The following is a 144179-nucleotide window of genomic DNA, read 5'->3' on the forward strand; positions in this document are numbered from 1 at the left end:
GATGCAACTTTATGGTATTAATAGACAAACCAGCGGACCGACCACATTGTAAAACTTATGAAATTATGTTTTGGTCATTCTAATATTGCCAACTTTCAATTTCGCGGTCTATTATTAACTGCTAGAAATATCTTGTGCCTCCAGAAAGACACTGCACATATATTGCGTTTCGTCTTCTGAGGTGCAAGTCATTTTTCTTGTATTTGCTTTGCAGTTACTCATTGTAACCAAAGACTGTAGAATACACAAGACATGTCTTTTTTTATTTTTTCATTGCAATTTTAGAACTCAGAACATACAAGAGCAATAACAACATTTTATTAACATCAAAATAAATACAATATAAAAGAATATATATATTTTTTTAATAATTGTAAAAATTACAATTATTCAAAGACAAAATTTAAGACTTTAAGATAATAAACAGTTCTTTTTGCTTTGGTATTTTTTTGTTTCTTTTATCGTACACAGGTAATGACCTATTTTTATTTTAAAGTGAGTAAAATTTGTTTTTTTTTTTCACTGCCCCTTTACAGTTATGAATAAAGCATTTTCCATATATAATGAGCAAATTAACAATATACCAAGTTTTGAAGTCAACTGTATTCACATTAAAAATAAAACATCTTTTTCATTGAATTCCAATGCAATACTCACACAAGACATGTCACTCGTCTACTTTTGAATGGGCAAAAATGTAACTGTCAGTATAGCGTAGTAAGCCCCGCCTTCTACTACATGAGCCAATCAGCGATCGCTACATGACGAATAAAGCCCGCCTTCTAGTACAGGAGCCAATCATGACAAATGACAACTGGAGGAAGGCCTCATACCAGACGTGAGTTTCTGCAGATTTTGTGTATTATGAACATTTAGAAATGAAACTAAATAGACAGTTGTTGTTAAATTTTATTGGTTAATCGTTATATGAAATGTAATCGTAACCTTGGCAAGTAGTTTTGGAAAATTTGATGTTTCCCCATTGAAACAGAATGCCTGAGCATACTGCCTGAGAGGCGTTCCCAAGACGGCCGCCAAGTGAAATTACCTGCCTTAATGGGACTTTGTCATTGTTTAAACTCATTGTTTACTATATAATATAGTCATGAATGGGCTTGTTAAATGATCAAGGATTTTAACTTAACACCTGTGACTGGTGCTAATACGTTTACTCGTTGGTATACAGGCTGATTCAAAAAGAATACCACAACTTTCGGGCTAATGTCACTCGAGTGTCTGAAGGGGGTCACATTGAACATCTATGAACTTATTTTCTACTGAAAAAAAAATTGTTAAGTACTCTTGACATTGATTCATTACCCAAGGTTTCATCATGTTTCTTTGATTAAATACAGATGTTCAAAGTTGTGGTATTCTTTTTGAACCACCCTGTATTTTAACATTTATTCCTTTGATGGAAAACTGAATGTTTACAAAAACTCATTGTTTACCATATAATATAGTAATAAATGGACGTGTTAAATAATCAATGAATTTAATTTAACACATGTGACTGGTGCTTATACATTTTCTTATTGGTATATTTTAACATTTATTCCTTTGATGGAAAACTGAATGTTCAAGTTGTTGTTACTCAATCCAGTAATTACCAGTTTTCACTCCAATACAAAAATGACTGAAAACAGTTGTGCTGCTTGTATTATTGTGGAAAAGTGCCACTTTATTTACCGACCACATTGTAAAACATATGAAATTATGTTTTGGTCATTTTAATATTCCTTAGCCAATTTCCATCAATAAAGTGGTTTCACAGCTTATTATTACCTCCTAGAAATGTCTTGCTACCCCAAAAGCTACTGCACATTCAATGCATTTCGTCTTCTGAGATGCAAGTAATATATTACATAAGAAAAAAGTCCCACAGTGGCTTCTTCTGCGGCATCAAATTCCGTTTTTCTTCTTGATATTTGGCACCAGTTTATAAGGAAGTGACGATTCTTTTCTCTTTGACTCTTTAGATGAAAACGGTGCTTTATTTGCAAGTGTCATATGCAATATTTAAGTTTTGCACACTTGTTTAAATTGCATATTACAGAAACAAAACTACTGTTTCTCAGTTTGTTGCCTACATCAGCCTTCAAAAGACAGCATTTTGCCTGTAGTAAACACACAGCCTTATCGGATGTTGAAAGACATTGGCATTTTGTCATAAAAATTGGTTTTTGTATGATTATGATTGCTACTGAAGTCACATGGAATGTTTTGCCAATGCTTTTGACTTATTTTCTGAACTTTGAACATCTCAGGATCATCGATGTCTATGCAGGAAGATGAAGCTCTCAGGAGATTGAAATAACATTAGGGTGAGTAATTAATAGCATTGATGGATTATTGTTATTTTTTGGGCGGTGAACTAACTTATCTACTTTAACATACACTAATGAGCAAAACATTATGGTCTATGACCTGCCTAATATGCTACTGGTCCACAGTCGCTGCCAAAACAGCGGCAACCCACTGAGGCTTGGAGCATACAAGATCCTTGAATGTACCCTGCAATATCTGGCACCAAGACATTAGCAGCAGATCATTCAAGTCCTTATGATTGCGAGGTGGAGATGACGTGAGTTGAACTTAAGTTTTGGTCCAGCACATATCAATGCTCAAATTCAATTGAGGCCAAGGCAGCAATTTTTTCTTGGTTATTTTTTCTGCAGTTATAAAAAATCATTGCTTATCATATAATATAAAACATATGGATAAGTTGGTGATTCATTCCATTGTGGCGACCCCTGATTAATAAAGGGGTTAAGTCGAAGGAAAATGAGTGAATGAATTTAACCCTGTGATTGGTGATAATGCATTTGCTCATCAGTGTATTTTAACATTTATTCCTTTGATGGAAAAACAGAATTTTCAAGATGTTTTTACTCAGTCCAGCCATTACGGGTTTTCACTCCAATCCCAAGAATCAATTTATCATCATTGTTGAAAACAGTTGTGCTGCTTGCATCATTCTGGAAATAGTGCCTCTTTATGTTTTTAGACAGTAAATAGAGCAGCATCTATCTGAAACTAATGTATTAATATTAGATGTTTTACTGTAAAGCAGTGTTTCCCAACCCTGTTCCTGAAGGCACACCAACAGTACACATTTTCAACCTCTTCCTAATTAAACACACCTGAATCAACTCATCAGAACATTAGAAAACACCCCAAAATCTGAAATGAATGGATCAGATAAGGGAGACATCCAAAGTATGTACTGTTGGTGTGCCTCTATCAACAGGGTTGGGAAAGGGAATGAATTAATTTAATCTGACCGTGCTCAATAAAAATATTGAACACAATGAAAAATGTTTTTCAGAGTTAAATACCAGTGTGAACACTCCAAACCTCATAATGCACGCTTCTCTTCAATAAATCAAAAGCTAAATATGTCTAGTGTCTGTCTTAAAACAATTGAACTTTTACCTTTGTGGCTGAAACAGTGCAGTTTAATGTTTAATCACAATACCTTGCCCTCATTGATGCCCATTGCATTGGGTTGTTGCTTGTTACAGCTTTTACTCTACTATAATGACTTATAATGAAACCAAAACATCGCCATTACATTTTCCTTGCAGTAACACAGAAGCATATTAGGGTCATACTGTAACAAGTGTAAACATATGTGGTTTACAATAAATGTCTCATTATTTATGTAACCAAGGATTAGAAAAGAGTGGTATTGATTCAATACACCAGCACTGATTCAAAACAAATCAGCACATGTCCCTAGATCTAGAAATAAAGTGCTTGTGTTGTTAAAGGTTTATCCAAAATGAAAATTTGATGTTAATTTTCAACCTCAAACTATCCAATATTTGACTGTGCTTATGACATTAAATCTGTATATTAATATATTAACTTATGTAAATGTGTGTAAATGTTTATTGATTCAGATTTTATTTTAATTTCAGTAATATTAACTGCAAATGTTTGTAATTTTTACTGCATTTTAGTAGATATATGAGACTTGCTTTGTTTGCCAAACAAATGGATCTAATTGAATTTTTGTTGTAAACCTTAAGTAGAAGTTTAAAAGTTTTTTGTTTTCAGCTTTTAGTTACTGTACTCTCAAAATCATCCCACATAAATGTATGTACAAAATTCTGCAAAGAAGCAGCAAAAAAAACGTCACCAGATTCTGTCTGGCACTGATTTAAAGTCATAAATTTGCAAATAATATTCAGTTTGTTGACAGACAAATCATAGAACCTCAACGTATCATCATGAGCAACAAATAGTAATATGGATTTGCCAGCATGTTTTTCTACTGGCATAAAACAGTAGCATTCGATTTGTATCATTCACCAAAAACCATCATTTTTGCTTAAAAAAAAAAAGTTATCTTTAATAGTCAACTGTCTTTAATAGCAAACTATCAGCAAATTTTCATTTTTAAAAAAAACATTTTATTTCATGCTTTAGGCTTTTAGTTACTTTACTCTTAAAATAATCCCACACAAATCTGCAGATTTTGTCCAAAATTCTGCCAAGCAAAAAAACAAAAAAAAAACAACAAAACAAATCAGATTCTGTCTGGCCCTGATTATGTCATAAAGTTGCAAATAATATTCAGTTTGTTGACAGACAAATCATATGATCTCAGTTTATCATCATGAGCAACAAATGGTAATATTGATTTGCCTTCATGTTTTTCTACTGGCAATAAAACAGAAGCATTCGATTTGCATCATTCACCAAAAACCATCATGGGTGTGGCATCACTATTGTACTTTATTTGACTATTTTATAGTTTGATGCCTGAGTGTATTTAATATATAAATAAGGTTTATTATTCACAATAATGTCTTTGTTATTGGTGATTGTGCATTTATAATATCAGTTATAAATGAAAATAGCACCCTTCCTTTTTGTTTTGTAATAATATTACTTACGATAATAATAATTACTATAATTCTCAATTAGTCTTATTACCATGTAATGTTAATTTATAATAGGCCTAATGTTATTTTAATTTATTATTAATACTTGCACAATTGTCATTTCTTTTGTATTCCTTTAAAATCTGATTTAACATTATAATCAGCTTTTTTATCATTTCATTGTTTTCGATATTTCTTGTATTTTCTGTTTCCTTTATTCTTGCTTATGTAAAGCACTTTGAATTACCTGTTTATGAAATGTGCTATATAAATAAACTTCTCATTTCACCTAAACACAAACAAACAAAAAAGTTCAATATCTTTAATAGTCATATACTTATATTTAATAGTTTAACGGCAAATTTTCAATTTTTGAAAAGTGCCACTGCTTAAATTAAATAACTACACAGACACTTTAGCGGTCATCAAATTATTTTATTAAATCAGTAGTAAAAACACAAATCAACAATGCAGTCATAAGTTAAGCTTTTCAATCGTTATTTCTCTACATCAATCCTTCGTTTGTGAATGTACACATATTATTCTGGGTCTCAATGAACTCAAAATCTGCTTTAAATTATTATGTACAACGCAGGAGTTTTTTGTCGTCATGGGAATCATCGTCCTCCTCCATTGGCCGCCCCTCCTCCAGCTCCGCCTCCGGACTGATCCTGAGCTCCTGACATCATCAGGAATAGAACAAGCGGGACAATATACATCCACTGGAAAAAAAAAGACAAACACAACAGAAGCTTTTAACACATTTTTGAGACAAAACCTACGACGGTTCCTCTCCAGAGTCAGTGATTAGGAGCAGGACAATTACAGCCCATTCAATTAATTGGCAAAGTTTTACCCAAGCAAATCATTTTCAGTTTCATCCTTCCTTACTCTCTCTTTATCCGACCTCCACCACTTACTACTGCTGAAAAAGGACTTTGCAACTAGGAGGGAGAAACCAGGAGAAATGAGACTGAAAAAACAGGGAGGGTTGAAGCAGGCAGAGTGGGTCATGAACATCTCTGAGCAGCTAATATTACCCGCCGACCTGATTTTGAGTCAGAAAGATCACATTTGATCAAAACATCACCGATTTGGTCATGACCCAGCAGGAAATGTACACAAAAAAAAGCACACAAACAATTGAACACCAAGCTGAAAGAGGAAGGGTCAGAGGATTTGAGTTTGTATGCATGTGGGTGCGTGTGCAGGCCCACACACACACATGATGAAAAATGTGGCTGGAGAGACAGAGTAACCAAGTAGGCTAAATGAGATTTCAGTACTTGAAATGAATGGAAATCAGCTCTGCTCTCTGGCGCCCCCTGGTGGGGTCTGTGCTGAACTGGTGGCCATGAGGAACACTGCACCTCCCAGAATCAAATACCACTGGAAACACAGCACAGACCGACACAAAGTCAACACAGACACAGCACAGTAAATGCAGAACAGCCGACCGTGACACGCGCTGCTAGAGAATTAGGAGTTCAGTCACAAAAAAGCAAGATGTTAATGCAGGTGAGTGTATATATACACACACAGCTGGGCAGAACAGATTAGCAACTTCAACATGGAGCAGAGCAGCAAGTGAAAAAATGGTTGGCTCAAAATCCAACACACAAAAACATAGAAAAGCCCAAAGTGTACTTCAGTTTTAAAGGGATTGTTGACTTAAATAATGAATATTTACTCCTCTACAAGTAGTTCCAAAGTAAACTTTTGTGAGTTTCCTTTTTTCAATTGGATGCAAAATAAGATTAAACAATGCTGGAAATGGTAGACAATAACATCCATATCCAAAATAAATTAAAAAATAAATAAAATACTATGGAAGTCAAAAGCTTTTAGTTCATAGCGTTCTTCAAATTATTTTAATTTGTGTTCAACAAGAGAAAGAAACTTAATATAGATTTAGAACCAGTGGCAAATAGAACTTTTGTTTTAGGCCTCAAATTAGCTTTACTGATAGTCAGCTATTGGTTTTATAATATGGGACAGATTTGCATTATTACTGATTATGCCATGCCATTTATTATAGAGCATATGTTACATGTATGCATTTACTGTTTTATATTGTACATTCTAGAGCAGAGATGCCCAAACTACGGTTGCCCAAAGTTGGCCCATGATAACCTTTTTTTTTTTTTTTTTAAATACATTTTTTTTCGGGGTTTTCACCTTTAATTGATAGGACAGTAGAGTATTAACAGGAAAGGGTGGGGAGCAGAGAGAGGGGAAGAATCCGCATAGGACCCAAGGCGGGAATTGAACTCAGGTTGCCAATAAGCACCGGAGTGCATGTGTCGACGCACCAACCACTACACCACTGACGCCGACAGGCCCATGATAACCTTTGATTTGGCCCGCCGTCCCATCTGAGAAGAGAGGGAGGATATGGGGAAGGTTGGGGCGAATGCCTTCAGCAGAGATCGTCATTCTAATTTAACACGACCTTATGTTTGTTTGTTAAATTGATGAATTTATGAATTACAAAAAAAGCAAAGTGAAATAACATGTTTCAAATAAATGTGAATTTTTCAGATTTTTTTAAAGGGTCTTGAAACCCTTAAACACATTTTTTAAGATGTTGACATATACAGTATATGTGTTTGGCACATTGATTAAACCACACTTACAGGACAAATATTTTACTATAGAGTAAAAATGGTTATTTTGTAAATCAAAAATCATTGAACTCCATTGTGTTATAAATGAGATTGTTTATGGTTTTAATATATTATAAGTATAGTATAAAATGTACAAAACAGTAAAAAATTAAGAAAAAAAATGTTTGTCATTATTAATATGATTTTTTTTTTACATTTATTTTTAAATATTATTAAAATAGGAGGTTACCATGGCAACCTGTTTATAATACAGTTTGGTATATTCAGCTTCGGCCCAACACCCTTAATCAAATTTGGTTTTTGGTCCTTCATAAAAAATAAAAATAAAAAAACGTTTGGACACCCCTGTTCTAGAGAAATGTATATATTTATTTTAAAAAATTATTTGCATTCTATCTTTAACCATATAAAAAGTTTAAAATGAATTATTATATTTAATAGACTTTATAATGTTCACTTGATAACATTATTATTATTGTTGTAATCTGGATTAAATTTAACATGAAAAACTCATATACAATACCTTATTATTTTTAAGATGACAAATTACAGATTAAAGCCAAATTACATTATTTACGATTTCTATGCCAATGCAATGGTCTGCATACAGTACGTGTTGAACTAGTTTTAGCATTAGTGGAATACCAGTGTACTGTACATGCACAACATGGTGATTTAGGTTTGAAAGGCTGTGGGTTTGAAAGAGCAAGTATACCCATATACGCATAAGCTTTAAAAAATTAAGTAAACTTTGAGCTTAACAATGCAGTCCACTAGTTACAAAACACAAGATAACACACAGACAAAAAAAACTCAGGAGAAACTATTAGAAACACAGGAGAACTATTAGCAGGAATAGAGGCCATTTAGAAAGGAGTTATTCTACGAAAGGAGGTAAAATAAAGGACGAGAGGAGATTAATGCAATTAATTAAAACAATAAAATGTAACTTCTTTCCTAGATAGCAGGGAAATATAATTGAATTAATCATCAGTCAAACACAAACACTCGTATGAACATAATATAATGTGACGTTAACAAAAATAGCCCAATTCAAGCCAATGACACATAATTTTGAATTAAAATAATAATAATAATAATATATACTCACATATTTGGCAAAAAAGGATTTCTGCTCTTGTGGGTTTTTGCCTTTCTTTTCCATTTCCATTTCCATCCTTTCAATATAAGGGGCTGTTTCAGGTCTAAATAAGAGACATGAGAGACAACAATTTCAAATTATCTAATAATAAACCTTCTGATGACGCAATATTTACATATCTAATCAATAAATAATCTATTTTAAGAGATATTGCCTACTGATCATATGATGAACATATGGTCATTAAGAAACAATGTGAGACAGCATACATCTTATTCATTAAATTTATTTATTTATTTATTTATTACATATTTATTGCCACATCAGCAACTTATGGCTATTTCGTGGCCAAATGTATATACATTAAACTATTACATGATAAAAACAAATTCGTATTATATAAAAAATAAATAAATAAATAAATTACTTAGACAAATACATAGAATATAAATAGATAAAATTTACAAAAAATTTATTCAAAGTTAAATATGGTTTTTCAGATCTATTTTTGATAAAAAATGTAAAACTCTTCCTGGTGGTACGTTTTTAAAAATGTCCATCAAAGTGCTCTCCTTATAAAAATCCTGTCTAATGGAATTTAAACTTCTACATTCCAACAAAATATGTTTGATGGTGAGAGCAGTCTGGCAGATATTACATTTAGGTGATTCTTCGTTATTTAATAAATATGAATGTGTCAACCTAGAATGTCCAATTCGACATCTGGTATAGACCGTCTGATCATGCCTGGTTTCGAAATTATAATTTGCTAAATGTCTTTCATTTATTTTCGGGTTAATTTCATATAATTTGTTGTTGATGCAGTTGTCCCATTCTCTTTGCCATGATTCGTTTATGTATAAATTGATGGTGGGTTTCAAATCATCAGGAGGAATTAAACATTCGGTCACATTCAAGGAGATAGCCTTTTTTGCAGCTTCATCAGCCAGTTCATTTCCACGAAGTCCCATATGACCTGGAATCCAACAGAAGATAATGTTGAACTTCTGGTTTTCTAGTGTTGTCATTTTCTTTAAAATCATGGACATTATGGGGTGATCATACTTAGAAGCTTCAAGAGCTTGAAGACAGGATTTGGAATCTGTGCAAATTAAAAAGTTACGATGCTGTGTCCTTTCCATTCGATCTAATGCCATATTTATTGCATAAGCTTCTGCTGTGTAAATTGAACTTTCTCCTGGAATCCGAGTACCAAAGACATCATCTTTAAACACCACTGCTGCTGTTACTCCTTTGTCTGTTTTTGATCCATCTGTGTATACGTGTTCATGATGAGGGAGGCTGTCTGTTATTTGTTTGAATTCCTGTTTGTATTCATTTGGGTGAGTCAAGGACTTCTTCTGTTTGGTTAAGTTCCATAAGATTCTTATTTTCGTGTTGCACCAAGGAGGAATATGGCTCAAATCAGGTAATGAAAGTTTTTCCATATTAACACCCAAATTCTTCAGGTGGGGTTTCATGCGTATTCCAAAAGGACTGATGTAGTTGGGTCTGTCTTCATACAATTGTAAATATTCAGGGTGAAAAATTGAAGGATAAGCTGGGTTACCTCTTTTTGATTTCAGTTTGACAGCATATTGGAGTGCTAATTTTAAACGTCGTCTTTCAAGCGATGGTTCTTTTGCTTCAATATATAAACTTTGAATAGGAGATGTTCTGAATGCTCCCAATGAGATTCGTAGTCCCGTGTGATGTACAGTGTCCAGCATTTTAATGTAGGATTTTCTAGCGGATCCATACACTATACTTCCATAATCCATTTGGGATCTGATCATGGTTCTATAAAGACGAAGCATTGTAGTACAATCTGCACCCCATTTTGTTGTGGTCAGAATTTTAAGGATATCCATTTTTTTTAAGGTTTTTGTTTTTAGGAGTTTGATGTGTGGAATAAAGGAGAGCTTATTATCCAGGGTGAGTCCAAGAAATTTAGTTTCTTTTACAATTTTTATAGGTTCTTCTTCCAAGAAGAGACTTGGTTCTGGATGAAGAGAACGTAATTGACAGAAATGCATGCACACAGTTTTTGATCTGGAGAACTTAAATCCATTCTTGACTGACCAGTCGTGCATTTTGTTAATACAAAGTTGCAATTGTCTTTCAATAGTATTCATGTTTCTTCCTCTGTAACAGATGCACAAATCGTCCACATAAAGACTACAGAATACATTTAAACCAATAGCATTTACAATACTATTGATTTTGATGTTAAATAATGTAACTGATAATATACTTCCTTGTGGCACACCAAGTTCTTGAATATATTTATTTGACAGAGTTGTTCCTATCTGAACTCGAAAACACCTGTTTGTTAAAAAATTAGAGATAAAAACAGGTAGATGTCCTCTAAAACCCATTTCATACAAGTCTTTTAAAATTCCATATCTCCAAGTAGTGTCATAGGCTTTTTCCAAGTCAAAGAATATTGCTACAGTGTGTTCTTTTTTAATAAAACCATTTCGCACATAAGATTCCAGTCTTACAAGGTGATCTATTGTGCTTCTTCCTCTTCTAAATCCACACTGATAATTACTAATATTTTGGTCCTTCTCCAGTGACCATACAAGTCGATCATTTATCATTCTTTCCATTGTTTTACACAGACAGCTGGTAAGGGCTATAGGGCGATAATTATTGGCATCTGAGTGGTCTTTACCTGGTTTAGGTATTGGTATGATTAAAGATTCTTTCCAACAAGATGGTACCTTTCCAGATGTCCATATATAGTTAAAAATATTTAAAAGGAGATACAACACATCATAGGGTAAGTGCTTTAAAAACTGATAATGGATTTTATCAGGACCGACTGCAGTGTCTTTTGAATTTTTCAAAGCTTTTTGTAGTTCTTCCATTGTAAATGATTTGTTGTACATTTCAGCATTATCAGAGGAAAAGTCAATCTGGTTTTGTTCTTGTTGCCTTTGTATTCTTTGGAATTGAGGAAGACAATTTTCTATGGATGAGTTTCTTTCAAAGGTTTTTGCAAGGTTGTTGGCAATTTCTTGTTCGTTAGTTAGTTGGGTGCTACCATTATTTATGTGACATATTTGTGATCCACCTTCTTTGTTCTTCATTTTTCGGATCATATCCCAGATTTTCTTAGTTGGCGTCTGTGATGTTAAATTTGAGATGTATTGTTTCCAGCTCTGTTTCTTGATTTCATTAATAGTCCTTCTTGCTTTTGATCTTAATATTTTCAATTTAATGAGGTTTTCATTCGTAGGATGTTTGTTAAATATTCTTTCTGCCTTTTTCCGTTCTTTGATGACCTTTTTGCAATTGTCATCAAACCAGGGATTATTTCTTCGATATGGGTGTCCTGATGTTTTTGGAATGGTTTCTTCTGCAATTTCAATCAGTTTATTTGTAAAAACTTCTATTGAATTATGGTTTACTTGATCCATTTCTCTGTATTTCTCACTGCATTGTATTTCAAAACTGCACCAGTTTGCTTTTTTAAGGTTCCATCTTGGGGTTCTTTGTCTTTGAGTACCTAATGAGGTAATAATCAATGGAAAATGATCACTTCCACTTAAGTCATTCCAGACTTTCCATGAAAAATCTGGAGCTATTAAAGGATGACAGAGTGTTATATCAATGGCAGTGTAAGTTCCATGTCCTGGGTGCAGGTATGTATATGATCCATCATTTAGTATACACAGGTCATTTTTTAAAATGAAGTCCTCAATTACTTTTCCCTTTGAGTTCCTGTAGCTTCCTCCCCATAACGCATTATGGCTGTTTAAGTCTCCCATGAATATGGCTGGGGATGGTATCTGCTGTTGTAGATTATCCATATCTTGTAAGGTTATAGTAACATCAGGGGGGATATAAATGGAACATAAGGTAATAACTTTGTGGAGGGTTACGCGTACAGCAACAGCTTGCAAATTGGTATTCAATGTTACATAACTGTGAATTATATCCCTTCTAACTACTATAGCTGATCCTCCTGAAGGTCTATGTACATTTCTACCAAATGCATTGAATATTTTGTAATTTTTAAAGGTTATTTTGTTATTTGGTTCTAAGTGAGTCTCTTGTAGGCAGAACGCAATAGGGTTAAAAATTGTTGATAGTCGTTGCATTTCAGCAAAATTTGCTTTCAACCCTCTACAATTCCACTGGATTATGCAGTCCTTCATATTTAGGTAGGTAAAACAAGAACAGTACTTTTGTGGTTACATTTTGGGGATAAACTTCTGCTTCTGGAAGTTAGGATCTCTTTCATTTCCACATCTTTTGGAGTTTCTGGTTTGTGACTTTTTTTACTTGAACTATTCTTTGATGATTGAGCAGTAGTGGTTGTTTGTGTTTTCCTTCCTTTTGATGAAACGTTGGGTTCTATTATCTGGCATTGATCTTCATCCATTTGAGTCTGGTTTGAAGCATTTTGGGTTTTCTTTTTATTTAAGTTTTGGTTTTTGTTTAGGCATTGAGGTTTATCATTGTTTAACCAAGTCAAATCTGTTTGGCATTCTATAGAGTTCAAGATTGGTTTTACCACAGATGCATATGATCGTTTGAGTTTAAACATTGGTGATTCTTCAATCTTTCTTCTTGCTTCTGTATAGCTTACTTTCTCCGTACATTTAACTCTCTGAATTTCTTTTTCTTTTATCCATACAGGGCACTCTTTTGATGAAGATGGATGGTCTGCTTTACAGTTGCTGCATTTTGCTGTTTTATTACAGCTTGGTCCATGTCCTTCTTCTCCACAGTTTGTACATAATGGTTTATTTTTACATCCTGCAGAACCATGTCCGAATTTTTGACAGTTGAAACATCTTAACGGATTTGGAATAAATGTGTTGACTGGTACACTCTGGTATCCTAAATGGATCTTTTCTGGTAGATGTGGTTTATTGAAAGTCATGATGTAGGTTCCAGTTTTGATAATCTGCTGTTCTCTCCTGATTGTAATTCTTTTTACATGAATTACACCCTGTTGCATCAATTCCATTTGGATCTCTGCCTCATCCATGTCTTGCAGCTCTCTCGTACGTATTACTCCTTTACTACTGTTAAGAGAGGGATGATAGAAAGTCTTCATAGGTACATTGGCCAGTATATTTGCACGCATCAAGTTTTCCGCTTGAGTTTTTTTCAAACATTCAACTAGTATTTGTCCAGATCTGAGTTTTTTCACATCTTTAACTGTTCCTGCAATTCCAGCGATACCTTTTTGTATAGCAAAAGGTGATAGTTTTGTCAGCGGCATTTCCGTTTGAGTTGATTCTAGAATTATGAATCTTTGCCATGCATCACCTTTTTGAGGAGTCGTATATCCATTCTCTGAGTCGTCATCTGATTTAAGTCGTTTGGGGTTTTTTGAGTTTGCCATATTTGTATAGAATTTGTTTCATTACTTCTGCTCCTCACCCACCTCGGAGCCCAACAAGGGGATGCATAGAGCTGCGGATATCCTCCAGTTATGCATCAAGGATACAGAGGTAATATACTCGAGTAAGCAGAACAAAGTTCACGTTCCTCGATTGACCCTTTAGCCATTGTCTTACAAAGTAAGTCTTGACCAGCCGATTGATTGGATTGAGCCCATCCAACCTCCCGTCTATGTGAAGTTGGAGCCAAAGCACTGTGTTGGTGTTGAGGGAACCGCAGTTACCCACATTCCTCAAATACCAGGATCTCTTTCTCCACAGACACGGGTTGCAACTCACGGCAAACAAGTCGCCCCATTTGTCGCCTTTTACGATCAGCAAGGGGGTGCTAGGGACCTATTCTACCCCGGGTCCCCACGGGGGTTATTCATTAAATTAATACTTCATTATATTAATATTTTATTATACTAATACTTCAGTATACTGTGCAAAACAGATTGAGCAAAAGTGGTAGCTGCCATCAACATCTTTACTTTCAGTTGATGCTTGTAAACATGAGTTTGTACATTTAAGTGTATTTGTGCACTAAACTGTAGACGAAAAAGTGATAGAGAATATAATGAAATAAGACAGAGGGGTCTCGACAAAATCCAAATCACCGCAAGAGCCATGTTTGAACACAACTTAATACCATATGGGAAAAAGTTATGCATCCAGGCTGCCTGAATACTTTTAGCATGTATATGTGAGAGAGTGTGTGTGCCTGCCTAAACACTCACACAGGTGCAGTGACTGGTGCCATGACGCTTATTGTTGTGTTAAAGACTTCCAGGTCAACCTCATCCTCCACCTCTATCCCACGACAAGAACCAGGGATCGTCACTATAGAAATGCCAATGACATATCCGCTGACATCAGTGTGAAGGGTGATGACATCACTGAGGTGGGACTCCACCAAAGCGCACTGCAAAAAAAGATGGACAAGATTTATATTTGACTACCGCTTGAGAATTTGGGGCCAGGGAGATGATTTTCAAATTCTCTTTTCACACTAAAGCGGCATTTATTTAATCACAAATACAGTAAAACAGTAATGGTGTGTATAATATAGTAACAAATCACAAATCTCACGGTTCGGATCACACCTGTAGTGAGTCACGGATCGCACCATTTTTTCAGATCAGCAAAAAAGAGAGACAAATGTAATTTGCTTTCAATTTAAACAAAAATATTACTGCAAAAACCATTGGTTTTAACAAACAGAACCTGTAATTTTTATCAAAATAAAAATCAAGAAAGAACTAGCTGAAAAAAAGGAAAATATTCAATGTGAAAAACGATCTTTGCTGCTGTTGCTGATAATGCTAAATATAGAAATCAAACATCTTGTACAACATATAATATTTATTTTCAATTCATGGTTCAACAACTCACACATAAAACGTCATGTTTCATTATAGGTGGATCATTTTTGAAAGCCTTTTCAGTGACATAATTTTGATGGTTGTTTGTCGCCACCCATTGGTTACACAATGTAATTGCTAGAACATTCACCAGCGTCAAGTTCCATTAATCTGTGATTTTAATCTTTATCATGAAGTTCAGTGTTTATATATGAACTATAAACTGTTCTGCCAGTACTTCTGTGTTATTTGTTTGTAACTAACTGAAAAAAAATTAAAAACTGAATTACTCTCGATCAAACGCAGATTTGAAAGCAGAGCATCGAAGGATTAATAAACAGATGCAAATCATTATCATTTATCATTCATGTTGCGCGGGTTTGAATTGAGATCACAATCTTTTAATGTTTAATTGTGCAGCTTTACACTGAATGCATCAATGCAGGCTAAACAAACAGTGACAGAAAACACCTTTAACTAATACCCTTAACGCGTGTTTCGCGCGAATCGCTCGAGTTCAAAAATCTGAACTTCAGCGGACATTTGCGCCGCCTTAACCAATCAGGAGCCTGTTCTTGTGGGGGCGTGATTGTGATGTAGCGCCTGTTGTTGGTGTCCCGAGGGGAAATCCTCCAGCCAACACCAGTTCATTAACCTGGGCTCGGCTCAGTCAGAAGCACCGCTGAAAGCCTTCATCATCCAGGTTAAGTTTCTGGAGGAGTTTATGAGCTCACAGAGGTTGCACCTCTGAAAGGATCTAGTGGACTCAGACACGGCCCTAAACGTATTGACGCTGTTTTTCAGCCTTCATAAAGCACATAAACCCTTATTTTCTAAATAAAATCCATGTTAGCCATTTAGCAACGAAGCTAGAGTCACCGGGCAGACAGAAGCCCTGCCCATCATGCGAATCCGCGCGTCTGTTCTGAAGTGAATTTGATGCGCGAATGAAGCGAGTAAACTCAAATGTTCACGTGGATATTTACACGCGAATAGCGAGATTTATCTGCGCGTTCCGTGTCTGGTGTGAACACAGCATAAAGAAAGCATTTAGGTAGGTCCCACCACAACTTTTTTTTCGTCATCATATTTTACTGAGAAGCCATAATGCTTTCCTACGCGTAATTTGAATGACGCGGGAGGCAATCTCTCCGCATTTGTTTTAAATGTTAGATTAACCTACAAGTTTAAAAAAAGATATTCCTCAGTGGGTCACGTGCATTCCACACTGTGGGTTGTAAGCTAGTAATTATTACATTTAAAATAATTTTTGCATGTTGATATATTTAATAAGTTATTTATAACAGTTTGAAGCTGACTGCAAAGCTGCATTTTCAGTATTATCACTCTAGTTTATTATGATCTCTCATCTGATTCTCAAACTGAAATCTTGTGTAACATTATGAACATCTTCACAGTCATTTTGAACCATTTTCATATATATTTGCGCATATTTTCAATTTTATCTTTCACTTGCATAATGTAAACATCAACATTTAAAGTTTTTAAATACTGGTAAAATGTTTATGCAGGTATTTGCATGCAGTTGACTTACAGCTCTAACGAATGCGGTAAGGTAACCTTCATACTGTCTCTCTGTCTGTCGATCCACCTGTAGAGAGACTCTTGGGACCCGGATCCTGTACAGACCGTCAACTGCTGCCACATCCTGAAAAACACAGGTAGAGAAACACAAAATTACACCAGTGAGACAAGAGTTAGGACATTTCAAATTGACAGTCTGTCCTGGACCAAAAAAATAAATAAATCTGAGCTTTGCTACATGGCATGTTCATTGAGGTAAAGTTGGTTTTATGTTTGCACATTTGTTCAGTGACAACTTGTGACATGCTCCCTATATTGTTTACCATGCTACTTCAAATATTCGGCCTGAAATAAGATGCAAGTATGACTTCAAAACAACATTTGCAATATTTATTTGTCTGTGAACAATGTTGTACTTTGACAGCCATCAACTGCTAGTATGATTTCACTATTTTGAATTTGCAAATAAGACTTTTCTGAAATGATATTATTAAGAAGAAGGTCTGAATGTGGGAATATAAAACCGACATTATTTCAATGGCATGTCCTCACCTTAAGTGTGTTCCTGTCTTTCTCTGACAGCTGGTTTTGTGAGAGATACACACTGTTTTCCCTTCCACCCCTTAACTGTAGCGCACCACGAAGTCGAAATCTTGGCACATCATCTGAAACACAGACCAATAACGTTAGTGAGTCACTTGCACTAAAAAGAGACAAATAATCCTTTCACAAAATGGATTTTCATTGAATATACTCACCCACTTCAAACGAGTGTTCTAATGGCACCGAGAATCCGCTGAAATCGGTGTCCACCGCGTCTCCTGACTGACAGATGGATAAAAGCATTGACATTCAATCATATTTATCTGCTGACACAAAGACTGATTAACGTCAGACAGCAGCCTAGCATGCTAACAAGCTCTCTGTGCAAGTCATCTGCAATGCCGTGTGGAATACACATCTCGTGACTGCGAGGTTTATCAGACACAATCATCTTACCCTTCGACCATTATTGCATTCGCCAGACTGTGTCAGTAACAACGTTACAGTTGACAGGATGGGGAGAACCAGCGACAACACTCTAATCGGAGCCATTTTGTCTCAAGCCTCGAGAGTGAGTCGCTTCCCCTGTGCGTAGTGCGTACCGGAAACACTGCGTTTCAAAACAAAAGTAAAAAAACATTTAACTTGTTACGTCGCTTCTTTCACTCTTACAAAATGCAGATTAAAGTAATTATTTGTTATTGTTATTTATACTAAAGTCGTTTTTCAATCATCCATATGTCTTTAATTTACAAAAGACCCAACATGGTATACCACAATAAAAGTCATTTGCTTATGTTTTACAGTATACAATGTTAATCCACTTACATTTTTGTTTACGTCATAATTTAATAAAGTTTAAAGAGTTTATTTTTACAATAGCCCACGTACAACCCACAGCTGCTTGAGCATCTTTTATAAACTGACTTTATGTAAAGCGGACTGTGCAGCAGTAAGAGCTGCTGTTGTTTATTTTCTCCATCACTAGATGGCGCGATCCGCTCCGGCACACAGTAACATTGAAGAGCAGCTCAGATCCTCTACTCTCTCGCCGGGCGTAGTGGCGTGCGCCTGTAATCCAAGCTACTGGGAGGCTGAGGCTGGCGGACCGCTTGAGCTCAGGGGTTCTGGGCTGCAGTGGACTATGCCGATCGGGTGTCCGCACTAAGTTCGGTATCGATATGGTGCTCCTGGGGGAGCCCGGGACTACCAGGTCGTCTAAGGAGGGGTGAACCGGCCCAGGTCGGAGACGGAGCAGGTCAAAGCCCCCGTGCCGATCAGTAGTGGGATCGCGCCTGTGAATAGACACTGCAGTGCAGCCTGAGTAATACAGCGGGACTCAGTCTTTTGTGCATTTCAGAAGATTCTACTTTTAAACTGGATACAATAGATTTATTAATGCATTATACACAATCTTTAAATTTAAATATTAATAATACAAGCCTTTTTAGGGTTCATAATCATTTCTTTCTTCTTCCGCAAGTTAAAACAGGTTGTTTAATGCGTTTATTTTAAAAGAATTCACAATATTTGGTTCATTTTAATTACATTATAGGGGAAAGAAAGTCAGTGATGCACTGCCCTCCTCAGTTTAAGAAGTTGAATTGCACCTAATTTTTTTGCGACACGGATCTTTGAACCAGTAGGAGTCGCTGTTCGCATTGTTTTTGTAGTTATTTTCATGACGTGAATATTTTTCCATATACGGTTAATCTATATCTTTTTAAGAGTTAGATTATACTGTGTCTATTACGCAGCGGTCCAGTTTTCTGATATTTTTGAGAAACATGTTACTGTATAAGTCATTCGTTACAAATGCCTCTGCAATCTGTCAAACGGATAAAACGAAAAAAACAGCGAGTAAACAACCGGACACAGACACATGCGCAGAAGGATTGAAGAGCTCACGGTGAGTGAACTGAACACTGTGTTTGTGTGTGTCATGTTACATCCTTCACAACTCTGTGTGTTACAGGTTTGTGGTTCATTATCACAGGTAAAGAAAATGTAATGACGGGAGTTGGACACTAGAGTGTGGTTTTGTAACACAGGAGAATGTGCCGACACCAAATACACACGTAGAAACTAATGAAACGTGGCTTAATCGTTTAATGTTACTGATTGATGGAAATTATTTTTGTTCACTTTCAGAATCTCTCTGCGAGAATCGAAACTATTGCAAAAAAAAATTTATTCTACAAATTCATAAAGTTTGGCACCATTTTTTTTATTTAAATGTTTTATACTTTGTTTTATAGGGGGCTCTAGTGGGCCCTGACAGCTCCTCATTGCATAGATTTTGTTTTCGGTGGCAGTGGGTAGTGCTGTCCCAGCAAGAAGGTCGCTGGTTTGAGCCTCAGGTGGCATTTCTGTGTGGAGTTTGCATGTTCTCCCCGTATTCACATGGGTTTCCTCCGGGTGCTCTGGTTTCACTCACAGTCCAAAGACATGCTCTATAAGTAAATTGAATTAGCTAAATTGGCTGAAGTGTATGTGTGTGAATGCAAGAGTTTATGGGTGTTTCCCAGTACTGGGTTGCGGCTGGAAGGGCATCCGCTGCGTAAAACATATTCTGGATAAGTTGGCGGTTCATTCCACTGTGGTGACCCCCCGATTAAGCCAAAAAGGAAATGAATGAATGAATAAATGAACTATTCTATAGTTACAGACATGACCAAACATACACGTACACAAAAAACAGCAGAGGCTATAGTTCCACTTGAGAATGTACTCATTTACCTGATTACCTGTCATTGTAGAGAGTCTATAAGATTATAACCACATCGAAAAACCGTTTCAGACGGGCCATCAGGGCCACGGGTTAATCAATAACAAGTATCGATTGCAATCAATTACAGTTGTTGCGTCCCACAAACTCATTTTGCCCTGTACTGTTCTGTTCCTATTGTTCCATAAATCAAAGTTAGTGATTATCTCACACTCTACTTTTCCCAAATCGATAGTGTACCTATTTGCGCCACTCGGTACGGGACCAACAGGCTGCCATTAAGATCCGAGGAAGGAGAAAAACAAACACTCGCACGCCCTTTCAATTACATTAATCAGATGACACTGGGGTAAGTGATACAGCGTGGCGTATTGGCATTTCCATAACTGAACACACATCTCGAAAAGCGCCTGTATGATTAATGGGCCATTTCAGCAGCAGGGCTTGGGTTCTCCATGCACCCTTTGCCATGTGATTCCCAAGACATTCCTGCTTTGAAACGAATATATATCTCCTCCATCTAGCCATCGCTGACTGTCAGCACGCCTTCAGACAATAGTGAGCCCTGCGCTCCTCCAAACCTATAATTAGCCATTTCGTCACTGTGAATGCATGTGTGTGTGTCATAAGACTCTCTGCGCTGGCCTTATCATAAAGCAGAGTAACATATTTCATGATGAGAGCTTCTATATTGTGACTTATGATTTATATTTACTTTACCGAGCCCATATTATGTCTAATTGACTCAAATAAATTGAGTTAGCACTCTACGAAGCATGAAGTATCTTGTTTCCTGGCTGCTGTCTTCAATATATCACTGTCCACTGCTTCTTCTGTCTTGTGTTCTCTGTCATAGTTGTCTTTTTTTTTCTCTTTTCTCCTTGACATCTGCCTCTCAGGATGCACTTTCTATGAATAGCGCAGTCTCTGACCAGTCTTCTCTACCGCAAATTAAAGTTCAAAATTGTGTTTATTGGTGTGTCAAGCTAAATAGAGCGTTGTTGAACTCTACACTTCAAGTCTTAACACCAGGGATGTGACTAAACTCTGATCTTTGCAGTTTGGTTGTTAAAAAAGGCATTTTTTTTGTACAGATTGCACACAGGGCATTTAGTGACTACTGAGTTTCATGATGGAAATGTTATTTACTTTTGTGCTTCTAGGTTTTTTTTTTAAAGAAAATATTAGGCTACTTTGGTAGTTTTTTTTCATTTTGTTACACACATGTGTTTTAGTCAGGTTTTAATTATGTGATATTTTATTTGATGAAAAATAAGTTGAAAGTTGAATATATAGCAGAATCCTTGAGTGTCTGGCCTACACTTGACTTTAGGTATGGGCTGGTATAAGATTCTGACGGTATGATAACCTTGGATAAAAATATCACGGTTTGACAGTATAGTGATTACTGCTCTGTAATATATTCTTTTAAAAAGTCTGGGTAAAAAACGAAAACTTTTTCCCTTTGAACACAAATTTTTTTTATTTTATTAAACATTTATAATATTTTGGAACAGTAACCAGCTAAATAATTCAAATGAATCATTGACTGCTGTCTTCATTTGTTTCAAAAACACATTTTATTACAATTTAAAACAGCATCTTTGTAGATCTTTTCTGTTGGAGACTTTGTTGTCCTAAAACAAAATAAATAAAACATGTAAATAAAAAATCTTACATATAGGAACTGTATAGCAGAATATTCTGGCGTTTTTAAAATTCTGGCGGTTTTTGCAAACCACGGTATGCCCACGGATGGTTATCATCTCATGCTTACTTGACATCCATAAAAATATTTGTTTGTTGATAATTTCATTCACTGCACTGTATTACACTGTAAAATGTAAAATTGTAGTGTTATAATCATAGGTTTAGTTGCTGAAAGTAATATTATATTTAAAAAAAAAATAAAATAAATAAAAAAGTAAAAAAGTAAAATCTTTTTAAAAATGTACACCAAACCAGCAGGCACACAACGTACACAGACGTTAATATTAGGTTATTAGGTCTTGATGTTGGGTGACCAAAATTTAGCATCTAAGGTTGTTATTTTGCCATCCAATGATGTTAGGTTGTGTTGGAAAGTGACCAAAATCCAATGTCGAGCCAACATCTTAAACCAACATCAAATTGACGCCAGATACTGACATTTATTCATCAGGTGTGCCAATCAAAATGTCTGATTGACGTCATAGTGGTAACGTTCACACAAAGTCAAGCTGTAACATCATTAGACGTAATATATGGTTGGTTTTAAGTTGCATTGGAAAGTGACGTCTGTTTAATGTTGGACACTGACGTCGGTCTGACGTTGGGCTCTGACATCAACCTGATTTTTATTTCCACCTTAAACGGATACAATGTCAAGCTGATGTCATGTTGACGTCCTGCCTGCTGGGAAAGTTCAAAAGTTTGGAGTGTCAATAAGATTCATTCATTCATTTTCTTTTCGGCTTAGTCCCTTTATTAATCTGGGGTCGCCACAATAGAATGAACCGCCAACTTATCCAGCTTATGTTTTACACAGCGGATGCCCTTACAGCTGCAACCCATCACTGGGAAACATCTGCCAATTTAGTCTATGTAATTCACCTGTATCACATGTCTTTGGACTGTGGGGAAAACGAGAGCACCGGGAGAAAACCCACGCGAAAATGGGAAGAACATGCAAACTCCACACAGAAACGCCAAATGACCGAGCCAAGGTTCGAACCATCGACCTTCTTGCTGTGAGGCGAACATGCTACCCACTGCGCCACCATCAATAAGACTGTGTAATGTTTTTGAATGCTTACACTCATCAAGACGGCATTTATTTAATCATATTTAAAAAAAAAAGTTAAAAAAAAAAAGTTTAGCATAAAATATTTGTACAGTTTAAAATTAATTTTGATATATTTTCAAACATAATTTAATTCCGTGATTCAAGGCTGATTTTTCAGATGGCCTTTCTTCAGGCTTCAGTGGTACACAATCCTTGAGAAATCATCATTTGCAGATATTTGTTGACTTGGTCCAACTTTTCTTATAGCTATCAATTGAAATAGTTTTTTGTGGAATCACATACATTTTTTCCTACACAAATAGAAAATATTTGAGAGAATATAGATTTCTTTAAACATTTAAATTTTTAAATAAAATTAAACAGATTGTTACAGAGGGCGTCACGGTGGAGCAGTGGGTAACACGATCGCCTCACAGCAGGAACGTCGCTGGTTCGAGCCCTGGCTGGGTCAGTTGGCATTTCTGTGTGAAGTTTGCATGTTTTCCCCGTGTTGGTGTGGGTTTCCTCCAGGTGCTCTGATTTCCCCCACAGTCCAAAGACATGTGCTTTAGGTGAATTGAATAAGCTAAATTGGATGTAGTGAATAAGTGTGCATGTGAGAGTGTGTGGGTATTTCCCAGTACTGGGTTGCGGCTGGAAAGGCATCCGCTGTGTAAAACATATACTGGATAAGTTGGTGGTTTATTCCGCTGTGGTGACCCCTGATGAATAAAGGGACGAAGCCGAAGGAAAATGAATGAATGTTTTCAAACATAATTTGTTTCTCTGATTCAAAGCTGAATTTTCAGAAACCATTTCTCTAAGCTTCAGTATCACACACTCTTTGAGAAATCATTATCATCTGCAGATTTTTGTTGACTGTTTTCCCTACACAAAAAGAAAACATTTGAATATAGATTTCTTAAAATATTTTTTATTTTTTAATATATTTAAATAGATTGTTACAGATATTACCTGTTACCTGCATATTTTGATATATTCATTTATTAATTTTCCTTTGGCTTAGTCCCTTTATTCATCTGGGGTCACCACAGCAGAATGAACTGCCAACTTACCCGGCATATGTTTTACACAGTGGATGCCCTTCTAGCGGCAACCAAGTACTGGAAAACATTCATACACACTCATACACTACGGCCAACTAGTCTATCCACTTCACCTAAAGTGCATGTCTTTGGACAGTGGGGGAAACCAGAGCACCCAGAAGAATCCCGGGGAGAACATGCAAACTCCACACAGAAATGCCAACTGATCCAGCTGGGACTCGAACATGCAACCTTCTCACCATGAGGCGACAGTGCTAACCACTGAGCAATTATAATATTGTTTTAACATCTCATGATTACATTGACATCTCTATTTAAACCACTATCAAAGAACTTCAGTTGAACCCCTTTCATTCCTTGTTTATCCTTATTACATTCATAAAACGGCACGCTTCTCATATTCACCCTGTGACCTGTGAAGAAGTGTCCTAATGAGTGAGCAGAATCGCACGTCAGCAACACATACACTTGTTGAAAAGAAAGGAGAGAGACATCTGAGAGCTCAAAGGTCAGCCTCTTAACCTCTTGACAGCATGTCAGCATACTCGAATCTGTTCTTGCCCTTATTTTTCTGAAATAACAGTCTCTTCATAGACAATCACAAGTGTCTAGCAGCTCCACTGTAATGTTTTCAAACAACCTGTCAATCAAATGATCAGCGCGTATGTCATGCCATTAGCAAACAGCCTGCTTAACGGCTCGCATCAACAAGATAACCAATTAACAGGTTTGCCCAAGAGAGACCCTGTTTGTTTTAATGTCATCATTTTTTCACCCTTGTCTCAGTCTTCTGTTTGCTCCTTCCATCCAAGTTGTAATTCCCTTAAGATCTCAAGTGACACACACTCTCTCTCTCTCTCCCTGTATTACTCTTTTCTCTCTTCACCCACCCTTCTCTATCTTTCTCAAGGATGGGGACGACACGCTTGCCAAGGGAGGAGGGAATAAAAGGGATGAAAGATGAGTAAAGTGCGCGAGAAAAGAAAAGTCAGGGTGACCGACATATGACAGACCGCCATGCCTGAGCCGAAGAAGCCAGGTAAGCCTCTTTAAGTTCATTTTTAGCATCGATTTTACATTTAACACTGCTCCGTATTTTAATCGGCGCTATTTATCATTTTATATGCCACGTTAATGTAAGTGATGCTCTTATACTGGGACTGGGGGATAGCTTGAGTGTCTGGCCCACGCTTAATGTCCATAATAACATTTATTCGTTGATCATTTCAGTCATCAAGCTTTAGATTTTAGACAATCATGGGTTCAATCTTGATTACTTTGTGTTAGCTTATGAAAGTCTTAAAAAGATTTAGTTTTATTTGCTTAAAACATAAATCATTGGTCTGAATGTTTAACTTATTGTAAGGAGGCATTTAGACCGCTTTGGCAGTGACAGGTGCTGAAAGATGAATTTTATAGGTTGGGTTGGACGCAGCAGGAGCGAGAGGTCAATTTTCAGTTTGGGGTTTGGCAGTAAAGATGTCTAGATGGAGAAGACACTCTATAGCCATCAGATTAAACTTTATGTCTTGGTGGTGATTACCGGGATGGAATGCGCACAGGTTTAGGCATCAAAACATTAGGCATCGTAGACTTGCAAACTTTATACATGCTTACAGAAGAAGACTCACACATGAACATTTACTCAGAGAAGAAGAATCCACAAAATGTCTATATCGCAACAGAAACCAAACTGTTAAACATATACTTGTTGAATGCCCTATTTTTAAGGTTATTAGACAATGATTTTTTTTTTATCTGGAGAAACTTTAAATGAAATATTTTTAAATGTGAATCCTTTCAAAACTGTAAAAAAAATTTAATCAAAGGTAAACCTTTAAATCTTTATCTAATATTATTATTATTATTATTATTATTATTATTATTATTATTTATGTATTTTATCTTATGTGTATTTATTGCTGTTGATGACTTTTAATTGTTAAAATATTTTTATAAATATAAAAAAGTAATATTTATAAAATATGGGAAACTTGATCTGTTGTCCTGTTTGTGGTTTTTAATCATTTAGGCAATAGCTTTGAACCACTCTAACACATGCAGAGCTCCTTGAATAAATCCTTTTACATTATGACATCCCATGTTGAACACGTCTTTTGCTATGCACATTCTTAAGTTCATGACTGCAGTCCAGAAAACTGAGTCTATTGCCATACAGGAAAAAATCCACTTCAAGAGTGATAACAATGCTGACAAAATCTCATCACGAGCACTCTTTGCATACATCAGTGCAATTGGAGGGGCGTAATTAGCATGTCGGTTTATAGACATGATTTTCCACATTGGGCCAATGGCAATTTTTGCATTTTAAGCAATTAGCATCCAATTCCAAAGACATTCTAATAGTATTTTGTATCCTTAATTTTTTTGTTTTTGCATTGACAGTGGATCAACTTCAGAAATGTATACTCCAATCCTCAGTTTTATGGGATTGTAGACTTGCAATAATTTCCCCATTGTATTAAATCTGGACCTATGTGTTTTAAAATCAGTTCATCATAATAATTATGTTAGATTAGCTCAAATTCAATGGAATCATAGTCTTAAAATAAAAAACTACACTACGTAATTGACCAAGATCTGAAGACTGGGTCTAATTTTTGGCAAATAGTGTTGACTATAAAGATAACAATCGGTGTAATCCTTGTGTATTGTGTTTATCATATTCTTAAATTATCAACCAATAGACAATGTATTTCTAAACATTTGTACAGATTCATTTTGATATAAATTTAGCCTATGGTAGAATTACACTACAGCATTAGAGGGAAAAATGATCAAACTCAAATCTCATTATATAGGAATACACATAGAGCTGTGTGAATGTGATGTTTTGCCTGCAGAAATGATTTGGTAAAGACCTTGATTCAAACACTGAATGGTTCATTGACCCTGCAGGTGACATTCTTATAATTATGAGAAGGAATCTATTGATTTAAGTAGTGCACGTTTTAAAATCGATAACTTATGAAGTGTAGTCTTTAAAGGAGTAGGTATATTTGGAGTGGATTAGTTCTGAACACACTGTTGAGTTCCTGGCACTGGAACAGAGGTAAAGGCTTTTGCTGCCACACCTTTTTATGGCACTTTTACAGAGAATGAATTGCAGGCATTAGAGTGTCACCAGCAGATGTGATCATTAGCATCAAATTTCAGAAGATGATGTCAAAGGATACCCATGTTCAGCCATGTAATGATGTTGTGAACTTGTGTTACTGACTGAGGTTCAAAAATATGACCTTCTTCATATTCCTCATGGATTTCGCAGAAGATAAAATATAGAAAAAAATGGATAGCAAAATGAACTAAAGGTTGTGGAATGTTTCAGGCTGCTGCTGAATTTCTGTGATGAAGTTTAAGTCATCCTCAGAGAGATGACATTACTGCAGCAACAGCAGGATAATAAGCAAAACCTATGCCGTAATACTCTGAAAATGTACAGGGAAATAATTTCTTGCACTAAGCTGCTTAAAGGAGGACGCTGTTGAAGAAAAATTATCAGCATGGTTGTAATTACTGTAAATGAAACTGGAATTTCCAGATATTTAGAAGAAGATGGAGTAATTTGTAATACATTCTCAGGAAACAGAATCATTTAGACTAACATATATTAAATAATAGACAATATAAGTTACATTTCTGGGTTTCTCAGTATGGAAGTCGTCATAGTTGAGAAAACTTAGAGCGCAGTGAATAGGAGAGTACAACAAATCATTTTTTTTGCAATCCTATTTGCTGAATAAATATTTGCAAGAAAAACACCTTGATGGTTTTATTAAGACTTTCAGAAAAAGCAAAAAAAAAAAAACGTGTGAGACTGATGAGGGCGGCCAGAGGAGAGAATACCGTGAAATTTACTTCCTTTACTAACGCCTCGCACAAAAGGTATTTGTTTTTTTGTTTTTTTTTTGTAATTTGAAGCAAAGATGAAATACTACATACATAAATACATATAAATGTTTATAAAACAATTTGAATTTTAAAATCTTTCAAGGATTTAAGATGCTGATGACCGTTAAACGCGTCATAACAGGCTTGTGAAAAGGGTCCATAAATATCATATAAATTTTCTTCATTTTAATGATTAATTAAAATGACAATACATGTCATATTTACAAATTGCTTGACCAGCATAACAGAGCTGATCAGAAAATGTAGATCGGTAAAAGATGAAAATATTAATATTAAAGCGATGAAAGATACTGTATAATACATAAAACTTAATGCAAATATTAAAGGTTTAATTCACCCAAAAATAGAAATTCTCTTTATTCTTTATTATTCACCTTTATGTTGTTCCAGTACCCTAAGATGTTTGATCATCTTCGGAACACAAATTAGGATATTTTAGATAAAATACAAAAGCTTTGTCATCCTCCATAGACAGCAAGAGTGCCAAGACGCTCAAAGTCAAGAAAAGGAACCAAAAACATTATATTTAACTGTAATCACATGAAAATACAAGAACACTTTTGGGCAAAAAAACTGTGTATATAACTTTGTTCACCTCTGTCTCTTCACCTGCATCAGGTCTGGGTGCACGTTTACTATGGGCAAAACATCATACTGCCATTAGAGTCAGAGTAAAACACCAAATAACCATGCAAAATACCACATTTAATGACATGTTTTTACTCTTAAATAATAACTGAACTTACCATTTAACTACATTTGAGTGTTTGAAATAAATCATTCTGTGACATGATTATTTACAGTCAAGCCCAAAATTATTCATATACCCCAGGGGTGTGAATAATTTTGGTGCTGCCTGTAGTTGTGTGTTTATTAGATACATTATATCAATAAAAGCAGTTAAATAGACTGCTCTGTTTTATTTTCCAATTATCTATATATGTATGCCCTCTGGCCTAGATTTACTACTGATTACTGACAAGATGTGCTTGATTATTGCAGCTTTCATTTTTTAGATTTTTTTATTTAATTTCAATTAATCGCACAGTCCTACAGTCTATGGAGCACCTTTGTCAAATCCAGTTCCTGGAGGGCCGCAGCTCTGCACAGTTTAGTTTTAACTCTGCTTCAACACACTTACCTGTAGGTTTCAAACATAACTGAAGGACTTAAGTAGTTTGATCATGTGTGTTTAGGGTTGGAACTAAACTTTGCAGAGTTGCGGCCCTCCAGGAACTGGATTTGACACCTGTGCTATAGAGGGTCAGAGAGCTTTCTGATTTCATCTAAAATATTCAGGTAGCATAGGTAGCATAGTTTTTTACTACACGTGGAGTCCTCTGATGCTTTTGGTCATTCGCATTAGGAGTCCTATTAAATGGTTTGAGTGTATTTGTAAAATACTGATCATTTTATAAAATTGCATAGTTTAAAATTATTTTGGAGCACCTACCCCACACCTTACCCTAAACCTACCCCCTTCTGAACAACATAAATGAGCAGCAGGCAAATAAAAGTGGAGTCAGTGTATTTATTGCAAAACAAGTATACCAAGTGCTGTGAAGTTTACCAAGTCTTTATGAGAAGAACAGAGTAATTCATGAGGATTCGACTCTCGCTTGCTGATATCGTCCAATTCAAATAAATTCTCTAGCCTAGCGCATTAGCATGAAGCAATTGGTCATGAGACACAGAGATAGCCAATAGCATTTGACAACCGAAGTATATATTACTTATTTGAATTGTTTACAGACAACATCTGAGCTGTGCAGTGAATGAAGGTGGCAATTCCTTTCAGAAACAACTTGTGCTTTCTCTAAAGACTTGGATTATTCATATCTTTTCAATAAATGGCGATAGTTGTTGTACAATGCTCAGCATATAAGTACACCCCTCACAAATCTCTCATTTAAATGAATATATTCTATAAGATGCTTTACAATATTATATTTGTGCATATACATTAGTTTGGTCAGTACTGAAGCCAAATCTGGAGCTTATCTAACAAAATAACTTGGTTCAAAAATGAATAGCCCAAATTTATATGTTACAGGAAAATATTAAATACAATTTTCAAAAATGGCAAAAATCAAGAGAAACAAAAATATGTACAATTTTGTTGAAATGTTGTAGTTTGTAATTTTTTTTGCAATATTTCTTATGAATTTAAATGTATTATCTGTCCATTTTTAAAAATGTTCTGTGACTAAAATACTTTTTTAATAACTAAATCTGTTTAATAAAACTAAAATGTTTAAATGCACCCAAATATATTACACATATTCACTGAGAAATGGTTAACATATTCATTTTCAAAATGGGGTGAACTCAATTATGCTCAGCACTGTATCTGCCTGCTATATCCTGTGTTTTGTATTGACATGTATTGGTTAGGTTTAGTTCTAGGAGCTGGTTTATGTGCTCATAGTTGTGTTCATAGTTTAACATTAGTAAATAAAATACTTTGGACTGAAAACTCTTTAGGAAAAACTCTCAATAGCAGCCAAAATACTACTCAATACGTCATTAAATCATAACCATTAACTTGCAGAAGCTTTTTGCATCACCATATTGACAGCAAAGGTTTTTAATTTAAAGCATTGAAAGACGTGTCATAGAACGATAGGGGTTCTCTCAGGGGTTTCTCTGAGCATCAAAGTGTAACGAGAAGTGGTCCTTATGTGTCAGAAGTGAGAATGATGAGTTGGGAGTGAGAATGTGCTGGGAATGAGTAGTATGTTCATAATTTTAATTTCTCTGGTGAACTAACCCTTTATGGTTTATTTATTTATGGTTTATTTATTTAAAATCGAATAATGTATACAGTTAAAGTCAGAATTATTATTTCTATATATAATCATATATTATTATTATATATATATATGAAGTTTATTTTCCCCCCAATTTCTGTATAACGGAGAGAATATGTTTTTCAGCACATTTCTAAACATAATAGTTTTAATCACTCATCTCTAATAACTGATTTATTTTATCATTGCCATGATGACAGTAAATAATATTTGACCAGATGTTTTTCAAGACACTTCTATACAGCTTAAAGTGACATTTAAAGGCTTAACTAGGTTAACTAGGCAGGATAGGATAATTAGGCAAGTTATTGTATAACGATGGTTTGTTCTGTAGACTATCGAAAAAATATAGCCTAAAGGGGCTAATAATTTTGACCTTAAAATGGTTTTTAAAAAATTTAAAACTGCTTTTATTCTAGCTGAAATAAAACAAATAAGACTTTCTCCAGAAGAAAAAAATATTATCAGACATACTGTGAAATTTCCTTGCTTTGTTAAACATCATTTGGGAAATATTTAAAAAAGAAAAAAAAAATCAAAGGGGGGCTAATAATTATGACTTCAACTGTATATTTTTTACTTTTACATAACCCATTAATGTATTAACTTGCATATCATTTAATGGATAGAGATCAAGTTTCTATATTTAGTTATTTTGCATCAGACATCAATCATATATAAAACCACTCTGTAATGTAACTAAGCTCAGTCTCCTATAATGCACATCGTTTGGTTGTCATAGACATGCATTTAACAAACAAACGCCACCTTCTCCAGAGACCCTTCTAAAAAACAAACACAAGGTCATACGAGTATGTGTTATGTCACCATCCCTTCTTGAAGTCTGCCTGCTCCCTGTAGCGATTCACTTTTTCCTTCTTGCTCAGCCACATGACTTAGTGTTAATCCCAGTCTGTGAGCATGACATCAGGTTCGGTGTCAAATAACGGGCTCGTTTCATTGGAGCGTAACCTGTTGCTCTTTCTCTCATCTATTCCTCTGTCCCTCTTTGGTTTTCTCATTCATGCCTCCTTCACACTTCAGGCCACACACGATGCCCTCTTTTAGTTCATTGCTTCTTAAAGATCACATTGACCACCCTCCACTCAAAGTGGCCCGCTTAGTGCTGAGTGTGTGGACCTGACAAGATAAAGTCTGTCTGGATCTCCTGAAGCCACGGTGACTGGCAAGGAGCACGATTCCTTAATAAACAGCTTCCAGAATAGACCCAGTGGCCTTGAGAAAGCTTTTAGGAGGGTGTGTGATTTTACAAATGGGCATGTTGACAGTGGAGAAGGGTTGCGAGATGTGTGTGGCTCTGCATATTGCTCTATGATTATGGAGACTCTGTAATGATAGCATTGCAAAAGTGAGTCAGTATGAGGCTGCGCGCTATAAATTGTGCATTTGCATTAATATTGGAGTGGAGCTGAAATAAAACAGGTGTCACATTAATATATTACTTCACAAAGGCTCTAATGTAATGGCTCAGCTTTACCGTAATATTAAAACATACAGCCTGCTTGTGGCAGTTTGGAAGGGCTGAAGAGCAGAACTGCTAAAATCTCCTCTTGATTATTTGCGTGCGCTGTTTAAGGGATAGTTTGCACAACATGAAAGGTCATCTTTGGTGTTATCTTTTTCTAACCCTCAAGTGGTTCCAGATTTGTTTTCTGATTAGAAGAAGATAGTTTGAAGATTGTCGCTGGTTCGAGTCCCGGCTGGGCCAGTTGTCATTTCTGTATGGAGTTTGCATGTTCTCCCCGTGTTGGCGTGGGTTTCTCTGGGTGCTCTGGTTTCCCCTACAGTCCAAAGACATGCGCTCTAGGTGAATTGAATAAACTAAATTGGCCGTAATGAGTGTGAATGTAAATGAGTATGTATGGGTGTTTCCCAGCACTGGGTTGCAGCTGGAAGGGCATCCGCTCTGTAAAACATATGCTGGATAAGTTGGTGGTTTATTCCGCTGTGGTAACCCCTGATGAATAAAGGGACTAAGCTGAAGGAAAATGAATGAATTTTGTGTTTTTGAAGTTTACTTTCTATACAAAGCAAGTGTAGAAGTGTACAAAGGAAGTCATAGAAATATGATATACTTACCTGAATGATTTATGTTTTAATGTTTTATGTCCATACTTACCTTAATCTTACCTGACATGGTTTAATCCAGTCTGGACGGAGTCTCGCTGCTATAAAAGGGCAGCTTGGGCTCAGTTCGGGGTGGAACTAGTGACATAAGTGTGAGAGTAGTGGCGTGGTTGTAAAGTTTTGGAGAATCTGGAAAATGAATACCTTGTGTTTATTTATTTATTTTGTTACAATTTAAGTTATTTATTATTATTTTTGTTTGTTTTTGGGCTGTACTATTATTTTTGGGAAGGGGGTGGGGGGGTTGGGTTGCCACTTTCCACTGTAAATAAAAGCACCTTGCACCATAGTGCTACGTTGGCCGACCCATCATTTATTTATTTTTTACCCATTCACAAAAGTCTCTGCATAACAGATATTTATAATTAGAAAAAAAAATTACGATGCAGATCTGTGGCTACTGGTTTCCAGTGTTCTTCAATAAACCTTCTTTTATGTTCATCAAAAAAAAGAGGAAGAGTACATTAGTAAAGTTAGTGTGTAAATGATGACGATTTAAATGTTCGGATAAGCTATGCCTTTAAAAGTTTTTTGTGAATATATGGACCCTTTGTACAAGACATTTATGAGGCATTTAGCCATTCTTTGAACGGTTCTGATATTTAATTTTGTTTTAACTACATACTGTATGTATACATTTATAAAGATATATTTTGTATTTTATTATCTTTACCCAAATTACAAAAAAAAAAAAAAACATTTATGAGGTTTTTCTAATGCAGTGTCTATGGACAGGACAGTAAATGTGACTTGTAAATATTCTTTCTTCTGGATGCTGTTATCAGTCTCACACATGTTTTTTCTTTTTCTTAGTCAAGCTAACACTATCATTTTTTTTATTATTTAAGCAAATAGGAATGTCAAAAATATGTTCATTGCACTCTCCAATTCACTGTGCTCCAAGTTTACCCAACTATGACGACATCTGCTGCTAAAAACCCTGTGAAAAGAGTCCATTGTGGCTCATTTTATTTTTCTGTTGTCCTGCCATGCTGTAATAATGTCATTTCTGTCCTGGCATGACAACAAGAATTGGGCTCCCTGTAACCCTACTAATGAAACACCCAGAGTATTGAGCATTAGTCAAGTTTAAGCCTCTTACTTGGCATCTGAAATGTCATTATTATGATGTCCCATTTTCCCAAATCTCCCTATTTTCACCACAACATGGTGCAGAAATCACGACACAGGCACTGTCTGTGAACTCTCATCCAAGATGGACAGATTCCAACATCTCTTTCTGTTTTTTTGTGACACACACACACACACACACACACACACACACACACACACACACACACACACGCACACACACACACACACACACACACACACACATAAATACACACAAAATGCTGTACTGTAAGCCACTGTTTCTCCTGCATACCTCAAAGGAGCAAACAAGACAATCTCCATACATGTAAACATAATGTACGTAAATAAATAAATAATAATAATAAACTTGTCAAGGAAATGTTTCCATTTCAATTTAGCTTTTGTATTTAGCATAAAAGTCATAATGGGTGCTTAATACAACAGTGGGACCCTCAGAGTAAAAAAGACAGAGAACCACTGTCATGAACATTAATCATTAGATCCTAAAACATTAAAATGTAGATGTAAAAAATATTTTATAATTTGTTTATCATACTTAAATAGTTGTTTTCCCAGCCGAGGAAATCCTTAGACATCACTAATGGGAGGTTTGGTATACCTCAAAATATACTGTAGCTAAGTGATCCACTACACACACACATACACACACAAATACACACAGACAGCAAGTGATCAGTTGTCCTAACATTCAATGCCCGATTTCCAGCAGGGATAGTGTAGCATTACCTCATACCTGCTAACATCACAATGCACTCCTTGGCATGCGTCTCCTTCATGATGGATGTGTGAGCGCTTGCTTTTAGTGTATTTCACAATATGTCCTCCAAGCCAACAGTAACGGGATATGTACTGCATGACCTGATATGGTTGTACGACTGCATTGATAGAGCGCTGTTGTATATTCCACACCTCAGCGGTGTCTCTGTCCTCCTGGAGATCTGGAATCATGAAATATTTACGTGAACCCAGTGACCTTGATTAGCTGCTTCATGAGTATTTGATTAGATTTGAACTTAACACTGCAGGAAGGTAAATCTCCTCAAGCAGCACGGCTAAACCACTGTGCTAATTTGTATCTGTTTAACAACCTTTTCTTCATAGACCAAAACTTCTTGGGTGCTTGACAGCCACAGTATAAATTCCAAATTAACATTACAAATACATATTTACTTTTTACATTCATTATTCGACATTCGTCTATTATTATAATACAATCACATTGCAACAATTGAATTTTTTTCAACAATTGTATAGCTATATACACTCACTGGCCACTTTATTAGGTACAGCTTACTAGTGCCAGGTTGGACCCACTTTAGCCTTCAGAACTGCCATAATCGTTCGTGCCATAGATTCAACAAGGTGCTGGAAATATTCCTCAGATATTTCAGCCCATATTGACATGATAGCATCACGCAGTTGCTGCAGATTTGTCGGCTGCACATTCATGATGCCAATCTCCCGTTCCACAACATTCGAGAGCTGCTCTATTGGGTTGACAACTGATGTCTGTGGAGGCCATTTGAGTACAGTGAACTCATTGTCGTGTTCAAGAAACAAGTCTGAGATGATTCGTGCTTTATGACATGGCGTGTTCTCCTGCTGGAAGTAGCCATCAGAAGATGGGTACACTGTGCTCATAAAGGAATGGACATGGTCAGTAACAATACTCAGGTAGGCTGTGGCGTAGACACGATGCTCAGTTGGTTCTAATGGGCTCAAAAGTCCAAAGTGTGCCAAGAAAATATTCGCCACACCATTACACCACCAGCAGCCTGAACCACTGATACTAGGCAGGATGGATCCATGCTTTCATGTTATTGAAGCCTAATTATGACTCTACCATCTGAATGTTGCAGCAGAAATCGAGACTCCTCAGACCAGGCGACGTTTTTCCAATCTTCTATTCTCCAATTTTGGTGAGCCTGTGCGTATTGTAGCCTCAGTTTCCTGTTCTTAGCTGACAGGAGTGGCATCCAGTGTGGATGGGCAGTCCGCCTCAAGGTTGGATATGTTGTGCGTTGATGCTCTTCTGCATATATTGGTTGTAACAAGTGCTTATTTGAGTTACTGTTGCCTTTCTATCAGCTCGAACCAGTCTGGCCATTCTCCTCTGACTTCTGGCATCAACAAGGCATTGGCGCCCACAAAACTGCCGCTTTCTGGATATTTTCTCTTTTTCGCACCATTCTCTGTAAACCCTTAAGATAGTTGTGCATGAAAACCCTAGTAGATCTGCAATTTCTGAAATACTTAGACCAGCTTAATTACTTAAAAGTAACTTAAATCACCTTTCTACCCCATTCTGAAGCTTGGTTTGGACTGCAGCAGATCGTCTTGACCATGTCTACATACCTGAATGCATTGAGGATATATATATATATATATATATATATATATATATATATATATATATATATATATATATATATATATATATATATATATATATATATATGTGTTGTTTAATATTATTTGACATAATTTTATATGTTTAATTAACATTTTCACACATGCAGTTAATTTTCCATCAAAGAAATAATAGAATTTTATAATAGAATTTTAACTACAATAAAAATATATTTGCAAAAATTATGTTCAAAGAAATTATATGATAGGCGGTGCGGTAGGGCTGTAGCCTCACAGTGTGGTAGCAATTCAGTGTGAGGTTTGCATGTTCTCCCCGTGTTCGAGTGGGTTTCCTCCGGATGCTCCGGTTTCTCCCACAAGTCCAAAGACATGCGTTATAGGTGGTATTGTGTAGGCAAAATTGTCCGTAGTGTGTGTGTGTGTGTGTGTGTGTGTGTGTGTGTGTGTGTGAATGAGAGTGTATGGGTGTTTCCCAGTGATGGGTTGAAGCTAGTTGGGCATCCGCTGCATAAAGCATATGCTGGATAAGTTGGCGGTTCATTCCGCTGTGGCGACCCCATGATTAATAAAGGGACAAAGCTGAAATGAAAAATGAATGAATTAAATGATATGATTTATATTTGATAAAAAAAATCCCCAGATCCCTATTTTGTTTCATCAAAGACAATTTGTAATTAAATTACTTATTATATAAATTCTTACAAGTCAAATCTATTTAAAGAAATTACATTACACTTTTTTGTGTGTTATTCTTCAATATTTATAAATAAATAAGTGTGTGTGTAATCTACATATATTCATGATGCTCGCAAGTGAGTTAAAATACCCTCTCATTGCTCCAATGTAGGAATGCATTGTGATCACTGGCTGTCAAGTTCACTTAGAGTTTTGCTTGGCTTATTAAAAATGCAGTGCACTTTCCTGAGAGTGAAAGAGAGAAAGAGATCACTGTCAGAAAGCAAAGAGACCATAATTAATCTAAGCGTCATCACACCATAAAACACATCTTTTGACATTTATTTTATATGATAGTCTGTCTCAACTTAATAAATACATGGAGAGAGGATCATTTAAAAAACATCCTCTCTAAATTATGCATCAAACTTCATCTTCTGCTAATCTTTTTGCTCGTTGAAACGGCTGCATGACTGTAAAACTAATCTAATAAAACTATATAGGTCATGATTACATTCACAACACGACCCATGGCAACCAGTTTATTTTTATTCCCAGATCATATGATCGCGATTAAACTGTTTCTGCGTAGTCACCATCTCCTCAATCTTCATCTTTATCCTCACCACCCCGTCTTTCCATATATGCAGGAAAGAGATACTTACGATCTATATCCATAACTCAAATCATCAGTACTGTCACACAGAGACTGATAGATATTGTGTAGCGTTTCACTTAAGTGTTTCCTCCTTGCTGCCAAAAGAATCACTCTCTCCATCCTCATAAAACGGGGAGACTTCATCATGTGTGGCCGAACCTCCTCACACTTGTATCCAATCCAAATGCTTCTAATGCCAAAGATGCTCCATCACACGGCCGCTTGTAAAAATAGCTGCTTTCAATCCGGATCTGAGGAGCTGAATGAAGCCTGAAGGGAAAAACATTTTTTTTTGCGTGTGTGCGTGAGATTCTGATATCCTCAGAAATACTACATATATATCAATTGGCTATTCCCATCAGAGTCTGTTTATTTTGAAAAACGGAAATATTTGAAGTGGAATTCATTTTGTTCATTAGGTTTGAGAGTTGAAGTTAAGGCCAAACCCCTAAAGATGATGTACTCACAGCGAATGCTCCTTTTCAGTCTTCGTTTGGTGTAAAAAGAAGTTTGAAATACCTGAGTGTGGTATGTTCATTGTGTTAGTGAATCTCCCGACTGCCTACCCTGCTGAGATTGAAGTTCAGATGAATATGTAAATATGAGCACCTCGTATTTTTCTCTCAAAAGCATAGTAAACATACAACTGCAGGGCTCCAGACTAACACTTCAGATCGTTATTCATTCTCCTTCGGCTTTTCCACATTTTCCACAGCGGAATGAACCGCCAACTATTCCGGCGCAGCAGATGCCCTTCTATCTGCAACCCAGTACTAGAAAACATCTATAGACACTCATTCACGCACATACACTTGACCAATTTCATTCATTTATTTTCTTTTCAGCTTACTCCCTTTGTTAATCCGGGGTCGCCACAGCGGAATGAACCGCCAATTTATCCAGCACGTTTTACGCAGCAGATGCCCTTCCAGCTGCAACCCATCAACATCCATCCACACTCATACGGACAATTTAGCCTATCCAATTCACCTATACCGCATCTCTTTGGACTATGGGGGAAACCAAAGCACCTGGAGGAAACCCACTCCAACATTGGGAGAATATGCAAACTCCACACAGAAATGCCAGCTGGCCAAGCCCAGACTTGAACCAGCGACCTTCCTGCTGGAAGGTGACAGTGCCACCCACATTTCAGACCTTTTCGGTGTAAACTGACCAAAAAAAAAAGGTTTTGAAAATTAAGGGTGTCTATCTACAGTCGCTTCTAGACTATTTAATTAGTTCCTCGATTTATCAAGCCCCTATCGTTTTGCTACCAGAAGACTAGTCTCTGACTAGTAACCAAATAGAGAGCGAACATCCAGCTTCCTGTTTCCACTTGTACACACATACCCAGTGTGCGTGTATGGTCATTTGATGTGTTTTTGGTTGTATAGTGCAGATGGGAATTGTTTCTCTGTAAAGCAGTGACAACGCCAGTATGGATGAGGAGCATTTTTATTCTAAAGTGCATTTGAAAATAAAACGAAAATGCATAAGTGTAAACTAGTAGAAATAAAAATGTGTAGTTTGTGGCACCAAGACCTGATTTGTCAGCACTGCACATGCAATATTAATAATATTATTATCTTAGAAATGCACATTTGACAGTAGAGTAGCAGAATAAGGTTAAGAGAAATAGGATTGTGAGTGATTTATGTATGTAGATTGTAGATTGAGTTTTCTCAGAGGATGACAAGCTGACAAAACAAAACATTGCTGCAGCCCTGACACAAGTTTCTTTTTATGGAGAAAATGAAAAAGCACTGCAGCGATTGGCTGTTTGTCTGCGAAATCTGTATCCCATACAAAGTATGACGCTGATCGGTCAGTTCCTGGAAATAACAAGCTTGCACACAGAAAAGACAGCCCCTAAGGCTGCCATCATTTGCGATCTCCAGCAGTTGATCTTCTTGCACAGGCATGCTGGATTTACCTGATGTGTTGACAAATGGGTTGCGGATCCATTCCTTGGCAGTTCATGGGTCCTTCACTGGGCCTTTTCCCCTTCGCATAGAAACTTTCCAAACACGTCTGCTTCTTACTTTACTAAATTTTGGTGCTCAAGTGACAGAGAGAATATGGTCATTTTTCAAAATAAAAGACTTTTCAAAATAAAAGATTGTTCAGACTCAGATAGTAAATAAAACGGAAATTATTAATTATTTCTTGTGCGGCCTGGTACCAATTGATACACGGACCAGTACTGGTCCACAGCCCGGTGGTTGTGGATCACTGTTTTAGATTAAATCTGACCGTTCCTTCATCCTCCACAGATTGCAATGGTTCAGAGTTGCTAAAAGTACAAAAAAGGAACCAAAAACTGTTAAAACATTTCAAGTGACTTCAATGGTTCAACTGTAATCATGCAAGGCTCTAAGAATACTTTTGTGTGGCAAATAAACAGTAAAAATCACTTTGTTGTATTGCCATCAGAGTTATGCAAGAATCATATTGCACACCTGATCTGTTGCAGAAACATTGGCAAGCAAAGGTGGTTTTACTGTGTTTTAGATACACAGAAATATTTTGGGAGCTTTGTATGATTATTGTTTACGTCACATGGAATGTTTTAACAATATTTTTGAACATCCTGTGACCAATGCTGTCTATAGAGAGTCAGAGATCTCTCAGATATCTTCATTTATGTTCTGAAGATGAACAGAGATCTCAATGGATTTTAATGATATGGGGGTGAGTAATATTGAAGGTAATTTCATTTTTACGTGAACTAACTCTTTAACCTTCATTCAAATTCATCTCTTTATAGGTGTACAAAATGCACAAACCCATTGTACACAGTAAACAGGTCAGTGGGAAAGTATGAAATAAGTCTAAATACCTTGTTTGGGTGTCCTTTCCCACAACATCTCATACCATGTTATGAGCAGGTAGTCATTTGCGGCTATTGTAACAGATGCAACCACATGAATTTTTACTCTCCAAAAACAAACACAAGTATATTTTCGACTAACTATGTGGTTGAAAATAGACAAGCTCAAAATATTTCATTCCCAGTTTACTTATTGTCTGCTTGTGATCCAACTGACAAAACGCCTCTTAATACCAAGAGTAAACAGAGCTTTAACTGTATTGATTGCAGTGATTCCATACTATAAATAATGTCCATATCCTTAATTTGTTGACAGTTTAATTTGGAGCCGATTGACAGGGTGTAATAAATAACAGTATGAATGGTAGAGATCACAGTTTATTTGTATTAGTCACATTCAAAACACCATTGAGCCTGACTCTAAACACTCAGAGACCCTTTCAGGCAGTGTTTGTAACACTGTATGCAACAAGTCTGAGTGCATCATTGGAAGCATACATGTGGCGATATGCGAAGGGCATTTGACAACATTAACGCATTGTGGTGTGGGTAGACATGTTAACTCAAGGCCACATGCGGTGAGGCCCCTGCTTTCAGTTATCACATCCAATAATGTGACTTGACAATGTTGTGAAGCGATACATTCCTCACTTTGACCTGTCGAAATGCTTAAAATCAGCATTGAGTGCTAATATATGACAAGTTCTGTCCTTTGTTTTTAGACAAGTTGTCAAAACTAGCGCTGAATTGTCTTTGATCGCTTCTGTGTTTTGATTGGTTGGTAGGCTCGTGGCTCAACAAAAGGTGTTATGCTCTGGTGAACAAGTAGATACTGTGAAGTAAATGTCATAAGAGATTATCTTTGTGCACCGTTCATCGGCCAAACAGAGTGCGTAGAGAGTGATTTGTCAGCAAACTGAAGGAGAGAGTGCTAGCGCTGTAGGCTAATGTAACTAAAGCGAGCAAATTCTCAATGCAGCCACGTATATAGCATAGTTTGAAATGCTGATGCTGGTGTTTCAGCCTGCTCTCAGTTTCAGGGCTTCGTGTGCTTGTTTTTCTTGGATTCAGAATAGCCATATGACCCAGAGGGTCTGGCGTCTCTGAAACAACTCTGGATTAGCAAAATTGGAGCCTCCATGTTTGGATCAGGTCGAAACGAAGAGGGACATAAAAACTATATATATGGATTGTGTGGGGATGGACAGATATGTAATCGTAGATGCTGTATTTATGGAAATGGATTCACATTATTGACATGGGTAGAGGTGTGGGAGACGGGAGGGCATTAGACCACTCGTTTACACTTTTCTCATATGATGTTTGTGACGCATACTTTTAGATATAGGAGTCTTCTCCGTGCTAATTTAACATGACCACTTTTAATTTGGTGTAGCTTGCTTGACCTTATGATCACTGTCTGGCTCTCTCTTGTCAAATTGTGAGGTTAAAGTGGCAACTGAGAGAAATATAGTCAGATTGTATAGGATTTTGAAGTTGTAATTAATTTTTTAAAACATGTAGCTTTAGATTTACAGGCTTTTATTATTCACAAAGGCATTTTATTTATTTTGTGCGCAGGTAAAAATTAAAAACTGTTGTTCAAAGTGCTATTAGGAAAAAACAAACAAACTAATAAACCATTTATTATTATTATGTAAACTAATTAAATAATTAATAATTTTTAAAAGGTTTTATTAAGTCTATCAGAGCTGCTTACCAAGGTCACAACTATTTTAAAATATGGTAAAACAGTAATATTATGAAATAAATGTACAAATTTGAAAAATGTAATTTAAATTTTTAAAATATATTTGTTATTCCTATGATGCATTTTCAGCCTCATTAGTCTTGTTTTACATGATCCTCCAGAAATCATTCTAATATGCTGATTTGTGCTCAGTTATTAATAATTGTTCTTACATAATACTTTTAATGTCATTTGATTGTTTAATGTATATTTCTTGATCAAAAGAATTAGTTTCTATTAAAACACACACAAACCCCAAATATTTGATAGTTATTATTTCACAGTTTCTGCATTAATATTAAGCTGCACAATTATTTACAACATTGTTGGTAATGAATATTTTGAGAAACAAATGTGCATATTAATGTGAATTCTGAAAATTCAGCTTTTGTGGTCACAGCAATAAATTACATTTTAAAATATAATTAAACACAAAAGAGTTAAATTATAGTAATATTTTTAGCATATAAATGGAGAATAAAACTTAAGTCTTTTGTACTCACCAATGATGAGCACCATTTTTATTTTATTTAATTCATTTACATTTTTATTTTTATTTTAGTTTAGTGTGCAAGGAAGAACTTTTTCACACATTATAAAACATGCTTCACTGAAAAAAAATGATTCAAAGATGATTCCTTGAATTTACAACATTTTTTAGGTGGTTGGAAACTATTTATTTGGGTTGAACAAGTTTGAACTAAATTTAATTTGCTTCCGTATAAATTGTTTGCAACAATTAGAAAGCATTTTTTCAGTGTTGGTTGTTTCAACCCAAATAATATATAGCAAAGCAAAAGAGTTGAGAAAATCAATTAAATCCAGTGCTTGGGTTTGTCCATATTTTACCTGAATTTACATTTGTAGAGTGTTTTGGTAATTAAAATACAAGTGTAATAATTAAGTTGAGATTTCAGTTAGAGCAATGCTGCCTCTGAAGACTGGTTAAGTCCATATCTCTGTTCATTAGCATTAGTGCAGCACTGGCCTCTGTTTGACTTCTTACAGCACCCACACTTTTAGATTGTGTGTGTGTTGAGTGGGAGCGAGTGCCTGTTAGTTTTTTGCACAGTGGCTGTTCGCAGCAGAGAGTGCTGATAACTGGAAACAAGAGAAGAGCCAACAGTTGATTTCAGTATAGGAGCCCAGGAGCCCTTAAAGAACTGAAATAGAAAACAACAACAAAAAAATCATTAGGAAATGTAATTTACATCTATAGTGTAATATAGTTTTGCAGTATTATTTCTATTTTGAATTGACTATAATTATTATATTTAAAAGTTTTCCATTTAATTTACATGTATAAATTTAGTAGAATATGTAATATATAAATGAATTTGGTAGAATATATCAACACAATCTTACGGCAATTCGTAACTTTTTGATTTAGTGGCTAATTTTTATGAATTCGTACAATGTAATTTATACAATTTAGAACGATTTGCTCATCACCTAATGACGGTTGGGTGCCACGCCTCCGTTTAAAATCTTACAATTTCATACGACTGAACTCGTATGAATTAACCACTTAACTGACAAAATGTAAAATACTTACGTTTTCTCGTAAGATCAGGCTGAATATATATAGTTATAGTTATAAATTAATAAAGCTATATTTGGCTTTTTTACTATTCTATAATTCAAAGTTTATCTAGCATTTTGACTTTGTTTAATTAATATTTAAATAATTTTAGTTTGATCAGCATCATTTTGGCTCCCGTTTTATCATAAACATGTGACCAAATGTCCAGCATGTTTGTATGCTCGAATCATCCCCAAGCTCTTTCTTTTAGCTGAACCAGCAGGACTGTCTTTATCAGATGAATTTTACAAATATATAAAAAATAAACAAGAATTAAACAGCTTTCCACCGCACCAGCTAACACATTCACAGCATTGCAGCGCTTTTAGCAATGACTTTAAGATGAAAGAGCTATTTTAATAAAAGCAGCCTACGTCTTCCACCTCAGCAAAGATTTTTAACTACATTTTACCCAAGCAAATTAACACCGCCAAACCAATTCATCATGGGTAAGGCGAGGGCAGCTTGGAGCATTTGAGCATTTCCCACTGGAGTTGTTACAGGTCCCTGTTTGTGTTTAGACGTGACCTTCAGCTGTCTGGCGATCCCGGTGCTTGTCCTTTTTTTGGCCGGACGTCTCAGCCAGCTCCTTAGATCCTGTGGCAGGGGAAGCATTTATAACTGGCTGGATTGCCGCATCCTGCTCCTCCTCATGGGACGAGGACATATACCACGAGTGCCAGAGCCCCATTAACATACTGCTCTCTGAAAGACAAACCTAATCAAAAATAGACGTGTCAGTGCTTCGGTATGCAAGCTTATCACGCAATCTGACCCACAGGGGCAAGGCCAAGTTCACTGCACCGTATCCGTAACACTAAAAAGTGAAGATCCAGACTCAATCTAAGGCCAAGATTGTGACTTGGAAGGTGATGGTGGTGCGATGCAGGAGAGCTGTTTACACCTTCTTGTGACTATTTGATGCCTGTACTCAAATACTTTCTGTGCCCGCTCCTGTAAAAAGAGTTTTTAGATATGTGCAGGTTTAAAAATAGGTTAGGCCAACTTAAAAATATTTTTTATTACGAGGATGCATGTGTCTTACTGTATATGGGTCAAAGACTCAAAATACAAAGTGTAACAGCTTGAATTTTTTTCTGACATTAAAATGACCACACTGTAAAAATAATCCTGGTTGCCTTAAATTTTTAAGCTGAATCAAATTAACTTTATGAGTCCATTGAACATATGCTAAACTGATTTAAAACAGCTTATAAAATGAAGCTAGAACATGATTTACTTAGTTTAATAATGACCTAAAAACTGTCAGGACTAATTTATCGTATAATTGTTACAGTGTACCTATTATTCAATTGTTTTCTGAGCAAAAAATAAAAAATTACCGTCATAAATTTTAAAATGTCATTGATTGTAGTTTTTTATACCTCAAAAGAAACTTGTTTTGTGTATTTAGAACAAGAATCATTTAATAAAAAAAAACTCAGCAAGCATCAAAGCTGCAAAATACTGATTAATTGTCGTTTGAAATCTTTCTATTTTGCCACTATCTTTAATAACGTTTTTTTACGTTTTGCTGCAAGATTTCTTTTTAATTATATAAAATATCATACAAATGAACAAGATCACATATACTTTTTTAAATTACAGGCAAGTATTTATCTTGTACAAAAAATACATCTGATACTGAGTGATCATGAAACATTATTTTAGCCAAATTTGAGCAATTATATTCACAAAAGTAAAAAAAAGGTCAGTTTTATTTAAAATTGATTTAAATTGAATTTGATGTGGATACCAAAATGGCATGTAGTGTCTTTAACCCATATAGGAGAGGTGTGAACAGGGCAAAAATGACCTGACATGCTACTACAATGACACATGCAGTATTTACTAGTGTGTGTGTGTGTGGTACTAAGTAAGGTGTGACTAATTCTAATAAAGTGGCCGATAAGTGTGTGTGTGTGTGTGTGTGTGTGTATACACATACACACACACACACACACACACGCACACACACACACTTATCGGCCACTTAATCGGAACACCTTACTAGTACCAGGTTGGACCCCCTTTTGCCTTCAGAACTGCCTTAATCCTTCGTGGCATGAATTCAACAAGGTACTGGAAATATTCATCACAGGTTTTGGTCCATACTAACATGATAGCATCACGCAATACCTGCAGATTTGTCAGCTGCACATCCATGATGCATCATGATTGCACCACATCCCAAAGGTGCTCTATTGTATTGGGATCAGGTGACTGTGGAGGCCATTTGAGTACAGTGAACTCATTGTCATGTTCAAGTAACAAGTCTGAGATGATTCACGCTTTTATGACATGGTGCGTTATCCTGCTGTAAGTAGCCATCAGAAGATGGGTACACCGTGGTCATAAAGGGATGGACATGGTCAGCAACAATACTGTGGGCTGTGGTGTTGACACAATGCTCAATTGGTACTAATGTGCCCAAAGTGTTGCAAGAAAATATTCCCCACACCATTACACCACCACCAGCAGCCTGAACCATTGATACAAGGCAGGATGGATCCATGCTTTCATGTCGTTGATGCCAAATTGTGACCCTACCATCCGAATGTCATAGCAGAAATCGAGACTCATCAGACCAGGCCTGGATATTTTTTCAGAGCATTCTCTGTAAACCCTAGAGATGGTTGTGCGTGAAAATCCCAGTAGATCAGCAGTTTCTAAAATACTCAGACCGACAGGCACCAAATACCATGCCATTTTGTCACTTCAATCACCTTTCTTCCCCATTCTGATGCTCGGTTTGAACTGCAGCAGATCGTCTTGACCATGTCCACATTGAGTATTTGCCATGTGATTGAAGCCAACATTATTATTTTTTATAAGATTATATTATTTTATTTTCTAAGATCTTAATGATCTTATTTATTTTAGTTTGGCTGGAAAACATCTTTTAAAATAATTTTAAGGTCAATATTATTAGGTTATTTAAGAAATTATTGTTTTTGAAAGAACTATTATGTTTGAAAATGTGTCAAATAATTTATCTCCATTAAACAGCACTTGTGAAATATTTTTAAAAATAGACAAATTTTAAAGGAGGGCTAATAATTTTGTCTTCAAATGAAAAGTTCTGGTTGAAGTAAATCTTTCATCTCTGTTTTTTTTTACCATGTTATAAATTACCATGTTATAATTGTGGTATTTATTTTTGGTTATGTTTAGATTTAAAAGGTCATGATTCACACTCATTAAATAATTGCTTTGTACAGTTTTTATTTTACATTCTTCGGGTGATACAAAATACAAACGTTCCGGCACAATGCCTTCCTCAGTGTGAGGAAACATTAGTTGTGCCGAAAAGTTTGTTTTGTATCACCCGAAGAATGTAAAATAAAAACTGTACAAAGCAATTATGTAATGAGTGTGAATCATGACCTTTTAAATAATATTATTGACAAGATAAACGCACCAAAAAATAGTTTTTTAAAACCGTAAGCGAAGGGCAAACTTCATTACACAATATATTTAGAATTAGACACTGTTTTTTTTTCTAATTACAGTTTTCCATGTTCAATATAAGAGTGAAGTGCAATCTGTGATAATACATGTCATTTCTTCTTCTTCAGCTGCCAAGGAGGACGCTCCCCCTGCTGGTTTGTACATACACCTCCTTACTCTGCCTAATGCTTGTAATCTGTTTAATAAAATGAGTGCTTTAAATGCAGTCTGGCTCACTATCAGTATCTCTTATTTCACAGATAAACCTGCAGAAGGTGAGTCCACTGCTCTGAATTCTGCCACAAGCTCTATTTGTCTTCATTCAAGCTGTTAAAGCTACAAGGGCTAGTTTTGTCTTGCAGATTTAAGTGTGTGTGCTGCAGCCAGGGGTTAGAATTAAGATTAATCGAGTGATGTGCTGAATCACATATATCATTTAAACCTTTTCTAATATATCTTTAAATATACAGTCAGTACACAAACCTAATTGTGTTCTAAGTGAATTTTTTATATGCTTACATACTGTCATAATTAGGTACACCCCATTTTGAACATTAATATTTTCATCCATTTCTCAGTGAATATGGGCATTGTATTTTGGTGCATTTAAACAAAACAGATTTATTAAACAGATATATTTATTAAAATAATGTTTTAGTCACCAAACATATTTAAAAATGTAAATATAATACAATTAAATCCAAGCAAAATATTTCTAAATAATTACAAACTACAAAATGTAAACTAAATTGTTCAAATTTTTTTTCTTCTCTTGATTTTTCCTCTTTTAAAAATTTGTATTTAATATTTTTCTATAACATATAGATTTGGGTGTACTAGTTTTTGGACCGTTATCGTAAGTTATTTTGTTAGATAAGCCCCAGATTTGGCTTCAGTACTTATTAATCTAATGTATATGCACAAATATAATATTGTATAGCTTCCTATTAAAAATATGAATTTAAGAGATAGATTTGTGAGGGGTGTACTTATATATGCTCAGCACTGTATATATAGTATGTTGCTTAGTTAATGAAATTATTCATCATAATGCCTTAATGCATATAACAACATACTAATATGGTTGACTTGACCTCCTGAAGTAATAAATAGAAGGATGGCAGGCATTAATAAATGTGACTTTAAATATCTATACATGGCGAACCATATTTATTCACTATTTCTTCTCTAGATAAGCAAATTTACATAAATTACAGTACATTGTTTTTAGCTACATAAATAACACCATAGCCTACTTAGCTCACTGCTGAAAATACATTGTAAACAAAAGCTCAGCATGCTGTGCTGTAGAAGATAAGTCCGGATTGCCGTGCTGCATGCATTTTAAAGCATGTAATTTTTTTATACAGTCTAAACCAATGTATTTTTAAAAAATATATGAGTCATTTTCCAAATGCAGTGGGAGATGACGTCACTGCCATTTAGATGGCAAAATATGAGACTGCAGCAAACACTATACTTGGTAAAACTTTATAATAACTACACACTATGAATTAATTAATAAACTATTCAAATCAACATTTATATTTCTTATTCTTCAGGCATATAGTAATGGTTACTATCTATGATAATAAATGCTTTATTAACTTAACTTCATGCAGTTTTGTGACTATTTATGCTTTGTAAATCCCTTTTAAATTACAATTAAAGGTGCAGAATAACAGGAGTGTCAAAATACAGTTAGAAATAAATCCAATTAAATAAAATTGGATAAAACAACAATATAATAATTTAACAATATATTATGATATAACATTTTTAGATTATTAATCGAAATTTAAACTTTACAGTAATTTTATTTTACATAAGACTGCAGATTTATTTTTCATTTGATACAGTCTCATTTGTGTATCTAAAAACTTATAGAAATTTATAATCATTTCTTTCTTTAATTGTCATTTATAAGGAATTTATAAAGCATAAATAGTCATCACTTTGGATTAGGTCACAAAACTGGATGAAGTTGAGTTAATAAAGCATACAAATGAACTATCAGTATACGCCTGAATAATAAATTATATAAATGTTACTTTGAATAGTTTATTAATCATTACTAACTAATTCTAAATGATTCTGAACTACTCTTAAAAATCAAATGGTTTGTAAATAATGCAATACTGAATTTAGTAATGAACAATGAATAAGTAGTTAACTATGAAAATACAATCACTAAGCACATTATAAATGAATACAACATTTGTATCTGCATTTATAAACTGCTTACTAACGTTTATTAATATAGTTAATGCTTAACAGATAATGAACTAACTAATTGCTAATGCTTAATAGATGATTCTTAGTGTGTAGTTATTATAAAGTGTCACCCTATATTTTAAAAACAACATGTACTGTAAATGGTGTATATTATATTATATTATATATAGCTGTTACTGCTGATTTTTTTATCATCGTTATTATCATATAATTTTATTGTTATTTAGTGGTGTTTTTTTTTTTAAATGACAATGAAAGTGCCACTATAGTTACACTAAGAATATAACATCTTCTAGAACACCTTTTTTTTTTTACTGTGTGGTGCATAATTGTTTTCTGTCCTTGATCTTAAAAATCAGCATAACCCCAGTTGTGCTACTGATTTCTATTTTCTTTAGATGTAACATTCAGTATTGCATTGCATTTCATGCAGCAGAAAATAGCTCATTTTTCTGTAATGTGTCTCTGAATGCACGTTATATTCATAGAGGGTGGTTTAGGATCTCATTTTGTATTAAAAACATTGCACTGCAGTTACAGAATGACTCTTATTAACCTGTCTTATTTTAAAACAGCTTTACGTGGTTTAAATATTTATGCATCTATAAATTTGTGTGTGCGCACAAGTGCATTGACTGGTGTTTGTATGCAATCTGATTATGAGCTATTATGATAATGTTGGCTATTACCAGAGAGCACACACTGATCATGTGCATATATGGTATGTTTGCATTTCACGGTTCACACCATCCTGAATTTGTTGTCATAAAACTAACACCCACGCTACGATACGAATCGTTTCTTCTGGAGGAGAGCCAAAGGCATGGGTGAAGGGTGAGATCTGTACACGGTGTAATTTGGTGTCGACATGTATGGCCATTAGGGCACTTTTTCATTCAGATGTGTTTTATGTTTCAGTGTGGATGTGTGCAGTGTGACCAGCTTATAGTATTAGGACACAGTGTAAAAATGTCTGCATCATATTACTAAAAAAATAAATAAATACAAGTGTTTGACAGGTTTGCTGCTGTTCGGTTTTATTTTTACAGTTCTGGTTAAACTTTCTCTCTATATCTAGACTCCAGGAACAAGACACTGGGACGTAGTCTTTAGAAATATTGGTGTTTTAACACTTCTCTCTGTGCCTTAACCTCATTATGCTTTCATTGTTTTGTTTAATTTAGATGATGATGGCCGTGATGGTAAGGGAAAACAACATTCCGCTTGGCTCGCTGTGTGTGTCCTTATTTGTCACTGACTGTGTCCGAAAGCTAAAAATGCTGCCTCTACAGGCAGTACACAACAAGGCACGTGTTATGACTGTATTAGCTTTGTGAAATCAACTGAAGAACACAGATAAACAATATACTGTTGAAATCATGTATTGGTCCATCGATGGATTTGCTCTTTGGTGTTTGGACTTTCAGCAGTGAAATTTAAACCACACTGAACTGAACTAAACTGAACTTAATCTCTGAAAACTGGACAGACGCAGTTTTAATCTACTAGAACTTCTATGTTAAGCTGCTTTGACACAATATACATTGTAAAAGGGCCTTAGAAATAAACATAAATTGAACGGAATTCAGGATTTTCCAGAAAATCTAGAAAAAGTTATTACTCTTCTGAATCTCACTTGTGGAAGTTTTGTGCGAGGGTGCCCTCTGGTGTTGATTATAAAAAAATACAGTACATGTTAATGTTTAGATCTGTGTATAGTCCTGGATTTTTAAAAATTATGTCATATATTTACCTTTATGTATTCATTTTCAAATATATAATCAAAAAATGGTAATCGACAAAACCAGCATTTTGCGACATTCAATAAACACAATAAATAACATTACAATGTTTAAATGTGACCCAGGCCCACAAATCCAGTTGTGTTAAAAGATTTGTACATCACCTGAAAGGTGGATATAAAAACGTTCCATTGATGTATGATTTGTTATAGGATATTATTTGGCTGAGATTCAATTATTAGTAAATCTGGAATCCGAAGGTCAAAGAAAAATCTAAAAACAGAGAAAATCGTCTTTAAAGTTAATTAAGTGCTTAGAAATGCATATATCTAATGAAAAATTGAGTTATGTGATGTTTAAAACACTTTGTATAAAACACTGCCTGCATTTTTATTACCTGAAAGGGTGCCTTGTGAGCTTTCGGACACGGCCAAAGAGCTACCTGTTTTCTGTGACTGTGCATGTGGTTAAATGTCAGTCACTGTCTCTGTCGGTGGCCCACAGGTCTGTCACAGGGGTTCTGACTGGCCAAAACAAGACCAACAAGCAAACAAATGGTTTGAAATCTGAGATTGCTTTGGCGAATGGCAGCAAGGCTGCTTTTCTGACCATGTTAGTTTACCGGTCAGTCGACAGTGCTTGGTCTTTTTGAGGCCATATTGGTTTTTGAGCCTTAACAGAATATGATGTCTACTCAATATAATTTTCACCAAAGCATCCAGAATTTGTTTGAAATATTTTATCCCCTTCATGTGCTGTAAGCTATTTTAGAACTTTAGTTTGTTTAAATATAAATTTAAAGTCATGAATAGCCTGCACCATGTATTACAAACACTTATCTCAATAAGGTTTTGGGGGAAAAAGAACCCTTGTTTAATTCAGAGATGCTCCAAAGTGACTAAAATAGTTTACAGCACCTTAAACTTTACTTTTGTTGTAGTTTAGGTGAAATAAGTTTTCTTGGATACATTTCAGATATATACTTTATAGTTATTAAAGGGTATATATCAAGGTATGTGTGATGAAATGCATAATGATGTTTCATTTCAACCTTTGGGCATCATTTTCCAAACTATATTTAAGAAATGCAATACTATTTAATCAAGATTAATTAGGTTGGTTTTACTTTTACAATTCATTAACCATGACAGATAGACATTATCTTAATGTATTGCGAATATGTTTTAATCAACCCCCCTGGAATCTTTTTTAGAAATGTGGAGACCATTCAAAAAGCCGAGGTTGTGCAGTATAGTGATACTCTGAAGTGGTTGTCCCGATGAAAGATTTACAATTAGAATTAGCTGGATCTGTTTGAGATCCAGCTTTGAAGTGTAAAAGTGTGAGGGTCAGAACATTTAGTGACTTGAGGTTAGGAAACCCAAAACTGGACAAGCATTTTCACAGTGTACATGTTTAGCGGCTGATTCTTCTACATGTATCTAATCTGGGTTAAGTGTATCTGGGTAAATCATCTTCATGAAATAGGATGGTTGGGTCTAAGCTTTATAAACAAAGTTTCAGGAAAACACTTATGCAAAGCTATTCTGAATATAAGCCAAGCTATTCATTGCACCGTGACTCCTTGCTCAGTGTATCATATTAACTTGCATAAACATAAAACACAGAGTGAAGGTTTTGTTCTCTGGTTTTATGGAAAAATCCCTGATCCCACAAAGAATAGTTTTTGTTGTGCACTAAATAAACACACATGCTTTTTTATTGTTAACTGTGACTTTTTCCTGTAGAGCTGTTATCTGACTCTGAAGGTGAGATGGAAAAGAATGCAAAATAATTGGTTTTAAATCATCAGCCATCAAAGCCACCCAAATAACTTGAGTTTAACCAGCATCGACCAACCAAAATCCACTCATTAGTATGATTTTAATGGTTTTTGTGGGACACTTAAGTTGATTGGATTGGTATTACTGGTTAGTAAAGCAAATAACATAATAACAGCCATGCGACTTCTTCATTTTCAAAAACTCAAGGATGGAAGGACATCGTCTACATGTGTTAGTATGTACAGTATGTGAGAATGCCTTCTGAAAGGTCAGTCTTAAAAGAGCCAATGTCTTGACCTATATAACATCTAATGGTTTCCCTTACTCTTTTTCTCTCTCTTTTTTTTCTTTGATACAGAATTGCCTGAGGATGGTAAGACACATGAATCCTTTAGCATGTATTGTCAATGACATATACATGAGAGAAAAAAAAAACAAACACATTTTGGTATTTGCCATGCAAAAGGAAATAGTGTCTTTCACATCCCAGTGCAGATCCCGAAGCGATAGTTCACCAAAATTAACACAAGAAAGGATGGTTTAAGAGTGAAGAAATGATGTCAGAAATGTTATTTTTGTTTGAACTATTGGTAAGGGTCTGGAAGGGTTGAAATGTGAGAATCTAGAGCTGTGTTTTCTTTTCTTATAAGCACTGGTATTGGTTTGCTAAATGTTGTAGGGAAGCGCTGCTTACAAGTCAACTTGAACAGTAGATATCATGAATGATTCACTCTTTTCAGCCTCTTTTCAGCTCAGGTCTCAGTGTCCATTCATGTAGGCTCTCAGCAGTTCATATCAGTTTACACGTTTTCTCTGATTCTGCCGGTAGAACATGTCCCAGGAGAAGAGTCTCAGATGTCTGAGATAAGTGGCCTGTTTGTGGAGAGGCCTCAGACTGTCGCTGCCATTAAAGGTGAGATTCTGCAATGATTCTATACTGCAATGCTGAATTCTCTCACAGATTGGTGTGCTCTAATTTATTTCCAGGCATAAGTCTGTGTGCTACTTGTAGGTTTTTAGTGACTTGTTCTGCAGTTTAAATCATTATGTTAGTAGTTGGTGGGAGGTTACTTCGGAGTGTTATTGTGAGGGAGTGAATAATTCACTCATCTGATTTATTTGAAACACTGAATCATTCAGAAACCTTAAGAATTATTCATGAATGTCTTTGTAAGTAGGTCACAGAGCCAATCAGTTGGTTTAAAACTCTGATTCATTCAGAACTAAGCAAGCTCTTGGGCCCTACCATACACCCAGCGCAATAAGGCGCAAGACGTGTTTGGCGCGATTTGTTTCTAATTTCAGACCAACGCAACCCTAATTTTCACATTTTGCACCACAGTGTTTAAATAGTAAATCCATTTTAGTAAGTCCACATTGTGGACTCATGGGTGTTCCGGTCTAGAAAGGAGGTGTGTTAAGGTGCAACTGAAAGCTGGTCTAAAGTCCAGCACAGATCTGTTAGTTGTGTGCCTTAAATGCATACACATTGCTTAATACACACAGGAATTACAGCAATAAGTAAATATATTTACAAACGAAAAAGAATTATAAATATTATAAAATGTTTCAAAAATTGTTTTTTACTATATAAATATAAAAACTACTGCCTCCATGCCTTCTTCATTTCGAGGGGCTTTTTCAGTTAATTTATGACAATTCGCATTTGTATAATGTTATTATTATTAGCAGTATTATTTATTATATGCATAATTAAATTTGTATTAATAAAAACAACTTTAGATTTGTCCACCTGTCGGGTTTTGGATCATATGGGGCATAAGAATAGGATGTGTGTTTAGATATAACTCAGTTTTTTGACCACACTTCGTTATTATTGTTCATATATTTGTTTGCTGGAAATTAGAACTGAATTTAGAAATAGTTTTGAAACAAATCTTTGTGCGTAACAAACAAAATTAAATATGTAGGCTAATGGATGTCTTCAATGGAGTGCTTACAACACTGTCTACTTATCCACAAAAGTAAAGAAGTAAAAAGTAAAAGTAAAGTAAAGAGGCTGAATGGAGGAGGCTCATTCTTTATCCTCGTGCTGCAGATGGTCTGTTTAACTGTTTTCTCGCTAGTGAAACATTCAGTTTTTCCACTTACAAAATCCGCCATGTGAATAGTCTTAAAGGGAATGGGAGACAAGACTCTGATTGGTTTAATGCAGGTTATGCTCAAAACACACTCATAACTCATTAAGAGAATAAGCACAACCCTGTTAGACCATGCGCTGCGGCGCAAACTGCATTTTTTCATCCTTAAAATAGCAAAAGTGAATGTCAGACATGCCCTTAAGGCTTTTGCGCCATGCACTTTAGACTTCGCACCTAGATTTTTAAAATAGAGCCCATTGTCTTCGCAATTGAGTCAGTAAGTTGTTTACCCATCTGATTCTATCCAAGTTTTTCAGAATCGGTATTAAAAAAAACATTTAACTGTGCTATTCTATGCCACTTTTTAGTAAAATAGTGTAAGTAGTGCATTCACACTAAAAATTCTTACAAGAATGAGTGCACTTTAAATACCCGGTGGATGTACTTATTCAGCCAATAAATAGAAACGTTAGACTCTTCGTTTTAACATTCCTGATCTGTGTAATCTCGAGGACACCGGTGCTTTACCAGGGAGCCAAGGATGATCAACCAACTTGCAATATGCTCAAAAATATTTGCGAAAGGTAGCTAACATATTAATATGAGCTATTAGATATGCCTATGTGATGTACATGAACAAAGGATCTTTATTTCTCGTGTTCACTTCCCCTCGATCAGTATTTGACTGAATCAAAAGTGCGGACTAAGACATTAGTGGACTAGGGACTAACATATCATAACTGATGAAATTCAATCAAATATTGTCTATATCATGGAAAATGACCGTGAAATAAGTGAAATAATCATCAGCTTGCCATGCGTTAAAGGATTTTAAATACACTTTGCGGATGCAACCACCCTCTGTTATTGAGTATACCTTACATATAAGCTGTATTGCTTAAAAAACATAATAATAATAATAATAATTTAATCATTCATTTTCCTTTGGCTTAGTCTCTGATTTATCAGAGATCGCCACAGTGGAATAAACCACTAATTATTCTGGTGTTTTTTAATGCAGCAGATACCTATCCATCCGCAACCCAGTATTGGGAAATACACATTCACTCTCACATTCACAAACACACTCATACACCATTGACAATTTACTTAGACCACATGTCATTGGATTGTGGGGGAAGCCTAAGCACACAGAAATGCCAACTGACCCAGCCGGTAATATTTATTTAATTCAGCATTATTTTATTTTCATTTTGGTAATAGGAAAGGATGTCACCTTTGTGGCTAAGGTGGACTCCTCTCAGATGTTAAGAAAGCCAGCTGTTAAGTGGTTTAAGGGGAAATGGCTGGATCTGGCCAGCAAGGCTGGAAAACACCTGCAGTTCAAAGAAACCTATGACAGGAACACAAAGGTGAGTTAGGGAAAGTTGTTCTCTTGTTAGCGACTTGTTCTCTAGAGCTGCGAGTTACCATTTACATTTCTCTGTGCCAGATTTACACCTATGAGATGACCATCGTTAAGGTCGTGGATGGAGATGCTGGAGGTTATCGGTGTGAGGTCACGTCCAAAGACAAGTGTGACAGCAGCGCATTTGATGTTACAGTCGAAGGTAAGAATTTAGGCAGTTATTAAGTGGCTCAACATTGAAGTTATCAGTGCCAGCTTGAGATCCCTGATGCATAGGACATTTAAAATGCACAAAATGTAGCCTTAGATGTCTAAAGTTAACACGCATCTGGTGTGTGTGCACACTCTACTGCAATCTACAGCTGATTCATTATTCAGTAGGTATTTAGCTGATTAGATCCTCTGCCGCACTTAGTAAATCAGCACTACACATTTATTGGCTTTGACAGTAATCAGATTGTGGAGCAAATCAAACACTCACAGTTTCTCATCATCATCATCATGTATTTCATCTTCTCCTTCAGCTGCTGAGGAGACACAGCAAACAAACATTTTGGAGGCGTTCAAGCGATCGTAAGTTTGTTTGTGTGCTTCTGTCTTTCTCATTAGTGTCTGGTAACCGTCTTCATGTCACATTGTTTTAATGAACTGTTCAGATGTTTTTATTTGTTTGAAGGGATTTTCATTTGATATCTTCATATTGCCAGTTGCACTTCATGTTTAGATGCTGCTCTAAGTGTACACAGATTTAGCGGCTAATGCTTCTCATCTTTATACATTAATGATTACATGATACTCTTGCATATCACTGAGGGAGCCGTATGTTGCCAGAAGCTGCTCTTCTGACCAGTTATAATCTCATGGACTGATTGAGTAGGGGTTTTCCCTCATGTCTGAGAGTTCGGCTTCAAGTCCAGCTCTTGACAGTAAAGATTGTGCCATAAGACTGAGCCAGGCTTCTTGTTTGAGTGAAACATAACCCTAAGTCAAAGGTTTAATCACCAGGGAATGCATCCACCAATAGTAATAATACTTGAAAGTCATTTCTAATTGAATCGTCTGCCATAAATGTACATTTAGCAAACATATGCTGTATGCTTCTTTAGTATTTGAACAAAGTAAGTGCTCATTATGTTTCTTTCATTATGTAATGTCATTTATTATAAACACAGTGTTCTCCTGATTGCTTTTTTGTTCTAATTCATTTACCTTGTGTTATTTGCAGGGGAGATGCCGGAGAGGATGCAGGTGACCTGGACTTCAGTGCTTTACTCAAGAAAAGGTTTGGAAGTTGTCCTTTGCTTGCTTAATGTGCATCCTGTAATTTAAGTCTGACTCATTTCAAATGGAATAAATAGTAATAACTTCATTATTACATTTAAGGAACTGATGTCATTCAATGCAAAAAAAAATCATTTAGGTTTTAATTTCAAAGCATTATGTTATATCTGCTGGGTCAGGAGACTGTAAAACCATTTAAAGGTGTATTAAACAATTATAGTATTTCAAGTAATTTAATTACAAGTAATTCAAGTAACGTTATAAACTATTTTTGTCACCTTCGTGGGTGGGGGGAAAGGAGCGAGGACTCAAGTGCAGGGAAAATGGCCATTTATTTATAATAAAATAAAATAAAATGCAAAACAAACTACCCCATGGGGGAAAACATTAACAAAATACACAAACAAACTTGACTCGGCAGGCTGGCAGGGGTCAAGGCTAGACAGGGCTGGACAAGGCAACATATGATGGTGAACTGGCATAGGACAGCAGACATGAGGAGAATATGAGCAGAAGTAATTAACACACAAAAAGGTGAACATAATAAACTAATAATGGGATGACAAAGAGGGTGGGACTAGACAATAGACGGGAAAGCACATGACACAAAGAAACAACACAAGCCATGTGCTCACACAAATCGAGACATGCATCCAATGAGAGAACTCATTAACCGCATGTTCACATGAGACAAAGCAGAGGAGCATGTAAACATGTACCACGTGCTAAACACAACACCAACAGAAGACACGAGCACACGATGAATGAAAACACTCTCCCTGCACTCACACATGCAACGTGCATGTTTCATCCCCGCGCCAACTGAAACCAAAACCAACTAGGCGCTGAGAATGAAGGGTCGAGACGGCGAACATACAAATGACGCCATGACAGAAAATTAGTGCTCGACCTGAGAAAACTCGAGCACAACATACAAGACAAGACAGGACTAGTGTCTAGACTCTGCCACCAAAACAAGACTGGAGTGGCAGAATCCTGACAATTTTTCAGTTTAAACCATCGAAAGTCAATCAAAGGTCTTCCTGGAAAACTGTTATGTTACTGTTATGATTGGACATGTATTTACTTATATATTCAGTTTTAAATATACCTTGCAAATTTATGAACGGAATCTGAAGTAAACACAATATCCCTGTGGGTCCAATACTCCAAATATAAAAACAGTAAAGGTCAGTTCACACTTACAATGCTTATGACGCTATTGTTAATTGTTAAATTAAATGCCAAAATTAAAACAATGGATGAGTATATACCACAACTGTAATGATAAACCAATACAGAATAATGACAACATTGGTAAATTACACTATATTTTACTTTCTAGCCAATCAGAATCTAACAAGAGCTTGAGCTATTAAATGACAGATAACACAACTGCAGTGCATTTTTATAATAAACAGTACACTTGAAAAAAATCCTGGTTGCCTTAAATTTTTAGGCTGAATCAAATTAAGAGTCCATTGAACTTCATTCGTTCATTTTCTTTTCGGCTTAATCCCTTTAATAATCTGGGATCGCCACAGCGGAATGAACCACCAACTTATCCAGCATATGTTCTATGCAGCGGATGCCCTTTCAGCTGCAACCAATCTCTGGGAAACATCCATACACACTCATTCACACACATACACCACGGACAATTTAGCCTACCCAATTCACCTGTACCACATGTCTTTGGACTGTGGGGGAAACCGGAGCACCCGGAGGAAACCCACGCAAACACAAGGAGAACATGCAAACTCCACACAGAAACGCCAACTGACCCAGCCGAGGCTCAAACCAGCGATTTTTCTTACTGTGAGGCGACAGCACTACCTACTGCGCCACCACCTTGCCCTCCATTGAACTTATATTATGTTAAACTGACATAAAACAGCTTGCATAACTTATAAAATGAAGCTAGAACATGATTAACTTAGTTTAATACGTTACAATGACCTAAAAACAAATGCTGTCAGGACTAATTGATCATATAATTTTTTAAAGTGTAGATTATCATACATTTGGATGTATGCTAATGTATTGTTGTTACAATTATCTTTATAGGTATCGTTCTTGGTGTAAATCAAACAAATGTGATGATTATTAATGATATTGGTTTCAATGTACTTCAGGGAGAGGAAGCAGAAGGAGGAGCCTGAGGTGGATGTGGACGTGTGGGAGATTCTGAAAAAAGCTAAACCATGTGATTATGAGAAGATTGCCTTTGAGTACGGCATCACCGATCTCAGAGGCATGCTCACGAGACTGAAGAAGATGAAGAAGGTGGAGCCCAAAAAAAGTGATGGTGAGACACGCTCAAGCACATTGTTCTTCATTTACATACAGATGAAGTGTTCAAATACAATAATAAAATACAATTATTATAACAAAACCAGTGAGGGTTGTATATAATAGGATTGTTTCTATTTCAGCTTTCCTAAAAAAGTTGGATCCTGCTTACTCTGTGGAAAAAGGAAAGAAAATACAGCTTAGTGTGGAGCTGACTGACCCTAATGCTCAAGTCAAATGGCTTAAAAATGGACAGGAGATCAAACCTTCGGCCAAGTAGGAAAATATAAGAGACCAAACTGAACATCAAGTCATTATTAGCTGTTTCCATTTGCCTATTTCATGCATGTGACTCTGGTGATTTTGTGTTGCTTGGTTAATTTTTACAGAAATATTGTATGGCTTGAAATTATTTATTTTTCTTTTATGCAAAAAATCATGCAAATATTAAAGACTAAGTAAAGTAAATATTAAATTCCATGAATTTATTTAGTAAATTTCATACTGTAAACTACATTTTTTTATGTATTTATTGCTAAGCTCTTAATTTAGACAACTTTTTTAAACCCTCAGATTCCGGATTTACAAATAGTTGTCTCTCGTCCAAATATTGTTCAATTACAAACCTCAAATCAAAGGAAAGCTTATTTATTCATCTTTCAGGTTTCCAATTTCAAATCGCAGTATCAATGTATAAAAATGTACACTCATAAGTGGTGTTTTGGTCCAGGGTCACATTTGAGGTTATTGCAAAAAAGAAGCACAGAATGAAAACATGAAGATCCATAGAAATGTTTAATTGAGTTAAATACACAGTGCTCAGTATATATAAGTACACCCCTCACAAATCTATTTTTTAAATTCATATTTTTAAACTTAAGATACCAGTCCAAAAACTAGTACACCCGAATTTATATGTTATAGAAAAATATTAAATACAAATTTAAAAAGGAAAAATCAAGAGAAGCAAATGAGTTGAAAAATGTAGTTTCTTTTTGCAATATTTAGTTTGAATTTAATTGTATTATTATTTCAATTTCTATATGTTTGGTGACTAAAATATTATTTTAATAAATATATCTGTTTAATAAATCTATTTTGTTTAAATGCACCAAAATACAATGCCTATATTCACTGAGAAATGGATTTATATATATTTTTTTACATTGTATCTGATAAAAAGATATGTGCATAAACTACAATAATTATAGCAAAATAAATTCTTAATATTGTTGCAAAATTAACTTGTTTTTAGATTATTTAGCTTGTTTTAAAAAGAAACTCATTTTAAGAGTTTACACTTAGATATTGCTTGATGTTATTAGCAGGTTTGGCATACTGTCCAGGGAAAGAACCCTGAGCTCGTAGATAACTGAGTCTGGTCTTTTAGCATGTAAGGGGATCTGAGATCAACTCCCCTTAGTAAAGAAGGAAAAGGAGGAGATGGGGTGGTGTGGGGGAATCTTTCAAAACGAAGATACGGCAGAAGGGTGAAATTGGTCTATTTATAGTTGGCTTGGCTCAATCTGCTTGGATTTTTACTGATGATTACGGATGAGAGACCAGCGATAAACCAGACCACGTGCTCCTCTCGAAATTAGTTTAAAAACTTCACCTAATTATTTTTCTCTGAAAACAAGTAAAAATGTATTTATCTTGAAAAGGGGTTGGGAACTTTTTTTCAGCAAAGAGCCATTTCTGATTTTTTAAAGAGCCATTGGGGGTGTGTATATAACAAAACCTTTATTTATTTATAAACAAAACCATTATTTATGTCCATGCACAACTCAAACAAATATGATGCATCACAATGTATGAAGAAGGGACAATTTATACATTTTTATAACTTATGAATGTTGTTTGAATTTAAGTGTGTGAGGTTACCATAGAAATGTAAGTTGCTTGCCCTTTATTGGTGTCGCAATTCAAGTTAAACCACAGCACCAAATATGCGCAATGCAAGTCTTTTTATTGTAAACTTAGCTATATTTATTTTACTGTAGAAAATACAATATAAAGAGAATTGTAATTGTATTTTCAATAGGAAACTGATTTCTAGTGACAGTTATAATTTTTTTAAACTTTAAAATATTATTAAAGAGAGACAGCTGGAGAGCCACATATTTTTGGTCAAAGAGCCACATGTGGCTCCCAAGGCATAGGTTCCCTACATGTGGTCTAGAAAATGCATCTTAATTTCAGACTTCTTCATATTTGGACTAGAAACAAGACAAAACCTCTAAGTACGAAAATCATTTTGTGCACTGTGAAAGTCCCAAAAATGATGTTTATTAGTTACAACCTTCATCTATCTTCAGTCGTTTTTCCAAACATCATGTACCCACCTAAAAATGCATGATAACATGACAGAGTCTGTTAATCTGTGTGTCGTCTGCAGTTTTAAGGTGAATCTTATTTACTATGGAGGTCAAAACATAGCTAAAGTGGTATTCCTACTTTTTCTTTATTTCATTATTCATTGAATGCTCTAGCTTCTAAATAAAATAATTTCATTCTTTAGAAAACATGACAATGATTTATTCGCAAATGCTAAATTTTTAAATTGTGAAAAATTTCAATTTGCAGCTTTGGATGGAAGCCTACAGTAGCTAGTGATCACAATGAAAACAGACAGACAGTGTCACGGGGGGCATGAAGGGATGGATGATGATCAATGCCTTTGTGTTGCATTTCTCTCCCTATCTTAGATATGTCTTTGAGAGTGTGGGTGGCATCCGCAAGCTCACTATAAACAAGTGCACCCTAGCTGATGATGCCGCGTACGAATGTGTGGTGGGAGAGGAGAAGAGTTTCACTGAGGTCTTTGTCCAAGGTAAACTGTCATTTTCCCCATCTTCATTATCATCATGACCTGCATCATTACCGCACGCGTTCATTGGAAATTCATCTGTCTCATTTGTTCCGTCTGCTTATCTGTCGTTGTCCTGTGGCCCGTCTGTCCTTGAACGGAAGCCATCTGTCCTATTGATTTTCTTTTTCAATTCCGTCCATTCTGTCTGTCCTTACCTTGTTTTTACTTGAGCCATTTGTTTTTGAGCCAGGTCTTCCGTATTTGTAAGGTATCAGTTTTGTCTGTCATGAATGTGCGCCATCTGCTCCTGTTCTTATTGTATGCTTGTAATTCTCTTGTAAAACTGATGTTGTTTATTGTGTGTTTGAATATACGAATCACTTTTTGGTGTGTTTCACGAACAGAACCGCCTGTCACTATCACTAAGATGTTGGATGACGCCCATGTGGTGGAGGGAGATAAAGTGGAGTTTGAGGTTGAAGTGTCTGAAGAGGGAGCCAATGTCAAATGGTGAGATGTTAATATTAATAAATCAAGAGGTCATATTATTTTAATAACACTTTACAATAAGTTTGTGTTAGTTAATGCATTTATTAACACAAAAAAACTATGAACAATACATCAATTACATTATTTGTTCATGTTAGTTAATAAAAATACAGTTGTTTCTCATGGTGCATTACCTAATGTTAACAAGGAGGGATTTGGTTGTTAATAATGCATTTGTAAATGGTCAACTACGATTAATAAATGCTGCACAAGTTTTGTTCATAATTAGATCATGTTAGTAACTACATTAACAAATAAAACCTATTGTAATGTGTGACCATTATTTTTATATTGTAAATCATCGTGTTGTTACAAATCATATTAAAAGGATTATGTGCACTTGCTGTTAAATATAACTATTTAAGTATATTTAATTATATCAAATTCCAAATAAAGATTTAACGTAAAGTATTGAACAAGTGAAATTGATTTCTCTGTGTGTAAATAGAACAAGGATAATGGTGAATGATTCTTTAATATTGCTGTCACATGTGTGAATTAAGTCAGAATTATTAGCCCCCCCTTTAATTTTGTTTTTCTTTTTTAAATATTTCCCAAATTAAGCTTAATAGAGCAAGCTAATTTTCACAGTACATCTGATAATATTTTTTCTTTTTGAGTAAGTCTTATTTGTTTTATTTTGGCTAGAATAAAAGCAGTTTTAATTTTTTTTTAAAACATTTTGGGGACAAAATTATTAGCCCCTTTAAGCTATATTTCGATAGTCTACAGAGCAAACCATTGTTATACAATATCTTGCCTTATTACCCTAACCTGCCTAGTTAACCTAATTAACCTAGTTAAGCTTAAATGTCACTTTAAGCTGTATAGAAGCATCTTGAAAAATATTTAGTCAAATATTATTGACTGTCTACATAAAGATAAAATAAATTAGTTATTAGAAATGAGTTATTAAAACTGTTATTTTTAGAAATGTGTTGAAATTTTTTTTTCTTTCCGTTAAACAGAAATCGGGGAAAAAATAAACAGGGGGGCTAATAATTCTGACTTCAACTGTATGTACTGTTGGGGATGTTTTTATCCACTTTAGGGTGATTTTATGTGTCTTAATTTGGCCATAACTTTGTGTTTCAGCTAGCGGAATGATTTTTGGGGACATATCCTTAAGGCAAAAAACAGCCACCAACAGTAAATTAGGTAGAAAAAATGAAATCTAACAATACATCAAAGCCAATGTTGTTACTAATCATTCACATGTCCAAGACTGTAATAAAAGGTACAAAAAATTTCAGTTCACAATTACTTTTTATACTGAAAATACATCCTTTTGTGTGTGTTTTTCACCAAATCAGTGTCATTATTTGTGAATTTAGCAATTAAAGAGTTAAAATCCTGTACTTTTCTAAATAATTTAGTAGTTTTGATCAGGACTTAAGTCGATTAACAGATTTATGCAAAATAAAATAAAAAAAAATATTTATTTGATGCATTTTTACAGCAGTTTAATTCAGTGGAAGTTCACATCCCAAACATAACAAAAGGGTAGTAAATTTAAACAGTGCACAAGAGTAAATATTTAGTCTTAAAACTTATTGAAGCTTTAAAACTCACTACCTCATTATCCATCGACATACTCTCTGATTTATCAGGGGCCGCCAGAGGAAGGAACTGCTAATTACTCAGGCATATGTTTTAACAAAGACTATAGAATATACACAAGACATGTCACTCGTATAGTTTTGAATGGAGAAAAGTGTAACTGTCAATATGGCGAATGAAGCCCCGCCTTCTAGTACAGAAGCCAATTATCTCATTTTTATCTAAATACGTGGCTGTCAATCAATTCGGTTGGTGGAGAAAACTGCTCTTCTATGTAAATCACAGGGATTTGGATCCTATTTTAACATCAGGAAAGTAGAATAACAGACTACTGGAGTTTATATGACTTCAGTGTGAAAGTGAACACACTATATCTACACACAGTTCTGTCCAAACAGCTTTTAAAAGTTGAGTTTGCATCATAAGTGCCCTTTAAAATGGTTTTGGTAAAAAAAAAAATGGTAACGTTTATTATTGAAGATATATAGAATAATTTTGTGACCTAATTTAAATATTTAATAAAATGATTAAATAAATATTGCTAAATATTTAATATTGTTGTCCTGTTTGTGATCTATGGGGGTCTGTTCTGCAGCTTGTTAATATTGCACCAAACCAGTGGTTACCAGCTGATTTAGCTGACAAGCTACATATTAAAATGCTAAACACCTCACCAGCTGATTAAATTAATCCCATTTTGAAGGTCAATATTGCTAATTATAATGATTCACCATTAACAAGCCATTATTAACATTAAATAAAGCTAACCTGCAATTTATCTGACTGCTTTTTTTTTGTTTTTCATCTAATTACCAACAATTACTGAACATAATGAATCATTAAACAAGTACTATAGTTGTGTCAAACCCCACAAAAACCTATTAGCCTGTAATAAATGGTACATTTAGTTTTAGATGATGCATTTTTCTCTGTCATTACCTCTCTCTGTCTGACTGCTTGTGCTTTTCAACATTATTAGCCATTTTCGGAAAAGCAGATGGAAGAACATTCAGGTCTTAATGGGATAATTCTCCCCAAAATATTACATTTGCTGTTAATTTACTCACCCTCAGGCCATCCAAGATTTCATCAGAATAACACAAGGGAAGATTTTTAGCTGAAACCGAGGTCCTTGGTGATTCATAAAAAGCAAGTCAAGGGCTACTTGAGTGTCAGAAAACCATAAACAGCAAATCAAAATTACTACACTGATGTCTAATAAAGCAAAAATATTGATCTGTGCAAGATTAGGGTGTTTGATCAGTGGTAATGTTGTTAATAAAAATGATACTTGCTTAACTTGGATGTTCCTACTCATAAACATGTTATAACCGCTGTTCAACCTGACCACAGCTGACTCATGCACAGTAGGTGCTAATAGTGTTGCCATAGAAATGCAACTTGGTGTCAAAATTATGAACACCTCCAACTAGAATGCCACATGTTGTAATTTTATTATTACAGTTAGGTATACTCGTCACTGTGATCTTTTTTTATTTTTATTTTTTAAATTTGATGATTTAATACAAGTGAATTTTCAAGATGAATAAATTATTTTGCTTCTAGCAGGATCCAGACGCTCAATATCAGATGAAAATCTAAAGTATCTTGTAATTCTGAATATATCTTAAAATGTTGCTTTTTTTTTACAATACTTTTTTAAACAATTCTAGACAAACCTCTTCTGAGTTTATGTATTGCAAATCGGAGGGTCTATATTGCACAATTCTGACTTTTTTCCCTCTTTTTTACAATCCTGAGTTTATATCTGAGCAAATCCAGCATTATGATATGACATTTGAAGTAAAAATCTCAAAACATAAATTCACAAGGATGTACATTGAATATTGAATATATATTGGATGTACATTGGTGTATATTGGGGCATTAAGGATGATAATCACAAGGATATACAATGCTCAGCATATGCAAGTACACCCATCACAAATCTTTCTTTTAAAATCCTATTTTTAATAGGAAGCTATACAATATTATATTTGTGCATATACATTAGATTAATTAGTACTGAAGCCAAATCTGGGGCTTATCTAACAAAATAACTTACGATAACAGTCCAAAAACTAGTACACCCAAATTTATATGTTAAAAATATTAATATGTTAGAAAAATATTAAATACTAATAAAAAAAAGAGGAAAAATCAAGAAGCAAAAAAATTGAAACATTTGTTGTTGTTGTTTGTAGGTTGTTATTTTTTGTTTTGAATTTAATTGTATTCTCTTTCAATTTCTAAATCTGTTTGGTGACTAAAATATTATTTATTAAATATTTGTTTAATAAATCTGTTTTGTTCAAATACACCAAAATACATTGCCTATATTCACTGAGAAATGGATCAAAATATTCATTTTCAAAATGGGGTTACTCAATTATGCTGAGCACTGTATATTGAAACATTTGTTTTCCAAAACTACACACCACAGAGTTACGGGATCAGAAAAAAAATAAATTCGTAAACATTTTTTATATTTTAAATAAGGAAAATAAACATGCGTTATGAATGTGACCAAAAAGTTTACTAGTTTGCAGTATACAACATACTTTGTAGAAATTCTGTGAACTAAACTGCACAACGTAAAAGAAATCATGCTAATCAAAAGGATGAGAGTTGGCTCTCTATAGCACAAACATGATTGATTTTATTTTACATTTTTGCATTTATAAGGAAAAACTTTCATATGAATCTTTCCGTTATGGATGTGATAGTCATGTAATTGCCACTTGTGTGACTTTGGTAAATCAAATATAATTGTTTGAAAACATTGACAGATACATTTCTGAGTATTTTACAGTCCTGTTAAATACAAGCCCACACAAAAAATCTTAGAAGGGGTTTTGCTATTTTGGTGAAAATTTTCTTTTTTCTATTTCCATTTTTTTTTTGACATTTTATATTTCATTACCAGATTCTATCTATAATTGTGAGTGATTTCACTTACAAGCTTACCTCATTTTGACATTTTGTCCCACCATATCAAGATTGCATCTGACAATTCTTGAAAAAGTGATGTGTTATATTAAATGGTACTTGCTTGTCCTAGATGCTGCAACCCATATAAACATAAAATAAATGTTGTAACCACTATATAACTGCAGCTGATTCATGCAGGCATTGATAGTTTGGAAACCTATGACTAGAAAATCATTAGAAAAAAAAAGCAATTTGAAGTTCAATTCCTGATCTCATGTGCTAACTAAACTATTTTATGCACTGTCAGAAAAGTGCCTAATTTGTATGTTTTCATACGATTTCATTTGCATGAAAATGTATGATTTTTAGCGGGAAACATTCATCAAACCCCACCCCTAAACAAATCATACTAAAATGTACTAATGAGATCATACAAATAAACCAATAATAACAATAAACCCCTATATCAAAATGTTATGAATTACCATGAGATTGTGTTGGCAATTTCATGCTAAAGAAATTATTTTTGGGCAGCAATGGTTAGCACTGTCGCCTCACAGCAAGAAGGTCGCTGGTTTGAGTCCCAGCTGTGCCAACTGGCATTTCTGTGTGGAGTTTGCATGTTTGCATGAGGAATGTTGGCGTGGGTTTCCTCCAGGTGCTCCGGTTTCCCCCACAAGTTCAAAGCCATTCACTATAGATGAATTTGGTGAGCTATTGTCCATAGTGTATGTGTGTATGTCCTGGTACTCCAGGTTGGAGGTTGCGTAAACATATTCTGGGATAGTTGGCGGTTCATTTCGCTGTGGCGACCCCTGATAAATAAGGGACTAAGCTGAAGGAAAGTGAATAAATTATTTTGTCTCTAGTAGAATCCAGCCTCTTAAGTATCTTAAGTATAGTTCAATCCATCCCTACAGTGTTCTCCTATATCAAAGGCCTGCACAGACTTTCCCCTCTTTTGCTCTGCCTCTTTCTGTCATGTCCCATTTTGTCCATGCTTGTTCCCTTTCTGCTGGTCCCAGTCGTTCTTTTACCTTCAGTCATCTTGGAGTAGATTGCCTTCCTCAGTTTCTTCTTATGAACATTATTTCCATCTTAGTCTTTCTCTGTCTCACTCTCCCTCTCTTCATCTCTCTCAGGATGAAGGATGGTGTGGAACTGAGCCGAGATGGAAAGTATCGCTTTAAGAAAGATGGGACAAAGCACTGGCTCATCATCAATGAGGCAACCACAGAGGACATCGGGACATACTATGTGTACACCAGCGGAGGGGAGTCCAAGGCAGAGCTGGAAGTGGAAGGTACTTCTTTTAAAAGAATAAAGTGACAGCTCTCCCTTCTGCCAGTTGGCTGATATTTCAGTATTATTTCTGTGCTTATTTTTAGTATCAGTTGCCTCATGGTCCTTTTTGTTTTGTTCTATAGAAAAAGAACTGGAAGTTTTGCAGAGTATAGCTGATCTGACAGTGAAGGCAGCAGAACAGGCGGTCTTCAAATGTGAAGTTTCTGATGAGAAAGTGACTGGCAAGTGGTTCAAAGACGGGGTTGAGGTCATCGCCAGTGACCGCATCAAAATGTCACACATTGGCAGGTATATCAACTCGCTTGCTTATCGATTGATGCATAAGCAAGCTCACTTCATCCTTGACCTTGCGAATATTGTTTTATACCAGGACCCTAAAACCGATTAGTCATCAAAAATGTCAGCTATGCTCTTGTGTTCCTTCTTGGTAAAAATAGTGTGGCCTACACTTCTTGTATTGTGGTAACATTAGGTCTCACTCTCTAAGCATCTGTATGTAAAGCTAAAATGTAAATTCGTAAATAGGAACATCTGAAACCCCATTCATTGGAAGGTTTTAAGCAACGTCTGTAAAGAAATCCCTAATATGGAGATGGTTTGGGGCGTCTTTTATGCAAATGGACAATTTTGTGCAGATGGCCACTCATTTAGAATACTTCAAATTCATTATTATACAGTAACAAGCATGACTGTGTTGCGCATACATGTGTTTAGCAAAGAAAATGGTGAAAGATTTAAAGCAAATCTAAATAAATACAAATGATCCAGGCAGTTATTCTTAAAGAGATACGTTATTTTAATTTTCAGGACTCACAAGTTGGTTATCAGTGATGTAAAACCCGAGGACGCAGGAGATTACACGTTTGTGCCAGAGGGTTATGCTCTTTCTCTTTCTGCCAAGCTCAACTTCTTGGGTAAGAGAGTAAATCAGTTTTGTTTTTACACATGATAAATCTCATCAGCGGCTAACTGTGTGTTTTTGTACACACAGAGATCAAGATTGATTACGTTCCACGTCAAGGTAAATGTCTTTTGTGCAACAGCAAATCTAACAATATAGTTTTGTACACTGTAATAAATGCAGGGTTCCAGATAATTAATTCATGTTGACCCAAGTTAACTTAACACTTTTAATACATTTATGTGAATTGTGGACATAAAAAATTCTGGACATTAAAAAATTAAGTTGTCCCAATGAAATCTCAAGAATTGTATTGTTTGAGCTCATTTTAATGAAGTAGTTTGAATAAGCAAAAATAAATATTATAAATATATATATATATTTTTTTTGGAGTGTAAGGTGCAAGTTCTTTTTCATGTCACAATCCTTTCTGTTTGATACCCAGAACCACCAAAAATCCACCTGGACACCACCGGCAGCATGGTCAACAAAAACACCATTATTGTCGTTGCCGGAAACAAGCTCCGTTTTGACGTTGACATCACAGGCGAGCCCCCTCCCACTGTCGCATGGAAAAAGGGAGACACGGTGAGAGCCTGCTTGCAGATTGTCATGTACTCTCATCTTATGTGACCCATGTGGATTTGCTTTTAGGAGCTTGAGTGAGAAAACCCTGCCGAAAAGACCCATACAGTGGATTTTACATTCCATCTAGCTTCACAATCTGTTAGGTCATTGGTCAAACACTGATGAACGCCAATTCGTGTTGGCCTTTCTAGCATAAAAATATACTCCAATTTATAACTCATCATTCATCCATTTTCTTTTCAGCTTTATTTATTTTCTTTATTAATCTGGGGTCACCACAGAGGAATGAACTGCCAACTTATCCAGCATATGTTTTACGCAGCGGATGCCTTTACAGCTGCAACCCATCGCTAGGAAACACCCATACACTCTCATTCAAACACATACACTGTGGACAATTTAGCTTACCCAATTTACCTATAGTGCATGTCTTTGGACTGTGGGGGAACCCAGAGCACCCGGAGGAAACCCATGTCAACATGGGGAGAACATGCAAACTCCACACAGAAATGCCAACTGACCCAGCCTGGACTTAACCCAGCGACCTTCTTGCTGTGAGGCAACAGCGTTACCTACTGCACCACCCCCAATTTATAACATATTTTTGTTTTACACATGATATAGAAATCAAATATAACATCTGCAGTATTTTGGCTTGCTCAAAGACATGTTTTTTTTTTTTTTTTGGTGCAGGAGATTTCACAGGCTGAAGGGCGCGTGAGAGTAGAGACCAGGAAGAATTTGAGCTGTTTTGTTATTGAAGGGGCTGAAAGATCCGATGAGGGCCTCTATCATATCACCGTAACCAACCCAGCGGGAGAGGACAAGGCTGATGTTTTTGTTAAGATAGTTGGTGAGTTACATTACACAAATGCAAATGAAACAAATGCAACCCTATATTTCTTATGTCATATCAGCATTTTCCTGTCTGTTCATTAGGAATCTTCACCCTAATTTTTTTTTTCTGTGCTGTGTTCAGATGTGCCTGATCCACCGGAGAATGTGAAGTGTTTGGGCGTGGGAGAAGACTCCGCTTCCATTGAGTGGGAGCCACCCAAATTTGATGGTGGTGTTCCAGTGAAAGGTAAACCAGATTCTCAACGCTTGCAATATTTTGTCTGTGGATTTATGGAAGTCTGTTTTTACTACAGGATTTAAAAAAGTTCTTGGAGTTCAGAGAAAAAGTAAACATTTAAGAACTGCAAGATATTAAATAAGATAACTTGGAATTATGATGAGTTAGATATCTAGAGTTTATATCTTGCAATTCTGAATTTTCCTCAAAATTCTAAGTATATAGCTCGCAATTCTGATTTTAATTCAATTTTAAAAATCTAGATTGCTTACTTACAATTTTAGCTAGGGCAGCATGATTTGGTGAAAAAAAATCTAATTTCAATTTATCTGATCAAAATTTGCGATTTCAAAAGCAATTTACTATAATTTCAAAAAAAGCTGCATGTTTGATGTGGTGGTTTTAACAGCAACAAAAAAAAAGAAAGACCAAGCATAATCTCAAAGTACACTAGACTACTGTTTTTGAAAAACAAAAATCCAATTAAGTTGTGATATGTCATGACAAATTAAGAAAATAACTACAGTATTTTAAATTCAATTAAATATAATATTTATAAAATCGAATATATAGATATATAAAACCTTTACATTTAGATTGTTACATTTTTCATTGACAGTCATTTTTCATTGACAGTGCTTTCCATACACAATTTTAGATTTTACTTCACAGCACAACAATTCTTGTATTAAAATGTATAATTTATAAATATATTTATATTTTTATATTATTTGCAATACAATTTTGTCCTTGAATTCAAACAGTCAGATATATGAACTTTAATTTTACCTGCTCAAAGAAAGCACTCTTTGAATATATCAAACAAAACACAAGTACATGCATAGAACAACATGAGCGTTTATAGCAAATAGAGAGAGAGAGAGAGAGAGAGAGAGAGAGAAGCAGAGATGGAGTTTACAGCTTTCATTTTCTCCATAGCAATGAAATAGGTGCTTGTAACAGTTGTCTGCCTTTTAACTAACATTAGTTGGATTGTTCTAATTTCACACACTCGCCTCCCTCGCCATCGAAATAATCGTAGCTTTTGTGATTTGAAAATTCAATTTTGCAGGTCTAATTCTGGCACACAATTTGTTTTGTATCCCAAAAATCTGTCTATAAGTTTAAATATCCAGACTGACACCGACACAAGGAGTCATGGTGTTAATTTGTTTCTTTTAGTGACAGCAGTAAAAAAATGGAACAATTATTTGAACTGTGCAACTGTACAAGCTAAAAATGAACATTTATTTTTATGGGCTTCTGGAAGAACAGTTCGAGTACACTACTAGTACATTTATATTAGTATACTTACTAAATAAAGTATACTTTTATGCTTGACCTTTGCTTAAGTATACTTCTTTTTCCTAAAGGTGTATTTACTAACTTACTTACTAAGATCAGTCTTGTACAGCCAGGGGGAGTATTGCCACTCTGACAGCCAAGTTGGGTCAAAGCTAGGGATGCTCCGATCAGGGTACTCCTACAGAGTACTGATTTCTTGTCATGGTGATCGGCCGATACTGAGTACCGATTCTAATGCTTCAAGTTTTATAATGCATTGAGCACATTTTCCCTCTAAGTATGAACCTTAAGAGAAGATCTTGCCTTATCTAAGAGAATAAATCAGGGATGCTACATATAATCCCTTAAACACGTCTTATATAACATTTAGTGTGGACATGTCATGGCTAGAAGCAGCTTTACAGAAAATAATTCATCCTTTCATTTTACTCTGGCTTAGTCCCTTATTTACAGCGGAATGAACTGCCACAGAAAATAATATAACACAGATAAAAATTATTATGAAAAAATACAATGCAATTTGGAAACACTGCAAATGATGAAAGAAGAATTCAACATGTCTTAATCAAGAAAAAGTTTGGAGTGTATGTTTGATGCATAAGAATTAAAATACACACCTATAAATCTAATACTTCTTTACTAAAAGGAAACAGGTCTATTTATAGCATTCTTTTCTAAAATAGTTCTATTCTATTCTAATTCTAATCTAAAATTCTATTACAAGAATTTATATTATTAAATATTCATGTTAAAAAATAAATTAAGTTTTATTTATCTTATAATTCCAGCCAGCTTTTAGTGAATTTGCAATATTGTCAGAACAGAACTTTCAGTTGTTATTTGTAAAAAGACCTAAATACATGCAAGACCATTCAAATATTTTTTTGGGGGATGGGGGGTTGGGTGCCCCCTAATATAATGGTAAGGGAAACACTTATATCTTGCATTTTTCTTTACATTATGAGATTATATCTTGCAATCATATATTCATGTTACAATTTTGTGTCTATTTATAACCATTATACATTTACCTCCCCATTCGGACCATTTGTCTTCCCATTTGACAATTCTTAGTAATTTTTTTGCCGTTCTGAATTGTAACTATACATTACTTAATAATCAAATAAATAATTAAGCAAGTAAAAAATTGCCTTCTCACATGCAAGGGATACCACTTCTACCGTTGGCTGTACTTCCAGGTTACCTGATGGAGAGGAAGAAAAAGGGATCTTCCAGATGGACAAAGCTGAACTTTGACATTTACGAGTCTACAACCTACGAAGCTAAGAAGATGATTGAGGGTGTGTTCTATGAGATGAGGGTGTTTGCTGTTAATGGTATTGGCATCTCTCAGCCCAGCGCCAACTCTCAACCCTTCATGCCCATCGGTTGGTTCTTTATTAGACAGCTTGGAGTAACAATTGGTTTATTATGCTGCATTCTCAACAAACTCAGTCAGCGTTAATCCTCCTGCTGTCCTATTTCTTCATAGCTCCAACTAGTGAACCAACTCGCCTGACAGTGGACGACATTACAGATGGTACCTGTGCTCTAAAATGGCTTCCCCCTGAGAGGATCGGAGCTGGTGGCCTTGACGGGTACTTCATTGAATATTGTGTCGAGGGAGGTGAGCGGATTGCCTTCTCAGTTTTAAACCATTACAATGACGTAATCGATTTAGATCTTTTTTTGACATGTTTACAAATCTTGTTGGTTTGCCGCTTGCTTTGCCGCTGGTGCAACTTACAGCCACTGAGTGGGTGAAAGCCAACGAGACCCCCGTTGAGAAGAATAGTTACAGGGTCAGAGGGCTGCCTGTTGGAGAAAAGATGCTGTTCAGGGTGACAGCTGTGAACAGGGCTGGCCTTAGCCCTTGGGCTGTGCTGGCGCAAGCTGTCACCATTCGGGAGATTGTTGGTGAGCCTCATACATGCCTCCAAACATACATACACACAACAAAACACTCTCTTGGTCATCCAGATTGCTCTCTGAAACCAGAATTGTTAGCATAGACAAATCAGACTTGCCTATGACGCACTGAACATGATGTAAACACCCCACTCTCCGTGTTGTCCTTTTCAGCATGTTTCCTTCTGTCTTTTTCTCCTCTTCATCTCTCTCAGAGAGTCCTAAAATCCGCCTCCCACGGCATCTTAGGACTAAGTACATCAAACAAGTGGGTGAGAAGGTCAACCTTGTCATTCCTTTCCAGGTCAGTCATGCACACACATTCTTCTGCACTGTACTTGTGCAGTGCTACTTTGCTGTCGAGTCGGTGGTCTTACACCATGTCAACTGTTATTAGGGCAAACCACGTCCGATGGTGACCTGGCTCAAGGATGGCGCACCAGTAGACACTGGGCTGGTGAATATCCGCACAAGTGACAAGGACACCATCCTGTTCATCAGGCAGTCAGTCAGAGAGCACTCTGGTCTGTACACCCTGTGTGTGCAGATTGAGAACATGGAGGACAAAGCAAATCTTGAAATCCAGATTGTAGGCAAGTGTTCAATCACAGGTGCCAATTTCAAAACCAGAAGATGAAAATTGTGATGGGAAGTTTGGATCCTTTTACTGACTCGGACCTTTGAGTCTTATCAATTGAGATAAACAAATCTTTTTTCGAGTCATTTCGTTCTATTTGCCAAAATATCATTAATATGTTACGAGTTGCTTCCAAACACATCTACAACTAGCCCAAAGGTTGACACGGCTAGTCCCGCATTAGCTAATGTATGATTCACCAATCAGATGATTCCTAACTTAGTATAAATAACCAGTGTCTTACCTTAGTCATCATCTTGGAAGAATCCCCCCCTACCACCCCTTCTTTTCCTCTATAGGGCAGCACGGCGGCCCAGTGGCTAGCACTGTTGCCTCACAGCAAGAATGTCTTTGGTTCGGGTCTTTAACTGGGGGTTCTCAAGATCTACCTGAGTTCAAACTCCCCTCTTGCCCTGCAAACGAGAGGAAGCCCCGGGCTCGAGGATCTTATGAGCTCAGGGCTCTCTCCCGAGAGAGCATGCCAAACAAGCTTTATTACCAATCATCAGCTAAGTGTGAACTCTTAAAATGCATATGATCGACTTCTGTCTTTCACGGGATGAATGAAGGACTCAAAAAGAGCACTTGAGAGATAAAAGGATCAAATCTTTTTCCGGCTCTAAATGTGTATGACTGGCTTCTGTCTTTCACGTTACTTTCTGAGTTTCACAACTCAAAAGACTTGAAAAATGAATGAAACCACCTGCACAAATGTGCGCATGCACGGATGAACAAATCACTCCCTGAGGGGACTCGTTGTTCCCGAGTCACATTAAACAATTGTTCAAAATGAGCGAATCGTTCAAGAACAACCCATCATTAGTAAATAGCACAAAATTAACCAGGTTCATCCTACTGGTAAAAAGAACCAATGCTAACATTGTATTTCATGATGTGCAGCACAAACAAAAATGTTTAGTGTTTCATGACTCTTTAAATGACTACTACATGGTGCGCATTTGTGACTTATGAAGTAATTAATGAAGTGAAGTATTTCATGATCTTTTAATTATTTACCCTTTTTGACCACCAAAAGAGCGATAGCAAGCTGTAAGAGGAGAAAAAGTAAAACAGGACTGGGAAAGGACCTTGGGCCCCAAGCGCTGTTGTGCGATATAAACACTGCCCGCAAGGCTGTCTCTCTGAATTTTTTCAGCTTGACATGCCGTCATAAAAATGCATTGCTCATGGCAAGATGCTCAGAAAACAGCATGAGATGTGATTAGATGACCAAAGACATCTGTCACAATGTGTACGGCGGTAGTCACAAAATGTGCAGTTTACCTTAATAACAATCCTGATGTAAAATATCTGAGTGAGCCATTCCTAAGTTGTATTTTAAGGGTATAGTTCACTCAAAATTAACATTTGTTGACCTTTAAGCTGCTTTACCATGGATGTCATTCAGTAGCATCAACTACTTGATTACCAACATTATTCATTCATTCATTTTCTTTTCAGCTTAGACCCTTTTTATTATTCTGAATGAACCGCCAACTTATCAAACTTTACGCAGCGGTTGCCCTTCCAGCTGCAACCCATCACTGGGAAACATGCATACACTCACATACACTACGGACAATTTAGCTTACCAAATTCACCTATACCACGTCTTTGGACTTGTGGGGGAAACCGGAGCACCCGGAGGAAACCCACGTGAACACGGGAAGAACATGCAGACTCCACACAGAAATGCTAACTGATCCAGCTGAGGCTTGAACCAGCGACCTTCTTGCTGTGAGGCTATCCACTGCGCCACCGTGATGCCCTACCGACATTATTCTTTAAATATCTTCCTTTATATTCAACAAAACAAAGAGTTTGGGATGAACTATTCCTTTAAGGCTGTTGAAGAAGCTGCTCAATAATTTTTTGGGATCATTCATATCAACTTTATAGACATCACTAGATGACAAAATTAGAGTATTAAACGGCACAGTTCAAAAGTTTCATTTCCCTGCGAAGTGAAACGTGAATCAGGTTAAATTTGCAATCCTGTGAAAACTGTTTGAGGATCACTTTCAAAAGTGACGTTAAATTTCCACCTCCTAAACCTTCAGAAAGGTTTCATATTAAACACTTACACTTTTCACCGAAATCGAGGATGTCATAGGTCAGTTCGGTTGCAGGGATTATTCTGCGGGGTGTTGTTTGGATTATTCCTGGTGTTGAACGGGATTAGGATAGGATTAGGGGACACTCACTCTGTGTTCCCGCTGGGAGGTAAGCTAATGAGAGTGCAAAAACCCTTCAGATGAGCCAGACAGCCATTTAGTCACAGTTTGCTGCCAGCATCCCAGCAGCCTGCCCAGGATTAATGCCAACCGCTCCCAGCCGCAAACTCGAACTCTCTCGCTCTCAAGTCTTTTTTTTTAGGCTTGATCTCACTATCCCTACCTCATGCTCATGTGTTCAATCTCTCTCTTTTTCCTCTTCCTCATTATTTGATCCCTCTTTCATTTTTATCATTCCTCTGCTCACTCACTTGTAGCTTCTTCTCCAATTAGCTCATGATAATTAGTCTCAAATTAGAAGAGTGTAGCGGTGTCAAGCTCTACAGCAATTTTTTTTTTCCATTCCTTTCCCATAGACAAGCCTGGGCCACCAATGGCTGTCACTGTCACTGATGTTTGGGGCTTCAATGCTGCTTTAGAGTGGAAGCCTCCAAAAGACAATGGCAACACTGAGATCATAGGCTATACCGTCCAGAAGGCTGACAAGAAAACCAAGGTAAATCCAAATCAGCAACAGGACCCCTTGGCCAAATATAAGCGGACATTCTTTTCTATTTAACAGGTTTGGTTAAGTCACTAAAAGTCAGCATGAACTAAAAGTTTCTGAGACTTTTATTTCGCTTTGTTGATGTACTTCCAACTGAAATGGAATATTAAGGTGGGGACGGGACTTTCTTTTTGTGCATCATTCCCTCATAGCATACTAACAGTAAGAGGGACATGGTTAAGAATGTTGTGTCTAAAAGATGTCAAACTGATATCAACAGAGTAGTACAGCCACTCCAAATGCAGAAGCAAATGGTCAGGCTTTGACTGAAGATTACCAAAACATTGTTTTAACTTGCATTCATTAACTTGCACTGATTAATTGTTTACTTAAAAAATAACAGTGACTACATTTACATGGATATCAGTAACCAAATTAGTTGACTTAATCTGAATAAGACAATAATATGAATAAGGTGTTTACATGAGTTGCTTTTTGAATGTTCCTTTCATGATCCCGTTTCACATGTTATAGCACATAATTCGATTCACGCCATTTCGTCAATTTCGGGCATTTAATTTTTAATTTGTTTGTTTGCAGTTTGGCATTTTATGCATGCCAAACAATGACAAACGAGATACTGGATGCATGTATGAACTGCTGAAAGAGTGTATTTTAACCTAATTATCCCAACGACTCCCATATGATTTGTTTAGCAATTAATTTGTTCCCAAACTCCTCCTTAGCATGATGCTAATCTGCGCTGATTGGTTCGATGACCCAGTCTGTTGCGATTGGTCAACTGCTTTCAGCTTATCAACATTGTTGAAATAGTCAGAGTGCAGATTGTATGTGTGAGCTCATTGCAGGAGTGCATTAAAGCAATGCAGTTAAATGCCAGTATATTTCTCTATTCTGAAACATGACACACATTCAGTATTAATCCACACAGTGGCAAAAGCTGAACTACTTTAAAACTTGACCACCGCACATGTGTAGGAACAGCTGACAGTGGCCATAGCAATGACGAACGGCAGTGAATTGACCACACAAATGCATTTAAATCCGTAAACAACTCAGCGTGGGTCGCGTTTTCAACATGGTTTTAGACGCGATATGAGAATATAAGGAGTTAACCAGAACAGTACAAGCCGCATGGAGCAGTTACAACAAAACAATGTTTTGAATTTCCCTGTTGTGAATTTCTCTAATCCGGGTCATGGCACCAAGTTGGTGTAAAAAAAGTAAACTAGGAGAAGATAGGAGAACCCAGTTTTTTGGAGACTTGAAACAAGCAGAATTCCTTTATTGAGACGTGTTGGTTAATCTGCAGTCAAACAGCGTCTTCAAGAAGTCCATGTGTCTGCAGAGCCTATCGGAGGTCTGTAGTCTGCGAGAATTATCACAAGTCTAAATTAAGACAAAGATGTCCTGTCTATATTGTCTTAGGAGGAGGGGAGATGGCTAAACAAAGCATGCAAATACAGTATTGGAGTCAGCATGATAACTGGCATATAGGTGTTAGAAACCGGCCTAGCAACTGACCACACAAGTTAATCAACAAAAGTGTTTTTTGTAGCATGAAAGCATCACCCGAAGACAAAGGCAGAGTTGTTATAAGCCTGATCAAAGCATTTGCATCACTCTGGCTTAGCCTGTAGTCAGAAAGACAAAGGTAAATGTCCCTCATGGCTGGACTGTTAATAAAATGATATTATCAAAAACCAAAGAATATAACTTTTCAGTTATATGTAGATTATTGTTCATTTGAAAGTAGATTATAAATCAAGCTGACCCAGATAGAGATCCTCAAATTCTCAACAATTTGCCACACCCCTCACACTTCAGACCATAGCGTCTTTGCAACAAGATTTAACCGGGATCTGATACAGTGTTTGTCGTCTTTTTTTTTTGCTACAGTGTTTGTTGTGCGTTTCAATTTTCCCAGGTCTGCGCACGCAACAAATGGGCGGAGCTAGATTTCTGTGTTGATGTCACACTTTTATAGATGAATCAATAGTTTTAAACACAGCACATTTTCAGATTTAAGCCGATATTTCACTTCACTTAGAGCTTTGCTATGTACTGCATGGAAGGTCATTTTCAAAAACCCAGAATAGGAGCTCGTTAATTTAATAAACCCCATTCAGAACATGCATGATGTATAATGAATAAATATATATAACATTTAAATATCTATTACGCTGAACAATGGTGAAAATGGTTTCACGCATATTTAGAAGTTATTTGAAACAATAAATAATAATTGAATCATCATTTTTTGTATATAAATTTTAAAAATCTATAAAATTACTTTTGTTAATAAAATTTTTGACACCAAAATAAGACATTTTACACATACTATACAATGACAGATACTTAGATAGCCAATGCAACACACAGAGCAGGTACACTCATTTACTGATTGTTTCTCAACATACTTTTAACCACAATGCAAGTACAAATGTCTGTTTTCAGTTTCTCCACTTGGAGATTCTTTATTTGCACGCCTGTTTCTCCACAAATCTCTCTCTTACTTGCTTTAGGAGTGGTTCACGGTTCTTGAACACAATCGTAGGCCGAGCTGCACTGTGTCTGATCTGGTGATGGGGAACGAGTACTTCTTCCGTATTTTCAGTGAGAACATCTGTGGCATGAGTGAGGAAGCTGGACTCAGCAAAAACACAGCTGTCATCTCCAAAACAGGTACCTACATGGCCTTTAAAAATTCATCTCCAAACACTGAATATTGCATTATATGAACATTATTGCAATATTGTGTCTCTGAAGTGATATGCAGTATGTAATGTGCATTCTTCTAACTGTCTCTTTCTTTTAGGTCTTCAATACAAACCCCAACCCTACAAGGAAAAAGACATGAACAGCTCTCCGAAGTTCATCACTCCTCTGGTGGACAGGTCTGTTGTGGCAGGTTACAGCGCTGCCATCAGCTGTGCTGTCCGTGGGTGCCCGAAAGTAAGTGTTGGCATAGTGCGTGACTAAATAAACCCATTCATCCATGCAGATGTTTTTAAGCCACTTAAGCGACAATGCTCTCTCTCCTTCTCCTTTGTTCTCCTCCCAGCCAAAGATTATATGGATGAAAAATAAGATGATTATTGGAGAGGATCCAAAATTTCTCATGCAGAATAACCAGGGTGTGCTGACTTTAAACATCCGTAAGCCCAGCTTGTTTGATTGCGGAAAGTATACATGCAAAGCCATCAACGACCTAGGAGAGGATGAAGTGGAGTGCAAGCTGGAGGTTCGAGGTATGGCCAAAAGCATTTGTGGGCTCCATTGTGTAACTCTGACTTTAATGTTTAGTGACACACAATATATTGGCCCAATCCCATTTAAATTTTTTTACCTCTACCCCTTCAAATTTTACCCCTAAGAAATGGGACATCACTACAACGTCATCACGAGCTTGTACTTTATATGAGATCGATGATGGTGATGGCTGTAGTTATTCTAGTTGCGTTATTATTTTGGTATTTATTTTTAGGAAATCACTAAAGGCAACGATATAATTTTATCGTAATGATATAATGTGGCAGTAAGCTTGTAGCTGTTGTGCATTTACACCGTGGTCATATTCATCTTATATAAAAAAAAAAAATCACACAAAAACAACATTAACATTATACCAAACAATGTAAAAAGGTCATTCCCAGCCACTAGACTAGGGCTGGGCGATTTGGCCTAAAATCTAAATCTTGATTAATTGAACATTTTAACTTGATTACGATGAATGACCGATTACTTAATTAATTTATTTATTTTTGTCCTTATAGTTCACTGACAAGCACCGTAAATATGCTCACATATTACAATTGAGAGATTTTTGAATGAAGAGTGAACATCAACGCCTAACAACTGAAATTAAAACACACATTGCCAAAAACGAAGTCAATTTTTTCTATGCAAAGTGAATTAATAACAACGTGCAACTTGTAGTTACATTTTTTTGAACAGTGCGCAGGTTTGCGACCGCAAAAAGCCTGCGCTGGACCATGCGCGTGCGCTCGATGTAGAAATATGAATCAGCCTTAACCGAGCACAGTCATGTAACTCCAGACACAGTAGGGAAAATAATTGAAAAAATTGACTTGGAAAAATTTGATCGATTATAGGTGCTGAATGTTGATTTCGATTGCTTTTCGATTAATTGCCCAGTCCTACACTAGATCTTTCTGACAGGGTATTCGAGTGTCATCCAGTGACAGATGTGAAAGTATGTTGTGGGACTATTATACAGGAGTTATTATTATGGATTATAGATTTTTAATCTATAAATTTCGCCAAATTTAGCAGTTTTTATTTTAGCAATTTTTTTAAAGCATGACCGTAAAACATGAACGCTGTTATGAATATATAAAAACATATGCTTGTTTGTTGAAAAATTCAGAATAATGGCAAAAAAAATACTAATTTGTGCATCTCCTGACTTCCGTGTGCAGTCATGCCGTCATTGAAGATTGTGTATTCTGGGAAATTTCGTATCCCTTGATTTAGAGTGTGGTCCTAAAAAAAATCTGTTTCAAAGGCTCTCTAGCCCTTTCCCTTAGCAATACGCCTTCAAGCTAAAGAGAATTGGGTAAGGGGAAGGTCTAAGGGGTAGAATTGGGATTGGACCATGGATATCTGCTGAAAATGCATGCAAATGTAGCTTATTTTACATCTGTCTCACCTAATGTTATCCCTTTTTGGAAGCATTTTTATTAATATAACCAGCCAATGGCCGCATTTTTAAAAATAATTTTAACAAAATGTGCAACCTAAAATATTTTTGAAATGAATATCTGAACGCAATGTATCAAAATAAAGAATAGACTCTACTTTGACGGTGTAAATTGTTTGATCATGTTAGCTTACATCACATGTAAACGAGCAATGCTTCTGTATTAGCAGATTTTTCCAATTGATTCTGTACTATGTAAAATAATGTGCACCACTAACAGTGAAAACGTGGATTGTCTAAACATTCTGTCAGGGGTAACGAAGTGTTGGTTTATAAATGACGGAAAATTCCATCTAGTGTTGAGAATCTTTATGGTACGATTACGTTAGAGGATGCTTTGCAAAAACTCACTAGCAAAATTCAGTTGTTGCAACAGGAATTTGCATCCGGAGATAAAAGTGAAGTGAAAATATCCCCACGTGGATTATCATGTTAGTCATTTGAAAGTATGAGACCTGTTCATTAAACATCTCTATATTGACATTGAGCCGTTTTGTGAAGAAATTTTGATGGAATTTTACTATTGTAACCGCCTCTTATAAATGCAACAGATTTAATGCAACTGATCCAACCAGAATTGTTTTATCTTACATTATAATTTTCAGTGTTGACAAATTGTATGTGGGCTGCTTGTAGCATTTTAAACTATGTGCAGCTAAAGCCTTTAACTATAAATTCTAATCCATTTCCCAGAGATGGGTTGCGGCTGGAAGGGCATCCGCTGCGTAAAACATGTGCTGGAGTTGGTGGTTCATTCCGCAGTGGCGACCCCCAATTAATAAAGGGACTAACCTGAAAAGAGAATGAATGAATAAATGAATGAATTCTAATCCAAAGTAAAATTTTTTTGTGTTTTCTTTTTAGTCGTAACAGAGAAGGAGGAAGCGAAGAAGTGAACACACAACCAAGAAAATACCTTAAAGACGGTGGCTGTAAAGCAGTGATATGGGCATCATGAGTGTGTCAGAAAAGCAATAAATTTTAGAGTGATTGATTTAGAATAACACTATTATAGGCTACGTTCTCTGCCTCTTACAAAAATGAAAAAAAAATAAATAAATAATAATAATAATAATACTTGCATATGATATCCCTAACTTGTTTAGCATGGTATTTAAACGGTATGGTATGGTAACAGCATTACTGTTTCATCATAGGCAGAATCATGCTTATTTAGTAAAATAATAAAGTAACAATTTTATTCAAGTATGCTTTGTCCTCATGCCAAGTTAAACTGCTTGAAATAAAAGCACATGAAAACAACTTAAATGTGTGCTATTTCGTAGCAATTTCAAGACGTCATTGACGTTTGTTTGTATGTTTGTGGGCAAAAACATCATTCGTTTCCTGTGTCTGCAAGCTTGATCCAGGAGAGTTAGAGAATCAGGGTCTCATTAGCATATCACACTAGAGACTCATTTACGCACCCATCAACACTGCCCCAATTAGCTCTCTCCCACGTCATTACTGAGCAAACGAATTACGGCTAATTTACACACCCGTAAAACAAACACACAACCACGGCTCCGCTGGGAGAAGCGGCGGCCTTATCAGTTCACTCGACCCAAGACCCTGATCCACGCGGCAGAAGGTAGGTTTAAGAAATGGGCTAAAATTAAACTTGGATATAATTAAGCAGCAAAAAAAGGATAGGAAAAGTAAAGTAAATGGCAAGTACGTACCTTTGGAGCAAAGATGAGAGTTTTGGGTCTGCTTGAGAAAACACTGAGCAGGAGATAAACAAAAGCTTCTCGAAGTGACCAGCAGATAGCGCACTTAACTTGCTCAACAATAGCTGCAGGACATTAACATCATAATAAGTAGTAACGTTAATGAAGTTAAATGTGCCTCTTGCAGCTGAAACTATTTAAATGAATTTCTGCTGACAGTACCGTTTTCAGGTAACTGCCACTGAAAGTTCACCTGCTGTGTTACATGCATTTTTCCTCGAGTGGAGCGAGATACACATACACAAGCTAGCGTTTGTAGCACTTTAAAATGTGTAGCTAATATGACCTTATAACATGGGCAACGCGATCTGAACTAAAACTAATTTGCAACATATATGCTGTTTTGTGGGTAACAAATTAATTTGAAGGTTGTTTACGCTTCGTTTTCCCTGCTTAAGGTTTTAATAACAGGCCCGTAGCCTGGTTAAAGTGGTCATTCTTTTTTCGCAAAAAGTGGACCTTTTTGGGGTTATTCGCCTCATTTTTTTATTTAATTGTGAGATTTAAATACTGAATCGACATTTTAAGCACTACTTAGCTGGATTAGCTTGTCAGGTGGTAATCATAACCACGTTTTGATTTTCCCAAAAACATTTCCTAAAGATTTAGACAAATAAATATGAATAAATACTTATTTTTAAAATACTTATTAATCATATTAAAAAATAATAATAATAAAATAGGAATATGTTAAAGTTTTAAATAAAAACTATAGCCTATTGTCATTTTAGCCTATTAGCCATATAACAAACTGGCCAGAACTTTCCTCCGTCAGAACTTGGTCATTTGAATAATAAAAATTAAAACATAATAGTAATGTAGAGAATCATAGTTTTCTAGCCTCTCTTGAAAAAAGTTCATTTGAATATTCATGAATAACAGCATTAGCCAAAATAGTATTTAATGAATTTTAAAATGAGCTGCTTTTGGTGCTTCACACTTTTTTTATTGGTCATTTTTGTTTCAGCAATAAGGTACACGATTTAGAATAAATATACTTGTGAAATGTTTTCTCTTTTTCAAAAAAAAAAATACAGTAGCGAAAGATAACTTTGCTTGCGTCAGATTGTATGTTTTCTTGCACAGCTGGATGTTGGACTCATTAAAAATAATTGTTTGCATTGATCAAAACTGATTATCTGAAGTCACACCGAAGCGACAGCCAACAGAGGATTCCACTTGGTCTTTAGGCCCTTTCCACAGGTTATTTTCACAATTTATGAAGGCATAGCATTTCCCAGAGATGGGTTGCAGCTGAAGGGCATCCGCTGTGTAAAACTTATGCTGGATAAGTTGGCGGTTCATTTCGCTGTGGCGACCCCAGATTAATAAAGGGACTAAGCCGGAAAGAGAATGAATGAATGAAATGAATGATGGCATAGCAGGCAAAATAAGACAAATGAGCTCCTTATGGGATGTATTTTGGAACTTTGTCAGTGAGGGGTGGGTCTCCACTTAATTTGTTTCCTACTTCATTTTTAGCTACACAATTTAATCATAACCCACAATAACAAAATACAACATGAAGTATGCACTGTAAAATTGTAGCGTTTCTTTTTTTTATGATTAATGCTTTCCAGGCTGCCTACATTTTACTGTAATCGCAGCTGGGGGGTATTTCTCTTTCTCTTTTTAGTCTGGCAATGGGTATGCGATTTAAATTTCTGCATCGATTCTGGCATCCAACAAAATGACATTGTTTATAGCTGACTTTGTGCTGTTTGCTGTTAGCTGTCTCAGTGTTTTACTTTTGTTTTGCCTCCAGCAAATGCCATGATATACAGTAATTATAATGTCTGCACTAATAAAGAGGGCCTAATTCAACATTAAACAAAAATATTGGTAAACCGTAAATGTGCAGAAAAACAACATCACCCATTATATATACAGTATATACACATTATATATACACTCACATTTTAAAGTAGGCTATATACTCAGAAATGTAAATGTAGTAATAATAATGAAAAAGTATTACCGTAAGCAATACATTTTAAAGCACAATAAAATAAACAAAAGAACAATAAGAAATAGGGCTGCACGATATAATGTTTCAGCATTGATATCGCAATGTGTGTGTCTGCAATAGTTACATCGCAGGATATGCAATGTTAATTTGGGATTATAGTTGCTAAAAAATTGAGTATACATGGGATTTCTGGAGTCATTGGAACGTACAACCATAACAGATTAACTTTATCATTTGCATGTGTTTTAAAAGCACTTCAAGAAAGTGTAAAGCATGGCACAATAACATAACATTTGTAACTTTTTAATGAAGAACAATTACTAATTTATTAATACAATGAAGACTATACGATGTTAATTTCTGTATTTGAATACTGTTTGACTCTCCGGAAAATCATAAAGAACTCTTTATTTATTTATTTTTATCTTTGCTTGTAATTATTCTGGCAATTTTATTTTTATACATTTTTTCACACCCTTACAAAATCAATCCAGCCATTCTAAATGAATGTTTTTTTTTTCGCGCATAAAGCAGTTGAAGCCATCTGGCGAAGTTGTTCATATCGCAGTATATATCGCAGCAAAACAAAATATCTCAATGTCAGATTTTTCCAATATCGTGCAGCCCTTATAAGAAACTAAAGAAAAAGGGGCAGAAGGTAGATTTTTTTTTTTTTTTTTTTTTTCCGATGAATTATCTGTTGAACTGCATCCCAATCATCACATATACTGCAGAAGACATATAGGAACCCGCATTGATCCAAAATTCTGACAGAAATCAGTCAAGATTGGTGAAGGAAAATCATGGTTTGGGGTTACATTGAGTAAGGGGGCATGCAAGAGATCTGCAGAGTGGATGGTAATATCAACAGCCTGAGGTATCAATACATTTGTGTTGCCCATTACATTACAAACCACAGGAGAGGGCAAATTTTAAGGCAGGATAGCACTCCTTTCATACTTCAGCCTCACATCAAAGTTTCTGAAAGCAAGGCCAAGGTGCTCCAGGATTGGCCAGCCCGGTCACCAGACATGAACATTAAGCATGTCTAGGGTAAGATGGAGGAGGTATTAAAGATGAATCCAAAGAATGTTGATGAACTCTGGGAGTTCTGCAAGAACACCTTCTTTGCCATTCCAGATGATTTTATTAATGAGTTATTTGAGTCATGTAGAGATGTATGGCTGCAGTCCTCCAAGCTCATGGGAGTCTTACACAATATTAATTCTTATTCCACTGCACCATGACTTTATATTCTATACTGGACATTATTTCTGTTAAGGGACAAGACTTTTGTCTAAGCATAGTCAGACCTTACTGTCCCAATTAAATGATTAAAAATCAAGGCATGATCATATTTTATTTTATATATATTTTATATATAAAATAAGCGTAATCTATGGGCCTTTGCCTTTCATATAAAACATTTCTGATGTCAAACAATGATATCAATGTACAAAAAATTCCACTAAACAAGAGTTGTAGGGAGCAAAGCATGAAAATTCTTAGCTCTGCCAAGTCAATGTTCTTACATTCTTAAAATACTTAAATATATGATTTATATTTTGCAATATTCATGTTTTACGCATGATTTATGTTTTATTCATGTTTTTTTTAATACATATGAAGTTTTGAATCAAATAAAAATTGCTTTAGGAGTAATTGATGTGTTGGTTCTCTTCAGATAAGGGATTCATAAAACTACACAAAAATCCAAGGCACTCAAAAGTTAAGTGAAAAAAGTTAAAAACCATTTTACATATTCAAGTCATGTTTGTTTACAATTTACAATGTAGATTGTCAAAGTTGCTTAACATAGAAGTTCTAGTAAAATGAAACCGTGTCAGTCCAGTTTTCAGAGTTGAAGTTCAGTTTAGTTCAGTGTGGTTTAGTTTCACTGCTGAAAGTCCAAACACTGAAGAGCAAATCCATTAATGCGCAGCTCCACAAGTCCCAAACCAAGCAAGCCAGTGACAAGGAACAAACTTCACCAATTCACAAAAGTGAAGGGGAAAAATGAGAGAAACCAGGCTCAGTTGAGCAACTTCCTGTTCAGAGCTGCAGTCTAGGCGCCAGAGGCTGGATGTCCATCACGGAGAAGCTGCAGTTGTGAGTAGGTCACCGGTGGGTGATAGGGCTGACCCACGGGATCAGTGCAAAGACTCGTCTGTCACTGTGGTCTTTCAGGAATCAGTCTCATTCTCTCTGCTTCTCTGTGACCACCACAGCTTTAGCTCAGGATACGGCCTTGTCCAGGATTATGGATACCTTGGCATAATTTCTTCACAGGTCTTGGATCGCATCAATGACGCTGCATAATCTCTAGAGGCCTCAGAATGAGTATACCCGGGTGGAAATGGAGAATAACAAAAATAATTAGTGTAGCTGCTGTTTTTAGTGTATTTAAACATGAGATGCAAAAATAAAGTGCCATAAAAGAAATGGTAGTTATAAACAAATGGCAAACATATAAAGCCTTTTAACTTTTTCATCCACTTTTCAAATGCCTTGGACTTATTTTTGTAAGTATCTAGATTAATTTCTTATCCGAAGAGTACCAACACATCAATTACCCCTGAAGTAATTTATATTTGATTCAAAATTTCACATGTTGTTTCTTTAAATTCAAACATCAACATAGTTTATATATTTATTTATGTCTGACATTTTTTTTTTTTACATAAGAATGTGTCATTCGCAATGTTTCATAGGATTGTAGTCCTTTTGCTCATTAAAGCTTTGCTGTAGCTGTAAAAATTTTGTATACTTCAAATTAAGGTGTGTAATGTTGCTATTCTCCTTGTATGTAGCTGGCTTGTTTGGTTCATGGCTAATTACTCCTTTAAAATCTACTTTTAAAATCCATGTAAAGAAAATTAATAGGGGAAAATACTGCAATTAAATCCAAATGAGCTGCACTGTTGACTTATATTGTGTACAAATCTGATGCTAAACCCTAGTTCTAGCCTTAAAAGAGAACTTGCTGCTTTTTATGAATTTGTCCTCAAAGTGTAACAAAATAAACAACCCCCTACAGTCATTTCTTGGAAGACATTACATCCAGCTGTCATGTTCCTATCAGCGCTCCACTTTATCTTTCCATGTTCTTTACTCCTTCATCAGTGACATTCTGTTGCTAAGCAGTCTTGCTAATTGTACCTGCTGGGATGTCACATTCGCATTCTCTCCATAAAATTTAAATGGGTAACGTTGACATCCTTGCGTCTCTTTCCAAGCTCTCTTAACTCCAGAGCACAAGGACTCGCACAAACACTTGTCTGAAGCAGGGAGTGTGCGCCACTTTTTCTCAGCAGGGCCTCTCACATACTCCATTTCCACAGCGCTCAGGAGAGCCACTGTAAGCCGCTCGGTAACTGTTGCGACACAACGGCCTACGATATGAGTCTCGATCTGAATGAGAGAGCGACAGCAAGTAAGACAAAACCATAACGACAGAATGGAGAGAACTATAATTATGCGAGTAATTATGCATGAATTCCATGAGCGAGAGAGAGAGAACAGAGGGAGATTTTCATGCATGTAATTACAGTATAGAAACTTGGGATGGCAAAGGACTGAAACTCTGTAACATTATCCACCACATAGCCTCATTTATGGCAAACAGCCGCACACAAAATGGCATTATTGCATTAGGACGTAGCGGATTGTTCATAATTGTGTCATGCAGTGGCTTCTAGTCAAATACAGACATGCCAACCTGATCGCATGAGAAAATTGATATATTTTACTACGTGAAATTTTACTATGAATTCATACGAAAATGCACCTTTTTTTCTATAATGAACAAGCATGAAGGTTCACTTCTAAGCCATTAAATCCCACAAATTGTGACTTTTTTTTTTTTGGTATTATTTTTTGAAACGGGTTACCTCATTTTTTTTTTTTGTTAGCACTGTTGCCTCACAGGAAAAAGGTCACTGGTTCAAGTCCCAACTGGATCAGTTGGCATTTCTGTGTGGAGTTTGCATGTTCTCCGCGTATTGGTGTGGGTTTCCTCAGGGTGCTCCGGTTTCCCCCACAGTCCAAAGACATGCGCTGCAGGTGAATTGAATAAACTAAATTGGCTGTAGTGTGTGTGTGTGTGTGTGTGTGTGTGTGTGTGTGTGTGTGTGCGTGTGTGCGTGTGTGTGTGTGTGTGTGTGTGTGTGTTTGGTTGTTTCCCAGTACTGGGTTGCAGCTGGAAAGGCATCCGCTGTGTAAAACATATGCTGTATATGTTGGCGGTTCATTCTGCTGTGGTGACCCCTGATGAATAAAGATACTAAGCGGAAGGAAAATGAATTAATTTCTTGAAGCTCTAAATGTTTTGTCAATGGCTTTTTGACAAGAAATTTTAAAATTGGAAAAAATAGTTTAGATTTAAATGTTTCGCTAACACAGGACCAGATATGTTTACAAACAGATGAAAATTTATTCGTCGTCACAATTGTTAGTCATAGTGTTAAAATTGAAACCAAAAACAATGTAAATCAGTTGAATTTCAGTGCAATTCTGACTACGCTGTTTTCCACTGTTCACTATGGTGACCAGGTATAAAAACCAGCCTGATCTCACGAGGAAACATAACTATTTGACTATTTAAGCAAATTGTATGAATGAGATCATATTAATTAGCCACTAAATTCAATTAGTTTTATGTTTATTTATATAGTGCTTTTTACAGTGTAGATTGTGGCAAAGCAGCTTAAGATAAGTAATGTCCAGATTTTAGAGTTTAGTCTAGTTGTGGTTTTAAAATTTCACTGCTGAAACATTGAAGCTCCACAAGTCCCGATCTGAGCAAGCCAGTGGTGACAGTGGCGAGGGGAAAAAAACTTCACCACCAAAAAAAAAACAACTGGTGGGAGGAGTGTGTTGGCTAGGGGTCACACCGAACACTCTTTTTGTGTTGAGAGGTGCCTTTTTTGAATTATTTACTAACAGGCACGAGCGTTTTGCTCTCTGCTTATGCTCCCAGCATGCCTCGCGTTTTAATTGCCTGCTGCGCCTCTTGTTTTTGCCCTTGCACGCTCTGCGCTCACAGTTGAAAAAAGTAAACTCTGAGGGGGAAAGCGTGTTACGTCAGTCGCGTCTTTTTCATAGAGTGGAGGAACTATGACGTCAATTTGTATGCAAAAACCTGGAAGCGGGTTAGCATTTTAGCAGTTCCGTTTCCCTCGTCCCAAAGTCAATAGGTTTTTTGAATGGGGTTTCAGTAAAATCGCTTAAATGAGTTTGTGTTAGCCACGAACCTTAACATTCACGTTTTGTTCTACGACATAAAACACATCAGTTACAGCACACGCTTGTTTTTTTGTTTTTTTAAATCGGTTATGCTTCTTTAAAAAGACTGTTGCTATCAAGTTGCTAAATAGAACTACAGGCGGTGTCGGAGACATTATACATCATCAAGCTGAGCTGGTCTGGAGTGCCGCTCGCTTGCGTTGGGCATTTGGATTTGTCTGTTATTTAAGTATTTTCATAAATAGTATTTTATAGTTTGTAGTGTTTTTCTAATTGAGATTTCATATTGTGTGTAGACAGATAATGCCTTCACTCGTAAAGGCTGTCGAGACAGACTAATTTGTTGATCATTTAAATAAACGATATTATGAAGATACTGCTTACCAGTGCAGCCTATCTCTTTCTTACTCTCAGTAATGCAAATAAATGGGTAAAAATACACGCATATTAACTGTCAGTTTAACGTGATCAAGTGATTTTTCGTCGTTCTTTTTTTCTTCATCTGAACACATTTAACCCTGTCACAACTGTAATATTTACACTATTGGCACATTTATACATACAGTTTTAAAACTTTTACAACAACTGTAAAGCAAAACAGATGTTCTTCCCACGTAAAAACGATCCAAAATGCACATAGGTCTGTGTGTATTTGCGTATTTATTTGTTTACAATATATAGCGTGGATTATAATATAATAAACGGAGAGATTAACTCTTTGTCATGGACCATATTTCTAAATATAAGCGTGAAAAGTTGTCTGTAGCAGGGTAGTGCTGACGTCACAGACGAGCACCCGAGCCGGGCACTGTAGTCCGTTTATAGCCTAATGTTAGCTTTTCAATTCTTGCTTTGCATTTAAGATCCAAAAGTGCTCAAAGTTGTATTTTCGTGTGAGGATTATCCGGCTGCACAAACTTGAAAGTGTAATGAACTGTGTTTGAACACAGATCTTATTATTTGCAATCTTCGAAAAGCCTATAGGAAAATCCTATAGGGATTTTATAGAGGGAACCAGTTTTATGCTAGCAGCCGATTAGCCTACAAGATGACGTCATAGTTCCTTCACTCTATTCTCCCATTAAATGAAAGCAGAGGCGGGGTTTCTATTGAAGTGCCTGCAGTGTTTGTGTTGTCAAGACAACGACAGAGACTTTTGAAGATTGAGGAGAGACTAGTGGTTGGTGTTTTGAGTTATCTGGAGCTATATGACATCACAAATCTTGAATATCGCAATATTATTAAATATTAAAATTATATTAATATAAACAGCAACACTCGCGCACAATGGGCTGCTGATTCAGTCGTTGTCTAGCGACAAAAAGCGCAGTGCTTTTTTTTTTTTTTTTTTTTTTTTTTGTCAACAAAAAAGGCAGTGTTTTTGGAACTTAAGTGCACGTTCGGTGTGATCGGCCCCTTAGTGTCCCACCAGTGACCATATACAGCCATATCACACTGCTACTCCTGTGATATTGCATTTATACAATAGTTCTATGGCATAATCGTGTCAGCATAAACCTCAATCATCTTTGCTCAGTATGACAGGCTGATGCGCTGTATCTCCGAAATTAAACATTTTAAAATTGGCACTATCCTTATAAATAAACTGCATACTTGCAATCTAAACAACTACACTCTCGCCTAAAAAAAAACCCTCAAAAATACATCATGTTGTCCAACAGCTGCAACATTTGTCAAACTGTAGTGAGTTTATTGATCTGCTGTTACACTATATGGGCGGAGTAATACAGAAGGGTGACACCTCATTCGCGCTACAAGCGACTCTCAGCGGCAAAGCGTCAAGCGACCATTCATTTCAACGGAGAGTGTGCTACTTTGCTGCTGCTACGACACAAGCAACAGCGACTGTTGGCAGCTAGGTGGGCGTGTTGAGCAACGTGACAACGTTGAGAATCCTTCAACCTTATGCAAATGAAGAGTGACTTTCTTGAGCAGTAGGAGCACCAGTAGAGCTCACGTGATTTATCTCTTGGCTCACTCAGAAGCCTTTTGTGTACTCCGTGCTGTAGACCTACACATACCTGTTTGCAGCAGGTTGCCACCCAGAGTGACAGGCAGCTACAAAGTCGCCAATAAGGTGAATGAGGCATGATGAGGCTGTACAAGTACTGTTATTGCAGAATATCCCATGGCTATCAGCCATAAGTTTCTAGAACCAGACAGAACCGTTGTGTAATATTATTAATATTTTCACCACTGTAAACAGGCGTTACACATTTTCACAGATACTATAATGCGCCATTGTTATTTTGGTTTAGAAACATAAAAATTCATATGGAAAAACTGCTCAATTTTTAAAAGCGTCCATCATCAGTTGTCAAGAATGAACATAAAAGTCGAGTCAAACAAGCAGCTTTCAGTAGGTCAGCACAGTGTATATTCACAAGCAATTTGAACCATGAGCGAACACTCTGAACCTGGAACCACTCTGAATGACTGGATTTCATTTGAGCAAATGTAACCTTGTTAAACAAATTGGCATGAAACTGTGGGCCTGTCCAAATACACACACTTGTGGCCACTTGACTACTTGTCAAATTTAATGTGCATTGGCACTGTTTTTTTCATTTTCGGACATGGAATTGTCTTGCAATCTTGTTGTGTTAGACACTCTTAGACCACTCTTAAGACAGGCCCAGTGTTGAACGTGCATGAACAAGCAGATTTTCTACATATTTATTTGGTGCTGTACTGTCTGCTGCTCTGTTCATTAAGACGACATTGACTTTGACTCATGACTAGTGTAATGAGCTAACTGTATTAGCATGAGTTATCTCATAACCTCAATAGATTTATCGTTTATTATCAGACTCGCTGCTTTATGTAGAGGCGTACATTAAACGGTCTTAAACTTATAGACGTCTCCAGTTTGACATTGAGCACGGCTGCTATTTTTACAGGCCCATTGAAAATGCTTCACCAGGCCGTGTATGAAATTCCTCATCACATCTATGTGAACACGGTCAAATTGTGGAGGCTGCATGGTTTTGCCCTGTTTGGCTAATTGTCAGTGACACTTCTGCTGTAGGTGTGTGGGCTCATCTGCTATCACAGACTGTCTAAAAAGGCTCTGAGGTCTTTTAATTAAAAGAATTACGCTAATTACAGTTTAGTGGCTGTGGGAGAAAAGGGAAAAAGCCTTTTATTTCTGGATGAAAATGGAGGGGAACAAAGACAACACGCGCAGGAAGCCCTAACACTGAGAGGTGTGTTGGGAAAATATGCTGTTGTCAGGCATCTGCTGATATCACCAGGACACGTTTATATTTTATTACACATAAACACTGGGTTACTTTAGAATAAAAAGTTTAAGTAAATTTACATCCATATATTATAAAGAAATTCTACAACCTAAAAGTTTGTTTTTACACACTGAATCATCTACATTACGGTTTCTTTGAAATGTCATTGACTTTGTCTCAATGAAACAATCATGAGAGAACTTCTGTGGCTCAGCTTTAAGAGACAAAAGAACTTTAAATGCTTCCAAGAAGAGTCTCGAAGCACACACAGGCAAACACATCCTCATTTTCAGCCGACTTCATGCTGGGATGCAGGACCCAATTTAGATCCACACTCACAGGCGCAGTGGGAAAACAGCAGAGGTGGGAATAAAGTCGCACATATGCAAGTCACAAGCGAGTCTCAAATCCTGATGTCTGCAGAGAATGCAGTCGATCAAACAAGTCAAGTCAGCGGATCACGGTCATGGCAAGGGACACTGAAAAAAAAGTGATTCATTGAATTTGCTAAAAAAAATTTAAGGTAACTGATTGCAAATATTTATATGGGCTGATTTTTAAACAAACAAATGAAATTGAGTAATGTTCAACTTTAAGTTCAGCCCATATAGATTCTTTGCAACCACTTACCTTAAAAGAATTTAGTGAATGTTTTTTTTTTTTTTCAGTGAACCTTGTAACCATTAGTTACTGCATGTTTACAATCATTTATTTATTAGCCTCCGGGAATTATAAACGTTCTGAATAATGCATATTTAAGGGGAAATTTAATTTGGGTTCTACTTTAATCTGAAAATGTCAATGTTTGAGTTCTGTCAAAAGTGGGTAATTTACTTGACAATGTAGACTAATACGAACAAAATTAAATATCTATATATACATGCATATATAAAGAGAGAGTTCACCCAGAAATGAAAATTCTGTCATTCACTTCTAAACTGAGATTTTAATTTCTTCTATTGAACACAAAAGCAAATACACTGAAGGAACCTGAAAACTTGTAACCATGTTGCCATAGTATTTGTTTTTCCTGCTATGGATGTCAGTGGTTACACGTTTTCAACATCCTTCAAATTATCTTTTGTATTCAATAGAAGAAAGAAACTTATAAGGGTTTATAACCACTTAAGGGTGTATAAATGAGTAGATAATGACTGTTCCTTTAATAAAACCCAACAAAATTTTAGATGCAAGCCACTCTCCTGAAAGCATATTATTTCATTCATTCATTTTCTTTTCGGCTTAGTCGCTTTATTAATCTGGGGTCGCCACAGTGGAATGAACCGCCAACTTATTCAACATATGTTTTACGCAGTGGATGCCTATCCATTGCACCCATCACTGGGAATCATCCATTCACACACATACACTACGGCCAATTTAGCTTACCCAATTTACCTATAGCACATGTCTTTGGACTTGTGGGGAAAACCGGAGCACCTGGAGGAAACCCACACCAACACTGGGAGAAATTCCACACAGAAATGCCAAATGACCCAGCCAAGGCTCAAACCAGCAACCTTCTTGCTGTGATGCGATCGTGCTACCAACTGTGCCACCGTGATGCCCCATTGTATTTCATTATATTATAAAATATATTGTGGAAATGCATAATTAATTGGGTTTATCTTATTTTATGAATTATTAAATATATGAGCCAATATTCAGGCTATTTGTATATTGTGTATGTGTTCAAAATAAGTGTATAATCCGTAAATGCATTAGATTCTGGTTCCAAATGCTCTATCAGATGCAAAAGTAAACAACAAATTAACACTGATGGTGCGCTGTAATATTAATTAAACAAATATTATAATAACTGAAATACTGAAATTACAGATGTCCAGATGATGATTCCTCTTATGAGAGTTGATATTTCATTTACCTCTGAAGTCGGAGCTGTAAATGACGTCTAACCAAAGTTCCAGTATATGGGTTGAAAAAAATTGACTTTGCTGACTAAAAATGGTTTCACGTAGACACAGACAAACATAAAGGCAAATAAAAATTTTTTTTTATAACACTGTAAAACCCAACAATCAACTTTATCAAATGAAATAAGTGTAGTTAACTCAAAATTGACTGAAAGTTAATTCTACTCATTTGAGAAGAGTTTTGAACTCAGTGTTGAAGGTAATGAGTTAAACACCTCATTACTTCAAATGAGGTTAATTCACAGTACTCCTATAGATTAGTTTTTTAAACTCAAATGGTTTGAGTTGCCTCAACTTATTGGGTTTTACAGTACTCAGTTGGTTTGAGTTCTCTTCATTTATTGGGTTTTACTGTGCTCAAATTGCTTCGTTTACTCAAATAAATTAAGTTGACAGTACTCGTTAGGATTTGTTTTTGAACTTAATTCGTTTGTTGCAATTGGTTTCCTCAAATGGTTTGAGTTACTTTAACTTTTTGGGTTTTACAGTGTATGGGTACTTTCAATCCTAATTTGGGTCAAATATGGATGCAATTACTAACTCTTAGATTTGTTTCCAATCTAACTGGATTTGATGGCATCTTGGAGCATTAATTTGTAAAATGGAATCAGTCTGTCAACGTTAACGCAATGTATTTAACTCAGTAATTTATGCGTAGCTAAGTTTTGCATCCACTCGGCACCATGGCATAACCAGAAGTCTATTTGTTTACAATTTTAAAACAATTTTTTTGTTGTTGTTGCCATTTTAACATTTCCAGCATTTGATTCTATATGGAACACTAGTCTGCAAACAGCTGCACAGAGTATGTTGGAGAAAATTCAATCACAATAGCTGGATAACAAATGTAATGAATTAAAACCGTTTTGCTTGTGGAAATCTAGTTAATGTGTTACAAAAAGGATAAGTACAAGAGAAAGAATCATTGCACTTTGACAAATCCACTGATTGAGCTAGTCAGATTAGTTTTACAGACAGAAATACAGTCAGTAGAGTTGCAGTGGGCAGTTCATCTGACACTACATATTCTTAAATTTGGGTTATGTATGCTAAACAATGCTGGGGTTGTTTGAATCCAAATAGAGGTAAAATATGCACAACTGCTGGGTTAGTATTTTAATTTCAAAATGTAACCCAGCAGTTGGGTTTGTCCATGTGTTAATGTTCAAACATACAACATCAAGTTAACATCCTTCATGAGCGTCTCTCTTTGGCTCACTTTTGTCCTAGCAAACAAACACTGTTGGCTTTCATGATCAAACATTCACAGATCTCAGCATGTTATGCTGAGCAACATATTCCTTCAGCTCTTATGGGCCATTTGTAAATGTGTGCTCCACTGTAAATGCTGGCAGCGTGTTAGAAAGGAAAGCATTTGTATCTTTCGGCTCATTCGGTTTCTCGTGGCGCTTTTAAAGCTCCTGATTGGTTTGCTGCCCTAAAAAGACCAACTAAAGCTGCGAGAGTCTATTTTGGTTGCAGCAATTTCACTCCCTCGCACACAAATGTGTTGTTACATGACGAAGAGTTTGTTCCAAGAGGTGTCTGTTGCGTTACTGATTCATAGATTAATAATGACCCTCAGCCAGATTAAATTAAACCGAAAATGTCACAAAGGTACATCTAAAACGTGGGTTCTATTAATATGGAAATGAGTACCTAAAAATTTAATTGTCAAATTAAAAACGTTCAAAATATTTGACCAGGTTTGTGAACCCTTGGTTGACACCTAGCTATTACATTTCTTCTAGATGGATTGCACTAGGTACAACTTTTTTGTAAAGTGATGTAAACCCAACAGGTCTCTTTATTTCCTGATGTTAAATAGTATCTAAATCCAAGTGATTTTGAGGCCCACCGCAACATGTAGGAGTGTGGTTTTCCTCACCCACCGAATTGATTGACCGTTCAACATTGACATTGATTGGCACCATGTTTATATAATCTGTATACACGTCCACAGAACATTTTTTTTCGCAAATAAACTGGTATTTTTCAAAAATAAGTTTAAAGCATTTTTAAAACAACAAAGACCGTAAAATAGTTATGCAATTAAACGCTATAATCACCACGACATGGTGTCAGTAAACGTGTGTGTGTGTGTACTTCAACTGACCTGCGTGAAGTTGGCCCCCCACCCAACACAAAACATCTGCAAAATTGTCTCGTTTGTTTGTGCTGAAAAAAATATTCATTTGTGCATTTTTTTTTTTCCAGATATTAAAATAATATTTGTAGGTCATTTAGTAGTAACACAACCCCTCCACATGCTTCAAATATATTTTAATAACTGTAAAAGCACAAAGGGATCTTTCACCGGCACAAACAAAGCACACATAAACTAGCATATGTTCGTTAAATTGAGCATGTTTGGGGGGGGGGGGGGGGGGGGGATATGACAGCTGAATTACCTACAAGTATTATTTTAATATTTCAAAAACCAAATCAGCACAAACAAATATTTCTGCAGCACAAACTGCGCAGAAACCAATGAGACTATTTTGCTGACGTTTTTGAATAAACTCCATCACAAATACATTAAAAAACTTGGTATTTTTTAAGTAATGAGCTGTATTTCAGTGTCATCCGAGTCTCTCTGTCACTGTGCTGTTTATCTGACTTGATGCATGATGAGAAGCAGACATGCATTTGGGAACGGTGGGCGGGGAGAAGGAGCTCATTTGGATTTAAAGCCACAGACTACAAAAACTGCCACAATGTATTCAGATACCAAAATAGGCAGATTCTGAAGGCTATAATAAATAATCTGATGGGGATTTTGAGTTGAAACTTTAGACACATTCTGGAGACACCAAAGGCTGATCTTACATCTTGTAAAATAGGTGCCCTTTTTAATATGTTCTCAATGCTTTTTAATGCTCCACGAGTACTTTGCCAAGGAAGGGATGAGAGTGCAAATAAATGTGCAATTTCTCTTTTTAAAAGAAATAATAAATATAGCACGTTTTCTTTGCTGAATCCTCTGCAGTCCATTATTGGGAAGAACAAGATTCATAAATCTACTTTTCACTTCATTACTCAATGAAATCTTACCCAGGCTGTGTGCATTTCATTTCAGCATGCTCAAAGTTATAAAATCTGTATTTAGTTGGTTAAAAAAAAAACTGTTGTGTAATTGTCCTAGAACAAAACGCATAACTCTAGGGACATTCTTGTTCCCCATTCATTATCCCGCAGCTGGGACAATGAGTTCAAGTACACCTTCATGCTTAATCATTAATGCTGTAGAGCAAGAGTTCATACATGTTAATTAGTAAAGAGGTGGAAAGGTCATAACTGGTCCCCTCATCTCTCCAGATACTGTACAATGCATGAATGCTAGATTTATAACCAGGCGGCGAGACTAAGCTGAAACAGAAAAACAAACACCACCTTGGGATGAAAATTAGGCTAAATTGTTTAACAGATGTCCAAACACAAAATCAGTGTTAAAAACAGGCTTTCAGGACATTGTTGAAATGAGAATAGAGCTACATTTTCCTGTGATTTTTTTTTTTTTTTTTTTTTTTTTTTTTTTTTTTAGTTTCATTCTCATTATTATTATTTTTTTTGCCAATATTTGAGTAGCTTGAAACACAAAAAGAGATTTCCCCTCACTTCACAGGTTGTCTTTGAAAGCCTATAGACATGATTTTATATGAAGGGCTTGGGACATTTTTGCTGGGAAAATCAAAAAGATGTGATGTTTACGTGTGCGTCTGAGAGCTTTTCTTCTGCTCTGACACATGAAACGAAAGCTTACACAATGTTCAAAATAAAGCAGAAAAAGCTCTTCTTTACTGTAATGTCAGTGTGCAAAGAACTTTAATTCCCCAAAGCCAGACCTATAGTCTGTAGTTGCAAATATACTTTACAATAAAACTATTATAAGTGTTTTTTTTTTTTTTTTATTACAATAACTTCGTCAACATGATGGTGGTAAATTGTAGCATTTGTGCAAACATATCCATATGTTTTTTTTTTTTATCTTTGTTTTGTTTCATATCTTAAAGGTGCAGTAGGTGATCTGCCTAAATGCTAACCGGTTAACATAATATCTTTGAAACACAGTCCCTCCACTGCCATCCAAAGCTCCACTGCCATCCAAAGTCTCCTGAAATCACGAGCGCGCACATTAAAGATGACCAAGACCCATGAGATCATGTCATTCGCCAGTTAGGAAACTTTATAGTACTTTATAATACTTCAATTTGGAATGAACCTCTCGCACCCTTTGTCCTAAAGCGACTACTGCTAAATGGTTGGCTGGTGGTGTGCAGGAATTACACTTATTACTAAGTCATACTTGCATGTCATTTCAGACCGAATATTCAAAGTTCAAAAATGAACCAATGTGAATGTAAAACCAACCTGACCTCAGAAAAGAAGGCTAGGCAGAATAGCGCTATTTACGTATGTTTTGTTAAACTAAATAAAAATCTACATTATCGATGCTGTAAAAGGTCCCTTATGAAACTGAAAATAGTCACATCCATCTTTCACCGGAAGATTTCAGTGGCTGAACACTTCCGTGCATATAACTTATTCGTAATAACAAAATCTACAACAGCTTTGCGTGACTAAAGTAGTTTTGAACAGAATATTACCAGTCTAAAAGAAATACTTCAGCCATGGTGTCATCCTTCCTCCAGCGTGCAAAAGTAACTCCAATATTGATTCAGGACTTTAAAAAGTTTTGATTAAGCATTCGTTTTTACTGCTGTCACTCTCTCGTGTGCATGTGAACACGCAAACGGTAGTTCTGCGTGAATTGGGTCTGCAGATATACAAATCTACATTTGTTCACAGACAGTTTGTGGTGCTTAACAGTATTATGGGAATTGTCGGCCTGACAAGTTTTAATTGGATGAACATTTTTTTTTTGCCTTATGCCTTTTTTCAGAATATAAAAATACATATAAATACGTTTAGATAATTTACTTTAATCATTACTATTGGATTGTAAAGAGACTTTCAACACGCAACAAAAAATGTTTCTGAAGACAATCACCTACTGCACCTTTAAAGCTTTTTTGTTCATCTTGTTATTAAGAAAGAGAAGCATATTTTTACATGCACCTGTAACATCATTCTTATTTGTGTTTGTGCCAACTGGACATTTGCTAAAAATAAATACATTATATGGTACTCAAGTGTACGCACAAGCAATATATTGCTGGCCGCAGTTCACTTAATGGCCACTGGTGTAGCTAATAAAGCGAAAAAAACAATGGAAAATATGACAAAGCCATTTAAAATCATACACAGTGCTATCCCTGAAAAATAATTTTAATGATTTATTATTTAATGATTGTTAAATAAAACAAATTATGTTGCTTACAGGGCATTTGTTGGTTTAAAAATTACCATTAACGTTTTTTGTTATTAATATTATAAGGAAAAAATATATTGCATGAAATATATTGCGTACATGCGTCTTATACCAAGTTTTGTATAATAAAATCTGCCACTGTTACCCCAACTTTAGACATTTAAATTGTTGTCAGATTTATTGAACATTAAAATTACAACCAGAATAAAATTTACATGTATAAAATAAATAAGCCTACATAAAATATTTTTCAAAACCAATTTTAAAAGGAAAAACAGTGTGACAAGTCTCTGCATGGGTGCAGTTTAATTTGTGACTGTGCCGCAATTTAGAGAAACAGGCAAATGTTTTCCCTCTCTCTTTTACAAAGACACTGTGTTTTCTTGGATGAGGGTGAAATATTCTCAGTTTCTAATAATGGCTTATTTTTATTGATATGACCCAAAATATTTTCTATTTTGAACTTCAAATCAAAATTTATGGTTCATTTTGCTAACGCACATTTCTCTTTAGGTGAACAGTTAATTCAAATCAAGTTGATCCACTGAAAAAAAAAAAATGTCCTCTGTTGATATCAGTTTAACACTTGTTTAATATTCTTAACCATGCCTCTCTTACCATTAGTTTGCTATCAGGTTGTCTGCTGAGTCTTAAAGTTGATAAATCAATGTAGAGAAATTTAAGGCCATTAAAAAGTCTTTAGTGCTATTTTGCAAGGTATTCAATTTTATATAATTTTTGATGCATGGTGTGTGGTTGTATGTCAAAGTTTGCCTGAAAAAAAATCTGCGAATATCAGGATGCTGTGTAGTTTATGAAATCCTACTAGATTTGACATCATGCCACTTTGTTTACTGCAATGCAACACCATTATTTCTGCAGTTCTATAGGTGCCAACCTGCTGAATCTGCTAGGTTTAATAGATTTTTATTCAGTATATGAATAATGTTTTCGTTTTGGATTAGTTTTTTACATTAATATTTAGTAAATATACTATAAATTCAAATCTCGCCAGTGTTTTTGGTTGAAACCTGAAGTGGTTATAAGGTCTTAATGTATTTTTACTCTCTGATTCCTGTATATACTCTGGCTATGCAAAAAGAAAGCTCCTTCTCCAACTCAATAATCTGTTTCAGTTCAGGTACACCAACAAACTGAAATAAACTGAGCAACTTTCAATTCACGTGTACTTTAAGGACAAAATCCTTTACTGCTGATATGTTTCACTTGAATTCATTTTGACTAGATATAGCCTATGCTGTTCATGAATTATGAGTTATAACGATTTAATAGTATATAATATAATTTCAACAGTGATGAACCCGGCAGGGGCCCCTGCTTTACTCTTGCAGGGTCCCACGCAGTTTGTGCTACGCCACTGAATCTGTCTGAACTACTTTAGCTTTTCTTAAAAAAAAAAACACACACCTTTTGAATAAACCAGTCGGATTTACAACCAAGCATTCAACAGCTTCAAGTAGTACAAGTTATTCTTTGATGTCTAAATCAGTAATCCGTGTCATTTGCCATCAACTTGGAATCCATTTAAACATGACAAATACACCCAAATGCTAGCTCCCTGATTTGAATAATAATTGTCAATAGCTTTCTTCCACAAGCATAAACCACCCTAAAAATTCATCACTTTGTTTTCAACGGCAGAGTGTGGCATTTAAACTGATTTTCCATTGTGACCTGTACCATGCCCAGCCGTACAGTACGTTGTTATAATGATTTTCACATTCAGAAGGCTGACAGCGCATTTCCCACCTGATGATATTGAACTAACTCCCCATTTCTCATGTATGTTCACATGGATTCCCATCCTAATGGATCACCTGTAGAATCGGCATGTGTGTTCTTCAGTAGATGCACGTTCACATGCAAAAAAGTCGCATGCTCATTTATACCCACAGTCGCATGCATACACATTCACTGGCTGACTAGACGCTCGGAGAGAGAGGGAGAAGGGGGAATGAATGCAGCAGTTTTGAAAGAGCGTTTGGCTCGGTTCAAATAGTTACCATGGTTTCAAGATGTTGCCATGGAAACACAAGCTGCCAATAAAATGAATCTGAATGCAATCTTTGCAGGGAGAGCAGGGATGAAGGGAGGAGAAAGGTAAAGTGAGGCTGAAAGAGAGAGAAAGGCCCCTCCGGATTGCGTCCCACAGTAAAAAAAAGTGAGCAGTACGGCGGAGGTTTTGGCCGAGCGAGGAGGGTAAGAGAAGAAAACAGCGCCAGGGGGTGAGCGGTTAACTATTTTAGGCCGCCAGTCGTCATAGTAACGACAGCCTCGCCATAGCATAAGGAGGTTGTAATGTAGTAAATGTAAGGGAGAGACCGATAAACGTATAGCGACGCTCTGGGGAACAGAAACTGCGTCTTGTGTTGAGTCACACTGATGACTCTCTTCAAAAAATGTCACTGTTTCTGCGCAACTTTGACAGTTCTTTGGCAGGTCTCATTTACCCTATTTGGGTCATTTGAATAGATTGGTGCCTTTTTGCATCCCTATGAAACGATTGAACATGGAATTTCAAAGCACTTTTAAACTGCTAGGACTGACCAAAGTGCTGTACGTAATGCAAATAACAACAGGTGAAGGAAAAAACAAATAGCACTGCTTAATGAAGCAAGTGCAGGCGAGTTAAGAAACATTAATATTTTTCTAAAAGTGAACAGGTGAGTTTTAAAAAGAGATTTAAAAACATGTAAACTGGTGGCCATTTTGAGTTGTACAGGCAAACAATTCTATAAATGAGGACCCAATGCTGAAAAAAAAAAAAAAAAAAAGTTAGTCATTTACTTTCTTAAACAATTCCAGCATGATTTATAATCATTCTCATTCATAAATTTTACTTCAGTTTAGTCCCTTATTTAGCAGGGGTCAAAGAGGTTTCAGGGCTATCCACTGATGCCTCATTCACACTAGCAGCGACTTTGTAGCTGCCTGTTGCTCTGGGTTTCGACTTGCTGCAAACGCAGGGGTGTGTAGGTCTACAGCATGGAGAATACAACCAGCCTCTGAGCGAGCTGAGAGAGGATCACATGAGCTCTGCTGGTGCTCCTATTAGCTGTCACTCCTCTTCATTTGCATAAAGTTAAAGGATTCTCAACTTTGTCGCGTAGCTTGACACGCCCACCTGGTCACCAACGGTCGTTGTCGCTCGCCATAGATATTTACATTAGATGTCACCTACGCTGTTGTTGTCTGTTGGAAGGAATGCGTATTACGCTTATTTCACGCGGCCGCCATTTTAAAGAACCAAAGCGAGGCTGTGGTGGGAAGAAACGCGGAAGTATAGGACCAGCACTGTAAACATTGCAGTGACATGCTGTGGACTACAAACCTCCAGCTGTTGCCGAGATTTCAAAATACAGATATGGTGTAAACATCACTTTAATATCAGTCAGTACGTTTAATTTAAACAATTAAAAGCAATTTAGCATCAAACAACATCACAAGCTCTGTAAGAGTAATATGCTCAAGTGTCCTCCTAGGCTTCAGTTCATGGCAGCAGGTAAACAGAGGGGACGCTTCCCTGCTTCAGCCTATGTAACTTGAGCGATAAACACTGCAGTCCTCTGTAGCACACCCTCGTGTTGTCCCGGTACTGAAGTTTTAAAACAGTCTAATTCCCGCTAAGTTAAATTGAAGCGCCGCTGAGCGCGGATGTCTCGACTGATCTTCACGGCTGCTTCGCGATCCAGTCTCCATGTATCTTGTGTTTGCACTCAATTTACCGCTCTTCACCCAGTGCAAACACAGATACACGGAGACTGGAGCGCAAGCGCGAAACAGCCATAAGGATCAGTAGAGTCATCAAGCAGATCGCTCGGCTGTGTTTGTGCTCAGTAAACAGCGGAGGGTGAACTGATGACCTTCTCGGCCAATCACAAGCATATCTGCTGAGCACGTGAACACAATGGCCAATCAGCGCTGTTTTAAGAAAGCCATCAACAGTGCTTTAAATGTTAGCGGGAAATTGACAAATTTTCTTTTAATTCAGTAACGTGACAAGTCTAATATAGTGAAAGAATCAGTTCATTAACTCGAGTTTGATAAATGGCATCTAAAACGTGTGTTTGGGAAAGAAAACGCTAGCTAACTAGTGCCGTTTCCCTTAACTTAGCTCAAAATGAGCTCTGATTATCCCTTTATATTTCACCATTCATTCAGAACGGACCTTCGGGTCACTCAGAAGGCGGTGAAATGATAAATTTGTGTCTCTTTCTATTCGCTGATAAGATATACAGCCAAGTACACAACGTTCTAATGTAACTCCCAACGATACTTCCGGGTTTCTTCCCACCGCAGCCTCGATTTCGCTTTTAAAAATGGCAGCCGCGTGAAATCAGTCTATAGAACCACCGTTTTAGTACAGGGTAACGCTCCTTTAAAAATGAATGTGAGACCAAGGTGCAGTGGAGGACTGGCCATCCGGAGCCCAAGATATATACACATATATATTTGATCTGGAGTTTTTCCAGTGGTCAGTATGCAAACATTTTTTTAGAATTACAAAAATTATAATTTTACATTTACTTTTTTTTTTTTTATAATGATGGATAAGTGACCATCATTATAAAATTGCCGACAAAGAGCATGTGTCCACCCTCCCTGTTAAATTTGATCTAATCCATGTCCTGAAACACAGCCCCTCTCCTGCTTTCACTTCTCAGTCTAACAGAGGAAGTGATTCGTTTGTTAATGAATCCCCGTTATGAATGACTCGTGTGAACCATTGATATCCCTGTATGCATCTTAATGTGCATATCCACCTTTCTGATCTTAATGGTATATAACATTTGTAATATTAATTAATTTATAGTGGACAGTATGCACATTATCAGGCACCCTTATCTTACATCAAAAACTAGCCGTTACTTCACTTAGCCGACAATAATACAAGTTTCTGGCACCACAGCGTCTTGTCATATTTCATTTACATTATTTGATGATTTTATTCAACAAAACTAGCTTAAGTCTGGTATTTAGTGCGAGTTGGTGCTACTTTGCAGTAAGAGACTGTATTATCATCAATAACATGTTTAGCACAAAAGTTCATAACATACAAAAATTTAAACTAAATCTTACCTATGAAATGTTTTGCCTTTATGCTTTGTTTGTTGTTTTGTTTGCTCATTACTACACCCGTACATAGCGCAAAAGTCCAGCATCTTTAGATTGGCTTTAGTCTTGACCAGTGCGGTTGAATGGCTTTTGTCCTGGGAGCACTGTACAAATATGTCGGCGCTATTGACGCATGCTCAGGGTCCCTATGTGATATCTAGTCTATATCCATGACAGCTTGCGTAAACGAAGGTCGTCAACAATCTCTTTGCTGCTGCGAGTTGCTCGTAGTGCGAATGAGGTTTAAGCCACCGTGCCACCATGATTTATATTCTTTTATTGATATTACATTAATTCAATTAAATAAATTAAACATGATTTTAAATAGTTAAATTTGTATTCATTCTGATGGGTAATGCAGCTGACTGTTGTTTTTTCTGTTTCAGCAAACTTAATTTTTTGTATCATTTCACCTTTAATTAGCAAAAATTAAATGTGCATCTTCTTTTAAGTAATTCTTGATTTGCTAAGCAATATTTTTGGCATTAGTATACATTGTTTTTTATTTATAAAACATAAATAATTAAGTGTCCCCTGATTTAGTGTCAACCTGGTAGCCTCAAACAAATTCCTGGAGGCATTCCAGTGACTGCACTTCAGTTGCATCATCTTTCAACTGGTATTCAGATAGTTCAAACACAAGTTTTTCAAACTCTTTTATTATAGTCTTTTATCAATTAAATTTATTATAATCTCTTGTAGGGCAACGCAGTGGCGTAGTAGGTACTGCTGTCGCCTCACAGCAAGAAGGTTGCTGGTTTGAGCCTTGGCTGGGTTAGTTGGCGTTTCTGTGTGGAGTTAGCATGTTCTCCAGGTGCTCCGGTTTCCCCCACAGTCCAAAGACATGCGGTACAGGTGAATTGGGAAGGCTAAATTGTCCATAGTGTATGAGTGTGTATGGATGTTTCCCAGTGACGGGTTGCGGCCAGAAGGGCATCCGCTGCATAAAACATGTCCTGGATAAGTTGGCGGTTCATTCCACTGTGGTTACCCCGGATTAATAAAGGGACTAAGCTGAAAAGAAAATGAATGAATGAATCTCTTGTAATGTTTTTATAATGAGAATTTACAGTGAAACAGTGTTATTTTAAATCGGCACCTACACATTTGGGCCAAAAAATAAATAAAAATTGTAGGTGTTGTTACAATTTGAATTTGGAAAATATAAAACCGATATGAATATCCAAAGCTTGCAGTTTGTCACTTCTGCCTAAATGGACCAACAATTTTTATACGATCTTTTTATTTTATTTAAATACAGTTGAAATATTAGCCCTCCTTTTTTTTCCCTTTTTAAATATTTCCCAAATTATGTTTAACAGTGCAAGGAAGTTTTCACAGTATGTCTGATAATATTTTTTCTTCTGGGGAAAGTCTTATTTGTTTTATTTCGGATAGAGTAAAAGCAGTTTTTAATTTATTAACCATTTTAAGGTCAAAATTATTAGCCTCGTTAAGCTATATATTTTTTTTCAATAGTCCACAGAACAAACCATCGTTATACAATAACTTGCCTAATTACCCAAACCTGCCTAGTTAAGCCTTTAAATGTCACTTTAAGCTGTATAGAATTGTCTTAAAAAAATCTAGTCAAATATTATTTACTGTTATCATGGCAAAGATAAAATAAATCAGTTATTAGAAATGAGTTATTAAAGCTATTATGTTTAGAAATGTGTTGAAGAAAAAATCATCTCTCTGTTAAACAGTAATTGGGGAGAAAATAAACAGGGGTGCTAATAATTCAGGGGGGCTAATTCTGACTTCAACTGTATATATTTTCACACTCTGGGATGGGCAGTATTTATGATACAAGTAATTCAAATACGTATTTTAAATACAAATTAGTATTTTGTCATTTTTGTTTTGATAGGGCTGGTGAAAATGGCACAATATTTTTTATCGAAATACTTTAGTGTCTTTGTATTTTTTAAAAATACTTTGATTTTTTTTTTTTGTAAGAAATCTACATCAAGACATCAAATAAATGCACCCTCTGATTGGTGATGTCATTGACTCTAAAGAAGAATTGAAAAAATCTTAGGAAAAAGAGTATACTTTACAAATAATAGTTTGGATGGATTGCTTATGCCGAAATGTTTGTCATTAAAACAAACAACTTGAAAATGAGTCCTACAGTGGCGCTTTTTAGAATACTTCGTTGGCTGTTTCGAATGCCAGTAGTTGATCTGCAGGACCACTGTATAGTTAATGAAGAGAAAAGTTGTAAGCCTTAAGATGTCACAACATATGAAACAGAAATATTGAATAATCCAAAACTCCTAATACAGTTTTTAAGAGGTTAAATAACCATTGAACAGAGCTGATGGCAATTTTACTGGCCACATTTGCTATCATTGTTTACTAAGTCAGTTTAATGAGGAAGGGATTGAGCGAATGGGTCTAATTGATGGAAGATTTGCAAATAAATGGAATGCTCCTTTGTAAAAGTATTTTAAAATACAAATACTGTATTTTATTTTTGATACACATTGTGATTGCTGTATTTTGTAGTTTATTTTGATACACCTAAAATTAAGGTATTTGGTATTTTGTTTTAAAATGAATTTCAATGTATTTTTGCCTAACCCTGTTCATATTTTTGATTTATTTTTTTTTAACTTCCCAGGTTCTGCAGGTTGCAATGTCCCAAATTTTGCTTGCCAATCTTAAGCCAATTGTAATGGTTTGTTTTTGTTCAATTTGTAATTTCCCCAACCAATCGCAGAACTCGGGGAACCAGAGTGAGTGCTCCAACGTGGCCCCCTCTGGTCCCTAACCCTGTTCATACTTTGGTTTCTCATAAAATCTTGACACGTTTGACCGCAACCAATCTCGGAGTGGCAAAGTGGTGATTTAAAAGTAAATGCTATTGGCTGTTTTATTTAAAGGGGTGGTTCAAAATGAGCGAATCGTTCAAGAACAACCCATCATTAGTAAATAGCACAAAATTAACCAGGTTCATCCTGGTAAAAGAACCAATGCTAACATTGTATTTCATGATGTGCAGCACAAACAAAAATGTTTAGTGTTTCATGACTCTTTAAATGACTACTACATGGTGCGCATTTGTGACTTATGAAGTAATTAATGAAGTGAAGTATTTCATGATCTTTTAATTATTTACCCTTTTTGACCACCAAAAGAGCGATAGCAAGCTGTAAGAGGAGAAAAAGTAAAACAGGACTGGGAAAGGACCTTGGGCCCCAAGCGCTGTTGTGCGATATAAACACTGCCCGCAAGGCTGTCTCTCTGAATTTTTTCAGCTTGACATGCCGTCATAAAAATGCATTGCTCATGGCAAGATGCTCAGAAAACAGCATGAGATGTGATTAGATGACCAAAGACATCTGTCACAATGTGTACGGCGGTAGTCACAAAATGTGCAGTTTACCTTAATAACAATCCTGATGTAAAATATCTGAGTGAGCCATTCCTAAGTTGTATTTTAAGGGTATAGTTCACTCAAAATTAACATTTGTTGACCTTTAAGCTGCTTTACCATGGATGTCATTCAGTAGCATCAACTACTTGATTACCAACATTATTCATTCATTCATTTTCTTTTCAGCTTAGACCCTTTTTATTATTCTGAATGAACCGCCAACTTATCAAACTTTACGCAGCGGTTGCCCTTCCAGCTGCAACCCATCACTGGGAAACATGCATACACTCACATACACTACGGACAATTTAGCTTACCAAATTCACCTATACCACGTCTTTGGACTTGTGGGGGAAACCGGAGCACCCGGAGGAAACCCACGTGAACACGGGAAGAACATGCAGACTCCACACAGAAATGCTAACTGATCCAGCTGAGGCTTGAACCAGCGACCTTCTTGCTGTGAGGCTATCCACTGCGCCACCGTGATGCCCTACCGACATTATTCTTTAAATATCTTCCTTTATATTCAACAAAACAAAGAGTTTGGGATGAACTATTCCTTTAAGGCTGTTGAAGAAGCTGCTCAATAATTTTTTGGGATCATTCATATCAACTTTATAGACATCACTAGATGACAAAATTAGAGTATTAAACGGCACAGTTCAAAAGTTTCATTTCCCTGCGAAGTGAACGTGAATCAGGTTAAATTTGCAATCCTGTGAAAACTGTTTGAGGATCACTTTCAAAAGTGACGTTAAATTTCCACCTCCTAAACCTTCAGAAAGGTTTCATATTAAACACTTACACTTTTCACCGAAATCGAGGATGTCATAGGTCAGTTCGGTTGCAGGGATTATTCTGCGGGGTGTTGTTTGGATTATTCCTGGTGTTGAACGGGATTAGGATAGGATTAGGGGACACTCACTCTGTGTTCCCGCTGGGAGGTAAGCTAATGAGAGTGCAAAAACCCTTCAGATGAGCCAGACAGCCATTTAGTCACAGTTTGCTGCCAGCATCCCAGCAGCCTGCCCAGGATTAATGCCAACCGCTCCCAGCCGCAAACTCGAACTCTCTCGCTCTCAAGTCTTTTTTTTTAGGCTTGATCTCACTATCCCTACCTCATGCTCATGTGTTCAATCTCTCTCTTTTTCCTCTTCCTCATTATTTGATCCCTCTTTCATTTTTATCATTCCTCTGCTCACTCACTTGTAGCTTCTTCTCCAATTAGCTCATGATAATTAGTCTCAAATTAGAAGAGTGTAGCGGTGTCAAGCTCTACAGCAATTTTTTTTTTCCATTCCTTTCCCATAGACAAGCCTGGGCCACCAATGGCTGTCACTGTCACTGATGTTTGGGGCTTCAATGCTGCTTTAGAGTGGAAGCCTCCAAAAGACAATGGCAACACTGAGATCATAGGCTATACCGTCCAGAAGGCTGACAAGAAACCAAGGTAAATCCAAATCAGCAACAGGACCCCTTGGCCAAATATAAGCGGACATTCTTTTCTATTTAACAGGTTTGGTTAAGTCACTAAAAGTCAGCATGAACTAAAGTTTCTGAGACTTTTATTTCGCTTTGTTGATGTACTTCCAACTGAAATGGAATATTAAGGTGGGGACGGGACTTTCTTTTTGTGCATCATTCCCTCATAGCATACTAACAGTAAGAGGGACATGGTTAAGAATGTTGTGTCTAAAAGATGTCAAACTGATATCAACAGAGTAGTACAGCCACTCCAAATGCAGAAGCAATGGTCAGGCTTTGACTGAAGATTACCAAAACATTGTTTTAACTTGCATTCATTAACTTGCACTGATTAATTGTTTACTTAAAAAATAACAGTGACTACATTTACATGGATATCAGTAACCAAATTAGTTGACTTAATCTGAATAAGACAATAATATGAATAAGGTGTTTACATGAGTTGCTTTTTGAAGTTCCTTTCATGATCCCGTTTCACATGTATAGCACATAATTTCGATTCACGCCATTTCGTCAATTTCGGGCATTTAATTTTTAATTTGTTGTTTGCAGTTTGGCATTTTATGCATGCCAAACAATGACAAACGAGATACTGGATGCATGTATGAACTGCTGAAAGAGGTATTTTAACCTAATTATCCCAACGACTCCCATATGATTTGTTAGCATTAATTTTGTTCCCAAACTCCTCTTAGCATGATGCTAATCTGCGCTGATTGGTTCGATGACCCAGTCTGTTGCGATTGGTCAACTGCTTTCAGCTTATCAACATTGTTGAAATAGTCAGAGTGCAGATTGTATGTGTGAGCTCATTGCAGGAGTGCATTAAAGCAAATGCAGTTAATGCAGTATATTTCTCTATTCTGAAACATGACACAACATCAGTATTAATCCACCCAGTGCAAAAGCTGAACTACTTTAAACTTGACCACCGCACATGTGTAGGAACAGCTGACAGTGGCCATAGCAATGACGAACGGCAGTGAATTGACCACCAAATGCATTTAAATCCGTAAACAACTCAGCGTGGGTCGCGTTTTCAACATGGTTTAGACGCGATATGAGAATATAAGGAGTTACCAGAAACAGTACAAGCCGCATGGAGCAGTTACAACAAAACAATGTTTTGAATTTCCCTGTTGTGAATTTCTCTAATCCGGGTCATGGCACCAAGTTGGTGTAAAAAAAGTAAACTAGGAGAAGATAGGAGAACCCAGTTTTTTGGAGACTTGAAACAAGCAGAATTCCTTTATTGAGACGTGTTGGTTAATCTGCAGTCAACAGCGTCTTCAAGAAGTCCATGTGTCTTCAGAGCCTATCAGAGGGTCTGTAGTCTGCGAGATTTATCACAAGTCTAAATTAAGACAAAGATGTCCTGTCTATATTGTCTTAGGAGGAGGGGAGATGGCTAAACAATGCATGCAAATTCAGTATTGGAGTCAGCATGATAACTGGCATATAGGTGTTAGAAACCGGCCCTAGCAACTGACCACACAAGTTAATCAACAAAAGTGGTTTTCTGTAGCATGAAAGCATCACCCGAAGACAAAGGCAGAGTCGTTATAAGCCTGATCAAAGCATTTGCATCACTCTGGCTTAGCCTGTAGTCAGAAAGACAAGGTAAATGTCCCTCATGGCTGGACTGTTAATAAAATGATATAATCAAAAACCAAAGAATATAACTTTTCAGTTATATGTAGATTATTGTTCATTTGAAAGTAGATTATAAATCAAGCTGACCCAGATAGAGATTGAAATCATCAAATTCTCAACAATTTGCCACACCCCTCACACTTCAGACCATAGCGTCTTTGCAACAAGATTTAACCGGGATCTGATACAGTGTTTGTTGTCTTCTTTTTTTGCTACAGTGTTTGTTGTGTGTTTCAATTTTCCCAGGTCTGCGCACGCAACAAATGGGCGGAGCTAGATTTCTGTGTTGATGTCACACTTTTATAGATGAATCAATAGTTTTAAACACGGCACATTTTCAGATTTAAGCCGATATTTCACTTCACTTAGAGCTGTGTTATGTACTGCATGGAAGGTCATTTTCAAAAACCCAGAATAGGAGCTCGTTAATTTAATAAACCCCATTCAGAACATGCATGATGTATAATGAATAAATATATATAACATTTAAATATCTATTACGCTGAACAATGGTGAAAATGGTTTCACACATATTTGAAGTTATTTGAAACAATAAATATAATGAATTATCATTTTTTGTATATAATTTTAAGAATCTATAAAATTACTTTTGTTAATAAAAATTTTTGACACCAAAATAAGACATTTTAGACATACTATACAATGACATACTTAGATAGCCAATGCAACACACAGAGCAGGTACACTGATTTACTGATTGTTTCTCAACATACTTTAACCACAATGTTATGTTTCTCCACAAATCTCTCTCTTACTTGCTTTAGGAGTGGTTCACGGTTCTTGAACACAATCGCAGGCCGAGCTGCACTGTGTCTGATCTGGTGATGGGGAACGAGTACTTCTTCCGTATTTTCAGTGAGAACATCTGTGGCATGAGTGAGGAAGCTGGACTCAGCAAAAACACAGCTGTCATCTCCAAAACAGGTACCTACATGGCCTTTAAAAATTCATCTCCAAAAACTGAATATTGCATTATATGAACATTATTGCAATATTGTGTCTCTGAAGTGATATGCAGTATGTAATGTGCATTCTTCTAACTGTCTCATTCTTTTAGGTCTTCAATACAAACCCCAACCCTACAAGGAAAAAGACATGAACAGCTCTCCGAAGTTCATCACTCCTCTGGTGGACAGGTCTGTTGTGGCAGGTTACAGCGCTGCCATCAGCTGTGCTGTCCGTGGATGCCCGAAAGTAAGTGTTGGCATAGTGCGTGACTAAATAAACCCATTCATCCATGCAGATGTTTTTAAGCCACTTAAGCGACAATGCTCTCTCTCCTTCTCCTTTGTTCTCCTCCCAGCCAAAGATTATATGGATGAAAAATAAGATGATTATTGGAGAGGATCCAAAATTTCTCATGCAGAATAACCAGGGTGTGCTGACTTTAAACATCCGTAAGCCCAGCTTGTTTGATTGCGGAAAGTATACATGCAAAGCCATCAACGACCTAGGAGAGGATGAAGTGGAGTGCAAGCTGGAGGTTCGAGGTATGGCCAAAAGCATTTGTGGGCTCCATTGTGTAACTCTGACTTTAATGTTTAGTGACACACAATATATTGGCCCAATCCCAATTAAATTTTTTTACCTCTACCCCTTCAAATTTTACCCCTAAGAAATGGGACATCACTACAACGTCATCACGAGCTTGTACTTTATATGAGATCGATGATGGTGATGGCTGTAGTTATTCTAGTTGCGTTATTATTTTGGTATTTATTTTTAGGAAATCACTAAAGGCAACAATATAATTTTATCGTAACGATATAATGTGGCAGTAAGCTTGTAACTGTTGTGAATTTACACCGTGGCCATATTCATCTTATATAAAAATCACACAAAAACAACATTAACATTATAGCAAACAATGTAAAAAGGTCATTCCCAGCCACTAGACTAGGGCTGGGCGATTTGGCCTAAAATCTAAATCTTGATTAATTGAACATTTTAACTTGATTACGATGAATGACCGATTACTTAATTAATTTATTTATTTTTGTCCTTATAGTTCACTGACAAGCACCGTAAATATGCTCACATATTACAATTGAGAGATTTTTGAATGAAGAGTGAACATCAACGCCTAACAACTGAAATTAAAACACACATTGCCAAAAACGAAGTCAATTTTTTCTATGCAAAGTGAATTAATAACAACGTGCAACTTGTAGTTACATTTTTTTGAACAGTGCGCAGGTTTGCGACCGCAAAAAGCCTGCACTGGACCATGCGCGTGCGCTCGATGTAGAAATATGAATCAGCCTTAACCGAGCACAGTCATGTAACTCCAGACACAGTAGGGAAATAATTGAAAAAATTGACTTGGAAAAATTTGATCGATTATAGGTGCTGAATGTTGATTTCGATTGCTTTTCGATTAATTGCCCAGTCCTACACTAGATCTTTCTGACAGGGTATTCGAGTGTCATCCAGTGACAGATGTGAAAGTATGTTGTGGGACTATTATACAGGAGTTATTATTATGGATTATAGATTTTTAATCTATAAATTTCGCCAAATTTAGCAGTTTTTATTTTAGCAATTTTTTTAAAGCATGACCGTAAAACATGAACGCTGTTATGAATATATAAAAACATATGCTTGTTTGTTGTAAAAATTCAGAATAATGGCAAAAAAATACTAATTTGTGCATCTCCTGACTTCCGTGTGCAGTCCATGCCTGTCATTGAAGATTGTGTATTCTGGGAAATTTCGTATCCCTTGATTTAGAGTGTGGTCCTAAAAAAAATCTGTTTCAAAGGCTCTCTAGCCCTTTCCCTTAGCAATACGCCTTCAAGCTAAAGAGAATTGGGTAAGGGGAAGGTCTAAGGGGCTAGAATTGGGATTGGACCATGGATATCTGCTGAAAATGCATGCAAATGTAGCTTATTTTACATCTGTCTCACCTAATGTTATCCCTTTTTGGAAGCATTTTTATTATATAACCAGCCAATGGCCGCATTTTTAAAAATAATTTTAACAAAATGTGCAACCTAAAATATTTTTGAAATGAATATCTGAACGCAATGTATCAAATAAAGAATAGACTCTACTTTGACGGTGTAAATTGTTTGATCATGTTAGCTTACATCACATGTAAACGAGCAATGCTTCTGTATTAGCAGATTTTTCCAATTGATTCTGTACTATGTAAAATAATGTGCACCACTAACAGTGAAAACGTGGATTGTCTAAACATTCTGTCAGGGGTAACGAAGTGTTGGTTTATAAATGACGGAAAATTCCATCTAGTGTTGAGAATCTTTATGGTACGATTACGTTAGAGGATGCTTTGCAAAAACTCACTAGCAAAATTCAGTTGTTGCAACAGGAATTTGCATCCGGAGATAAAAGTGAAGTGAAAATATCCCCACGTGGATTATCATGTTAGTCATTTGAAAGTATGAGACCTGTTCATTAAACATCTCTATATTGACATTGAGCCGTTTTGTGAAGAAATTTTGATGGAATTTTACTATTGTAACCGCCTCTTATAAATGCAACAGATTTAATGGCAACTGATACAACCAGAATTGTTTTATCTTACATTATAATTTTCAGTGTTGACAAATTGTATGTGGGCTGCTTGTAGCATTTTAAACTATGTGCAGCTAAAGCCTTTAACTATAAATTCTAATCCATTTCCCAGAGATGGGTTGCGGCTGGAAGGGCATCCGCTGCGTAAAACATGTGCTGGAGTTGGTGGTTCATTCCGCAGTGGCGACCCCCAATTAATAAAGGGACTAACCTGAAAAGAGAATGAATGAATGAATGAATTCTAATCCAAAGTAAAATTTTTTTGTGTTTTCTTTTTAGTCGTAACAGAGAAGGAGGAAGCGAAGAAGTGAACACACAACCAAGAAAATACCTTAAAGACGGTGGCTGTAAAGCAGTGATATGGGCATCATGAGTGTGTCAGAAAAGCAATACATTTTAGAGTGATTGATTTAGAATAACACTATTATAGGCTACGTTCTCTGCCTCTTACAAAAATGAAAAAAAAAAAAAATAAATAATAATAATACTTGCATATGATATCCCTAACTTGTTTAGCATGGTATTTAAACGGTATGGTATGGTAACAGCATTACTGTTTCATCATAGGCAGAATCATGCTTATTTAATAAAATAATAATGTAGCAATTTTATTCAAGTATGCTTTGTCCTCATGCCAAGTTAAACTGCTTGAAATAAAAGCACATGAAAACAACTTAAATGTGTGCTGTTTCGTAGCAATTTCAAGACGTCATTGACGTTTGTTTGTATGTTTGTGGGCAAAAACATCATTCGTTTCCTGTGTCTGCAAGCTTGATCCAGGAGAGTTAGAGAATCAGGGTCTCATTAGCATATCACACTAGAGACTCATTTACGCACCCATCAACACTGCCCCAATTAGCTCTCTCCCACGTCATTACTGAGCAAACGAATTACGGCTAATTTACACACCCGTAAAACAAACACACAACCACGGCTCCGCTGGGAGAAGCGGCGGCCTTATCAGTTCACTCGACCCAAGACCCTGATCCACGCGGCAGAAGGTAGGTTTAAGAAATGGGCTAAAATTAAACTTGGATATAATTAAGCAGCAAAAAAAGGATAGGAGAAGTAAAGTAAATGGCAAGTACGTACCTTTGGAGCAGAAGATGAGAGTTTTGGGTCTGCTTGAGAAAACACTGAGCAGGAGATAAACAAAAGCTTCTCGAAGTGACCAGCAGATAGCGCACTTAACTTGCTCAACAATAGCTGCAGGACATTAACATCATAATAAGTAGTAACGTTAATGAAGTTAAATGTGCCTCTTGCAGCTGAAACTATTTAAATGAATTTCTGCTGACATGTACCGTTTTCAGGTAACTGCCACTGAAAGTTCACCTGCTGTGTTACATGCATTTTTCCTCGAGTGGAGCGAGATACACATACACAAGCTAGCGTTTGTAGCACTTTAAAATGTGTAGCTAATATGACCTTATAACATGGGCAACGCGATCTGAACTAAAACTAATTTGCAACATATATGCTGTTTTGTGGGTAACAAATTAAGTTGAAGGTTGTTTACGCTTCGTTTTCCCTGCATTAAGGTTTTAATAACAGGCCCGTAGCCTGGTTAAAGTGGTCATTCTTTTTTCGCAAAAAGTGGACCTTTTTGGGGTTATTCGCCTCATTTTTTATTTAATTGTGAGATTTAAATACTGAATCGACATTTTAAGCACTACTTAGCTGGATTAGCTTGTCAGGTGGTAATCATAACCACGTTTTGATTTTCCCAAAAACATTTCCTAAAGATTTAGACAAATAAATATGAATAAATACTTATTTTTAAAATACTTATTAATCATATTAAAAATAATAATAATAAAATAGGAATATGTTAAAGTTTTAAATAAAAACTATAGCCTATTGTCATTTTAGCCTATTAGCCATATAACAAACTGCCAGAACTTTCCTCCGTCAGAACTTGGTCATTTGAATAATAAAATTAAAACATAATAGTAATGTAGAGAATCATAGTTTTCTAGCCTCTCTTGAAAAAAGTTCATTTGAATATTCATGAATAACAGCATTAGCCAAAATAGTATTTAATGAATTTTAAAATGAGCCTGCTTTTGGTGCTTCACACTTTTTTTTATTGGTCATTTTTGTTTCAGCAATAAGGTACACGATTTAGAATAAATATACTTGTGAAATGTTTTCTCTTTTCAAAAAAAAAAATACAGTAGCGAAAGATAACTTTGCTTGCGTCAGATTGTATGTTTTCTTGCACAGCTGGATGTTGGACTCATTAAAAATAATTGTTTGCATTGATCAAAACTGATTATCTGAAGTCACACCGAAGCGACAGCCAACAGAGGATTCCACTTGGTCTTTAGGCCCTTTCCACAGGTTATTTTCACAATTTATGAAGGCATAGCATTTCCCAGAGATGGGTTGCAGCTGAAGGGCATCCGCTGTGTAAAACTTATGCTGGATAAGTTGGCGGTTCATTTCGCTGTGGCGACCCCAGATTAATAAAGGGACTAAGCCGGAAAGAGAATGAATGAATGAAATGAATGATGGCATAGCATGGCAAAATAAGACAAATGAGCTCCTTATGGGATGTATTTTGGAACTTTGTCAGTGAGGGGTGGGTCTCCACTTAATTTGTTTCCTACTTCATTTTTAGCTACACAATTTAATCATAACCCACAATAACAAAATACAACATGAAGTAGTGCACTGTAAAATTGTAGCTTTTCTTTTTTTTATGATTAATGCTTTCCAGACTGCCTACATTTTACTGTAATTCGCAGCTGGGGGGTATTTCTCTTCTCTTTTAGTCTGGCAATGGGTATGCGATTTAAATTTCTGCATCGATTCTGGCATCCAACAAAATGACATTGTTTATAGCTGACTTTGTGCTGTTTGCTGTTAGCTGTCTCAGTGTTTTACTTTTGTTTTGCCTCCAGCAAATGCCATGATATACAGTAATTGTAATGTCTGCACTAATAAAGAGGGCCTAATTCAACATTAAACAAAAATATTGGTAAACCGTAAATGTGCAGAAAAACAACATCACCCATTATATATACAGTATATACACATTATATATACACTCACATTTTAAAGTAGGCTATATACTCAGAAATGTAAATGTAGTAATAATAATGAAAAAGTATTACCGTAAGCAATACATTTTACAGCACAATAAAATAAACAAAAGAACAATAAGAAATAGGGCTGCACGATATAATGTTTCAGCATTGATATCGCAATGTGTGTGTCTGCAATAGTTACATCGCAGGATATGCAATGTTAATTTGGGATTATAGTTGCTAAAAAATTGAGTATACATGGGATTTCTGGAGTCATTGGAACGTACAACCATAACAGATTAACTTTATCATTTGCATGTGTTTTAAAAGCACTTCAAGAAAGTGTAAAGCATGGCACAATAACATAACATTTGTAACTTTTTAATGAAGAACAATTACTAATTTATTAATACAATGAAGACTATACGATGTTAATTTCTGTATTTGAATACTGTTTGACTCTCCGGAAAATCATAAAGAACTCTTTATTTATTTATTTTTATCTTGCTTGTAATTATTCTGGCAATTTTATTTTTATACATTTTTTCACACCCTTACAAATCAATCCAGCCATTCTAAATGAATGTTTTTTTTTCGCGCATAAAGCAGTTGAAGCCATCTGGCGAAGTTGTTCATATCGCAGTATATATCGCAGCAAAACAAAATATCTCCATGTCAGATTTTTTCCAATATCGTGCAGCCCTTATAAGAAACTAAAGAAAAAGGGGCAGAAGGTAGATTTTTTTTTTTTTTTTTTTTTCCGATGAATTATCTGTTGAACTGCATCCCAATCATCACATATACTGCAGAAGACATATAGGAACCCGCATTGATCCAAAATTCTGACAGAAATCAGTCAAGATTGGTGAAGGAAAATCATGGTTTGGGGTACATTGAGTAAGGGGGGCATGCAAGAGATCTGCAGAGTGGAGTATGGCTGCAGTCCTCCAAGCTCATGGGAGTCATACAAAAATATTAATTCTTTTTCCACCATGACTTTATATTCTATACTGTACATTATTTCTGTTAAGTGATAAGACTTTTGTCTAAGCATAGTGGGTACCTTAATGTCCTTATTAAATAATTAAAAATCAAGGCATGATCATATTTTATTTTGGTAAAATAAGCATAATCTATGGGCCTTTGCCTTTCATATAAGCCATTTCTGATATCAAACAATGATATCAATGTACAAAAAATTTCACTAAACAGGGTGTAGGGAGCAAAGCATGAAAATTCTTAGCTCTGCCAAGTCAATGTTCTTAAAATACTTAAATATATGATTTATATTTTGCAATATTCATGTTTTACGCATGATTTATGTTTTATTCATGTTTTTTTTAATACATATGAAGTTTTGAATCAAATAAAAATTGCTTTAGGAGTAATTGATGTGTTGGTTCTCTTCAGATAAGGGATTCATAAAGCTACACAAAAATCCAAGGCAACAAAAGTTAAGTGAAAAAAGTTAAAAACCATTTTACATATTCAAGTCATGTTTGTTTACAATTTAAAATGTAGATTGTCAAAGCTGCTTAACATAGAAGTTCTAGTAAAATGAAACTGTGTCAGTCCAGTTTTCAGAGTTGAAGTTCAGTTTAGTTCAGTGTGGTTTAGTTTCATTGCTGAAACACTGAAGAGCAAATCCATTGATGCGCAGCTACACAAATCCCAAACCAAGCAAGCCAGTGTCGAAGAACAAACTTCACCAATTGACCGAAGTGAAGGGAAAAAATGAGAGAAACCAGGCACAGTTGGGCAACTTCCTGTTCAGCGCTGCAGTCTAGGTGCTAGAGGCTGGACGTCCATCACGGAGAAGCTGCAGTTGTGAGAAGGTCACCGGTGGGTGATTGGGCTGACCCACGGGATCAGTGCAAAGACTCGTCTGTCACTGTGGTCTTTCAGGAATCAGTCTCATTCTCTCTGCTTCTCTGTGACCACCACAGCTTTAGCTCAGGATACGGCCTGGTCCAGGATTATGGATACCTTGGCATAATTTCTTCACAGGTCTTGGATCGCATCAATGACGCTGCATAATCTCTAGAGGCCTCAGAATGAGTATACCCGGGTGGAAATGGAGAATAACAAAAATAATTAGTGTAGCTGCTGTTTTTAGTGTATTTAAACATGAGATGCAAAAATAAAGTGCCATAAAAGAAATGGTAGTTATAAACAAATGGCAAACATATAAAGCCTTTTAACTTTTTCATCCACTTTTCAAATGCCTTGGACTTATTTTTGTAAGTATCTAGATTAATTTCTTATCCGAAGAGTACCAACACATCAATTACCCCTGAAGCAGTTTATATTTGATTCAAAATTTCACATGTTGTTTCTTTAAATTCAAACCATCAACATAGTTTATATATTATTTATGTCTGACATTTTTTTTTTTTACATAAGAATGTGTCATTCGCAATGTTTCATAGGATTGTAGTCCCTTTTGCTCATTAAAGCTTTGCTGTAGCTGTAAAAATTTTGTATACTTCAAATTAAGGTGTGTTAATGTTGCTATTCTCCTTGTATGTAGCTGGCTTGTTTGGTTCATGGCTAATTACTCCTTTAAAATCTACTTTTAAAATCCATGTAAAGAAAATTAATAGGGGAAAATAACTGCAATTAAATCCAAATGAGCTGCACTGTTGACTTATATTGTGTACAATCTGATGCTAAACCTAGTTCTAGCCTTTAAAAGAGAACTTGCTGGCTTTTTATGAATTTGTCCTCAAAGTGTAACAAAATAAACAACCCCCTACAGTCATTTCTTGGAAGAACCATTACATCCAGCTGTCATGTTCCTATCAGCGCTCCACTTTATCTTTCCATGTTCTTTACTCCTTCATCAGTGACATTCTGTTGCTAAGCAGTCTTGCTAATTGTACCTGCTGGGATGTCACATTCGCATTCTCTCCATTAAAATTTAAATGGGTAACGTTGACATCCTTGCGTCTCTTTCCAAGCTCTCTTAACTCCAGAGCACAAGGACTCGACACAAACACTTGTCTGAAGCAGGGAGTGTGCGCCACTTTTCTCAGCAGGGCCTCTCACATACTCCATTTCCACAGCGCTCAGGAGAGCCACTGTAAGCCGCTCGGTAACTGTTGCGACACAACGGCCTACGATATGAGTCTCGATCTGAATGAGGAGAGCGACAGCAAGTAAGACAAACCATAACGACAGAATGGAGAGAACTATAATTATGCGAGTAATTATGCATGAATTTCCATGAGCGAGACGAGAGAGAACAGAGGGAGATTTTTCATGCATGTAATTACAGTATAGAAACTTGGGATGGCAAAGGACTGAAACTCTGTAACATTATCAACCACATAGCCTCATTTATGGCAAACAGCCGCACACAAATGGCATTATTGCATTAGGACGTAGCGGATTGTTTCATAATTGTGTCATGCAGTGGCTTCTAGTCAAATACAGACATGCCAACCTGATCGCATGAGAAAATTGATATATTTTACTACGTGAAATTTTACTATGATTCATACGAAAATGCACCTTTTTTTCCTATAATGAACAAGCATGAAGGTTCACTTCTAAGCCATTAAATCCCACAAATTGTGACTTTTTTTTTTTTGGTATTATTTTTTGAAAGGGTTACCTCATTTTTTTTTTTTTTTTTGTTAGCACTGTTGCCTCACAGGAAAAAGGTCACTGGTTCAAGTCCCAACTGGATCAGTTGGCATTCTGTGTGGAGTTTGCATGTTCTCCGCGTATTGGTGTGGGTTTCCTCAGGGTGCTCCGGTTTCCCCCACAGTCCAAAGACATGCGCTGCAGGTGAATTGAATAAACTAAATTGGCTGAGTGTGTGTGTGTGTGTGTGTGTGGTGTGTGTGTGTGTGTGTGTGCGTGTGTGCGTGTGTGTGTGTGTGTGTGTGTGTGTGTTTGGTTGTTTCCCAGTACTGGGTTGCAGCTGGAAAGGCATCCGCTGTGTAAAACATATGCTGTATATGTTGGCGGTTCATTCTGCTGTGTGTGACCCCTGATGAATAAAGATACTAAGCGGAAGGAAATGAATTAATTTCTTGAAGCTCTAAATGTTTTGTCAATGGCTTTTTGACAAGAAATTTTAAATTGGAAAAAATAGTTTAGATTTAAAGTTTCGCTAACACAGGACCAGATATGTTTACAAACAGATGAAAATTTATTCGTCGTCACAATTGTTAGTCATAGTGTTAAAATTGAAACCAAAAACAATGTAAATCAGTTGAATTTCAGTGCAATTCTGACTACGCTGTTTTCCACTGTTCACTATGGTGACCAGGTATAAAAACCAGCCTGATCTCACGAGGAAACATAACTATTTGACTATTAAGCAAATTGTATGAATGAGATCATATTAATTAGCCACTAAATTCAATTAGTTTTATGTTTATTTATATAGTGCTTTTTACAGTGTAGATTGTGGCAAGCAGCTTAAGATAAGTAATGTCCAGATTTTAGAGTTTAGTCTAGTTGTGGTTTTAAAATTTCACTGCTGAAACATTGAAGCTCCACAAGTCCCGATCTGAGCAAGCCAGTGGTGACAGTGGCGAGGGGAAAAAACTTCACCACCAAAAAAAAACAACTGGTGGGAGGAGTGTGTTGGCTAGGGGTCACACCGAACACTCTTTTTGTGTTGAGAGGTGCCTTTTTTGAATTATTTACTAACAGGCACGAGCGTTTTGCTCTCTGCTTATGCTCCCAGCATGCCTCGCGTTTTTAATTGCCTGCTGCGCCTCTTGTTTTTTGCCCTTGCACGCTCTGCGCTCACAGTTGAAAAAAGTAAACTCTGAGGGGGAAAGCGTGTACGTCAGTCGCGTCTTTTTCATAGAGTGGAGGAACTATGACGTCAATTTGTATGCAAAAACCTGGAAGCGGGTTAGCATTTTAGCAGTTCCGTTTCCCTCGTCCCAAAGTCAATAGGTTTTTTGAATGGGGTTTCAGTAAAATCGCTTAAATGAGTTTGTGTTAGCCACGAACCTTAACATTCACGTTTTGTTCTACGACATAAAACACATCAGTTACAGCACACGCTTGTTTTTTTTGTTTTTTTAAATCGGTTATGCTTCTTTAAAAAGACTGTTGCTATCAAGTTGCTAAATAGAACTACAGGCGGTGTCGGAGACATTATACATCATCAAGCTGAGCTGGTCTGGAGTGCCGCTCGCTTGCGTTGGGCATTTGGATTTGTCTGTTATTTAAGTATTTTCATAAATAGTATTTTATAGTTTGTAGTGTTTTCTAATTGAGATTTCATATTGTGTGTAGACAGATAATGCCTTCACTCGTAAAGGCTGTCGAGACAGACTAATTTGTTGATCATTTAAATAAACGATATTATGAAGATACTGCTTACCAGTGCAGCCTATCTCTTTCTTACTCTCAGTAATGCAAATAAATGGGTAAAAATACACGCATATTAACTGTCAGTTTAACGTGATCAAGTGATTTTTCGTCGTTCTTTTTTTCTTCATCTGAACACATTAACCCTGTCACAACTGTAATATTTACACTATTGGCACATTTATACATACAGTTTTAAAACTTTTATAACAACTGGTAAAGCAAAACAGATGTTCTTCCCACGTAAAAACGATCCAAAATGCACATAGGTCTGTGTGTATTTGCGTATTTATTTGTTTACAATATATAGCGTGGATTATAATATAATAAACGGAGAGATTAACTCTTTGTCATGGACCATATTTCTAAATATAAGCGTGAAAAGTTGTCTGGTAGCAGGGTAGTGCTGACGTCACAGACGAGCACCCGAGCCGGGCACTGTAGTCCGTTTATAGCCTAATGTTAGCTTTTCAATTCTTGCTTTGCATTTAAGATCCAAAAGTGCTCAAAGTTGTATTTTCGTGTGAGGATTATCCGGCTGCACAAACTTGAAAGTGTAATGAACTGTGTTTGAACACAGATCTTATATTTGCAATCTTCGAAAAGCCTATAGGAAAATCCTATAGGGATTTTATAGAGGGAACCAGTTTTATGCTAGCAGCCGATTAGCCTACAAGATGACGTCATAGTTCCTTCACTCTATTCTCCCATTAAATGAAAGCAGAGGCGGGGTTTCTATTGAAGTGCCTGCAGTGTTTGTGTTGTCAAGACAACGACAGAGACTTTTGAAGATTGAGGAGAGACTAGTGGTTGCTGTTTTGAGTTATCTGGAGCTATATGACATCACAAATCTTGAATATCGCAATATTATTAAATATTAAAATTATATTAATATAAACAGCAACACTCGTGCACAATGGGCTGCTGATTCAGTCGTTGTCTAGCGACAAAAGCGCAGTGCTTTTTGTTTTTTTTTTTTTTTTGTAAAAAAAAAAAAAAAAAAAAAAAGGCAGTGTTTTTGGAACTTAAGTGCACGTTCGGTGTGATCGGCCCCTTAGTGTCCCACCAGTGACCATATACAGCCATATCACACTGCTACTCCTGTGATATTGCATTATACAATAGTTCTATGGCATAATCGTGTCAGCATAAACATCAATCATCTTGCTCAGTATGACAGGCTGATGCGCTGTATCTCCGAAATTAAACATTTTAAAATTGGCACTATCCTTATAAATAAACTGCATAGGTACAATCTAAACAACTACACTCTCGCCTAAAAAAAACCCCTCAAAAATACATCATGTTGTCCAACAGCTGCAACATTTGTCAAACTGTAGTGAGTTTACTTGATCTGCTGTTACACTATATGGGCGGGAGTAATACAGAAGGGTGACACCTCATTCGCGCTACAAGCGACTCTCAGCGGCAAAGCGTCAAGCGACCATTCATTTCAACGGAGAGTGTGCTACTTTGCTGCTGCTACGACACAAGCAACAGCGACTGTTGGCAGCTAGGTGGGCGTGTTTGAGCAACGTGACAACGTTGAGAATCCTTCAACCTTATGCAAATGAAGAGTGACTTTCTTGAGCAGTAGGAGCACCAGTAGAGCTCACGTGATTTATCTCTTGGCTCACTCAGAAGCCTTTTGTGTACTCCGTGCTGTAGACCTACACATACCTGTTTGCAGCAGGCTGCCACCCAGAGTGACAGGCAGCTACAAAGTCGCCAATAAGGTGAATGAGGCATGATGAGGCTGTACAAGTACTGTTATTGCAGAATATCCCATGGCTATCAGCCATAAGTTTCTAGAACCAGACAGAACCGTTGTGTAATATTATTAATATTTTCACCACTGTAAACAGGCGTTACACATTTTCACAGATACTATAATGCGCCATTGTTATTTTGGTTTAGAAACATAAAAATTCATATGGAAAAACTGCTCAATTTTTTAAAAGCGTCCATCATCAGTTGTCAAGAATGAACATAAAGATCGAGTCAAACAAGCAGCTTTCAGTAGGTCAGCACAGTGTATATTCACAAGCAATTTGAACCATGAGCGAACACTCTGAACCTGGAACCACTCTGAATGACTGGATTTCATTTGAGCAAATGTAACCTTGTTAAACAAATTGGCATGAAACTGTGGGCCTGTCCAAATACACACACTTGTGGCCACTTGACTACTTGTCAAATTTAATGTGCATTGGCACTGTTTTTTCATTTTCGGACATGGAATTGTCTTGCAATCTTGTTGTGTTAGACACTCTTAGACCACTCTTAAGACAGGCCCAGTGTTGAACGTGCATGAACAAGCAGGATTTTCTACATATTTATTTGGTGCTGTACTGTCTGCTGCTCTGTTCATTAAGACGACATTGACTTTGACTCATGACTAGTGTAATGAGCTAACTGTATTAGCATGAGTTATCTCATAACCTCAATAGATTTATCGTTTATTATCAGACTCGCTGCTTTATGTAGAGGCGTACATTAAACGGTCTTAAACTTATAGATCGTCTCCAGTTTGACATTGAGCACGGCTGCTATTTTTACAGGCCCATTGAAAATGCTTCACCAGGCCGTGTATGAAATTCCTCCTCACATCTATGTGAACACGGTCAAATTGTGGAGGCTGCATGGTTTTGCCCTGTTTGGCTAATTGTCAGTGACACTTCTGCTGTAGGTGTGTGGGCTCATCTGCTATCACAGACTGTCTAAAAAGGCTCTGAGGTCTTTTAATTAAAAGAATTACGCTAATTACAGTTTAGTGGCTGTGGGAGAAAAGGGAAAAAGCCTTTTATTTCTGGATGAAAAATGGAGGGGAACAAAGACAACACGCGCAGGAAGCCCTACACTGAGAGGTGTGTTGGGAAAATATGCTGTTGTCAGGCATCTGCTGATATCACCAGGACACGTTTATATTTTATTACACATAAACACTGGGTTACTTTAGAATAAAAAGTTTAAAGTACATTACATCCATATATTATAAAGAAATTCTACAACCTAAAAGTTTGTTTTTACACACTGAATCATCTACATTACGGTTTCTTTGAAATGTCATTGACTTTGTCTCAATGAAACAATCATGAGAGAACTTCTGTGGCTCAGCTTTAAGAGACAAAAGAACTTTAAATGCTTCCAAGAAGAGTCTCGAAGCACACACAGGCAAACACATCCTCATTTTCAGCCGACTTCATGCTGGGATGCAGGACCCCAATTTAGATCCACACTCACAGGCGCAGTGGGAAAACAGCAGAGGTGGGAATAAAGTCGCACATATGCAAGTCACAAGCGAGTCTCAAATCCTGATGTCTGCAGAGAATGCAGTCGATCAAACAAGTCAAGTCAGCGGATCACGGTCATGGCAAGGGACACTGAAAAAAAGTGATTCATTGAATTTGCTAAAAAAATTTAAGGTAACTGATTGCAAATATTTATATGGGCTGATTTTAAACAAACAATGAAATTGAGTAATGTTCAACTTTAAGTTCAGCCCATATAGATTCTTTGCAACCACTTACCTTAAAAGAATTTAGTGAATGTTTTTTTTTTTTTTTCAGTGAACCTTGTAACCATTAGTTACTGCATGTTTACAATCATTTATTTATTAGCCTCCGGGAATTATAAACGTTCTGAATAATGCATATTTAAGGGGAAATTTAATTTGGGTTCTACTTTAATCTGAAAATGTCAATGTTTGAGTTCTGTCAAAAGTGGGTAATTTACTTGACAATGTAGACTATACGAACAAATTAAATATCTATATATACATGCTATATAAAGAGAGAGTTCACCCAGAAATGAAAATTCTGTCATTCACTTCTAAACTGAGATTTTAATTTCTTCTATTGAACACAAAAGCAAATACACTGAAGGAACCTGAAAACTTGTAACCATGTTGCCATAGTATTTGTTTTTCCTGCTATGGATGTCAGTGGTTACACGTTTTCAACATCCTTCAAATTATCTTTTGTATTCAATAGAAGAAAGAAACTTTATAAGGGTTTATAACCACTTAAGGGTGTATAAATGAGTAGGATAATGACTGTTCCTTTAATAAACCCAACAAAATTTTAGATGCAAGCCACTCTCCTGAAAGCATATTATTTCATTCATTCATTTTCTTTTCGGCTTAGTCGCTTTATTAATCTGGGGTCGCCACAGTGGAATGAACCGGCCAACTTATTCAACATATGTTTTTACGCAGTGGATGCCTATCCATTGCACCCATCACTGGGAATCATCCATTCACACACATACACTACGGCCAATTTAGCTTACCCAATTTACCTATAGCACATGTCTTTGGACTTGTGGGGAAAACGGAGCCACCTGGAGGAAAACCCACACCAACACTGGGAGAAATTCCACACAGAAATGCCAAATGACCCAGCCAAGGCTCAAACCAGCAACCTTCTTGCTGTGATGCGATCGTGTGCTACCAACTGTGCCACCGTGATGCCCCATTGTATTTCATTATATTATAAAATATATTGTGGAAATGCATAATTAATTGGGTTTATCTTATTTTATGAATTATTAAATATATGAGCCAATATTCAGGCTATTTGTATATTGTGTATGTGTTCAAAATAAGTGTATAATCCGTAAATGCATTAGATTCTGGTTCCAAATGCTCTATCAGATGCAAAAGTAAACAACAAATTAACACTGATGGTGCCTGCTGTAATATTAATTAAACAAATATTATAATAACTGAAATACTGAAATTACAGATGTCCAGATGATGATTCCTCTTATGAGAGTTGATATTTCATTTACCTCTGAAGTCGGAGCTGTAAATGACGTCTAACCAAAGTTCCAGTATATGGGTTGAAAAAATTGACTTTGCTGACTAAAAATGGTTTCACGTAGACACAGACAAACATAAAGGCAAATAAAAATTTTTTTTTTATAACACTGTAAAACCCAACAATCAACTTTATCAATGAAATAAGTGTAGTTAACTCAAAATTGACCTGAAAGTAATTCTACTCATTTGAGAAGAGTTTTGAACTCAGTGTTGAAGGTAATGAGTTAAACACCTCATTACTTCAAATGAGGTTAATTCACAGTACTCCTATAGATTAGTTTTTTAAACTCAAATGGTTTTGAGTGCCTCAACTTATTGGGTTTTACAGTACTCAGTTGGTTTTGAGTTCTCTTCATTTATGGGTTTTACTGTGCTCAAATTGCCTTCGTTTACTCAAATAAATTAAGTTGACAGTACTCGTTAGGATTTGTTTTTGAACTTAATTCGTTTGTTGCAATTGGTTTCCTCAATGGTTTGAGTTACTTTAACTTTTTGGGTTTTACAGTGTATGGGTACTTTCAATCCTAATTTGGGTCAAATATGGATGCAATTACTAACTCTTAGATTTGTTTCCAATCTAACTGGATTTGCTGGCATCTTGGAGCATTAATTTGTAAAATGGAATCAGTCTGTCAACGTTAACGCACTGTATTTAACTCAGTAATTTATGCGTAGCTAAGTTTGCATCCACTCGGCACCATGGCATAACCAGAAGTCTATTTGTTTACAATTTTAAAACAATTTTTTTGTTGTTGTTGCCATTTTAACATTTCCAGCATTTGATTCTATATGGAACCACTAGTCTGCAAACAGCTGCACAGAGTATGTTGGAGAAAATTCAATCACAATAGCTGGATAACAAATGTAATGAATTAAAACCGTTTTGCTTGTGGAAATCTAGTTAATGTGTTACAAAAAAGGATAAGTACAAGAGAAAGAATCATTGCACTTTGACAAATCCACTGATTGAGCTAGTCAGATTAGTTTTACAGACAGAAATACAGTCAGTAGAGTTGCAGTGGGCAGTTCATCTGACACTACATATTCTTAAATTTGGGTTATGTATGCTAAACAATGCTGGGGTTGTTTGAATCCAAATAGAGGTAAAATATGCACAACTGCTGGGTTAGTATTTTAATTTCAAAATGTAACCCAAGCAGTTGGGTTTGTCCATGTGTTAATGTTCAAACATACAACATCAAGTTAACATCCTTCATGAGCGTCTCTCTTTGGCTCACTTTTGTCCTAGCAAACAAACACTGTTGGCTTTCATGATCAAACATTCACAGATCTCAGCATGTTATGCTGAGCAACATATCCTTCAGCTCTTATGGGCCATTTGTAAATGTGTGCTCCACTGTAAATGCTGGCAGCGTGTTAGAAAGGAAAGCATTTGTATCTTTCGGCTCATTCGGTTTCTCGTGGCGCTTTTAAAGCTCCTGATTGGTTTGCTGCCCTAAAAAGACCAACTAAAGCTGCGAGAGTCTATTTTGGTTGCAGCAATTTCACTCCCTCGCACACAAATGTGTTGTTACATGACGAAGAGTTTGTTCCAAGAGGTGTCTGTTGCGTTACTGATTCATAGATTAATAATGACCCCTCAGCCAGATTAAATTAAACCGAAATGTCACAAAGGTACATCTAAAACGTGGGTTCTATTAATATGGAAATGAGTACCTAAAATTTAATTGTCAAATTAAAAACGTTCAAAATATTTGACCAGGTTTGTGAACCCTTGGTTGACACCTAGCTATTACATTTCTTCTAGATGGATTGCACTAGGTACAACTTTTTGTAAAGTGATGTAAACCCAACAGGTCTCTTTATTTCCTGATGTTAAATAGTATCTAAATCCAAGTGATTTTGAGGCCCACCGCAACATGTAGGAGTGTGGTTTTCCTCACCCACCGAATTGATTGACCGTTCAACATTGACATTGATTGGCACCATGTTATATAATCTGTATACACGTCCACAGAACATTTTTTTTTCGCAAATAAACTGGTATTTTTCAAAAATAAGTTTAAAGCATTTTTAAAACAACAAAGACCGTAAAATAGTTATGCAATTAAACGCTATAATCACCACGACATGGTGTCAGTAAACGTGTGTGTGTGTGTACTTCAACTGACCTGCGTGAAGTTGGCCCCCCCACCCAACACAAAACATCTGCAAAATTGTCTCGTTTGTTTGTGCTGAAAAAATATTCATTTGTGCATTTTTTTTTTTCCAGATATTAAAATAATATTTGTAGGTCATTTAGTAGTAACACAACCCCTCCACATGCTTCAAATATATTTTAATAACTGTAAAAGCACAAAGGGATCTTTCACCGGCACAAACAAAGCACACATAAACTAGCATATGTTCGTTAAATTGAGCATGTTTGGGGGGGGGGGGGGGGGGGGGGATATGACAGCTGAATTACCTACAAGTATTATTTTAATATTTCAAAAACCAAATCAGCACAAACAAATATTTCTGCAGCACAAACTGCGCAGAAACCAATGAGACTATTTTGCTGACGTTTTTGAATAAACTCCATCACAAATACATTAAAAAACTTGGTATTTTTTAAGTAATGAGCTGTATTTCAGTGTCATCCGAGTCTCTCTGTCACTGTGCTGTTTATCTGACTGATGCATGATGAGAAGCAGACATGCATTTGGGAACGGTGGGCGGGGAGAAGGAGCTCATTTGGATTTAAAGCCACAGACTACAAAAACTGCCACAATGTATTCAGATACCAAAATAGGCAGATTCTGAAGGCTATAATAAATAATCTGATGGGGATTTTGAGTTGAAACTTTAGACACATTCTGGAGACACCAAAGGCTGATCTTACATCTTGTAAAATAGGTGCCCTTTTAATATGTTCTCAATGCTTTTTAATGCTCCACGAGTACTTTGCCAAGGAAGGGATGAGAGTGCAAATAAATGTGCAATTTCTCTTTTTAAAGAAATAATAAATATAGCACGTTTTCTTTGCTGAATCCTCTGCAGTCCATTATTGGGAAGAACAAGATTCATAAATCTACTTTTCACTTCATTACTCAATGAAATCTTACCCAGGCTGTGTGCATTTCATTTCAGCATGCTCAAAGTTATAAAATCTGTATTTAGTTGAGTTAAAAAAAAACTGTTGTGTAATTGTCCTAGAACAAAACGCATAACTCTAGGGACATTCTTGTTCCCCATTCATTATCCCGCAGCTGGGACAATGAGTTCAAGTACACCTTCATGCTTAATCATTAATGCTGTAGAGCAAGAGTTCATACATGTTAATTAGTAAAGAGGTGGAAAGGTCATAACTGGTCCCCTCATCTCTCCAGATACTGTACAATGCATGAATGCTAGATTTATAACCAGGCGGCGAGACTAAGCTGAAACAGAAAAACAAACACCACCTTGGGATGAAAATTAGGCTAAATTGTTTAACAGATGTCCAAACACAAAATCAGTGTTAAAAACAGGCTTTCAGGACATTGTTGAAATGAGAATAGAGCTACATTTTCCTGTGATTTTTTTTTTTTTTTTTTTTTTTTTTTTTTTTTTAGTTTCATTCTCATTATTATTATTTTTTTTGCCAATATTTGAGTAGCTTGAAACACAAAAAGAGATTTCCCCTCACTTCACAGGTTGTCTTTGAAAGCCTATAGACATGATTTTATATGAAGGGCTTGGGACATTTTTGCTGGGAAAATCAAAAAGATGTGATGTTTACGTGTGCGTCTGAGAGCTTTTCTTCTGCTCTGACACATGAAACGAAAGCTTACACAATGTTCAAAATAAAGCAGAAAAAGCTCTTCTTTACTGTAATGTCAGTGTGCAAAGAACTTTAATTCCCCAAAGCCAGACCTATAGTCTGTAGTTGCAAATATACTTTACAATAAAACTATTATAAGTGTTTTTTTTTTTTTTTTTTTACAATAACTTCGTCAACATGATGGTGGTAAATTGTAGCATTTGTGCAAACATATCCATATGTTTTTTTTTTTTTATCTTTGTTTTGTTTCATATCTTAAAGGTGCAGTAGGTGATCTGCCTAAATGCTAACCGGTTAACATAATATCTTTGAAACACAGTCCCTCCACTGCCATCCAAAGCTCCACTGCCATCCAAAGTCTCCTGAAATCACGAGCGCGCACATTAAAGATGACCAAGACCCATGAGATCATGTCATTCGCCAGTTAGGAAACTTTATAGTACTTTATAATACTTCAATTTGGAATGAACCTCTCGCACCCTTTGTCCTAAAGCGACTACTGCTAAATGGTTGGCTGGTGGTGTGCAGGAATTACACTTATTACTAAGTCATACTTGCATGTCATTTCAGACCGAATATTCAAAGTTCAAAAATGAACCAATGTGAATGTAAAACCAACCTGACCTCAGAAAAGAAGGCTAGGCAGAATAGCGCTATTTACGTATGTTTTGTTAAACTAAATAAAAATCTACATTATCGATGCTGTAAAAGGTCCCTTATGAAACTGAAAATAGTCACATCCATCTTTCACCGGAAGATTTCAGTGGCTGAACACTTCCGTGCATATAACTTATTCGTAATAACAAATCTACAACAGCTTTGCGTGACTAAAGTAGTTTTGAACAGAATATTACCAGTCTAAAAGAAATACTTCAGCCATGGTGTCATCCTTCCTCCAGCGTGCAAAAGTAACTCCAATATTGATTCAGGACTTTAAAAAGTTTTGATTAAGCATTCGTTTTTACTGCTGTCACTCTCTCGTGTGCATGTGAACACGCAAACGGTAGTTCTGCGTGAATTGGGTCTGCAGATATACAAATCTACATTTGTTCACAGACAGTTTGTGGTGCTTAACAGTATTATGGGAATTGTCGGCCTGACAAGTTTTAATTGGATGAACATTTTTTTTTTTGCCTTATGCCTTTTTTCAGAATATAAAAATACATATAAATACGTTTAGATAATTTACTTTAATCATTACTATTGGATTGTAAAGAGACTTTCAACACGCAACAAAAAATGTTTCTGAAGACAATCACCTACTGCACCTTTAAAGCTTTTTTGTTCATCTTGTTATTAAGAAAGAGAAGCATATTTTTACATGCACCTGTAACATCATTCTTATTTGTGTTTGTGCCAACTGGACATTTGCTAAAAATAAATACATTATATGGTACTCAAGTGTACGCACAAGCAATATATTGCTGGCCGCAGTTCACTTAATGGCCACTGGTGTAGCTAATAAAGCGAAAAAACAATGGAAAATATGACAAAGCCATTTAAAATCATACACAGTGCTATCCCTGAAAAATAATTTTAATGATTTATTATTTAATGATTGTTAAATAAAACAAATTATGTTGCTTACAGGGCATTTGTTGGTTTAAAAATTACCATTAACGTTTTTTGTTATTAATATTATAAGGAAAAAATATATTGCATGAAATATATTGCGTACATGCGTCTTATACCAAGTTTTGTATAATAAAATCTGCCACTGTTACCCCAACTTTAGACATTTAAATTGTTGTCAGATTTATTGAACATTAAAATTACAACCAGAATAAAATTTACATGTATAAAATAAATAAGCCTACATAAAATATTTTTCAAAACCAATTTTAAAGGAAAAACAGTGTGACAAGTCTCTGCATGGGTGCAGTTTAATTTGTGACTGTGCCGCAATTTAGAGAAACAGGCAAATGTTTTCCCTCTCTCTTTTACAAAGACACTGTGTTTTCTTGGATGAGGGTGAAATATTCTCAGTTTCTAATAATGGCTTATTTTTATTGATATGACCCAAAATATTTTCTATTTTGAACTTCAAATCAAAATTTATGGTTCATTTTGCTAACGCACATTTCTCTTTAGGTGAACAGTTAATTCAAATCAAGTTGATCCACTGAAAAAAAAAAAAATGTCCTCTGTTGATATCAGTTTAACACTTGTTTAATATTCTTAACCATGCCTCTCTTACCATTAGTTTGCTATCAGGTTGTCTGCTGAGTCTTAAAGTGATAAATCAATGTAGAGAAATTTAAGGCCATTAAAAAGTCTTTAGTGCTATTTTGCAAGGTATTCAATTTTATATAATTTTTGATGCATGGTGTGTGGTTGTATGTCAAAGTTTGCCTGAAAAAAAATCTGCGAATATCAGGATGCTGTGTAGTTTATGAAATCCTACTAGATTTGACATCATGCCACTTTGTTTACTGCAATGCAACACCATTATTTCTGCAGTTCTATAGGTGCCAACCTGCTGAATCTGCTAGGTTTAATAGATTTTTATTCAGTATATGAATAATGTTTTCGTTTTGGATTAGTTTTTTACATTAATATTTAGTAAATATACTATAAATTCAAATCTCGCCAGTGTTTTTGGTTGAAACCTGAAGTGGTTATAAGGTCTTAATGTATTTTTACTCTCTGATTCCTGTATATACTCTGGCTATGCAAAAAGAAAGCTCCTTCTCCAACTCAATAATCTGTTTCAGTTCAGGTACACCAACAAACTGAAATAAACTGAGCAACTTTCAATTCACGTGTACTTTAAGGACAAAATCCTTTACTGCTGATATGTTTCACTTGAATTCATTTTGACTAGATATAGCCTATGCTGTTCATGAATTATGAGTTATAACGATTTAATAGTATATAATATAATTTCAACAGTGATGAACCCGGCAGGGGCCCCTGCTTTACTCTTGCAGGGTCCCACGCAGTTTGTGCTACGCCACTGAATCTGTCTGAACTACTTTAGCTTTTCTTAAAAAAAAAAACACACACCTTTTGAATAAACCAGTCGGATTTACAACCAAGCATTCAACAGCTTCAAGTAGTACAAGTTATTCTTTGATGTCTAAATCAGTAATCCGTGTCATTTGCCATCAACTTGGAATCCATTTAAACATGACAAATACACCCAAATGCTAGCTCCCTGATTTGAATAATAATTGTCAATAGCTTTCTTCCACAAGCATAAACCACCCTAAAAATTCATCACTTTGTTTTCAACGGCAGAGTGTGGCATTTAAACTGATTTTCCATTGTGACCTGTACCATGCCCAGCCGTACAGTACGTTGTTATAATGATTTTCACATTCAGAAGGCTGACAGCGCATTTCCCACCTGATGATATTGAACTAACTCCCCATTTCTCATGTATGTTCACATGGATTCCCATCCTAATGGATCACCTGTAGAATCGGCATGTGTGTTCTTCAGTAGATGCACGTTCACATGCAAAAAGTCGCATGCTCATTTATACCCACAGTCGCATGCATACACATTCACTGGCTGACTAGACGCTCGGAGAGAGAGGGAGAAGGGGGAATGAATGCAGCAGTTTTGAAAGAGCGTTTGGCTCGGTTCAAATAGTTACCATGGTTTCAAGATGTTGCCATGGAAACACAAGCTGCCAATAAAATGAATCTGAATGCAATCTTTGCAGGGAGAGCAGGGATGAAGGGAGGAGAAAGGTAAAGTGAGGCTGAAAGAGAGAGAAAGGCCCCTCCGGATTGCGTCCCACAGTAAAAAAAAGTGAGCAGTACGGCGGAGGTTTTGGCCGAGCGAGGAGGTAAGAGAAGAAAACAGCGCCAGGGGGTGAGCGGTTAACTATTTTAGGCCGCCAGTCGTCATAGTAACGACAGCCTCGCCATAGCATAAGGAGGTTGTAATGTAGTAAATGTAAGGGAGAGACCGATAAACGTATAGCGACGCTCTGGGGAACAGAAACTGCGTCTTGTGTTGAGTCACACTGATGACTCTCTTCAAAAAATGTCACTGTTTCTGCGCAACTTTGACAGTTCTTTGGCAGGTCTCATTTACCCTATTTGGGTCATTTGAATAGATTGGTGCCTTTTTGCATCCCTATGAAACGATTGAACATGGAATTTCAAAGCACTTTTAAACTGCTAGGACTGACCAAAGTGCTGTACGTAATGCAAATAACAACAGGTGAAGGAAAAAACAAATAGCACTGCTTAATGAAGCAAGTGCAGGCGAGTTAAGAAACATTAATATTTTTCTAAAAGTGAACAGGTGAGTTTTAAAAAGAGATTTAAAAACATGTAAACTGGTGGCCATTTTGAGTTGTACAGGCAAACAATTCTATAAATGAGGACCCAATGCTGAAAAAAAAAAAAAAAAAAGTTAGTCATTTACTTTCTTAAACAATTCCAGCATGATTTATAATCATTCTCATTCATAAATTTTACTTCAGTTTAGTCCCTTATTTAGCAGGGGTCAAAGAGGTTTCAGGGCTATCCACTGATGCCTCATTCACACTAGCAGCGACTTTGTAGCTGCCTGTTGCTCTGGGTTTCGACTTGCTGCAAACGCAGGGGTGTGTAGGTCTACAGCATGGAGAATACAACCAGCCTCTGAGCGAGCTGAGAGAGGATCACATGAGCTCTGCTGGTGCTCCTATTAGCTGTCACTCCTCTTCATTTGCATAAAGTTAAAGGATTCTCAACTTTGTCGCGTAGCTTGACACGCCCACCTGGTCACCAACGGTCGTTGTCGCTCGCCATAGATATTTACATTAGATGTCACCTACGCTGTTGTTGTCTGTTGGAAGGAATGCGTATTACGCTTATTTCACGCGGCCGCCATTTTAAAGAACCAAAGCGAGGCTGTGGTGGGAAGAAACGCGGAAGTATAGGACCAGCACTGTAAACATTGCAGTGACATGCTGTGGACTACAAACCTCCAGCTGTTGCCGAGATTTCAAAATACAGATATGGTGTAAACATCACTTTAATATCAGTCAGTACGTTTAATTTAAACAATTAAAAGCAATTTAGCATCAAACAACATCACAAGCTCTGTAAGAGTAATATGCTCAAGTGTCCTCCTAGGCTTCAGTTCATGGCAGCAGGTAAACAGAGGGGACGCTTCCCTGCTTCAGCCTATGTAACTTGAGCGATAAACACTGCAGTCCTCTGTAGCACACCCTCGTGTTGTCCCGGTACTGAAGTTTTAAAACAGTCTAATTCCCGCTAAGTTAAAATTGAAGCGCCGCTGAGCGCGGATGTCTCGACTGATCTTCACGGCTGCTTCGCGATCCAGTCTCCATGTATCTTGTGTTTGCACTCAATTTACCGCTCTTCACCCAGTGCAAACACAGATACACGGAGACTGGAGCGCAAGCGCGAAACAGCCATAAGGATCAGTAGAGTCATCAAGCAGATCGCTCGGCTGTGTTTGTGCTCAGTAAACAGCGGAGGGTGAACTGATGACCTTCTCGGCCAATCACAAGCATATCTGCTGAGCACGTGAACACAATGGCCAATCAGCGCTGTTTTAAGAAAGCCATCAACAGTGCTTTAAATGTTAGCGGGAAATTGACAAATTTTCTTTTAATTCAGTAACGTGACAAGTCTAATATAGTGAAAGAATCAGTTCATTAACTCGAGTTTGATAAATGGCATCTAAAACGTGTGTTTGGGAAAGAAAACGCTAGCTAACTAGTGCCGTTTCCCTTAACTTAGCTCAAAATGAGCTCTGATTATCCCTTTATATTTTCACCATTCATTCAGAACGGACCTTCGGGTCACTCAGAAGGCGGTGAAATGATAAATTTGTGTCTCTTTCTATTCGCTGATAAGATATACAGCCAAGTACACAACGTTCTAATGTAACTCCCAACGATACTTCCGGGTTTCTTCCCACCGCAGCCTCGATTTCGCTTTTAAAAATGGCAGCCGCGTGAAATCAGTCTATAGAACCACCGTTTTAGTACAGGGTAACGCTCCTTTAAAAATGAATGTGAGACCAAGGTGCAGTGGAGGACTGGCCATCCGGAGCCCAAGATATATACACATATATATTTGATCTGGAGTTTTTCCAGTGGTCAGTATGCAAACATTTTTTTAGAATTACAAAAATTATAATTTTACATTTACTTTTTTTTTTTTATAATGATGGATAAGTGACCATCATTATAAATTGCCGACAAAGAGCATGTGTCCACCCTCCCTGTTAAATTTGATCTAATCCATGTCCTGAAACACAGCCCCTCTCCTGCTTTCACTTCTCAGTCTAACAGAGGAAGTGATTCGTTTGTTAATGAATCCCCGTTATGAATGACTCGTGTGAACCATTGATATCCCTGTATGCATCTTAATGTGCATATCCACCTTTCTGATCTTAATGGTATATAACATTTGTAATATTAATTAATTTATAGTGGACAGTATGCACATTATCAGGCACCCTTATCTTACATCAAAAACTAGCCGTTACTTCACTTAGCCGACAATAATACAAGTTTCTGGCACCACAGCGTCTTGTCATATTTCATTTACATTATTTGATGATTTTATTCAACAAAACTAGCTTAAGTCTGGTATTTAGTGCGAGTTGGTGCTACTTTGCAGTAAGAGACTGTATTATCATCAATAACATGTTTAGCACAAAAGTTCATAACATACAAAACTTTAAACTAAATCTTACCTATGAAATGTTTTGCCTTTATGCTTTGTTTGTTGTTTTGTTTGCTCATTACTACACCCGTACATAGCGCAAAAGTCCAGCATCTTTAGATTGGCTTTAGTCTTGACCAGTGCGGTTGAATGGCTTTTGTCCTGGGAGCACTGTACAAATATGTCGGCGCTATTGACGCATGCTCAGGGTCCCTATGTGATATCTAGTCTATATCCATGACAGCTTGCATGTAAACGAAGGTCGTCAACAATCTCTTTGCTGCTGCGAGTTGCTCGTAGTGCGAATGAGGTTTAAGCCACCGTGCCACCATGATTTATATTCTTTTATTGATATTACATTAATTCAATTAAATAAATTAAACATGATTTTAAATAGTTAATTTGTATTCATTCTGATGGGTAATGCAGCTGACTGTTGTTTTTTCTGTTTCAGCAAACTTAATTTTTTGTATCATTTCACCTTTAATTAGCAAAAATTAAATGTGCATCTTCTTTTAAGTAATTCTTGATTTGCTAAGCAATATTTTTGGCATTAGTATACATTGTTTTTTATTTATAAAACATAAATAATTAAGTGTCCCCTGATTTAGTGTCAACCTGGTAGCCTCAAACAAATTCCTGGAGGCATTCCAGTGACTGCACTTCAGTTGCATCATCTTTCAACTGGTATTCAGATAGTTCAAACACAAGTTTTTCAAACTCTTTTATTATAGTCTTTTATCAATTAAATTTATTATAATCTCTTGTAGGGCAACGCAGTGGCGTAGTAGGTACTGCTGTCGCCTCACAGCAAGAAGGTTGCTGGTTTGAGCCTTGGCTGGGTTAGTTGGCGTTTCTGTGTGGAGTTAGCATGTTCTCCAGGTGCTCCGGTTTCCCCCACAGTCCAAAGACATGCGGTACAGGTGAATTGGGAAGGCTAAATTGTCCCATAGTGTATGAGTGTGTATGGATGTTTCCCAGTGACGGGTTGCGGCCAGGAAGGGCATCCGCTGCATAAAACATGTCCTGGATAAGTTGGCGGTTCATTCCACTGTGGTTACCCCGGATTAATAAAGGGACTAAGCTGAAAAGAAAATGAATGAATGAATCTCTTGTAATGTTTTTATAATGAGAATTTACAGTGAAACAGTGTTATTTTAAATCGGCACCTACACATTTGGGCCAAAAAATAAATCAAAATTGTAGGTGTTGTTACAATTTGAATTTGGAAAATATAAAACCGATATGAATATCCAAAGCTTGCAGTTTGTCACTTCTGCCTAAATGGACCAACAATTTTTATACGATCTTTTTAGTTTATTTAAATACAGTTGAAATATTAGCCCTCCTTTTTTTTCCCTTTTTAAATATTTCCCAAATTATGTTTTAACAGTGCAAGGAAGTTTTCACAGTATGTCTGATAATATTTTTTCTTCTGGGGAAAGTCTTATTTGTTTTATTTCGGATAGAGTAAAAGCAGTTTTTAATTTATTAACCATTTTAAGGTCAAAATTATTAGCCTCGTTAAGCTATATATTTTTTTTCAATAGTCCACAGAACAAACCATCGTTATACAATAACTTGCCTAATTACCCAAACCTGCCTAGTAGTAGTAGCCTTTAAATGTCACTTTAAGCTGTATAGAATTGTCTTAAAAAATCTAGTAAATATTATTTACTGTTATCATGGCAAAGATAAAATAAATCAGTTATTAGAAATGAGTTATTAAAGCTATTATGTTTAGAAATGTGTAATCATCTCTCTGTTTAAACAGTAATTGGGGAAGAAATAAACAGGGGTGCTAATAATTCAGGGGGCTAAATTCTGACTTCAACTGTATATATTTTCACTACTCTGGGATGGGCAGTATTTATGATACAAGTAATTCAAATACGTATTTTAAATACAAATTAGTATTTTGTCATTTTTGTTTTGATAGGGCTGGTGAAAATGGCACAATATTTTTTATCGAAATACTTTAGTGTCTTTGTATTTTTAAAAATACTTTGATTTTTTTTTTTTGTAAGAAATCTACATCAAGACATCAAATAAATGCACCCTCTGATTGGTGATGTCATTGACTCTAAAGAAGAATTGAAAAAATCTTAGGAAAAAGAGTATACTTTACAAATAATAGTTTGGATGGATTGCTTATGCCGAATGTTTGTCATTAAAACAAACAACTTGAAAATGAGTCCTACAGTGGCGCTTTTTAGAATACTTCGTTGGCTGTTTCGAATGCCAGTAGTTGATCTGCAGGACCACTGTATAGTTAATGAAGAGAAAAGTTGTAAGCCTTAAGATGTCACAACATATGAAACAGAAATATTGAATAATCCAAAACTCCTAATACAGTTTTTAAGAGGTTAAATAACCATTGAACAGAGCTGATGGCAATTTTACTGGCCACATTTGCTATCATTGTTTACTAAGTCAGTTTAATGAGGAAGGGATTGAGCGAATGGGTCTAATTGATGGAAGATTTGCAAATAAATGGAATGCTCCTTTGTAAAAGTATTTTTAAAATACAAAATACTGTATTTTATTTTGATACACATTGTGATTGCTGTATTTTGTAGTTTATTTTGATACACCTAAAATTAAGGTATTTGGTATTTTGTTTTAAAATGAATTTCAATGTATTTTTGCCTAACCCTGTTCATATTTTTGATTTATTTTTTTT

The 144179-nt window shown here is 36.2% G+C and overlaps 3 protein-coding genes across 6 annotated transcripts; 2 read left to right on the top strand and 1 right to left on the bottom strand.

The window, feature by feature from the left end:
• Nucleotides 1-5306: 5306 nt before the first annotated feature.
• Nucleotides 5307-18064, bottom strand: emc10 (ER membrane protein complex subunit 10). 2 transcript variants are annotated; one of them, XM_056453591.1, is made up of 8 exons: nucleotides 17932-18064; nucleotides 17691-17757; nucleotides 17485-17597; nucleotides 16943-17056; nucleotides 14764-14948; nucleotides 8631-8724; nucleotides 6179-6281; nucleotides 5525-5614 (listed from the first exon to the last, which is right to left on the bottom strand). In XM_056453591.1, the coding sequence occupies exons 1-7, from the start codon at nucleotides 18025-18027 to the stop codon at nucleotides 6195-6197; spliced, it is 756 nt and encodes a 251-aa protein (XP_056309566.1). In that variant the 5' UTR covers nucleotides 18028-18064; the 3' UTR covers nucleotides 5525-5614; nucleotides 6179-6194. The 2 variants fall into 2 exon arrangements, with proteins under 2 accessions (XP_056309565.1, XP_056309566.1); XM_056453590.1 differs by lacking the exon at nucleotides 6179-6281 and having other exon boundaries at nucleotides 5307-5614.
• A 6936-nt stretch (nucleotides 18065-25000) lies between these two features.
• On the top strand, nucleotides 25001-84259 carry mybpc2a (myosin binding protein Ca). 3 transcript variants are annotated; one of them, XM_056453592.1, is made up of 31 exons: nucleotides 25001-25073; nucleotides 47488-47514; nucleotides 47620-47634; nucleotides 50779-50796; nucleotides 53479-53493; nucleotides 53950-54033; nucleotides 56447-56595; nucleotides 56676-56793; nucleotides 57116-57164; nucleotides 57817-57873; nucleotides 60008-60180; nucleotides 60308-60440; nucleotides 62873-62997; nucleotides 63381-63486; nucleotides 69159-69319; nucleotides 69444-69609; nucleotides 70129-70235; nucleotides 70313-70342; nucleotides 70668-70810; nucleotides 71504-71663; nucleotides 71790-71894; nucleotides 74390-74578; nucleotides 74683-74817; nucleotides 74940-75107; nucleotides 75314-75402; nucleotides 75496-75691; nucleotides 78326-78465; nucleotides 81003-81162; nucleotides 81296-81432; nucleotides 81542-81728; nucleotides 84065-84259. In XM_056453592.1, the coding sequence occupies exons 1-31, from the start codon at nucleotides 25052-25054 to the stop codon at nucleotides 84094-84096; spliced, it is 3396 nt and encodes a 1131-aa protein (XP_056309567.1). In that variant the 5' UTR covers nucleotides 25001-25051; the 3' UTR covers nucleotides 84097-84259. The 3 variants fall into 3 exon arrangements, with proteins under 3 accessions (XP_056309567.1, XP_056309568.1, XP_056309569.1); XM_056453593.1 differs by lacking the exon at nucleotides 50779-50796 and having other exon boundaries at nucleotides 84065-84258; XM_056453594.1 differs by lacking the exons at nucleotides 50779-50796; nucleotides 53479-53493 and having other exon boundaries at nucleotides 84065-84258.
• Nucleotides 84260-101270: 17011 nt separating this feature from the next.
• Nucleotides 101271-118565, top strand: LOC130220323 (myosin-binding protein C, fast-type-like). Its single transcript, XM_056452688.1, has 7 exons — nucleotides 101271-101279; nucleotides 112450-112646; nucleotides 113994-114006; nucleotides 115120-115279; nucleotides 115413-115549; nucleotides 115659-115845; nucleotides 118172-118565. The coding sequence occupies exons 1-7, from the start codon at nucleotides 101271-101273 to the stop codon at nucleotides 118201-118203; spliced, it is 735 nt and encodes a 244-aa protein (XP_056308663.1). The 3' UTR covers nucleotides 118204-118565.
• Nucleotides 118566-144179: the final 25614 nt, after the last annotated feature.

Source organism: Danio aesculapii, chromosome 3 (assembly GCF_903798145.1).
Source record: "Danio aesculapii chromosome 3, fDanAes4.1, whole genome shotgun sequence".
NCBI lineage: Eukaryota > Metazoa > Chordata > Actinopteri > Cypriniformes > Danionidae > Danio > Danio aesculapii.

What these genes read in the sequence shown, in the direction of transcription:
- emc10 (XM_056453590.1), bottom strand. Translation starts at nt 18,027, where the DNA reads ATGGCTCCGATTAGAGTGTTGTCGCTGGTTCTCCCCATCCTGTCAACT. An exon ending in GCACCAGTCACTGCACCTGT is followed by an intron (nt 8,725 to 14,763) that starts GTGAGTGTTTAG and finishes TCTCTTATTTAG; the next exon opens with ACCTGAAACAGCCCCTTATA. An exon ending in AATCCTTTTTTGCCAAATAT is followed by an intron (nt 5,615 to 8,630) that starts GTGAGTATATAT and finishes TTTTTTTTCCAG; the next exon opens with TGGATGTATATTGTCCCGCT.
- mybpc2a (XM_056453592.1), top strand. Translation starts at nt 25,052, where the DNA reads ATGCCTGAGCCGAAGAAGCCAG. An exon ending in CCTATGACAGGAACACAAAG is followed by an intron (nt 56,596 to 56,675) that starts GTGAGTTAGGGA and finishes TCTCTGTGCCAG; the next exon opens with ATTTACACCTATGAGATGAC. An exon ending in TGTTTTTGTTAAGATAGTTG is followed by an intron (nt 71,664 to 71,789) that starts GTGAGTTACATT and finishes TGCTGTGTTCAG; the next exon opens with ATGTGCCTGATCCACCGGAG.
- LOC130220323 (XM_056452688.1), top strand. An exon ending in CTGTCCGTGGATGCCCGAAA is followed by an intron (nt 115,550 to 115,658) that starts GTAAGTGTTGGC and finishes TTCTCCTCCCAG; the next exon opens with CCAAAGATTATATGGATGAA. An exon ending in GTGCAAGCTGGAGGTTCGAG is followed by an intron (nt 115,846 to 118,171) that starts GTATGGCCAAAA and finishes TTTTCTTTTTAG; the next exon opens with TCGTAACAGAGAAGGAGGAA.